The 144,179-nt window shown below is 45.3% G+C and overlaps 1 protein-coding gene across 3 annotated transcripts; it reads left to right on the top strand.

The window, feature by feature from the left end:
- The first annotated feature begins 88,364 nt into the window (after window positions 1-88,364).
- On the top strand, window positions 88,365-135,302 carry PTP4A3 (protein tyrosine phosphatase 4A3). 3 transcript variants are annotated; one of them, XM_077271318.1, is made up of 7 exons: window positions 88,365-88,484; window positions 101,340-101,372; window positions 125,674-126,330; window positions 129,154-129,246; window positions 132,045-132,175; window positions 132,951-133,025; window positions 134,285-135,302. In XM_077271318.1, exons 3-7 carry the CDS (start codon window positions 126,226-126,228, stop codon window positions 134,400-134,402), a joined length of 522 nt encoding a protein of 173 aa, XP_077127433.1. In that variant the 5' UTR covers window positions 88,365-88,484; window positions 101,340-101,372; window positions 125,674-126,225; the 3' UTR covers window positions 134,403-135,302. The 3 variants fall into 3 exon arrangements, with proteins under 3 accessions (XP_077127433.1, XP_077127436.1, XP_077127437.1); XM_077271321.1 differs by having other exon boundaries at window positions 88,371-88,484; window positions 101,340-101,368; XM_077271322.1 differs by lacking the exons at window positions 88,365-88,484; window positions 101,340-101,372 and adding an exon at window positions 118,657-118,796.
- Window positions 135,303-144,179: the final 8,877 nt, after the last annotated feature.

Raw genomic sequence — 144,179 nt, 5'->3', positions numbered from 1 at the left:
CTGGTATCCTTGCAGCTATAGGTTTTTCGGCAGTCTGTATGCTTGACGTCTGAAGTGTGTGAAGCTTGCTTAGTGTCTTGCTGTCACGTGCTTTATTCTTTTTCCTGGATTACTGACCCCTGGCTTGGCTTCTGACTATTCTCTGACTCTCCCTGTTAGTATCTTGTAATCTCCTGGCTACAACCTCTGCTTGTTTCACTATTCTTTTATTCTTGTTCCTTCTCTGTTTCCCTGACATCTGGCTCCGCCCCCTGACTGCCTCCTACTCTGTCACATGATCTTAGGTCCTTTTGCTTTACCTGATCACTCTGTCTCATGTGGAAGGTCCTGTTGGTGTTCATGCTATTTACCCGTTTTTTGGTCCAGCTCCATTGGTGCTGGGTGCAGTTTCCCTTGCAGCATTAATACCCGGGTATCATGACACAGACATCTCGATCTTCTGGCCCCTCTCTGTGTCAGTTTCCCCATTACACTTCTCGTTCACTATAGAGTAGTACATCTGTGAATTCATGATCCTACCAATGATATGTAGCTCCCCGACACTAGCAGCTCATGCAGCCCCACATAAAGACACTGCCTTCCCAGGTCTCACTGTGGGCAAAAGGCATTTTTCTTTGTACTCATCACCTTCCTGACTCCATAAAGTTTTGAAATCAGTTCCAAAAACATATCACTAGGTCTTCATTCCAGAATGTAGAGTCCCAGGAGCCTTCGTATTTTTCAGCATGAGCCCTGGCACATTGTAGATGGCTTTTTTGTGCATGAACTTTAGGAGGGGCTTCCTTTGTGGAAGTCACTCATGCATGCCATTCCTCATCAGTGTACGCCATATTGTGTCATAGGGAAACACTAACCCCGATGTAGCTCAACCCCACTCATCAGAAGAAGCTCCTGTTTAGGTGATAACTTCCGTGGTCGTCTGGACGTGTCTCTGAGATGCCGCAGTTCTATCTTTGTTACATTTCTCTTTCACATTTGCTCTAGTATCTGACTGATAATGCTCTGCTGATCTTCTTCTAGCCTTCGTCTTTCTTGTGTGAAGAAAGTATTTTCTTTCTCAGGTCATGTGACATTTCTCTTCCATGTGGTGCCATTGCTGACAGCAAGAAATGGGAAGGGGTTTTCTTTGTTACATTACACCCTTTTTTAGACCCCATCTGCTAGACATTGGTGTAATGAATGATTCGACTAACAGTGGTTGAATTCTTGTTCTCATTTCTGCAATAGAGTTTTGAATACATTTTTTAGGAAAATTACCTTTTTGGGTGTGCAAAATAACAAATTTTGTCTGCAATCAATGGCTCACATACAGTGCCTGCAGACTTTTATCCAAAGCCTGGACAACCCCTTTAAGTTCTCACCCCCAAAGCTAATTTTCAGTTTCTTTCAAGACCATAAGTTAATTTTCCCATTAGTTTTAGACATATTAGGAACTTGATTTTTACAAGTTATAGCATTGAATGAAAGCATCCATTTTTCTTTTCAATGTACTGGAAACAAAGAAAAATAAATCCCAAGTGGGATGAGATGCTGAAAAAATGCTATTGTTACTTTTTGGGGATTTTTGTTTTAACAGTATTCATTCATCATTTTCTAACATTTTATTTATGTGGTTAGAATGAAAAGCACATTTTACTAAATGCGCCACATGATCCCTATTTTACTTCTTGAAAACCTGGGAGTGTGCATTTAAAAATTAAGCATCATTTTAATTTTTATTATATCATACAGGAAACTAAACAATGTTGTAATATATCTTGTTAGAGAAATCTGCTTCTTTCTCCTCCTGGATTTATCTTTTACTCTCAATTCAATAGTAAATGCTGTAAAAAATGTAAATCAGTGAAAACCGATTTTCTCATTAATGAGATATAAGATGGCAGTTGGTGCTTATAAGCTTCTATGGAGATTGGAGAGGAACAGGAACCTGACACAGAAATTCTGCTGCAAGTTCTCCTGAAACGACAGTTACACTTTAAATAAATGGTTAAAAAAAGGGTAAAATGTAACTGTCGTTTCAGGAGTACTGGCAGCGGAATGTCTCCTCCTCTCTCCCATCTCCATAGAATATTATAAGCACTGTCACGGGATCCTACTCCGGTATCACACAATCAACAGCGAGAAATGAGTTAACAGTCCCAAGAACTTTTATTACAGGCAAACCGAAAAGGTCCATAAAACAATCCAGCACACAGAGGATAAAATAATCCAGGAACATGGATACAGTCCAGTGACGGGATAAATGACCCGGGAGAAGAGAGTCAAGTCCTCCACTTAAAGATCGATATGGCTGTGCGGCTCCCGATACGTCTTCGTATAGGGCTCCTCCAGCAGTATCTTCCAGGATAATCTGGGTTTCTCCAAGTATCTTTGGGGTGCTGGCCTTAGCATCAGCATCCCACAAAGGATCATTTTTACTTGTCTATCTGTCCTCCTCAGGCCCCCTCCTTATGTCCAGGGGTAGGCAGACAGGTTTGATGGTTTTCAGGCCCCCTCAGGCCTGGGAACGGTGCATCAGAGATCAAGGTACTGCGGGCAGGAGATATGTGGCATTTGGAGAGCAGAGGGTTTATCAATAGAGTCAGGAAAAGTCAGCAGGGGTTCATCAAGAGGCATGGGCACATTCAGGCTGCTGATGGTAACTGAGATAATTCAATTATCAGACCTTTTGTAAAGTAATTAAGACTCTAGACCAGAGGAGGAATACACAGAAAGAGAAATCTTGTTGCAGAACGTCTGTGTCGCCTCTAGCTCCTCCTCTCTCCCATCTCCATAGAATATTATAAGCACCAACTGTCATCTCCTAGCTCAGTAATCTGAATATCTGTCTTCAAAGGACACAGATTTTACCCTTGCATTGAAAGTGAAAGATCATTCCAAGAGAAAGAAGCAGATTACTCTGATGAGATTTGTTACAAAGTTTCTTATTTCAATGTGTACTATTGATTTATGAAATCAAAATTAAAATGACGGTTATGCTTTAAGTAATGTGCTCTTCAACACTAATCTTCCAAGTGCACAGACTTTACAGAAAAACAGCAACTGTTGATTGCCGTGAAATAAGTCTCCATTGTCAGCGTTCTCGGAGGAAATGTGCAGAGTTCTCTCCTTGGGGATAATTTGATGCCCTCGCCTTGTACTTTCTGCTTCCTCGGCTGTATAAATAACAAGATAAAACCACTTTGTGCATATTCATTATCCCGCTCACTGCTATTTTTTTTCTTAAACAATACAGACGGCACTCATAAAACTTACCTTGGAACTTAATGCAGTGCTCGGCCATTATTACATTGTTACCAGATGAAATGTGTTCCTACCTTGGAAATTAAAACGATGTCATATGTAAAAAAGTGTTTATGCTTCATTACCAATTCCCACTGTCCTTAGGTGTCCAACTCTCTGATCACACGTGCCGTGTCACCATCTACTCCCTACGCCCCTACCCAAGCCGTAGACCGGACCTAGCACCCATGTTTCTTGCTGATTTTACCTCATTTTCTTGTGATATTCTTAATATCTAGCTACACTGTCATCTCTCTTTACCCAAAATCTCTCAGCCTACTAATATCGATGGAAAGTGAAAACTTTTTGAAATGCATGAAGAGATGCTTTGGATGTCTCCAGTGCCCTGTAGTTTAATGGTCTAATGGTTTAGTATCCTAGGCCCAATGTCCAGAAGTTTTATTTCCCTGAGAGTCTCTGGTGTCCAAAGGTTTATTTTCTAGTGATTTTATGACCTTGCTGTCCAGGGGTTTAGCCTCAACATCCATTGGTTTTATGTCCTTGACAGTCCTTGATGCCCAGTGGTTTAATGTCCTAGTCTCAATGCTCACTGGTTTTAGATTCATGACAGTCCATGGTGCCCATTGGGTTAGTGTCTTTGTCCCAATGTCCAGTTGATTCATGTTCCCAACACTCACTAGAATCCAGAGGTTTAGTGTCCTAGTCCCAATGTCCAGTGGTTTTATGTCCCTCACAGTCCCAATGTCCAGAGGTTTTATGTCCCTCACAGTCCTAATGTCCAGAGGTTTTATGTCCCTCCCAGTCCTTGATTTCCAGTGGTTTCATGTCCTTCACAGTCCTAATGTCCAGAGGTTTTATGTCCCACACAGTCCTAGATGTAAAGTGGTTTAATGTCGCTCACAGTCCCGATGTCCAGTGGTTTTATGTCCTTCACAGTCCATGATGTCCAGTGGTTTCATGTCCCAGTCTCAATCCCCACTGGTTTTAGATTTATGACAGTCCCTGGTGCCCATTGGTTTAGTGTCTTTGTCCCAATGTCCGGTTGATTCATGTTCCCAACACTCACTAGAATCCACAGGTTTAGAGACCTAGTCCTAATATCCAGTTGTTTTATGTTCTTCACAATCCTTGTTATCAAGATATTTAAAGCATTAATCCCCGGTGCTCACTAGCTTTCATCCCAGGTCTTGCTGTCCAGTCTTCTAGTTTCATAAACAGACTGTCACGCCTCCCGCCCCTGGCCCTTTACATACTCACCCGTCCCGGCGCGCAGCTGCTGCTGCTTCTCCTGGGTCTTCTTCCGGTTTTCGGCGTGTGTGTTCGGCTCTGCGCGTCCTCGGAGTGTCCGCACGCCGCCCGGTCTCCTCTCTTCCTGCTTCCTCGCTGGATTCTGGTTCCCGGCGGCTGCACATGCACACTTCACCTCCCTGCTCTGGCTACGCACGTGCACTCCCACAGGCTGGTCGCTGCTGGTGATCCTGGAGGTTACCTGACCCAGAGGTTCTTCGCTATTCGCCATATATCAGGTAGCCTCTCCCTCTGCTCCATGCCTGATTGTCATTTGCCTTCATTTGACCCAGGTCTCCTCTTTGCTCTGTGTCTTCGCCATAGCTAGTCTGCCCTGTTTCTCTGCCATTGTCAGTCTGCCCTGTTTCTCTGCCATTGTCAGTCTGCCTTGTGTCTCTGCCATAGTTAGTCTGCCCTGTGTCTCCGCCATTGTTAGTCTGCCCGTGTCTCCACCATTCTTAGTCTGCCCTGTGTCTCCGCCATTGTTAGTCTGCCCTGTGTCTCTGCCATTGTTAGTCTGCCCTGTGTCTCCGCCATAGTCTGCCAGTCCTGTATTCCCACCTTACCCAGTGTGCTCTTTGTCCTCTCTTTACCCTGCTTATCCAGCCTCTTTCCCGCTCCTACTTTCTGTCCCCGAGTATCAGCTTCCGCGGCAATAGTCTCCCTCAGGCCTGTACCTAACGCTCCCTGTATTGGGGGTGGTCCACCTGGTCAGCTCACCCTTGGGAGGTTCATTGTCACGGTACTTTGGGTTCACTCTAGGAGTTCCTGAAGATCTGACAGTACAATCAGGCCATGGACCCCGCTTGTACTCCGTCTCCCACCCAAAAAGAACTACTATTTTCACGGGAGAATCAGTCAAGGAAAATGTCCTTTCTAAAGTCCATGGAGTCACTTTTGTAGGCTCTTCAGACCTCTGACCCTGGGAGCGCTACTCAGCTGGCCAGTCTCCAAAAGGAGCTTGCTCAGCAACGTGATACCCAGACCCACATTTTGAATTATATGGCTTTTGTGGATGACCATCTGCTTGCCCTTCAGACTGCCGCCTCTGTCTCACCCCAGGCTACTACTCCTCACCCGTTGCCCCATTTGGCGAAACCGCCACGGTACAGCGGAGATCCCAAGTTGTGTAGAGGGTTTCTTAATCAGTGCCAATTGCATTTTGAGTTGCTGCCTCAGCAGTATCCCACTGACCGAGCAAAGGTGGCCTTTGTTGTGTCTCATTTAGAGGGGAGGCTTTAGCCTGGGTGAACCCTCTTTGGGAGCATGAGGACCCTCTAGTCATCCCTGTATTGGGGTGATCCACCTGGTCAGCTCACCCGTGGGAGGTTCATTGTCGCGGTACTGTGGGTTCACTCTAGGAGTTCTTGAAGATCTGACACGGCCGTTAATATTCATTGTTTAATGTCTTATTGCTAGCCTATAAAAGAATAAGAAGCAGGGCCACTCCATGTGTAAAATTCGTGGGATGAGTATAGAGACACAGCATTGTATCTTAATTAACCAGATGACTATTTTTAGTAAACCAAGAATAGACTGTTCTCTATATGTTGACTTTTGAATTTATGTGTTGTTCAAGAAAACAGATTTTTGCTTGTGTAAGCCTGTAATATTGACACTTCATATATATTTCATATTGACATCTTATTCTTGATGACTAGTGATGTTTACTGATATGCTAATTATGCATTGTGTAGGCCAGATAGTTTGGTGAAAACAGAGGAGGAAAAACTTTGCAAATAGATTAAATAATCAAGTAAGCTACTTGATCTCATCTCCATTCGTATCCTTTATGTCAATACTGAATGTAGGACACTTGTTCAGTATCAAAAGAGACTACATGCCTCTATAGAGAAAGACAGCCAGAGATTCTGCCAAGGCATCCAAACATCCTGGAGTCCCATGATTTAGTGTCTTAGTCCCTGGCGCCCGATGATTTTGTATCTTAGTCTCAGGCGTCCCATGATTTAGTGTCTTAGTCCCTGGCATCCCATGATTTAGTGTCTTAGTCCCTGGCATCCCGTGATTTAGTGCTTTAGTCCCTGGCATCCGATGATTTAGTGTCTTGGTCCCCAGTGTCCGATGATTTAGCATCTTAGTTCCTGGTGTCTGATGATTTGGTGTCTTAGTCCACAGCATCCCATGATTTAGTGTCTTAGTCCCTGGTGTCCGATGATTTAGTGTCTCAGTCCACAGCATCCTATGATTTAGCGTCTTAGTCCCTAGAGTCCAATGATTTAGTGTCTTAGTCCATGGCGTCCCATGATTTAGTGTCTTAGTCCCTGGCATCTGATGATTTAGTGCCTTAGTCCACGGCGTCCGATGATTTAGTGTTTTAGTCCCTGGTCTTCGATGATTTAGTGTCTTAGTCCCTGGCAACTGATGATTTAGTGTCTTAGTCCCTTGCGTCCCATGATTTAGTGCCTTAGTCCCTGGCATCTCATGATTTAGTTCCTTGGTCCCTGGCATCCCATGATTTAGTGTCTTAGTCCCTGGTGTCTGATGATTTAGTGTCTTAGTCCCTTGTGTCCCATGATTTAGTGTCTTAGTCCCTGGTGTCCCATGATTTAGTGTCTTAGTCCCTGGTGTCCCATGATTGAGTGCCTTAGTCCTTCACGTCCGATGATTTAGTGTTTTAGTCCCTGGTGTCCAGTAAATTGTTGTTCTAGGCTGATTTGTTGCAATTTCAGGTCTCAGCCTAAGCTGAAAATGTAATAATTTACGATCCAAGAACATGGAGTTTCTTGGTTTTTTTATTTCTCAGTGTTCTCCTTCACAAACGATATCATGGAAGTATCAAGACTGGTGAAGGACGTGGCAAACAACACTGATTCTTCCAGTAGTGGCAAGGAGTAGTTGACGTGGAAAGTCTATCCGAGTGCTGAATATTAGTAACAGCGTCCTGCGTCTATGACTATTCTAGCTAAATGGTTAAGAAAATCCCCGAAACCAGAGGACGGATAGTGTCCGCAATGCCATCAATCATTGTGCTCAATGGAAAAATGAAAAAAAAACTGCAAACGACCAATTCTAAGAGTAAAAAAATATCAAGAAGAGTCGAATAAAATCTCATGAAGTAGAGAAAGTTTCCAATTAAGCATGAAGAAATAAATATTGCATGCCACTCCGCCAAGGAAAGGGATAAATGGAAGTTTTGTAAACTTCACCTGTCAGCAGACTTCCCTGAACCACAACAACAAGCCAGCGGAAAACAATGAAGGATGACCGAAATTCTATCTCAGAGCTCCCCGGGGAACTCTTCAATCTTTATTAACGAGGAGAACGCCCGCCCAAATGCCACAGTGATTAAGGTCTTAACGCCCAATACAGAAGCAATGCGGAAATTGAATTCTCAGCTGGGACCGGTCCTTTCAGCAACAGACAGTAAATTGTCACTAATATGGGTGTAATAATGTGCATATTTATGCCAGGGATGGTAGCGAGAAAATGAAATCCTTGGGTAAAGTGGAGGAGAATGATATCAGAGCAGACCCAAGAGTTTTACTGTCTGGATGACCTAGAGGCAGTGCCCTCTACTAAGGTGAAAGATGCTCGGCTTATTCGGCAGATGAAGCTCTGGCCATTTGCACAGGAGAGGCGGACAGCTCTGACAAATGGAGCTAGAAGTTTATGTGATAGAGAAGCATTACCAAAACAATATCACTTCTGCGCTTCCGAGAGAATTATGGATGGCGTGGAACATGAATAAGGGCGCTCCAGCCGTCAGTCCCTGGCTTGAGGAATCTAACTTTTTCAATGATAACGGACAGTGAAAAAATATTAAAGGGCAGCTCCAGGCACAATAGATATTAACCTGAATGGTGCAGTTATCACCCCCGAGGTGTGCGGTAGATACATTATACAGAATGGAAACACATAAAATGTATTCTGTATTCAATGCCCATCATGCCGCAAAGATTTCAGAATCTTCATGGTTACTGTCTCCACAAAGAAACTAATTTACTCTGACATCAGAGTACTATAATACTGATCCCTATGTAAAGAATATAACTACTATAATACTGCTCCTATGTAAAGAATATAACTACTATAATACTGCTCCTATGTACAAGAATATAACTACTATAATACTGCCCCTATGTACAAGAATATAACTACTATAATACTGCTCCTATGTACAAGAATATAACTACTATAATACTGATCCCTATGTACAAGAATATAACTACTATAATACTGCTCATATGTACAAGAATATATCTACTATAATACTGCCCCTATGTACAAGAATATAACTACTATAATACTGCCCCTATGTACAAGAATATAACTACTATAATACTGATCCCTATGTAAAGAATATAACTACTATAATACTGCTCCTATGTACAAGAATATAACTACTATAATACTGCCCCCTATGTACAAGAATATAACTACTATAATACTTCCCCCTATGTACAGGAATATAACTACTATAATACCGCCCCCTATGTACAAGATTATAACTACTATAATACTGCTCCAATGTATAAGAATATAACTACTATAATACTGCCCCAATGTATAAGAATATAACTACTATAATACTGCCCCTATGTACAAGAATATAACTACTATAATACTGCTCCTATGTACAAGAATATAACTAATATAATACTGCCCCTATGTACAAGAATATAACTACTATAATACTGCTCCTATGTACAAGAATATAACAACTATAATACTGCCCCTATGTACAGGAATAAAACTACTATAATACTGCTTCTATGTACAAGAATATAACTACTATAATACTGCTCCTATGTACAAGAATATAACTAATATAATACTGCCCCTATGTACAAGAATATAACTACTATAATACTGCTCCTATGTACAAGAATATAACAACTATAATACTGCCCCTATGTACAGGAATAAAACTACTATAATACTGCTCCTATATACAGAATATAACTACTATAATACTGCCCCTATGTACAAGAATATAAATACTATAATACTGCTCCTATGTACAAGAATATAACTACTATAATACTGCCCCTATGTAGAAGAATATAAATACTATAATACTGCTCCTATGTACAAGAATATAACTACTATAATACTGCCCCTATGTACAAGAATATAATCTAATACTGCTCCTATGTACACGAATATAACTACTATAATACTGCCCCCATGTACAAGAATATAACTACTATAATACTGCTCCTATGTACAAGAATATAACTACTATAATACTGCTCCTATGTACAAGAATATAACTACTATAATACTGCTCCTATGTACAAGAATATAACTACTATAATACTGCCCCTATGTACAAGAATATAACTACTATAATACTGCTCCTATGTACAAGAATATAACTACTATAATACTGCTGCTATGTGCAAGAATATAACTACTATAATACTGCTCCCTATATACAAGAATATAACTACTATAATACTGCCTCTATGTACAAGAATATAACTACTATAATACTGCCCCTATGTACAAGAATATAAATACTATAATACTGCCCCTATGTACAAGAATATAATATAATACTGCTCCTATGTACACGAATATACACTCACTGGCCACTTTATTAGGTACACCTGTCCAACTTCTTGTTAACACTTAATTTCTAATCAGCCAATCACATGGCGGCAACTCAGTGCATTTAGGCATGTAGACATGGTCAAGACAATCTCCTGCAGTTCAAACCGAGCATCAGTATGGGGAAGAAAGGTGATTTGAGTGCCTTTGAACGTGGCATGGTTGTTGGTGCCAGAAGGGCTGGTCTGAGTATTTCAGAAACTGCTGATCTACTGGGATTTTCACGCACAACCATCTCTAGGGTTTACAGAGAATGGTCCGAAAAAGAAAAAAAATCCAGTGAGCGGCAGTTCTGTGGGCGGAAATGCCTTGTTGATGCCAGAGGTCAGAGGAGAATGGGCAGACTGGTTCGAGCTGATAGAAAGGCAACAGTGACTCAAATCGCCACCCGTTACAACCAAGGTAGGCCTAAGAGCATCTCTGAACGCACAGTGCGTCGAACTTTGAGGCAGATGGGCTACAGCAGCAGAAGACCACACCGGGTACCACTCCTTTCAGCTAAGAACAGGAAACTGAGGCTACAATTTGTACAAGCTCATCGAAATTGGACAGTAGAAGATTGGAAAAACGTTGCTTGGTCTGATGAGTCTCGATTTCTGCTGCGACATTCGGATGGTAGGGTCAGAATTTGGCGTAAACAACATGAAAGCATGGATCCATCCTGCCTTGTATGGAGCATCTTTGGGATGTGCAGCCGACAAATCTGCGGCAACTGTGTGATGCCATCATGTCAATATGGACCAAAATCTCTGAGGAATGCTTCCAGCACCTTGTTGAATCTATGCCACGAAGAATTGAGGCAGTTCTGAAGGCAAAAGGGGGTCCAACCCGTTACTAGCATGGTGTACCTAATAAAGTGGCTGGTGAGTGTAACTACTATAATACTGCCCCTATGTACAAGAATATAAATACTATAATACTGCTCCTATGTACAAGAATATAACTACTATAATACCGCCCCTATGTAAAGGAATATAACTACTATAATACCGCCCCCTATGTACAAGAATATAACTACTATAATACTGCCCCCTATGTACAAGAATATAACTATTATAATACTGCCCCTATGTACAAGAATATAACTACTATAATACTGCCCCTATGTACAAGAATATAACTACTATAATACTGCTCCTATGTACAAGAATATAACTACTATAATACTGCCCCTATGTACAAGAATATAAATACTATAATACTGCTCCTATGTACAAGAATATAACTACTATAATACCGCCCCTATGTAAAGGAATATAACTACTATAATACCGCCCCCTATGTACAAGAATATAACTACTATAATACTGCCCCCTATGTACAAGAATATAACTATTATAATACTGCCCCTATGTACAAGAATATAACTACTATAATACTGCTCCTATGTACAAGAATATAACTACTATAATACTGCCCCTATGTACAGGAATAAAACTACTATAATACTGCTTCTATGTACAAGAATATAACTACTATAATACTGCCCCTATGCACAGGAATATAACTACTATAATACTGCCCCTATGTACAAGAATATAAATACTATAATACTGCTCCTATGTACAAGAATATAACTACTATAATACTGCCCCTATGTACAAGAATATAATATAATACTGCTCCTATGTACACGAATATAACTACTATAATACTGCCCCTATGTACAAGAATATAAATACTATAATACTGCTCCTATGTACAAGAATATAACTACTATAATACTGCCCCTATGTAGAAGAATATAAATACTATAATACTGCTCCTATGTACAAGAATATAACTACTATAATACTGCCCCTATGTACAAGAATATAATATAATACTGCTCCTATGTACAAGAATATAACTACTATAATACTGCTCCTATATACAAGAATATAAATACTATAATACTGCTCCTATGTACAGGAATATAACTACTATAATACTGCTCCTATGTACAAGAATATAACTACTATAATACTGCTCCTATGTACAAGAATATAACTACTATAATACTGCCCCTATGTACAAGAATATAAATACTATAATACTGTTGTGAACTCCGTTTTCAGGCTCCCTCTTGTGATCACAGATGGTATTGTGTAACTTTGGTTTTTTGGCTCCCCCTGGTGGTTTGGTTTATTATCCTGCGGGTCTGGCTGGATCAGCTGCCTCGTTATTCACCAGGGAGGCTCCTATTTAGCTCTGCTTCACTTCCACTTGTTGCCGGCTGTCAATGTATTCAGTGCTATTCTGCTTACTCCTGATTATCTCATTTTCTGCCTCTTCAGGATAAGCCAAGTTCTGTTTGAATATTTTTTGCTCATCTGCCTGCAATATGATTTCTGTTTATGATGAGTCTAGTCCAGCTTGCTAACATGTGATTTCTTTTTGCTGGTAAGCTCTGGGGTACGGAGTTGCTTCCCCCGCACCGTTAGTTGGTGCGGGGGCTCGAGCAATCTCTGCGTGGATATTTTGAATAGGGTTTTTTATTGACCGCACAGTTTCCTTCCTATTTTCTGCTAACTAGTATTAGCGGGCCTCATTTGCTAAATCTGATTTCATCTCTGCGTTTGTGCTTTCCCCTTAACTCACCGTTAATATTTGTGGGGGGCTATTCTATATCTTTGGGGTCTTCCACTGAGGCAAGTGAGGACTTACTTTCCCTCCAGGAATAGTCAGTTTCTCAGGCCGTGACGAGACATCTAGGATTTTTAGGTAACGTTCCACGGCTGCCTATAGTTGTTTGCGTATAGGATCAGGTTGCGGTCAATCTAGTTACCACTTCCCCAGAGCTAGTAGTCTGTTCAGTTACTTAGCTAGTCCGACCTGCGATCCTTGCCACTAGGATCATAACAAATACTGCTCCTATGTACAAGAATATAACTACTATAATACTGCCCCTATGTACAAGAATATAAATACTATAATACTGCTCCTATGTACAGGAATATAACTACTATAATACCGCCCCCTATGTACAAGAATATAACTACTATAATACTGCCCCTATGTACAAGAATATAACTACTGTAATACTGCTCCTATGTACAAGAATATAACTACTATAATACCGACCCCTATGTACAATAATATAAATACTATAATACTGCCCCTATGTACAAGAATATAACTACTATAATACTGCTCCTATGTATAAGAATATAACTACTATAATACTGCTCCTATGTACAAGAATATAACTACTATAATACTGCCCCCTATGTACAGGAATATAACTACTATAATACCGCCCCCTATGTACAAGAATATAACTACTATAATACTGCCCCTATGTACAAGAATATAACTACTATAATACTGCCCCCATGTACAAGAATATAACTACTATAATACTGCCCCTATGTACAAGAATGTAACTACTATAATACTGCCCCCATGTACAAGAATATAACTACTGTAATACTGCTCCTATGTACAAGAATATAACTACTATAATACCGACCCCTATGTACAATAATATAAATACTATAACACTGCCCCTATGTACAAGAATATAACTACTATAATACTGCCCCTATGTACAAGAATATAACTACTATAATACTGCCCCCATGTACAAGAATATAACTACTATAATACTGTTGTGAACTCCGTTTTCAGGCTCCCTCTTGTGGTCACAGGTGGTATTGTGTAACTTTGGTTTTTTGGCTCCCCCTGGTGGTTTGGTTTATTATCCTGCGGGTCTGGCTGGATCAGCTGCCTCGTTATTCACCAGGGAGGCTCCTATTTAGCTCTGCTTCACTTCCACTTGTTGCCGGCTGTCAATGTATTCAGTGCTATTCTGCTTACTCCTGATTATCTCATTTTCTGCCTCTTCAGGATAAGCCAAGTTCTGTTTGAAAATTTTTTGCTCATCTGCCTGCAATATGATTTCTGTTTATGATGAGTCTAGTCCAGCTTGCTAACATGTGATTTCTTTTTGCTGGTAAGCTCTGGGGTACGGAGTTGCTTCCCCCGCACCGTTAGTTGGTGCGGGGGCTCGAGCAATCTCTGCGTGGATATTTTGAATAGGGTTTTTTATTGACCGCACAGTTTCCTTCCTATTTTCTGCTAACTAGTATTAGCGGGCCTCATTTGCTAAATCTGATTTCATCTCTGCGTTTGTGCTTTCCCCTTAACTCACCGTTAATATTTGTGGGGGGCTATTCTATATCTTTGGGGTCTTCCACTGAGGCAAGTGAGGACTTACTTTCCCTCCAGGAATAGTCAGTTTCTCAGGCCGTGACGAGACATCTAGGATTTTTAGGTAACGTTCCACGGCTGCCTATAGTTGTTTGCGTATAGGATCAGGTTGCGGTCAATCTAGTTACCACTTCCCCAGAGCTAGTAGTCTGTTCAGTTACTTAGCTAGTCCGACCTGCGATCCTTGCCACTAGGATCATAACAAATACTGCTCCTATGTACAAGAATATAACTACTATAATACTGCCCCTATGTACAAGAATATAAATACTATAATACTGCTCCTATGTACAGGAATATAACTACTATAATACCGCCCCCTATGTACAAGAATATAACTACTATAATACTGCCCCTATGTACAAGAATATAACTACTGTAATACTGCTCCTATGTACAAGAATATAACTACTATAATACCGACCCCTATGTACAATAATATAAATACTATAATACTGCCCCTATGTACAAGAATATAACTACTATAATACTGCTCCTATGTATAAGAATATAACTACTATAATACTGCTCCTATGTACAAGAATATAACTACTATAATACTGCCCCCTATGTACAGGAATATAACTACTATAATACCGCCCCCTATGTACAAGAATATAACTACTATAATACTGCCCCTATGTACAAGAATATAACTACTATAATACTGCCCCCATGTACAAGAATATAACTACTATAATACTGCCCCTATGTACAAGAATATAACTACTATAATACTGCCCCCATGTACAAGAATATAACTACTATAATACTGCCCCCATGTACAAGAATATAACTACTATAATACTGCTCCCTATGTACAAGAATATAACTACTATAATACTGCTCCTATATATAAGAATATAACTACTATAATACTGCCCCTATGTACAAGAGTATAGCTACTATAATACTGCTCCCTATACACAAGAATATAACTAATATAATACCGTTCTTATATACAAGAATATAACTACTATAATATATGCCAGTGTACACTTGTACACAAGAGCTCTGTATATAGTGCATAGTGTGCAGGTAATGCAGTGACCACCAGTGACATTATAAACAAGAGCTCGGTTTATAGTGTCAGTGTACAGGTTATAAAGGCTTCACCAGTGACATTATACACAGGAGCTTTGTATATACACTATGTTCCAAATTATTATGCAAATTACATTTTTCTCGGATTTTCCTAAATGGTCGGTGCAAATGACAGTCAGTGTAATAAAAGTCATCACCCGTTAGAGTATACATCGAATTTTATTGAAGAAACCTCCCAATGATAACAGTATAATCTCCAAAATGAATAAAACCTCAAAATGCACTGTTCCAAATTATTAGCCACAGCAGAATTTCTAAACATTTGATATGTTTTAAAGAACTGAAAATGCTAATTTGTGGAATTTGCAGCATTAGGAGGTCACATTGACTGAACAAAAAAGCTATTTAACTCCAAAACATCCTAATAGGCCAAGTTACATGTTCACATAGGACCCTTCATTGATGTCACCTTCACAATTCTTGCATCCATTGAACTTGTGAGTTTATGGAGAGTTTCTGCTTGTATTTCTTTGCATGAAGTCAGAATCGCCTCCCAGAGCTGCTGTTTGGATGTGAACGGCCTCCCACCCTCATAGATCTTTTGTTTGATGATCCTCCAAAGGTTCTCTATAGGGTTGAGGTCAGGGGAAGATGGTGGCCACACCATGAGTTTATCTCCTTTTATGCCCATAGCAGCCAATGAGGTATTCTTTGCAGTATGATAGTGCATCGTCAGCATGAAGATGATTTTGCTCCTGAAGGCACATTTCTGCTTTTTATACCATGGAGGAAAGTTGTCAGTCAGAAACTCTATATACTTTGCCGAGGTCATTTTCACACCTTCAGGAACCTTAAAGGGCCCTACCAGCTGGTTCCCCATGATTCCAGCCCAAAACATGACTCCTCCACCTCCTCGCTGACGTCGCAGCCTTGTTGGGACATGGTGGCCATCAACCAACCATCCACTACTCCATCCATCTGGACCGTCCAGGGTTGCTCGACACTCATCAGTAAACAAGACTGTTTGAAAATTAGTCTTCATGTATGTCTGGGTCCACTGCAACAGTTTCTGCTTGTGAACACTGTTTAGGGGTGGCCGAATAGTAGGTTTATGCACCACAGCAAGCCTTTGAAGGATCCTACACCTTGAGGTTCGAGGGACTCCAGACGCACCAGCAGCTTCAAATAACTGTTTGCTGCTTTGTAATGGTATTTTGGCAGCTGCTCTCCTAATCCAATGAATTTGTCTGCCAGAAAACTTCCTCATTATGCCTTTATTTGCATGAACTCTGTCTGTGCTCTGTTTCAGTCACAAATCTCATCAGAGTATGATGATCACTTAAGTTTTCGTGAAATATCTAATTTTTTCATACCTTGTCCAAGGCATTGCACTATTTAACGCTTTTCAGCAGCAGAGATATCCTTTTTATTTCCCATATTGCTTGAAACCTGTGACCTGCATAATAATGTGGAACATCATTTTTGAGTAGTTTTCCTTTAATTAGAATCACCTGGAAAACTAATTATCACATGTGTTTAAGATTGATTTCAGTGATTCATTGAGCCCTGAGACACAATACCATCCACGAGTTTATTTGAAAAACAAAACAATTAAATCTTTATGACACTTAAATCCAATTTGCATAATAATTTGGAACACAGTGGTAGTGTACAGGTAATACAGATAACCAGTGACATTATACACAGGACATCTGTAGTTACTATACAGTGTGTAGTGTCAGTGTACAGGTAAGGCTAGTTTCACACTAGCGTTTGCATGAGCTGCGGAGGGTTGCAGACTTCCTCCGTGAAGCCCCGCCCTCGGCCGCACCTCCACCTCTAGCTCCGCCTACTTCTGCATGCGGCCGGCTTGCGGCCTGTGTACCTATCTTTAACAGTAGGTGCGCAGGTCGTGCCGCAGTATGTGGATGCTTCCGCATGCATCGTTTTGACGATGTGGCGACCAGCGTAAACGCAGCTTGTAGCAATTTCATTTTTTTGCTGCATCGTCAAAACGATGCATGCGGAAGCATCCGCATACTGCGGCACGACCTGCGTACGTAATGTTAAAGATAGGTACACAGGCCGCAAGCCGGTGTTCTGAAATTTGTCGGCATGTCGTAGATAGTAGGGATGGGCGAGGCTACGGAGTCACGTGGCGCAAACTGACCAATCACGGCCAAGCAACAGCTGAAGATGCAGGGTGGAGAGAAGAGGAGCTCTGGGCGGCAACATGCCTGAAAATTTCAGGGATGGGCGTGAGTATGGCACCTGGGGGCCTGGTTAAAACCACAATAGTGAGGGAGGGGGCGTGACAAAGGGAGGGGGGCGTTACTATGCTCAGAAATTTCAGGGCGTCTTCATTTCTGCAAAGGGGGGTGATTAAAGCAGCGGGGAGTGACTACATGCCGAGAAGGGGAGTGTATACATGCCCAGAAATTTCACCAGAGGGCGTGATTAAGGCAGGGGGGAGTATATACATGCCCAGGAAGGAATTGAACACTCAGGACAGATAGCCGAGAGGAGAAAAGCAGTTATGGAGGACGCTACGGCGGTGAGTGCGCTACGACATTCACAGAGAGAGATGAGATAGGGGCTCATTCAGATGGAGCGATGATCGCAGTCGTAGCGCACTCACCGCCGTAGCGTCCTCCATAACTGCTTTTCTCCTCTCGGCTATCTGTCCTGAGTGTTCAATTCCTTCCTGGGCATGTATATACTCCCCCCTGCCTTAATCACGCCCTCTGGTGAAATTTCTGGGCATGTATACACTCCCCTTCTCGGCATGTAGTCACTCCCCGCTGCTTTAATCACCCCCCTTTGCAGAAATGAAGACGCCCTGAAATTTCTGAGCATAGTAACGCCCCCCTCCCTTTATCACGCCCCCTCCCTCACTATTGTGGTTTTAACCAGGCCCCCAGGTGCCATACTCACGCCCGTCCCTGAAATTTTCAGGCATGTTGCCGCCCAGAGCTCCTCTTCTCTCCACCCTGCATCTTCAGCTGTTGCTTGGCCGTGATTGGTCAGTTTGCGCCACGTGACTCCGTAGCCTCGCCCATCCCTACTATCTACGACATGCCGACAAATTTCAGAACACCGGCCGCATGCAGAAGTAGGTGGAGCTAGAGGCGGAGGTGCGGCCAAGGGCGGGGCTTCACAGAGGAAGTCCGCAGCCCTCCGCAGCTCATGCAAAACTAGCCTTAGACACTGACTCACCAGTGATGTCTCTAGCTGAAGTCCTTCATCTTTGCTTTTCTTTTTCATGCAGTACAGACCGCCATTACTTCTTCCAGCCAGGACTCATTTCTGCATAAAATAACACATAGTTACCTAGAGCACTGCTTCCAGAGCACATTCCCCACTTGTTCCCTTTCTTCTACACTACACAGCTGAATAAAGACGTGCACCCACCAGTCATATATACAGTAATTAGTTATTAGGCAATCCACTATTCCAAATATAAATTATAATCCACCACTGTGCCCCTACTAACTATACATAGCCACTTTCCCCACCTAATATATAAATTAACACCTGTACTCTTTCCCCCAATTCATTACCAGTCACTGCATCCTCAACGCCTCCCACTATGTACGGTACCTCCCGCTCTAACTCTAACCTTGATCCATTATATTTACATGCCCCTTCCGCCCCAATTCAATGTCATGTCTTTCTCTCCCACCCTCTATTCATTATCAACTGCTCTTCCCCACATTCAATAGATCATTTACTCCCCCTCAAAATTGATAATTTGCTATCCCCCAAAATCATTTGCTCTCCCCACCCCCACCTACAATTCTTGCTCTCCCCACCCTCACCTTCAATTCAATTGCTGTCCCCCATCCCTCACACTCAATTCACCATTTGCAGTCCCCCTCTCCTCACTTTAATTTGCAGTCCCCCTTACTTCATCATTTGCAGTCCCCTATCCCCCTCACTTCATCATTTGTAGTCTCTCATCCATCCCCTCACTTCATCTGCAGTCCCCCATACTTCATCATTTGCAGCCCCCTATCCTCATCTCACTTCATCATTTGCAGTTCTGCCTCAGACACATTTCATCATGTGCAGTCCCCCTCCCCCACTTCGTCATGTGCAGTCCCCCTCCCTCCACTTCATCATGTGCAGTACCCATCACCCACCCCCACTTCATCATGTACAGTCCCCCTCACTCATACACTTCACCATGTGCAGTCCCCCTCCTGCCACTTCATCATGTGCAGTCTGCCTCACCTCCACTTCATCATGTGCAGTTTCCCCACTTCATTATGTGCAGTCCTGCTCACCCACCCCCACTTCTTTATGTGCAGTCCCACTCACCCCCCACTTCATCATGTGCAGTCCCACTCACCTCCCACTTCATCATGTGGAGTCTGTTATGATCCTAGTGGCTTAGGATCACAAATCTAACCAGCTAAGTAGAAAATAATAGGACGAGCTCTGGGGATGTGGTAAATGGACTAACCGCAAACCTGATCCTAACCGCACACACTATAGGCAGCCGTGGAACGTTTCCTGAAATCCTGGACGTCTCTTCAAGGCCTGAGAAACTGACTACCCCTAAAGAGAAAGTAAAGACCTCACTTGCCTCAGAGAAATCCCCCAGAGATATAGATGCCCCCCACAAATAATAACGGTGAGTTAAGAGGAAAAGACAAATGCAGAGATGAAACCGGTTAAGCAAATGAGGCCCGCTAACGCTAGATAGCAGAAAATAGCAAGGGATCTGTGCGGTCAGTAAAAAACCCTATGCAAAAATATCCACGCAGAGAATGCGAGAACCCCCACACCAACTAACGATGTGGGGGGAGCAACTCAGCACCCCAGAGCACCAGCAAGCAGGGAAATCACATATTAGCAAGCTGGACAAAAACTCATCATATACTAGGAAACATCTTGAACACAGATGAGCAAAAATAAGCAAACAGAACTTAGCTTCTCTTGGAGAGACTGATAACGGATGTAGACAGGAGCAATCAGAATAGCACTGAATACAACGGCAACAGGCAAGGAATGAAGGACCAGGTGGATTAAATAGCAAACCTAACTAGCAGATGACGAGACAGCTGATCCTGCCAGAAACCTGCAAAATAACAAAAAGAGCCACCAGGAGGAGCCCAAAGAGAGAACTCACACAGTACCACTCATGACCACAGGAGGGAGCCCGGAAACAGAGTTCACAACAGTACCCCCCCCTTGAGGAGGGGTCACCGAACCCTCACCAGAACCCCCAGGGCGATCAGGGTGAGCCACATGGAAGGCACGAACCAAATCGGCCGCATGAACATCAGAGGCGACAACCCAGGAATTATCCTCCTGACCATAGCCCTTCCACTTAACCAAATACTGAAGCCTCCGTCTTGAAACACGAGAATCCAAGATCTTCTCCACCACGTATTCCAATTCTCCCTCAACCAGCACCGGAGCAGGAGGCTCAACAGAAGGAACCACAGGCACCACATACCTCCGCAACAAAGACCTATGGAACACATTATGGATGGTAAACGATGCCGGGAGGTCCAAGCGAAATGACACAGGGTTGAGGATTTCCAAAATTTTATAAGGACCGATAAAATGAGGTTTAAACTTAGGAGAAGAAACCTTCATAGGAACATAACGAGAAGACAACCACACCAAATCCCACGCACGAAGTCGGGGACCCACACAGCGACGACGGTTAGCAAAGCGCTGAGCCTTCTCTTGTGACAACATCAAATTGTCCACCACATGGTTCCAAATCTGCTGCAACCTATCCACCACAGAATCCACCCCAGGACAGTCAGAAGACTCAACCTGACCCGAGGAAAAACGAGGATGAAAACCAGAATTACAAAAAAAAAGGCGAAACCAAAGTAGCCGAACTAGCCCGATTATTAAGGGCAAACTCGGCCAAAGGCAAAAAAGCCACCCAATCATCCTGGTCAGCAGAAACAAAACATCTCAAATAAGTTTCCATGGTCTGGTTAGTTCGCTCGGTTTGGCCATTCGTCTGAGGATGGAAGGCCAACGAAAAAGACAAATCAATGCCCATCTTAGCACAAAAGGACCGCCAAAATCTGGACACAAACTGGGATCCTCTGTCAGACACAATGTTTTCAGGGATGCCGTGCAGACGAACCACATTCTGAAAAAATAACGGAACCAAATCGGAGGAAGAAGGCAACTTAGGCAAGGGCACCAAATGGACCATTTTAGAAAAACGATCACAAACCACCCAGATGACAATACACCTCAGCTTCATCCTGACCCTGAGAGAGAGCCAGCAAGGCCTTTTCTGCCTGGTTCTCCAGATTAGGTTCCTCATAAAGCAATCCAAGCACCAGAAAAAACGCATCCACATTCAGCAATGCAGGATCTCCTGGCGCCAGGGAGAAGGCCCAATCTTGAGGGTCGCCGCGTAACAGAGAGATAACAATTCTAACTTGCTGAGCAGAATCACCAGAGGAACGAGGTCTCAAAGAAAGAAATAATTTACAATTATTCTTAAAATTCAGAAACCTAGATCTATCTCCAGAAAAAAACTCAGGAATAGGTACTTTTGGCTCAGACATAGGACTGTGAACAACAAAATCCTGAATGCTTTGCACCCTTGCAGCAAGATGATCCACACTAGAAGTCAGACTCTGAATATCCATGTCTGCAGCAGAACTCAAAGCCACCCAGAGATTAAGGGGAGGAGAGAAGCAGGACAGATTGCAGAGCAGAAGAAAAAAAAAAAAATTGAACTCAGGATTTCTCTTATCCCACTTTTGCGATGCATTTAACACTTTAGGCCTGTTGCACTGTTATGATCCTAGTGGCTTAGGATCACAAATCTAACCAGCTAAGTAGAAAATAATAGGACGAGCTCTGGGGATGTGGTAACTGGACTAACCGCAAACCTGATCCTAACCGCACACACTATAGGCAGCCGTGGAACGTTTCCTGAAATCCTGGAGTCTCTTCAAGGCCTGAGAAACTGACTACCCCTAAAGAGAAAGTAAAGACCTCACTTGCCTCAGAGAAATCCCCCAGAGATATAGATGCCCCCCACAAATAATAACGGTGAGTTAAGAGGAAAAGACAAACGCAGAGATGAAACAGGTTAAGCAAATGAGGCCCGCTAACGCTAGATAGCAGAAAATAGCAAGGGATCTGTGCGGTCAGTAAAAAACCCTATGCAAAAATATCCACGCAGAGAATGCGAGAACCCCCACACCAACTAACGATGTGGGGGGAGCAACTCAGCACCCCAGAGCACCAGCAAGCAGGGAAATCACATATTAGCAAGCTGGACAAAAACTCATCATATACTAGGAAACATCTTGAACACAGATGAGCAAAAATAAACAAACAGAACTTAGCTTCTCTTGGAGAGACTGATAACGGATGTAGACAGGAGCAATCAGAATAGCACTGAATACAACGGCAACAGGCAAGGAATGAAGGACCAGGTGGATTAAATAGCAAACCTAACTAGCAGATGACGAGACAGCTGATCCTGCCAGAAACCTGCAAAATAACAAAAAGAGCCACCAGGAGGAGCCCAAAGAGAGAACTCACACAGTACCACTCATGACCACAGGAGGGAGCCCGGAAACAGAGTTCACAACAGGAGTCCACCTCATCCCCCACTTCAACATGTGCAGTCCCCATCAACCCACTTCATCATGTGCAGTCCTCTCATCATGTGCAGTCTCCCTCACCCCCCACTTCATCATGTGCAGACCCCCTCACCCCTTCATCATGTGTAGTCCCCCTCACCACACCACTTCATCATTTGCAGTGCCCTTCACCTCCTTCATGTGCAGTCCCCCTCCTCCACTTAATCATGTGCAGTCCCCCTCCTCCACTTCATCATGTGCAGTCCGCCTCACCCCCCACTTCATCATGTGCAGTCCCCATCACCCCCCACTTCATCATGTGCAGTCCCCCTCGCCCACCACTTCATCAGGTCCGGTCCACCTCATCCCCACTTCAGCATGTGCAGTCCTCCTCCCCCTTTATCATGTGCAATCCCCCTCAACCTACTTCATCATGTGCAGTCTCTCTCTTCCTCCCACTTCATCATGTGCAGTCCCCCTCCCCAACCCACTTCATCATGTGCAGTGCCCTTCACCTCCTTCATCATGTGCAGTCCCCTTCCTCCACTCCATCATGTGCAGTCACCCCTCACTCCCCCACTTCATTATGTGCAAACCCCCTCACCCCCTTTATCATGTGCAGGCACTCTCACCCCCACTTCATCATGTGCAGTCCCCATCATCCCCCCCACACTTCATCATGTGCAGTCCCCCTCAATCCCTCACTTCATCATGTGCAGTCCCCCTCACCCCCACACTTCATCATGTGCAGTCCCCCTCACCCACCCTCTTCATCATGTACAGTCTCCCTCACGCTCTCCACTTCATCATGTGCAGTCCCCCTCACCCCCTACTTCATCATGTGCAGTCCCCCTCATCCCCCAGTTCATCATGTGCAGTCCCCCTCACCCCCCAGTTCATCATGTGCAGTCCCCCCTCATCCTCCCAATTCATCTTGCGCAGTCCCCCCTCATCCTACCACTTCATCATGTGCAGTCCCTTTCAATCCCCACACTTCATGTGCTGTCCCCCTCACCCCCTACTTCATCATGTGCAGTCCCTCTCACTTCTCCACTTCATCACGTGCAGTTCCCCTCAACCCACTTCATCATTTGAAGTACCCATGACCCCCCAGTTCATCATTTGTAGTCCCCCTCCTCCTCCTCGCCTTACCCATTTAATTCATTTAATAAACAAAAACTTTTTTTTACTTACCACCCTGACCATCCCTTGCTTGTGCATCTCTGCTTCTAACGTCTGGCACTTGTCGGCGCATATGCGATGATGTCATCGCGTACACGCCGTCACCTGACAAAGTACAGAGAAGACAGAGGGAACAGGAGCTGAGCAGCCATCAAGGTTAGTCAGCCGTGCACAGCTACGAGAAACCTCTCGGGCCCGAGCAATGACGATGTGCGCTGCTATGGGCCCCCATCTGCACTGCTACTCATCGGGCCCCACACAGCAGTAAGGGCAGTAATGCCCTGATGGTAACTCAGCATAGGGGCAGCATTATGCTAGTTATATTCTTGTATATAGGAGCAGTATTATAGTAGTTATATTCTTGTATATAGGAGCAGTATTATAGTAGTTATATTCTTGTACATAGCGGCAGTATTATAGTAGTTATATTCTTGTACATAGGAGCAGTAGTATAGTAGTTTTATTCTTGCACATAGGAGCAGTAGTATAGTAGTTATATTCTTATACATAGGGGGCAGTATTATAGTAGTAATATTATTATACATAGGGGTCAGTATTAGTACGGTAGTTATATTCTTGTACATAGAGGCAGTATTATAGTAGTTATATTCTTGTATATAGGAGCAGTAGTATAGGAGTTATATTATTGTACATAGGAGCAGTATTATAGTATTTATATTCTTGTGTATAGCAGTATTATAGTAGTTATATTCTTGTACATAGGGGAAGTATTATAGTAGTTATATTCTTGTACATAGGGGCAGTATTATAGTAGCTATATTGTTGTAGATATGGGGGAAGTATTATAGTAGCTATATTCTTGTACATAGGAGCAGTATTATAGTAGTTATATTCTTGTACATAGGGGCAGTATTATAGTAGTTATATTCTTGTACATAGGGGCAGTATTATAGTAGTTATATTCTTGTACATAGGAGCAGTATTATAGCAGTTATATTCTTGTACATAGGGGCAGTATTATAGTAGTTATATTCTTGTACATAGGAGCAGTATTATAGTAGTTATATTCTTGTAAATAGGGGCAGTATTATAGTAGTTATATTCTTGTACATAGGAGCAGTATTATAGTAGTTATATTCCTGCATATAGGAGCAGTATTATAGTCGTTATATTCCTGCATATAGGGGCAGTATTATAGTAGTTATATTCTTGTACATAGGAGCATTATTATTGTAGTTATATTCCTGCATATATGAGCAGTATTATAGTATTTATATTCTTGTGTATAGCAGTATTATAGTAGTTATATTCTTGTACATAGGAGCAGTATTATAGTAGTTATATTCTTGTACATAGGGGCAGTATTATAGTAGCTATATTGTTGTAGATATGGGGGAAGTATTATAGTAGCTATATTCTTGTACATAGGAGCAGTATTATAGTAGTTATATTCTTGTACATAGGGGCAGTATTATAGTAGTTATATTCTTGTACATAGGGGCAGTATTATAGTAGTTATATTCTTGTACATAGGAGCAGTATTATAGCAGTTATATTCTTGTACATAGGGGCAGTATTATAGTAGTTATATTCTTGTACATAGGAGCAGTATTATAGTAGTTATATTCTTGTAAATAGGGGCAGTATTATAGTAGTTATATTCTTGTACATAGGAGCAGTATTATAGTAGTTATATTCCTGCATATAGGGGCAGTATTATAGTAGTTATATTCTTGTACATAGGAGCATTATTATTGTAGTTATATTCCTGCATATATGAGCAGTATTATAGTAGTTATATTCTTGTACATAGGGGCAGTATTATAGTAGTTATATTCTTGTACATAGGAGCAGTAGTATAGTAGTTATATTCTTGTACATAGGAGCAGTATTATAGTAGTTATATTCTTGTACATAGGGGCAGTATTATAGTAGTTATATTCTTGTATATAGGGGCAGTATTATAGTAGTTATATTCTTGTACATAGGAGCAGTAGTATAGTAGTTATATTCTTGTACATAGGAGCAGTATTATAGTAGTTATATTCTTGTACATAGGGGCAGTATTATAGTAGTTATATTCTTGTATATAGGGGCAGTAGTATAGTAGTTATATTCTTGTACATAGGGGCAGTATTATAGTAGTTATATTGTTGTAGATATGGGGGAAGTATTATAGTATTCATACTCATGTCCGTTGGGGGCAGTATTATAGGAGGTAGTATAGTTAGGATATAATCTATACATTATGTTGTGGCAATGGCTGAATGACCTTGATAGGTAGAATATTGGACTTGTCCCACTTACAGCTCAGATAAGGTACATTACTCATCAGTGGTTATAGTGAGCGCAGCAGAAAACATTTATCAGAATTAAGAGAGAACAATATCTGTTCTGCGTTTCAGACATATTGGGGAAACGTGATCCATATTAATTTACATGCTGCGTACTGGAAATAAGGCGTGACTGGAGACCAGAAGGGCAATGACCCTATAAGCATACTTTATTCTGATGAAGTACAGACAGACTGCGTGGTGAAGCCACTTATTTCATTGCATTTTCTTTCTATACTCTCCTTTGTTTTGCATTTAATACATGCTGTTCCAGCAGCTTAATGATAAAAGTTGAAGCACAAAAGTATTTTCTGTGTTTTACCAGTATATCCATTAATGGACATCGACCGTGAGAGAGAATGAATATAATGCATCATTCTTCTTTATCAATCTGCAGTGTTTAGAAACAACAACAACTAGCTAGTGACATCTAGTGGTCAGTGAGAAGAATGCATGAGATGTGTATTCAGCTATACACTTGGGTCATGAATTTTTGCTATTGGCAAAGTTACAATTATGAACCTATGTTATGTCTCACGTGCAATATATCATTGTCCACATAACCTTAAAAGAGTCTTTCTCAAATGTTGTTCCGTTTCACTATTATAGCAAATGGACATTTTAAATGAGTGTATGAGATGTCTGCCTTCAGTCTGACAGATTTTAGCTGTTATAATAATTTATATCAAGCACATACATTTGTGTTAAATATTTATAGCGATCAGAGCTGGGGGGTGTTTCCTAGGCTTATACTAAATTTCTCCCCTTCAAACAGTGATAGTTATCACCATCACATGCAGCAACCACTAGGTGGCGATCAATGCGTGTTAAGATATACAGAACATTATATAGAAAACTGAAGATGTAAGAACCTGTTTGCTGTGAGCTCCACCTAGAGGCAGCTGCTGGAAAATACAGGTGTAATAGAGGCTGGAACTCAGGATCGGTACAGGATCAGTAATGTAATGTATGTACACAGTGACTGCACCAGCAGAATAGTGAGTGCAGCTCTGGAGTATAATACAGGATGTAACTCAGGATCAGTAATGTAATGTATGTACACAGTGACTGCACCAGCAGAATAGTGAGTGCAGCTCTGGAGTATAATACAGGATGTAACTCAGGATCAGTAATGTAATGTGTGTACACAGTGACTGCACCAGCAGAATAGTGAGTGCAGCTCTGGAGTATAATACAGGATGTAACTCAGGATCAGTAATGTAATGTATGTACACAGTGACTGCACCAGCAGAATAGTGAGTGCAGCTCTGGAGTATAATACAGGATGTAACTCAGGATCAGTAATGTAATGTGTGTACACAGTGACTGCACCAGCAGAATAGTGAGTGCAGCTCTGGAGTATAATACAGGATGTAACTCAGGATCAGTAATGTAATGTATGTACACAGTGACTGCACCAGCAGAATAGTGAGTGCAGCTCTGGAGTAGAATACAGGATGTAACTCAGGATCAGTAATGTAATGTATGTACACAGTGACTGCACCAGCAGAATAGTGAGTGCAGCTCTGGGGTATAATACAGGATGTAACTCAGGATCAGTAATGTAATGTATGTACACAGTGACTGCAGCAGCAGAATAGTGAGTGCAGCTCTGGGGTATAATACAGGATGTTACTCAGGATCAGTAATGTAATGTATGTACACAGTGACTGCAGCAGCAGAATAGTGAGTGCAGCTCTGGGGTATAATACAGGATGTAAGTCAGGATCAGTAATGTAATGTATGTACACAGTGACTGCACCAGCAGAATAGTGAGTGCAGCTCTGGGGTATAATACAGGAGGTAAGTCAGGATCAGTAATGTAATGTATGTACACAGTGACTGCACCAGCAGAATAGTGAGTGCAGCTCTGGAGTATAATACAGGAGGTAAGTCAGGATCAGTAATGTAATGTATGTACACAGTGACTGCACCAGCAGAATAGTGAGTGCAGCTCTGGAGTATAATACAGGATGTAACTCAGGATCAGTAATGTATGTACACAGTGACTGCAGCAGCAGAATAGTGAGTGCAGCTCTGGGGTATAATACAGGATGTTACTCAGGATCAGTAATGTAATGTATGTACACAGTGACTGCAGCAGCAGAATAGTGAGTGCAGCTCTGGGGTATAATACAGGAGGTAAGTCAGGATCAGTAATGTAATGTATGTACACAGTGACTGCACCAGCAGAATAGTGAGTGCAGCTCTGGAGGATAATACAGGATGTAACTCAGGATCAGTAATGTATGTACACAGCGACTGCACCAGCAGAATAGTGAGTGCAGCTCTGGGGTATAATACAGGAGGTAACTCAGGATCAGTAATGTAATGTATGTACACAATGACTGCACCAGCAGAATAGTGAGTGCAGCTCTGGAGTATAATACAGGATGTAACTCAGGATCAGTAATGTATGTACACAGCGACTGCACCAGCAGAATAGTGAGTGCAGCTCTGGGGTATAATACAGGATGTAACTCAGGATCAGTAATGTAACGTATGTACACAGTGACTGCACCAGCAGAATAGTGAGCGCAGCTCTGGAGTATAATACAGGATGTAACTCAGGATCAGTAATGTAATGTATGTACACAGTGACTGCACCAGCAGAATAGTGAGTGCAGCTCTGGGGTATAATACAGGAGGTAACTCAGGATCAGTAATGTAATGTATGTACACAATGACAGCACCAGCAGAATAGTGAGTGCAGCTCTGGAGTATAATACAGGATGTAACTCAGGATCAGTAATGTAATGTATGCACACAGTGACTGCACCAGCAGAATAGTGAGTGCAGCTCTGGAGTATAATACAGGAGGTAACTCAGGATCAGTAATGTAATGTATGTACACAGTGACTGCACCAGTAGAATAGTGAGTGCAGCTCTGGGGTATAATACAGGATGTAACTCAGGATCAGTAATGTAATGTATGTACACAGTGACTGCACCAGCAGAATAGTGAGTGCAGCTCTGGAGTATAATACAGGATATAACTCAGGATAAGTAATGTTATGTATGCACACAGTGACAGCACCAGCAGAATAGTGAATGCAGCTCTGGAGTATAATACAAGAGGTAACTCAGGATCAGTAATGTAATGTATGCACACAGTGACTGCACCAGCAGAATAGTAAGTGCAGCTCTGGAGTATAATACAGGAGGTAACTCAGAATCAGTAATGTAATGTATGTACACAGTGACTGCACCAGCAGAATAGTAAGTGCAGCTCTGGAGTATAATACAGGAGGTAACTCAGAATCAGTAATGTAATGTATGTACACAGTGACTGCACCAGCAGAATAGTGAGTGCAGCTCTGGAGTATAATACAGGAGGTAACTCAGGATCAGTAATGTAATGTATGTACACAGTGACAGCTTCGGCTTTGCTATGTGTAGCCCAGGCGATCAGATGATCGCAGCTCCAAATCCGACGATATGCCTTTTAACTGCAGTAGTTAAGAGTACTTAAACCACAGCGCCGTTAATTAACGGCGCTATGGAAAAAGTGAATAGCGCCCCTCAGAGTTGGATTTTGTCTTGGGTCTCGGTTGCTGAGGGTAGCCGAGACCCCAGAGAACATGATTCGGGGGGGGTTTTCCCACCCCCAGGATGCAATCGCCGGTAATTAACTGTTTACCAGCTGCCGCAAAAAAAATAAAGCGATGTGTCATTCTCTGTCCTCTGATGTGATCACACATCAGAGGACAGAGAAATAGGGGGACCGGGGACCCTGTTATACTTACCGGTGTCCCTGGGTCCTCCTGCGTCCCCTCCTGGCCGCCGGCTTCTTCCTCTGGTAAGAAAATGGCGGACGTATGCACAGTGCGCCCACCATGATCTGCCGGCCGGCAACTAGGAGTTGGGCTAAAGTTAGGGTTAGGGCTAGGGTTAGGGTTGGGGCTAACGTTAGAGCTAGGGTTAGGGTTGGGGCTAAAGTTAGAGTTAGGGCTAAAGTTAGAGTTAGGGTTGGGGTTAAAGTTAGGGTTAGGGTTGGGGCTAAAGTTAGGGCTAGAGTTGGGATTAGGGTTAGGGTTGGCATTAGGGTTACGTTTGGGATTAGGGTTAAGGTTAGGGTTGGGATAAGGGTTAGGGAGGTATTGGGATTAGGGTTAGGTTTGAGGTTAGGGTTGAGATTAGGATTACGGGTGTGTTGGGATTAGGGTTAGGGGTGTTTTGGGGTTAGGGTTGTGATTGGGATTATGGATCGGGTTGGGATTAGGGTTAGGGGTGTGTTGGGTTTAGAGTTGGAGTTAGAATTGGGGGGTTTCCACTGTTTAGGTACATCAAGGGGTCTCCAAATGCGACAGCCAATTTTGTGCTCAAAAAGTCAAATGGTGCTCCCTCCCTTCTGAGCTCTGCCGAGCGCCCAAACAGTGGTTTACCCCCACATATGGGGCATCAGCGTACTCGGGATAAATTGGTCAACAACGTTTGTGATCCAATTTCTCCTGTTATCCTTGTGAAAATAAAAACTTGGGGGCTAAAAAAAAATTTTCGTGGAAAAAAAATATTTTTTATTTTCACGACTCTATTATAAACTTCTGTGAAGCACTTGGACATTCAAAGTTCTCACCATACATCTAGATAAGTTCCTTGGGGGGTCTAGTTTCCAAAATGGGGTCACTTGTGGGGGGTTTCTACTGTTTAGGTACATCAGGGGCTCTCCAAACGCAACATAACGCCTGCAGACCATTCTATCAAAGTCTGCATTCCAAAACGGCGCTCCTTCCCTTCCGAGCTCTGCCATGAGCCCAAACAGTGGTTAACCCCCACATATGGGGTATCGGCCTACTCAGCATAAATTGCACAATAAATTTTGGGGTCCAATTTCTCCTGTTACCCTTGTGAAGGTAAAAATTTGGGGATGAAAAGATCATTTTTGTGGAAAAAATATGATTTTTTTTATTTTCATGGCTCTACATTATAAACTTCTGTGAGGCAGTTGGGGGTTCATAGTGCTCATCACACATCTAGATAAGCTCTTTGGGGGGTCTAGTTTCCAAAATGGGGTCACTTGTGGGGGGTTTCTACTGTGTAGGTACATGAGGAGCTCTGCAAATGCAACATAACGCCCGCAGACCATCCCATCAAACTCTGCATTCCAAACGGCGCTCCTTCCCTTCCGAGCCCTGATGGGTGCCCAAACAGTGGTCCCCCCCCACATATGGGTCATCAGCGTACTCCGGACAAACTGGTCAACAGATTTTTGGGTCCAGTTTCTCCTGTTACCCTTGAGAAAATAAAAAATTGCTGGCTAAAAAATCATTTTTGAGGGGAAGAAAAAGGATTTTTTATTTTTACGGCTCTACTTTATAAATTTCTGTGAAGCACTTGGGGGTTCAAAGTGCTCACAACACATCTAGATAAGTTCTATAGGGGGGCTGGTATCCAATATGGGGTCACTTGTGGGGGGTTTCCACTGTTTAGGCACATCAGGGGCTCTCCAAACGCGACATGGCGTCCGGTCTCAATTCTAGCCAATTCTGCATTGAAAAAGTCAAACGACGCTCCTTCTCTTCCAAGCTCTGCCTTGTGCCCAAACTGTGGTTTACCCCCACATATGAGGTATCAGCGTATTCAGGAGAAATTTCACAACAACGTTCATGGTTTAATTTCTCCTGTTACCCTTGTGAAAATAAGAATTTGTGGGCGAATAGATCATTTTTGTGTAAAAAAAAATGCAATTTTTTTTATTTTCACGGCTCTACGTTATAAACTTCTGTGAAGCACCTTGGGGTTTAAAGTGCTCACCACACATCTAGATAAGTTCCTTAACGGGTCTAGTTTCTAAAATGGTGTCACTTGTGGGAGTTTCTACTGTTCAGGCACATCAGGGGCTCTCGAAACGCGACATGGCTTCCGATTTCAATTCCAGCCAACTCTGCATTGAAAAAGTCAAACGGTGCTCCTTCTCTTCCAAGCCTTGCCGTGCGCACAAACAGTGGTTTACCCCCACATATGGGGTATCAATGTACTTAGGAGAAATTGCACAACAACCTTTGTGGTCTAATTTCTCCTGTTACCCTTGTGAAAATAAGAATTTGTGGGCGAAAAAATCATTTTTGTGTAAAATAATGTGATTTTTTATTTTCACGGCTCTACGTTGTAAACTTCTTTGAAGCACTTGGGGGTTCAAAGTACTCACCACACATCTAGATAAGTTCCTTAAGGGGTCTAGTTTTCAAAATGGTATCACTTGTGGAGCGTTTCCACTGTTTAGGCACATCAAGGGCTCTCCAAAAGCAACATGGCATCCGATCTCAATTCCAGCCAATTCTGCATTGAAAAAGTCAAACGGTGCTCCATCTCTTCCAAGCCCTGCCCTGTGCCCAAACAGGGGTTTACCCCCACATATAGGGTATCGACGTATTTAGGAGAAATTGCACAACAAAATTTGTGGTTCATTTTCTCTTTTTACACTTGTGAAAATAAAAAAAATTGGTTCTGAATTAAAATGATTGCAAAAAAAAGTTAAATGTTCATTTTTTCCTTCCACAGTGTTTCAGTTCCTGTGAAGCACGTAAAGGGTTAATAAACTTCTTGAATGTGATTTTGAGCACCTTGAGGGGTGTAGTTTTTAGAATGGTGTCAAGTTTGGGTATTTTCTGTCATGTACACCCATTAAAGTGACTTTAAATGTGAGATGTCCCTAAAAAAAATGGTTTTGTAAATTTTGTTGGAAAAATGAGAAATCGCTGGTCAACTTTTAACCCTTATAACTCCCTAACAAAAAAAAAATTGTTTCCAAAATTGTGCTGATGTAAAGTACACATGTGGGAAATGTTATTTATTAACTATTTTGTGTGACATATCTCTCTGATTTAAGGGCATAAAAATACAAAGTTTGAAAATTGCAAAATTTTAAAATTTTTTGCCATATTTCCATTTTTTTCATAAATAATCGCAAGTAATAGCGAAGAAATGTTACCACTAACATGAAGTACAATATGTCACGAAAAAACAATCTCAGAATCAGCAGGATCTGTTAAAGCGTTCCAGAGTTATAACCTCATAAAGTGACAGTGGTCAGAATTGTAAAAATTGGCCCGGTCATTAAGTACCAAATTGGCTCTGTCACTAAGGGGTTAAAAAAAAAAAGTTAAATCAAATCAACCCCCCCTATTTTTATTTTCAAGTTCAGAAATGTCCGATCTATCAACGCATAAAAACAATTAATCCGATTGGTAAACGGTGTAACGAGAACAGTAATTGAAACACCAGAACTACGTTTTTTTAGCTGCCACAACAATAACATACAATAGGAGGGGATCAAAACATCACCGCTAAAATTAAAAAAAAAACTATACATGTTTGGTATCTACATAATGGTACTGACCTGTAGAATCATAAAGGCAGGTCAATGTTACCATGTAGTGAAAATGGTAAATTAAAAAAAAAATAAAAAACAATTGTGAAATTGCACTTTTTTTGGAAACTTTTGTTTTCTGGTTTTCCAGTACACTATATGGTACAATCAATGGTGACACTGCAAAAAACAAGCCCATATACTGTTATATTGATGGAAATATTAAAAAAAAAGTTATGGCTCTTGGAAGAAGGGGAGAAAAAAAAACAGAAAATAGTCTTGACGTAAAGGAGTTAAAGAACCCAAAAGGGAGTTTATACAGTCCTACGAAACCCCTGAGTGCTATACATCTCTTAGATGCTTTGCAGCATTTAGCATTTTTGGGAAATTTCCGCAAAACTGGTAAAGTCAAACCTTTTTTCCATCAGTAAATGTAACAAAAATGGTCACAGAAAATGGTAATTTAAGATGAGCCAATCTGACAAAAACTCGAATTCGCACATAACTCCAGGGAATGCTCACAGTCTGAAGCCCCAGCCTCAAGTAAATACCGGACTCCAGTTTTTGCCGAACCTCTACTCTTCAGCGTGGTAAAAGGCGGCTATTTTGCTGACAAAATTACAAAAAAAAAAAATTCAGATTCTCCAAAAATGTTGTAAAATGGGAGTACAAACCAAATTCTTATTTCCAAATTTTTAAATTTAATTTGTAAATTTTTTTTTTAAAGCACAAAAATATATTTGAAAAAACTCATATATCATAATCAAACTGACCTGGATGATTACGATGTCGGGTCATTTGTACTGCACCATGAATGACATAAAAACATAACACAAATAGTTATGGCGGAATTGTGGAGCTTTCACAATTTTAACCAGTTTTGATTTTTTTTTTGCTGTTTTTCAGAAAGTTATATAGAGAAGTGATTTGTGTAATACAAAAGATAAAAAAAAAACTCATAAATCTGTACGGAAAAAAAAGATTACTCTTGGAGGACCAGGAGGAAAACGGTTATGATCCTTAGTGGCTGAGGATCACAGAATGAACTAGCTAAGATACTGAACATAGAACGAGCTCTAGGGAGGTGGTAACTGGACTGACCGCAAAACCTGATCCTAACCAAACTGTTGTGAATTAGACTTTTTTGGCTCCCTCTAGTGGTTACTAGTGATATGACTCTGGGATTTCCTTCCCTCTGTCTGCACCCAGCTGGGTCGTTACTTCAGGGGTGTTGCTATATAAACCTCCTGGAACCTTAGTCCAGTGCCTGGCATCGGTGTTATCAGACACATTCTGTTTGCTCCTGTTTGCTGGTCCTGGTTCGTGCTAAATTAAGCTAAGTCTTGCTATCATTTTTGTCCAGCTTGTACTATATGTGATTCCTGACCTTGCTGGAAGCTCTAGGGGGCTGGTGTTCTCCCCCCGGGCCGTTAGACGGTTCGGGGGTTCTTGAATTTCCAGTGTGGATATTTTTGATAGGATTTTTTGCTGACCATATAAGTTTTCTTTATATATTCTGCTATTAGCTAGTGGGCCTCTCTTTGCTAAATTCCTAGCTCATTCTTATGTTTGTCTTTTCCTCTTACCTCACCGTTATTATTTGTGGGGGGCTTCTATCCAACTTTTTGGGGTATTTCCTCTGGAGGCAAGAAAGGTCTTTCTTTTCCCTTCTAGGGGTAGTTAGCTCTCCGGCTGGCGCGAGACGTCTAGGATCAACGTAGGAACGTTCCCCGGCTGCTGGTATTTGTGGTGCTAGGATTAGTTATATGGTCAGCCCAGTTACCACTGCCCTATGAGCTGGTTTTCTGTATTTACTGACAGCATTATTCCTGAGACCCTCTGCCATTGGGGTCATAACAGTATGCCAGGACAATATTGAATGTTTAAAGCATTGCAGAAGTGGGATAATAAGAAAGGAAATTCTGAGTTGTTTTTTTTTTTCCTTCTTTCTCTTCCTCCCCTTTACCTTTGAGTGGCGTGTGCTTGCTGCAGACATGAATGTGCAGACCTTGATTACAAGTGTTGACCAGCTGGCAGCTCGTGTGCAGGGTATACAAGATTTTGTTACCAGTAGTCCTATGTCTGAACCTAAAATACCTATTCCGGAATTGTTTTCTGGAGATCGATTTAGGTTTAGGAATTTCAAGAATAATTGTAAATTGTTTCTTTCTCTGAGACCCCGTTCATCTGGAGATTCTGCTCAGCAAGTTAAAATTGTTATTTCTTTTTTACGGGGCGACCCTCAGGATTGGGCTTTCTCGCTAGCGCCAGGAGATCCGGCATTGGCGAATATTGATGCGTTTTTTCTGGCGCTCGGATTGCTTTACGAGGAACCCAATCTTGAAATTCAGGCAGAAAAAGCCTTGCTGGCTATTTCTCAGGGTCAGGATGAAGCTGAAGTGTATTGCCAAAAATTTCGGAAATGGTCCGTGCTTACTCAGTGGAATGAGTGTGCTCTGGCCGCAAATTTCAGAAATGGCCTTTCTGAAGCCATTAAGAATGTGATGGTGGGTTTCCCCATTCCTACAAGTCTGAATGATTCTATGGCGCTTGCTATTCAAATTGACCGGCGTTTGCGGGAGCGCAAAACCGCTAATCCTCTGGTGGTGTTGTCTGAACAAACACCTGAATTAATGCAATGTGATAGAATTCAGACTAGAAATGAACGGAAAAATCATAGACGTCAGAATGGGTTCTGTTTTTACTGTGGTGATTCTACACATGTTATATCAGCATGCTCTAAACGCCTAACAAGGGTTGTCAGTCCTGTCGCCATAGGTAATTTGCAACCTAAATTTATTTTGTCTGTGACTTTAATTTGCTCTTTGTCTTCTTACCCGGTTATGGCGTTTGTGGATTCAGGTGCCGCCCTGAGTCTTATGGATCTGTCATTTGCCAAGCGCTGTGGTTTTGTTCTTGAACCGTTAGTAAATCCTATTCCTTTTAGAGGTATTGATGCTACGCCATTGGCGGAAAATAAACCGCAGTTTTGGACGCAGGTGACCATGTGCATGACTCCTGAACATCGGGAGGTGATTCGTTTTCTTGTTCTGCATAAAATGCATGATTTGGTCGTTTTGGGTCTGCCATGGCTACAGACCCACAATCCAGTCCTGGATTGGAAGGCAATGTCTGTGTCAAGTTGGGGCTGTCAGGGAATTCATGCTGATTCCCCGCCGGTGTCTATTGCTTCCTCTACTCCTTCGGAAGTTCCTGAGTATTTGTCTGATTATCAGGATGTATTCAGCGAGTCCAGATCCAGTGCTCTGCCTCCTCATAGGGACTGTGACTGCGCCATAGATTTGATTCCAGGTAGTAAATTTCCTAAGGGAAGATTATTTAATCTGTCAGTACCTGAGCATGCCGCAATGCGTTCATATATCAAGGAGTCTCTGGAGAAGGGGCATATCCGTCCATCCTCTTCCCCTCTTGGTGCGGGATTCTTTTTTGTGGCTAAGAAGGACGGATCTTTGAGACCTTGTATTGACTATCGGCTACTGAATAAAATCACTGTAAAATTTCAGTATCCTTTGCCTCTCTTGTCGGACTTGTTTGCCCGGATTAAGGGTGCCAAGTGGTTCACCAAGATAGATCTTCGTGGTGCGTACAACCTTGTGCGCATTAAGCAAGGTGATGAATGGAAGACTGCATTTAATACGCCCGAAGGTCATTTTGAGTACTTGGTGATGCCTTTTGGGCTTTCTAATGCTCCCTCAGTATTTCAGTCCTTTATGCATGATATTTTCCGGAAGTATCTGGATAAATTTATGATTGTTTATCTGGACGATATTCTGGTTTTCTCTGAAGATTGGGACTCACATGTGGAGCAGGTCAGGATGGTGTTTCAGGTTTTGCGTGAGAATGCCTTGTTTGTTAAAGGCTCAAAGTGTCTCTTTGGAGTACAGAAAGTTCCCTTTTTGGGGTTTATTTTTTCCCCTTCTGCTGTGGAGATGGACCCAGTCAAGGTCCGAGCTATTCATGAGTGGACTCAACCCACGTCAGTTAAGAGTCTTCAGAAGTTCTTGGGTTTTGCTAACTTCTACCGTCGTTTTATCGCTAATTTTTCTAGCGTTGTTAAACCTTTGACGGATATGACCAAGAAAGGTTCTGATGTTGCTAACTGGGCTCCTGCAGCCGTGGAGGTGTTCCAGGAGTTGAAGCGCCGGTTTACTTCGGCGCCTGTTTTGTGCCAGCCTGATGTCTCACTTCCCTTTCAGGTCGAGGTGGATGCTTCTGAGATTGGGGCAGGGGCCGTTTTGTCACAGAGAGGCCCTGGTTGTTCGGTAATGAGACCATGTGCTTTCTTCTCTAGGAAGTTTTCGCCTGCTGAGCGGAATTATGATGTGGGCAATCGGGAATTACTGGCCATGAAGTGGGCATTTGAGGAGTGGCGTCATTGGCTCGAGGGTGCTAAGCATCGTGTGGTGGTCTTGACTGATCACAAAAATTTGATGTATCTCGAGTCTGCTAAACGCTTGAATCCTAGACAGGCCCGCTGGTCATTGTTTTTCTCCCGTTTTGACTCTGTGGTCTCGTATTTACCAGGTTCAAAGAATGTGAAAGCTGATGCTCTTTCAAGGAGCTTTGTGCCTGACTCTCCTGGAGTCACAGAACCTGTTGGTATTCTTAAAGAAGGAGTTATTTTGTCAGCCATTTCTCCTGATTTGCGACGTGTGTTGCAGAGATTTCAAGCTGGTAGACCTGACTCTTGTCCACCTGACAGACTGTTTGTTCCTGATAAGTGGACCAGCAGAGTCATTTCCGAGGTTCATTCCTCGGTGTTGGCAGGTCATCCGGGAATTTTTGGCACCAGAGATCTGGTGGCTAGGTCATTTTGGTGGCCTTCCTTGTCACGGGATGTACGGTCATTTGTGCAGTCCTGTGGGACTTGTGCTCGAGCTAAGCCTTGCTGTTCCCGTGCCAGCGGGTTGCTCTTGCCCTTGCCTGTCCCGAAGAGGCCTTGGACACATATTTCCATGGATTTCATTTCTGATCTCCCGGTGTCTCGGGGTATGTCTGTCATCTGGGTGGTATGTGATCACTTTTCAAAAATGGTCCATTTGGTGCCTTTGCCTAAGCTGCCTTCCTCTTCCGATCTGGTTCCTGTGTTCCTTCAGAATGTGGTTCGTTTACACGGCATTCCTGAGAATATTGTGTCTGACAGAGGATCCCAGTTTGTTTCCAGGTTCTGGCGATCCTTTTGTGCTAGGATGGGCATTGATTTATCGTTCTCGTCTGCCTTTCATCCTCAGACTAATGGACAAACTGAGCGAACTAATCAGACTCTGGAAGCTTACTTGAGGTGTTTTGTTTCGGCAGATCAGGATGATTGGGTGACCTTCTTGCCGTTGGCTGAGTTTGCCCTTAATAATCGGGCTAGTTCCGCTACTTTGGTTTCGCCATTTTTCTGCAACTCTGGTTTCCATCCTCGTTTTTCCTCGGGACATGTGGAGCCTTCTGACTGTCCTGGAGTAGATTCTGTGGTGGATAGGTTGCAGCAGATCTGGAATCATGTGGTGGACAACTTGAAGTTGTCACAGGAGAAGGCTCAGCGTTTTGCCAACCGCCGCCGCGGTGTGGGTCCCCGACTTCGTGTTGGGGATTTGGTGTGGCTGTCTTCTCGATTTGTTCCTATGAAGGTCTCCTCTCCTAAATTTAAGCCTCGCTTCATCGGTCCTTACAAGATATTGGAAATCCTTAATCCTGTGTCCTTTCGCTTGGATCTTCCGGTTTCGTTTGCCATTCACAACGTGTTCCATAGGTCTTTGTTACGACGCTACGTTGTGCCTGTGGTTCCTTCTGCTGAGCCTCCTGCTCCGGTGTTGGTTGAGGGCGAGTTGGAGTACGTGGTGGAGAAGATCTTGGATTCTCGTCTCTCCAGGCGGAGGCTTCAGTATTTGGTCAAGTGGAAGGGTTATGGTCAGGAGGATAATTCCTGGGTGGTTGCCTCTGATGTGCATGCGGCCGATTTGGTTCGTGCCTTTCACGCTGCTCATCCTGATCGCCCTGGTGGTCTTGGTGAGGGTTCGGTGACCCCTCCTTAAGGGGGGGGTACTGTTGTGAATTAGACTTTTTTGGCTCCCTCTAGTGGTTACTAGTGATATGACTCTGGGATTTCCTTCCCTCTGTCTGCACCCAGCTGGGTCGTTACTTCAGGGGTGTTGCTATATAAACCTCCTGGAACCTTAGTCCAGTGCCTGGCATCGGTGTTATCAGACACATTCTGTTTGCTCCTGTTTGCTGGTCCTGGTTCGTGCTAAATTAAGCTAAGTCTTGCTTCTTTGTTTTTTGGGTTATTTGTTTGCTATCATTTTTGTCCAGCTTGTACTAAATGTGATTCCTGACCTTGCTGGAAGCTCTAGGGGGCTGGTGTTCTCCCCCCGGGCCGTTAGACGGTTCGGGGGTTCTTCAATTTCCAGTGTGGATATTTTTGATAGGATTTTTTGCTGACCATATAAGTTATCTTTATATATTCTGCTATTAGCTAGTGGGCCTCTCTTTGCTAAATTCCTAGCTCATTCTTATGTTTGTCTTTTCCTCTTACCTCACCGTTATTATTTGTGGGGGGCTTCTATCCAACTTTTTGGGGTATTTCCTCTGGAGGCAAGAAAGGTCTTTCTTTTCCCTTCTAGGGGTAGTTAGCTCTCCGGCTGGCGCGAGACGTCTAGGATCAACGTAGGAACGTTCCCCGGCTGCTGGTATTTGTGGTGCTAGGATTAGTTATATGGTCAGCCCAGTTACCACTGCCCTATGAGCTGGTTTTCTGTATTTACTGACTTAGCATTATTCCTGAGACCCTCTGCCATTGGGGTCATAACACCAAACACACTGAAGGTAGCCGGTGAACGTGCCTAAATTCCTGGACGTCTCGACGCAGCCTGAGAAACTTGCTACCCCTATAGAGAAAGTAAGACCTCACTTGCCTCAGAGAAATGACCCCAAAGATATAGTAAGCCCCCAACAAATAATAACGGTGAGGAAAGGGGAAAATACAAAACGTAGAAATGAAAACAGATTCAGCAAATGAGGCCCACTAATACTAGATAGCAGAAGACAGGCAGGGAACTGTGCGGTCAGTAAAAAAACCTATACAAAATATCCACGCTGAGAATACAAGAACCCCCACACCAACTAACGGTGTGAGGGGAGAAACTCAGCCCCCTAGAGCTACCAGCAAGCAAGGAAATCACATATTAGCAAGCTGGACAAGGACAAGTAAATAACCAAGAAACATATTGAACACTAATGAGCAAAAAATAACCAAACAGAAAACTTAGCTTCTCTTGGAGAGACTGATAGCGAAGGAATTCAGGAGGATCAAGATAGCACTGAATACATAGACAGCAGGCAAACACTGAAAGTCCAGGTGAGCTAAATAGGAAACCAGCTAACAGATAACGAGACAGCTGATCCGCCTCAGACCTGCAGAAAGACACAAAGAGCCACCAGAGGGAGCCCAAAGACAGCACTCACACAGTACCACTTGTGACCACAAGAGGGAGCCCAAAAACAGAGTTCACAACAGTACCCCCCTTTGAGGAGGGGTCACCGAACCCTCATCAAAACCCCCAGGGTGATCAGGATGAGCCACATGGAAGGCATGAACCAAATCGGCCGCATGAACATCAGAGGCGACAACCCAGGAATTATCCTCCTGACCATAGCCCTTCCACTTAACCAAATAATGAAGCCTCCGTCTAGAAATACGAGAATCCAAGATCTTCTCCACCACATACTCCAATTCGCCCTCAACCAGCACCGGGGCAGGAGGCTCAACAGAAGGAACCACAGGCACCACATACCTCCGCAACAAAGACCTATGGAACACGTTATGAATGGCAAACGACGCTGGGAGGTCCAAACGAAATGACACCGGGTTAAGGATTTCCAAAATCTTATAAGGACCGATGAAGCGAGGCTTGAACTTAGGAGAGGAGACCTTCATAGGAACATACCGAGAAGACAGCCATACCAAATCCCCAACACGAAGTCGGGGACCCACACCGCGACGGCGGTTGGCAAAGCGCTGAGCCTTCTCCTGTGACAACTTCAAATTGTCCACCACATGGTTCCAAATCTGCTGCAACCTATCCACCAAAGAATCCAACCCAGGACAGTCAGAAGGCTCAACCTGACCCGAGGAAAAACGAGGATGGAAACCAGAATTGCAGAAAAAAGGCGAAACCAAAGTAGCAGAACTAGCCCGATTATTAAGGGCAAACTCGGCCAATGGCAAAAAAGTCACCCAATCATCCTGATCAGCAGAAACAAAACATCTTAAATAAGTTTCCAAGGTCTGATTAGTTCGCTCGGTTTGGCCATTCGTCTGAGGATGGAATGCCGACGAAAAAGACAAATCAATGCCCATCTTAGCACAAAAGATCCGCCAAAATCTGGACACAAACTGGGATCCTCTGTCAGACACAATATTTTCAGGGATGCCGTGCAGACGAACCACATTCTGAAAAAATAGAGGAACCAAATCGGAGGAGGAAGGCAACTTAGGCAAGGGCACCAAATGGACCATTTTGGAAAAACGATCACACACCACCCAGATGACAGACATTCTCTGAGAGACTGGAAGATCCGAAATAAAATCCATGGAAATGAGCGTCCAAGGCCTCTTCGGGACAGGTAAAGGCAAAAGCAAACCGCTGGCACGAGAACAGCAAGGCTTAGCCCGAGCACAAATCCCACAGGACTGCACAAAGGAACGCACATCCCGCGACAAGGAAGGCCACCAGAAGGACCTAGCCACCAAATCCCTGGTACCAAAAATCCCAGGATGGCCTGCCAACACCGAAGAATGAACCTCGGAAATAACTCTGCTGGTCCATCTATCTGGGACAGTCTCTCTGGTGGGCAACGGTCAGGTCTATCCGCCTGAAATTTCTGCAGCACTCGTCGCAAATCTGGGGAAATGGCAGACAAAATCACTCCCTCTCTGAGGATACCAGCCGGCTCTGAAACTCCCGGAGAGTCAGGCACAAAACTCCTAGAAAGAGCATCAGCCTTCACGTTCTTCGAGCCAGGCAGGTACGAGACCACGAAATCGAAACGGGAGAAAAACAATGACCAACGAGCCTGTCTAGGATTCAGCCGCTTGGCAGACTCGAGATAAATCAGATTTTTGTGATCAGTCAAGACCACCACACGATGCTTAGCTCCCTCGAGCCAATGTCGCCACTCCTCAAATGCCCACTTCATAGCCAACAACTCCCGATTACCAACATCATAATTCCGTTCGGCAGGCGAAAACTTTCTTGAAAAGAAAGCACAAGGTTTCATCACAGAGCAATCAGAGCTTCTCTGCGACAAAACAGCCCCTGCTCCAATCTTAGAAGCATCAACCTCGACCTGAAAAGGAAGAGAGACATCAGGCTGACACAAAACTGGAGCCGAAGAAAACCGGTGCTTCAGCTCCCGAAAGGCTTCCACGGCCGCAGGAGACCAATTAGTCACATCAGAACCCTTCTTGGTCAAATCCGTCAAGGGTTTAACCACGCCAGAAAAATTAGCAATGAAGCGACGGTAAAAATTAGCAAAACCCAAGAACTTCTGAAGACTCTTAACAGACGTGGGCTGAGTCCAATCATGAATAGCCTGGACCTTGACTGGGTCCATCTCCACAGTAGAAGGAGAAAAAATGAATCCCAAAAAGGAAACCTTCTGTACTCCGAAGAGACATTTTGAGCCCTTCACAAATAAGGCATTAGCACGCAGGACCTGAAATACCATCCTGACCTGCTTCACATGGGACTCCCAGTCCTCAGAAAAGACCAAAATGTCATCCAGATACACAATCATAAATTTATCCAGATATTCTCGGAAGATGTCATGCATGAAGGACTGGAACACAGAAGGAGCATTAGAGAGTCCAAAAGGCATCAACAAGTACTCAAAATGGCCTTCGGGCGTATTAAATGCTGTTTTCCATTCATCCCCCTGCTTAATACGCACAAGGTTATACGCACCACGAAGATCTATCTTGGTGAACCAAGTGGACCCCTTAATCCGAGCAAACAGATCAGATAATAATGGCAAAGGATACTGAAATTTGACCGTGATTTTATTTAGAAGACGATAATCTATACAAGGTCTCAGAGAACCATCCTTTTTGGCCACAAAAAAGAATCCTGCACCAAGAGGGGAGGAGGACGGGCGAATATGTCCCTTCTCTAAAGACTCCTTTATATAACTCCGCATCGCGGCATGTTCTGGTACAGACAAATTAAAAAGTCGTCCCTTAGGGAACTTACTACCAGGAATCAAATTTATAGCACAATCACAATCCCTGTGAGGAGGCAGGGCACCGGATCTGGGCTCATCAAATACATCCTGGTAGTCCGACAAAAACTCAGGGACCTCAGAAGGAGTGGAAGAAGCAATTGACACCAAAGGAGCATCGCCATGAATCCCCTGGCAACCCCAACTTGAAACAGACATAGCTTTCCAATCCAGAACTGGATTATGGGCCTGCAGCCATGGCAGACCCAAAACGACAACATCATGCAAATTATGCAGCACAAGAAAGCGAATCACCTCCTGATGTGCAGGAGTCATGCACATGGTCACTTGAGTCCAATACTGAGGCTTATTCTCAGCCAATGGTGTAGCATCAATTCCCCTCAGTGGAATAGGGAATTCCAAAGGCTCCAGAACAAAACCACAGCGCCTGGCAAACGACAAATCCATCAGGTTCAGGGCAGCACCTGAATCCACAAAAGCCATAACCGAGTAGGATGACAAAGAACAAATTAAAGTAACAGACAAAATGAAGTTAGGCTGTATAGTACCAACGGTGACAGATTTAGCGATTTTTTTTACGCGCTTAGAGCATGCTGAGATAACATGAGTTGAATCACCACAGTAAAAGCACAACCCATTTTGACGTCTATGATTTTGCCGCTCAATTCTGTTCAGAATTCGGTCACATTGCATAGACTCAGGTCTCTGTTCAGAAAACACCGCCAGATGGTGCGCAGATTTGCGCTCCCGCAAACGCCGATCAATCTGAATGGCCAAAGCCATTGAGTCATTCAGACTTGCAGGCGTGGGGAACCCCACCATAACATTCTTAATGGCTTCAGAAAGACCTTCTCTGAAATTTGCAGCCAGGGCACACTCATTCCATTGAGTAAGCACTGACCATTTCCGAAATTTTTGACAATACACCTCAGCTTCATCCTGGCCCTGAGAGAGAGCCAGCAAGGCCTTTTCTGCCTGGTTCTCCAGATTAGGTTCCTCATAAAGCAATCCAAGCACCAGAAAAAACGCATCCACATTCAGCAATGCAGGATCTCCTGGCGCCAGAGAGAAAGCCCAATCTTGAGGGTCGCCGCGTAACAGAGAGATAACAATTCTAACTTGCTGAGCAGAATCACCAGAGGAACGAGGTCTCAAAGAAAGAAATAATTTACAATTATTCTTAAAATTCAGAAACCTAGATCTATCTCCAGAAAACAACTCAGGAATAGGTACTTTTGGCTCAGACATAGGACTGCGAACAACAAAATCCTGAATGCTTTGCACCCTTGCAGCAAGATGATCCACACTAGAAGTCAGACTCTGAATATCCATGTCTGCAGCTGAACTCAAAGCCACCCAGAGATTAAGGGGATGAGAGAAGCTGGACAGACTGCAGCAAAGGGAGAGGAAAAAATAAAAAAAAAATTGTACTCAGGACTTCTCTTATCCCACTTCTGCGATGCATTAAACACTTTTTGGCCTGCTGTACTGTTATGATCCTTAGTGGCTGAGGATCACAGAATGAACTAGCTAAGTTACTGAACATAGAACGAGCTCTAGGGAGGTGGTAACTGGACTGACCGCAAAACCTGATCCTAACCAAACACACTGAAGGTAGCCGGTGAACGTGCCTAAATTCCTGGACGTCTCGACGCAGCCTGAGAAACTTGCTACCCCTATAGAGAAAGTAAGACCTCACTTGCCTCAGAGAAATGACCCCAAAGATATAGTAAGCCCCCAACAAATATTAACGGTGAGGTAAGGGGAAAATACAAAACGTAGAAATGAAAACAGATTCAGCAAATGAGGCCCACTAATACTAGATAGCAGAAGACAGGCAGGGAACTGTGCGGTCAGTAAAAAACCCTATACAAAATATCCACGCCGAGAATTCAAGAACCCCCACACCAACTAACGGTGTGAGGGGAGAAACTCAGCCCCCTAGAGCTACCAGCAAGCAAGGAAATCACATATTAGCAAGCTGGACAAGGACAAGTAAATAACCAAGAAACATATTGAACACTAATGAGCAAAAAATAACCAAACAGAAAACTTAGCTTCTCTTGGAGAGACTGATAGCGAATGAATTCAGGAGGATCAAGATAGCACTGAATACATAGACAGCAGGCAAACACTGAAAGTCCAGGTGAGCTAAATAGGAAACCAGCTAACAGATAACGAGACAGCTGATCCGCCTCAGACCTGCAGAAAGACACAAAGAGCCACCAGAGGGAGCCCAAAGACAGCACTCACACAGTACCACTTGTGACCACAAGAGGGAGCCCAAAAACAGAGTTCACAACAGAAAACACTAAAGCGCAAAAAAGAAGAATAGCAGAATCCAGATCTTATCAAGGGCTTTATTAAGGACACATGAACGACCCCAATGATATCCAACCACAATACAGTTGTTGCAAATTTTGCTACTAAATTTGCTGAAATAATATAAAATCGTTCATTTAAGTTGTTTTTCTCTCATCATCAGATGAAGTGATGGCTCCTCAGAGGAATAATTATTTTTTTAAGTATTTAAAGATTTGGATGTTCTCACACATGTTAGTTACATACTGTAGTGTTTTTGTTTCCTCCTTTAACCAGAATTGTGCAGAATGTTTGCATTTTTTTTAGCAGTTTTCAAATTTTGCAGTCACAGCACATAAGCATCCAAATGCAGAGAAAAGATTTAGAAGCATTGATGCATGATAAGCTATGACCACTAGATGTCAGACTTCACTAAATCATAAAACTCAAAGCATCCATTTTGTAATAAACACAGATTTGGGGGTAAATCGCCTTTTAAGAACTTTGGGCTCCAAAGTCTAATATTCAGCTCATAACTACTATAATACTGCCCCTATCTACAAGAATATAGCTACTATAATACTGTCCCCATGTACAAGAATATAACTACTATAATACTGCTCCAATGTACAAGAATATAACTACTATAATACTGCCCCTATCTACAAGAATATAACTACTATAATACTGCTCCCTATGTACAAGAATATACTATAATACTGCCCCCTAGGTACAAGAATATAACTACTATAATACTGCTATGTACAAGAATATAACTACTATAATACTGCTCCTATGTACAAGAATATAACTACTATAATACTGATCCTATGTACAAGAATATAACTACTATAATACTGCCCCTATGCACAAGAATATACTATAATACTGCCCCTATGTACAAGAATATAACTACTATAATACTGCTCCCTATGTACAAGAATATAACTACTATAATACTGCCCCTATGTACAAGAATATAACTACTATAATACTGCTCCTATGTACAAGAATATAACTACTATAATACTGCTCCCTATGTGCAAGAATATAACTACTATAATACTGCTCCTATGTACAAGAATATAACTACTATAATACTGATCCTATGTACAAGAATATAACTACTATAATAATGCTCCCTATGTACAAGAATATAACTACTATAATACTGCTCCTATGTACAAGAATATAACTACTATAATACTGATCCTATGTACAAGAATATAACTACTATAATACTGATCCTATGTACAAGAATATAACTACTATAATACTGCCCCCTATGTACAAGAATATAACTACTATAATACTGCCCCTATCTACAAGAATATAACTACTATAATACTGCTCCCTATGTACAAGAATATAACTACTATAATACTGCCCCTATGTACAAGAATATAACTACTATAATACTGCTCCCTATGTACAAGAATATAACTACTATAATACTGCTCCTATGTACGAGAATATAACTACTATAATATTGATCCTATGGACAAGAATATAACTACTATAATACTGCCCCTATGCACAAGAATATACTATAATACTGCCCCTATCTACAAGAATATAACTACTATAATACTGCTCCCTATGTACAAGAATATAACTACTATAATACTGCTCCTATGTACAAGAATATAACTACTATAATTCTGCTCCTATGTACAAGAATATAACTACTATAACACTGCTCCTATGTACAAGAATATAACTACTATAATACTGCCCCTATGTACAAGAATATAAATACTATAATACTGCCTCTATGTACAAGAATATAACTACTATAACACTGCCCCTATATACAAGAATATAACTACTATAATACTGCTCTTATGTACAAGAATATAACTACTATAATACTGATCCTATGTACAAGAATATAACTACTATAATACTGCCCCTATGTACAAGAATATAACTACTATAATTCTGCCCCTATGTACAAGAATATAAATACTATAATACTGCCTCTATGTACAAGAATATAAATACTATAATACTGCCTCTATGTACAAGAATATAACTACTATAACACTGCTCCTATGTACAAGAATATAACTACTATAATACTGCCCCTATGTACAAGAATATAAATACTATAATACTGCCTCTATGTACAAGAATATAACTACTATAATACTGCCCCTGTGTACAAGAATATAACTACTATAATACTGCTATGTACAAGAATATAACTACTATAATACTGCTCCTATGTACAAGAATATAACTACTATAATACTACTATGTACAGGAATATAACTACTATAATACTGCTCCTATGTACAAGAATATAACTACTATAATACTGCCCCTGTGTACAAGAATATAACTACTATGATACTGCTATGTACAAGAATATAACTACTATAATACTGCTATGTACAAGAATATAACTACTATAATACTGCTCCTATGTACAAGAATACAACTACTATAATACTACTATGTACAAGAATATAACTACTGTAATACTGCTCCTATGTACAAGAATATAACTACTATAATACTACTATGTACAGGAATATAACTACTATAATACTGCTCCTTTGTACAAGAATATAACTACTATAATACTACTATGTACAAGAATATAACTACTATAATACTGCTCCTATGTACAAGAATATAACTACTATAATACTGCCCCTGTGTACAAGAATATAACTACTATAATACTGCTATGTACAAGAATATAACTACTATAATACTGCCCCTATGTACAAGAATATAACTACTATAATACTGCCCCTGTGTACAAGAATATAACTACTATAATACTGCTATGTACAAGAATATAACTACTATAATACTGCTATGTACAAGAATATAACTACTATAATACTGTCCTCTATGTACAAGAATATAACTACTATAATACTGCTCCTATGTACAAGAATATAACTACTATAATACTACTATGTACAAGAATATAACTACTGTAATACTGCCCCTATGTACAAGAATATAACTACTGTAATACTGCTCCTATGTACAAGAATATAACTACTATAATACTGCTATGTACAAGAATATAACTACTATAATACTGCTATGTACAAGAATACAACTACTATAATTGTAATAATTATAGGGGATAACTCAGGAGACTCTTTGCGTGGAACAAGACAACTACAGGACAGTTTTATAAGTAGTAAAGTCTATATTATCACACGGTGATTCAAACAGGTGCAGAGAGAAACTCAAGTCCACAACACTTGGTGCAGATAATAAACGCAGCTTAGCAGTCTATAGGAAACTTCAGAGGGAAATGCAATCAAGCAGAAAGTCTATGAAGCACAGTTATTCTTGAGGATACTTGACACGAATAAATCCTTGTCTTAGTCCAAACACAGATAGATATGCTTATAAGGCAGTTAAAATCATATCTTAGATCAACCAGGGAGGCCTGGGTAAAAGTCTCAGGTTATTGCAGAGCAGCAGCTTACATGTCCAGCAAATGCAGGTGGAAGTAAACACGAGCAGCAGATGAAGGAGGATTACTGGAAACTTGTGTATGCAGCAGGAACTCAGAGCAGAGTAGCAGGATCACCACACAGGTCCACAGGAGCAGGTGTATAGCCAGGGAGTCACCAGAGGTCAGGAGCTGGATGCAAGGCAGAATACTCTAGCACAGACTGAAGGCTGGGGTGGAGTTTTATAGCAGGAAGACACAGTGCACATGAGACCAAAGACGCCATCTTGGAAAAGGGCAGTAATGCACAAAAGGTAAAAAATGTTCAGAGTCCTGACAATAATACTGCTATGTACAAGAATATAACTACTGTAATACTGCCCCTATGTACAAGAATATAACTACTATAATACTGCTCCTATGTACAGGCATATAACTACTATAATACTGCTCCTATGTACAAGAATATAACTACTATAATACTGCTCCTATGTACAGGCATATAACTGTCATGATCTCCATGGCCAGAGAACTAGCATAAGCCTCAATAGGAACAAGCTCTTGGAAGATGTAACTATACTGACCATGAACTAAACCTACCGCATCATCTAGAAGTAGCCAGGTAGCATGTCCTACTTTTTATCCCTATATGCCCAGCGCCGGCCGGAGAACTAAATAATGCTAGCAGAGGGAAATATAAGACCTGACTCACCTCTAGAGAAATGCCCAAAAAGGAGACAGAGGCCCCCCACATATATTGGCGGTGATATGAGATGAAACAACAAACGCAGCAGGAAAATAGTTTTAGCAAATTTGAGGTCCGCTTTCTAGATAGCAGAAGACAGAAAGCATACTTTCATGGTCAGTAGAAAACCCTAACAAAACACATCCAGAAATTACTTTAGGACTCTGGCATTAACTCATAATACCAGAGTGGCAATTCCTGATCAACAAGAGCTTTAAGAGCTTTCCAGACACAGTAACGAAACTGCAGCTGTGAACTGGAACCAAAATACAAAAACAAAACATGGACGAATGTCCAACTTATCTAGTAGATGTCTGGGAGCAGGAACAAGCACAGAGAGGCTTCTGATAACATTGTTGACCGGCAAGCATCTAACAGAGAAGCCAGGTTATATAGCGACACCCAGATCTAATCAGAACAGGTGAACAGGGAAGATGATGTCACAAGTTCAATTCCACCAGTAGCCACCGGGGGAGCCCAGAATCCAAATTCACAACAGTACCCCCCCCTCAAGGAGGGGGCACCGAACCCTCACCAGAACCACCAGGGCGATCAGGATGGGCCCTATGAAAGGCACGAACCAGATCAGAGGCATGAACATCAGATGCAGTGACCCAAGAATTATCCTCCTGGCCGTATCCCTTCCACTTGACCAGATACTGGAGTCTCCGTCTGGAAACACGGGAGTCTAGGATTTTTTCCACAACGTACTCCAACTCACCCTCAACCAACACCGGAGCAGGAGGCTCAACGGAAGGCACAACCGGTGCCTCATACCTGCGCAATAACGACCGATGAAAAACGTTATGAATAGAAAAGGATGCAGGGAGGTCCAAACGGAAGGAAACAGGGTTAAGAATCTCCAATATTTTATACGGACCGATGAACCGAGGCTTAAACTTAGGAGATGAGACCCTCATAGGGACAAAACGAGAAGACAACCACACCAAATCTCCAACACAAAGCCGAGGACCAACACGACGGTGACGGTTGGCAAAAAGCTGAGTCTTCTCCTGGGACAACTTTAAATTGTCCATCACCTGCCTCCAGATATGATGCAATCTCTCCACCACCGCATCCACTCCAGGACAATCCGAGGATTCCATCTGACCGGAGGAAAATCGAGGGTGGAACCCCGAATTACAGAAAAACGGGGACACCAAAGTGGCAGAGCTGGCCCGATTATTGAGGGCGAACTCCGCCAATGGCAAAAAAGCAACCCAATCATCCTGGTCAGCAGACACAAAACACCTCAGATATGTCTCCAGGGTCTGATTAGTCCGCTCGGTCTGGCCATTAGTCTGAGGGTGAAAAGCAGACGAAAAAGACAAATCTATGCCCATCCTAGCACAGAATGCCCGCCAAAATCTAGACACAAATTGGGTTCCTCTGTCAGAAACGATATTCTCAGGAATACCATGCAAACGAACAACATTTTGAAAAAACAGGGGCACCAACTCGGAAGAAGAAGGCAATTTGGGCAGGGGAACCAAATGGACCATCTTAAAAAAACGGTCACACACCACCCAGATGACAGACATCTTCTGAGAAACAGGCAGATCTGAAATAAAATCCATCGAGATGTGTGTCCAAGGCCTCCTAGGAATAGGCAAGGGCAACAATAATCCACTAGCCCGAGAACAACAAGGCTTGGCCCGAGCACAAACGTCACAAGACTGCACAAAGCCTCGCACATCTCGTGACAGGGAAGGCCACCAGAAGGATCTAGCCACCAAATCCCTGGTACCAAAAATTCCAGGATGACCTGCCAATGCAGAAGAATGTACCTCAGAGATGACTCTACTGGTCCAATCATCAGGAACAAACAACCTATCAGGCGGACAACGATCCGGTCTATCCGCCTGAAACTCCTGCAAGGCCCGCCGCAGGTCTGGAGAAACGGCTGACAAGATAACTCCCTCCTTAAGAATACCTGTGGGGTCAGAGTTGCCGGGTGAATCAGGCTCAAAACTCCTAGAAAGGGCATCCGCCTTAACATTCTTAGAACCCGGTAGGTACGATACCACAAAATTAAACCGAGAGAAAAATAATGACCAGCGCGCCTGTCTAGGATTCAGGCGCCTGGCGGTCTCAAGATAGATCAAATTTTTGTGGTCAGTCAATACCACCACCTGATGTCTGGCCCCCTCGAGCCAATGGCGCCACTCCTCAAACGCCCACTTCATGGCCAAAAGCTCCCGATTCCCAACATCATAATTCCGCTCAGCGGGCGAAAATTTACGGGAAAAGAAGGCACAAGGCCTCATCACGGCGCAGTCAGAACTTTTCTGCGACAACACTGCCCCAGCCCCGATCTCAGAAGCGTCGACCTCAACCTGAAAAGGAAGAGCCACATCAGGCTGACGCAACACAGGGGCAGAAGAAAAACGGCGCTTAAGCTCCTGAAAGGCCTCCACAGCATCAGGGGACCAATTAGCAACATCAGCACCCTGTCTAGTCAAATCGGTCAATGGCTTAACGACATCCGAAAAACCAGAAATAAATCGACGATAAAAGTTGGCAAAGCCCAAAAATTTCTGAAGACTTTTAAGAGAAGAGGGCTGCGTCCAATCACAAATAGCTTGAACCTTGACAGGATCCATCTCAATGGAAGAGGGAGAAAAAATATATCCCAAAAAGGAAATTCTCTGAACCCCAAAAACGCACTTAGAACCCTTGACACACAGAGAATTAGACCGCAAAACCTGAAAAACCCTCTTAACTTGCCGGACATGAGAGTCCCAATCATCCGAAAAAATCAGAATATCATCCAGATACACTATCATAAATTTATCCAAAAAATCGCGGAAAATATCATGCATAAAGGACTGGAAGACTGAAGGGGCATTAGAAAGACCAAAAGGCATCACCAAATACTCAAAGTGGCCCTCGGGCGCATTAAATGCGGTCTTCCACTCATCCCCCTGCCTGATCCGCACCAAATTATACGCCCCACGGAGATCAATCTTAGAGAACCAATTGGCCCCCTTTATTCGAGCAAACAAATCAGTCAGCAACGGCAATGGGTATTGATATTTAACCGTGATTTTATTCAAAAGCCGATAATCAATACATGGTCTCAAAGAGCCGTCTTTTTTTGACACAAAGAAAAAACCGGCTCCTAAGGGAGATGACGATGGACGAATATGTCCCTTTTCCAAGGACTCCTTTATATATTCTCGCATAGCAGTATGTTCAGGCACAGACAGATTAAATAAACGACCCTTTGGGTATTTACTACCCGGAATTAAATCTATAGCACAATCGCACTCACGGTGCGGAGGTAGTGAACCCAGCTTGGGTTCTTCAAAGACGTCACGATAATCAGACAGGAACTCAGGGATTTCAGAGGGAATAGATGATGAAATGGACACCAAAGGTACGTCCCCATGAGTCCCCTTACATCCCCAGCTCAACACAGACATAGCTCTCCAGTCAAGGACTGGGTTGTGAGACTGCAGCCATGGCAATCCCAGCACCAAATCATCATGTAGATTATACAGCACCAGAAAACGAATAGTCTCCTGGTGATCCGGATTAATACACATAGTCACTTGTGTCCAGTATTGTGGTTTATTATTAGCCAATGGGGTGGAGTCAATCCCCTTCAGAGGAATAAGAGTCTCCAAAGGCTCTAAATCATACCCACAACGATTGGCAAAGGACCAATCCATAAGACTCAAAGCGGCGCCAGAGTCGATATAGGCGTCCGTAGTAATAGATGACAAAGAGCAAATCAGGGTCACAGACAAAATAAATTTAGACTGTAAAGTGCCAATGGGAACGGATTTATCAAGCTTTTTAGTACGCTTAAAGCATGCTGATATAACATGAGTAGAATCCCCACAATAGAAACACAACCCATTTTTCCGTCTAAAATTCTGCCGCTCGCTTCTGGACAGAATTCTATCACACTGCATGTTTTCTGGCGTCTTCTCAGTGGACACCGCCAGATGGTGCACTGGTTTGCGCTCCCGCAGACGCCTATCGATCTGAATGGCCATTGTCATGGACTCATTCAGACTTGCAGGCACAGGGAACCCCACCATAACATCCTTAATGGCATCAGAAAGACCCTCTCTGAAAGTAGCCGCCAAGGCACACTCATTCCACTGAGTAAGCACAGACCATTTACGGAATTTTTGGCAGTAAATTTCAGCTTCATCTTGCCCCTGCGATAGGGACATCAAAGTTTTTTCTGCCTGAAGTTCCAAATGAGGTTCCTCATACAGCAAGCCCAAGGCCAGAAAAAACGCATCCACATTGCGCAACGCAGGATCCCCTGGTGCCAATGCAAAAGCCCAATCTTGAGGGTCGCCGCGGAGCAAGGAAATCACAATCCCAACCTGCTGTGCAGGGTCTCCAGCAGAACGAGATTTCAGGGACAAAAATAACTTACAATTATTTCTAAAATTCTGAAAGCTAGATCTATTCCCTGAGAAGAATTCCGGCAAAGGAATTCTCGGCTCTGATACCGGAGCATGAACAACAAAATCTTGCAAACTTTGTACTTTCGTGGCGAGATTATTCAAACCTGCAGTTACACTCTGTAGATCCATTATAGACAGGTGAACATAGAGCCATTCAAAGATTAGAAGGAGAGAGAAAAAAAAGAAAGACTGCAGCATAGACAGACTGGCAAGTGATCCAATTAAGAGCACACTAACTACTAGAGGAAAAAAAAATAAATAAATTTTCAGCAGACTTCTTATTTCTCTCCTTTCTCAGCCAAGGATTTTAACCCTTTAGTGGGCCGGTCAAACTGTCATGATCTCCATGGCCAGAGAACTAGCATAAGCCTCAATAGGAACAAGCTCTTGGAAGATGTAACTATACTGACCATGAACTAAACCTACCGCATCATCTAGAAGTAGCCAGGTAGCATGTCCTACTTTTTATCCCTATATGCCCAGCGCCGGCCGGAGAACTAAATAATGCTAGCAGAGGGAAATATAAGACCTGACTCACCTCTAGAGAAATGCCCAAAAAGGAGACAGAGGCCCCCCACATATATTGGCGGTGATATGAGATGAAACAACAAACGCAGCAGGAAAATAGTTTTAGCAAATTTGAGGTCCGCTTTCTAGATAGCAGAAGACAGAAAGCATACTTTCATGGTCAGTAGAAAACCCTAACAAAACACATCCAGAAATTACTTTAGGACTCTGGCATTAACTCATAATACCAGAGTGGCAATTCCTGATCAACAAGAGCTTTCCAGACACAGTAACGAAACTGCAGCTGTGAACTGGAACCAAAATACAAAAACAAAACATGGACGAATGTCCAACTTATCTAGTAGATGTCTGGGAGCAGGAACAAGCACAGAGAGGCTTCTGATAACATTGTTGACCGGCAAGCATCTAACAGAGAAGCCAGGTTATATAGCGACACCCAGATCTAATCAGAACAGGTGAACAGGGAAGATGATGTCACAAGTTCAATTCCACCAGTAGCCACCGGGGGAGCCCAGAATCCAAATTCACAACATATAACTACTATAATACTGCCCCTATGCATAGGAATATCACTACTATAATAGTGCCCCTATGTACAAGAATATAACTCCTATAATACTGCTCCTATGTACAAGAATATAACTCCTATAATACTGCTCCTATGTACAAGAATATAACTACTATAATACTGCCCCTATGTACAAGAATATAACTACTATAATACTGCTCCTATGTACAAGACTATAACTACTATAATACTGCTCCTATGTACAAGAATATAACTACTATAATACTGCTCCTATGTACAAGAATATAACTACTATAATACTGCTCCTATGTACAAGAATATAACTACTATAATACTGCTCCTATGTACAAGAATATAACTACTATAATACTGCTATGTACAAGAATATAACTACTATAATACTGCTCCTATGTACAAGAATATAACTACTATAATACTGCCCCTATGTACAAGAATATAAATACTATAATACTGCCTCTATGTACAAGAATATAACTACTATAATACTGCCCCTGTGTACAAGAATATAACTACTATAATACTGCTATGTACAAGAATATAACTACTATAATACTGCTCCTATGTACAAGAATATAACTACTATAATACTACTATGTACAGGAATATAACTACTATAATACTGCTCCTATGTACAAGAATATAAATACTATAATACTGCCCCTGTGTACAAGAATATAACTACTATGATACTGCTATGTACAAGAATATAACTACTATAATACTGCTATGTACAAGAATATAACTACTATAATACTGCTCCTATGTACAAGAATATAACTACTATAATACTACTATGTACAAGAATATAACTACTGTAATACTGCTCCTATGTACAAGAATATAACTACTATAATACTACTATGTACAGGAATATAACTACTATAATACTGCTCCGTTGTACAAGAATATAACTACTATAATACTACTATGTACAAGAATATAACTACTATAATACTGCTCCTATGTACAAGAATATAACTACTATAATACTGCCCCTGTGTACAAGAATATAACTACTATAATACTGCTATGTACAAGAATATAACTACTATAATACTGCCCCTATGTACAAGAATATAACTACTATAATACTGCCCCTGTGTACAAGAATATAACTACTATAATACTGCTATGTACAAGAATATAACTACTATAATACTGCTATGTACAAGAATATAACTACTATAATACTGTCCTCTATGTACAAGAATATAACTACTATAATACTGCTCCTATGTACAAGAATATAACTACTATAATACTACTATGTACAAGAATATAACTACTGTAATACTGCCCCTATGTACAAGAATATAACTACTGTAATACTGCTCCTATGTACAAGAATATAACTACTATAATACTGCTATGTACAAGAATACAACTACTATAATTGTAATAATTATAGGGGATAACTCAGGAGACTCTTTGCGTGGAACAAGACAACTACAGGACAGTTTTATAAGTAGTAAAGTCTATATTATCACACGGTGATTCAAACAGGTGCAGAGAGAAACTCAAGTCCACAACACTTGGTGCAGATAATAAACGCAGCTTAGCAGTCTATAGGAAACTTCAGAGGGAAATGCAATCAAGCAGAAAGTCTATGAAGCACAGTTATTCTTGAGGATACTTGACACGAATAAATCCTTGTCTTAGTCCAAACACAGATAGATATGCTTATAAGGCAGTTAAAATCATATCTTAGCTCAACCAGGGAGGCCTGGGTAAAAGTCTCAGGTTATTGCAGAGCAGCAGCTTACATGTCCAGCAAATGCAGGTGGAAGTAAACACGAGCAGCAGATGAAGGAGGATTACTGGAAACTTGTGTATGCAGCAGGAACTCAGAGCAGAGTAGCAGGATCACCACACAGGTCCACAGGAGCAGGTGTATAGCCAGGGAGTCACCAGAGGTCAGGAGCTGGATGCAAGGCAGAATACTCTAGCACAGACTGAAGGCTGGGGTGGAGTTTTATAGCAGGAAGACACAGTGCACATGAGACCAAAGACGCCATCTTGGAAAAGGGCAGTAATGCACAAAAGGTAAAAAATGTTCAGAGTCCTGACAATAATACTGCTATGTACAAGAATATAACTACTGTAATACTGCCCCTATGTACAAGAATATAACTACTATAATACTGCTCCTATGTACAGGCATATAACTACTATAATACTGCTCCTATGTACAAGAATATAACTACTATAATACTGCTCCTATGTACAGGCATATAACTACTATAATACTGCTCCTATGTACAAGAATATAACTACTATAATACTGCTCCTATGTACAGGCATATAACTACTATAATACTGCCCCTATGCATAGGAATATCACTACTATAATAGTGCCCCTATGTACAAGAATATAACTCCTATAATACTGCTCCTATGTACAAGAATATAACTCCTATAATACTGCTCCTATGTACAAGAATATAACTACTATAATACTGCCCCTATGTACAAGAATATAACTACTATAATACTGCTCCTATGTACAAGACTATAACTACTATAATACTGCTCCTATGTACAAGAATATGACTACTATAATACTGCTCCTATATACAAGAATATAACTACTATAATACCGCCCCTATGTACAAGAATATAACTACTATAATACTGCTCCTATGTGCAAGAATATAACTCCTATAATACTGCTCCTATGTACAAGAATATAACTACTATAATACTGCTCCTATGTACAGGAATATAACTACTATAATACTGCCCCTATGTACAAGAATATAACTCCTATAATACTGCTCCTATGTACAAGAATATAACTACTATAATACTGCTCCTACGTACAAGAATATAACTACTATAATACTGCCCATATGTACAAGAATATAACTACTATAATACTGCCCCTATGTACAAGAATATAACTACTATAATACTGCCCCCTATATACAGGAATATAACTACTATAATACTGCCCCTATATACAAGAATATAACTACTATAATACTGCTCCTATATACAAGAATATAACTACTATAATACTGCTCTTATGTACAAGAATATAACTACTATAATACTGCTCCTATATACAAGAATATAACTACTATAATACTGCTCTTATGTACAAGAATATAACTACTATAATACTGCCCCTATATACAAGAATATAACTACTATAATACTGCTCCTATGTACAAGAATATAACTACTATAATACTGCTCCTATGTACAAGAATATAACTACTATAATACTGCTCCTATGTACAAGAATATAACTACTATAATACTGCTCCTATGTACAAGAATATAACTACTATAATACTGCTCTTATGTACAAGAATATAACTACTATAATACTGCCCCTATATACAAGAATATAACTACTATAATACTGCTCCTATGTACAAGAATATAACTACTATAATACTGCTCCTATGTACAAGAATATAACTACTATAATACTGCCCCCTATGTACAAGAATATAACTCCTATAATAGCTTTTCTGGTTACGGTTATCCTGCTGTTTATGATTTTTCGCTGATTGTGATGTTTTTTGTGTACAGGACGTTTCAGTTTTGAATAATGTATTTCTGTACCCATATCAGTGACAGGAAACATTACTTTTTACCACCTGCAGCAGTTCCAGTAAATGTGTTTCCCTTTTTGTAAAACTTCTAGCAATTTTTAGCTGCACACGGAAGTCTCTTGTCATAATTAGAGCTTATTTATAATGGAGGTTATAATTGAGCGGAACAAGAAATGTCAGAGAAGCTGAAGTGTTGCAGAGCTTGAAATCCTGTGGAAAATGTAGGAATAAAATGACAATAATGGAGATTCCCCGACATCTGACGGCAAATCATGGTATCTCTTTGGAGCTGCAGGACGGCGCTCCTTGGCACTCCACCCCCTCTGCAGCGGGAATGGGGCTCAGCGCTACATTGGCCCCTTAATTTAATTCCTCGGCAAAATTGTAGCACAGGTTTGAATGCAGTCTGAAAGTTGAAGATCCCCTTTAAGGCTCTCGCATTAATACCCGGCACTCGAGATTGTTTTTTCGTGACACATTGTACTTCATGTTAGTGGTAAAAATTCTTCGATATTACTTGCGTTTATTTGTGCCATATTCAAACTTTTAATTTTTGTGCCCTTAAATCAGAGTGTCACGTCACACAAAATAGTTAATAAATAACATTTCCCACATGTCTACTTTACATCAGCAGAATTTGGGAAAAAAAAAATTTTTGTTAGGAAGTTATAAGGGTTAACAGTCGACCAGCGATTTCTCATTTTTCCAACGAAATTTACAAAACCATTTTTTTTTAGGGACCACCTCACATTTGAAGTGACTTCGGGGGTCAATATGACAGAAAATATCGAAAAGTGACACCATTCTAAAAACTGCACCCCTCAAGGTGCTCAAACCCACATTCAAGAAGTTTATTAACCCTTCAGGTGCTTCACGAGATGTAAAGCAACTTGGAAGGAAAAAAAATGAACATTTTACTTTTTTCCACAAAAAAATTACTTTAGACACAAACATTATTTTCACAAGGGTAAAGGGAGAAAATGGACAAAATTTGTTGTGTAATTTCTCCTGAGTACACCGATACCCCGTATGTGGGGGAAAGCCACTGTATGGGCGCATGGCAGGGCTTAGGAGGGAAGGAGCGCCGTTTGCCTTTTTGAACCCAAAATTGTCTGGAATCAATGGTGGGTATTATGTCGTGTTTGGATGTACCTAAACAGTGGAACCCCCCAACTCTAACTTCAACCCTAACATAGCCCTAACACAACACACCCCTAACCCTGATCCCAACCATAACCGTAATCCCAACCCTAATCACAACCCTAACCCTAGCCCCAACCCTAACCCTAGCCCAAACCCTAACCCCAACCCTAACCATAGCCCCAACCCTAACCCTAGCCCCAACCCTAACCCTAGCCCCAACCCTAGCCCCAACCCTAACCCTAGCCCCAATCCTAACCATAGCCCCAAACCTAACCCTAGCCCCAACCCTAGCCCCAATCCTAACCCTAGCCCAACCCTAGCACTAACCCCAGCCCAATCCTAACCCTAGCCCCAATCCTAACCATAGCCCCAATCCTAGCACTAACCCCAGCCCAACCATAGCCCAACCCTAACCCTAGCTCTAACCCCAATCCTAGCCCCAACCCTAATGGAAATTAATACATTTTATTTTTACCTAACTTAGGAGGTGATGAAGGGCAGTTTGATTTCCAATTTTTTTTTTAATAAATAGAGTCACAGTGATCAATATGAACCAAAGGAAAAATCTCTTATTGTTGCCAGGTTCTAGCCAGCAGATCTTGGCGAGTGTACTGCTCATGCGCCCGGCATTTCTTCCCAGAAGAAGAAGACGAGGGCCAGGGGACAGAGCCGGAGGGTCCAGAGACACTGGAGGTAACGGGAAAGGATGGCTTTGGGGACCCATTTCTCTCTCCTATGGTATATGCTAGATCATATCAGACGAGAAATAAATGGGAAATTGTTTTTGTTTTGTTTTTTCCAGTTGCCGTTATTCGGTGAATTACAGAGATCGCAACACTGGGGACGGTAAAAATTGACCCGAGTCATGTTCTCCGAGGTCTCAGCTGGCCAAGACCCTGGAGATTTTCCAACTCTGGGGGCACTATACCCTTATTTCTTAGCACCGTTAAAAGGCGTATCGGCAGTCATTAAGGGGTTAACACATGCCATGATTCAGGATGCACAGATACAGCAGAGAAATACAGCTACAGTATAGCACAATGCCAAAGATTTCACTTCTTACATTACAGGAGTGATATCTATTGTAAATCCTACAATACCATACAGCAGAGGGGATTCAGGTGATCGAGGGTCCACAGGTTTCAGGTTGTCAGTACCTGTAGTATTAGGAAAGACAAATGGTTAGCACTCAACTTTTTGTAAAACGGTGCTACTGAAAGGAACCAAAGGTCCCATAGGCATAAGTTCAGAAAAAATCACTGCACACGAACAAGAAAAATAATGCTTCAGGTGAGTATTTATTTGATGCTGATAGGTGAAGCGACAATTTAAAGACGTTGCGGCCAATTAATGGCCCTTAATATGCTCTATGACATACCGTATTTTCCGCTTTGTAAGACGCACTTTATTTCCCCCAAATTTGGGGGGGAAATGGGGGTGCGTCTTACAAAGCAGATATACCGCTTACCGTTACAGGCTGGGATGAGGGGGTGTCCGCTGCCGCCCGCTGCTGCTGCCGCCCGCCACCGCTGCTGCTGCCGCCCGCCACCGCTGCTGCTGCCGCCGCCACCGCGGTTGTCCGCTGCTACTCCGGTGCTGCGGGGCTCTGGCGACATTTTGTGAAAGACCAGAGCCCCCTGGCAGTTCGTCCATGCGTTCCTTCCTGTATGACTGACTCCGGGAAAATGGCCGCCGAAATCTCGGGAGATGACATTTCAGCGCTGAGATCTCATCTCTCGAGATTCCGGCGGCCATTTTCCCGGAGTCAGTCATACAGGAAGGAACGCATGGACGAACTGCCAGGGGGCTCTGGCCTTTCACAATATGTCGGCAGAGCCCCCGCAGCACCGGAAACAGCCCTGCAGCCCCGAAGCCCCCCTGCAGCACAGGAGCCCCCCCGCAGACTGCCTCATCCCAGCCTGCAGCACAGGAGCCCCCCTGCTGCATAGGAGCCCCCCTGCAGACCCTCATCCCAGCCTGCAGCACAGGAGCCCCCCTGCTGCATAGGAGCCCCCCTGCAGACCCTCATCCCAGCCTGCAGCACAGGAGCCCCCCTGCTGCATAGGAGCCCCCCTGCAGACCTCCTCATCCCAGCCTGCAGCAATGATCCACTCCTGCCTCCAGCAACGACCCTGGGACCTTGATCCACCGCAGCCACAACCCCTGGTAAGTAATAAGTTGCATGGATTATAAGACGCCCCACCAATTTATTAAAAAAACTTTTTTCCTATTTTTCTCCTCAAAATTTGGGGTGCGTCTTATAATCCGGAGCGTCTTACAAAGCGAAAAATACGGTATTTTATTGCGGTGACACGACTTACTAGTGTTGAGCATTCCAATACTGCAAGTATCGGGTATCGGCCGATATTTGCTGTATCGGAATTCCGATACCGAGTTCCGATATTTTTGCGATATCGCAATCGGAAGTGTGCGGTGCGTATGGTTCCCAGGGTCTGGAGGAGAGGAGACTCTCCTTCAGGCCCTGGGATCCATATTCATGTAAAAAATAAAAAATAAAAATTAAAAATATGGATATACTCACCCCTCCGGCGGACCCTGGCTCTTAGCGGTGCCTCCGTTCCTAAGAATGCAGGGAGTGAAGGACCTTCGATGACGTCGCGGCTTGTGATTGGTCGCGTGAGCGGTCACATGAGCGGTCACGTGACCAATCACAAGCCGCGACGTCATCGAAGGTCCTTCACTCTGCATTCTTAGGAACGGAGGCAGACGCTTGGACCGGTGAGAATCGGGGCCGTCAGAGGGGTGAGTATATCAATATTTTTTATTTTTAGTCTTTATTTTATACATGAATATGGATCCCAGGGCCTGAAGGAGAGTTTCCTCTCCTTCAGACCCTGGGAACCATTCCGATATTTTGTGTCCCATTGATATGCATTGGTATCGGGTATCGGTATCGGCGATATCCGATATTTTTTGGATATCGGCCGATCCAATCTGATACCGATACCTTTGCATATCGGAAGGTATCGCTCAACACTACGACTTACCTGATTTTCCCATGATGCTTATTTGAAAAGGCGACTATATGATAAAGGCCATTAATTGGCCAAAACGTCTTTAAATTGTCGCTTCACCTATCAGCATCAAATAAATACTCACCTGAAACATTATTTTTCTTGTACGTGTGCAGTGATTTTTTCTGAACTTAGTACCTGTAGTATTACAGGTAAACAGGATATTAGTAAATATACCCTACCAGTAGAAACGGTTCTCAGCAGTGTACCCTTTACAAAACTCAAATTTCCTCCTATATAGTCCTCCATACAGTATTATGGGCACCACATAGTCCTCCATACAGTATTATGGGCACCGCATAGTCCTCCATACAGAATTATGGGCACCACATAGTCCTCCATACAGAATTATGGGCACCACATAGTCCTCCATACAGAATTATGGGCACCACATAGTCCTTCAAACCGTAAAATGAGCCCCATATATTACTCCATACAGTATAATGAGCTACGTATAATGTGCCATACAGAATGGGCCCCAATGCCTCATATAATACTCTATACAGAAAAAGCCCTTACAGTTCTCCATACAGAATGAGCCCCATATATTGCTCCATACAGAATAATGGGCCATATATAATGCTCCATACAAAATGGGCCCCATATAATATTACATACAGAATGAGCCCTATGTAATGCTCCATACAGAATGGGCCCCATATATTGCTCCATATGTAAAAAATAAATAAATACCAAAAATCATATACTCACCTTTTCTTCGCTGGTCACAGGTCAGGACTCCTCAGAGTCACCGTCTTCCGACTCTCAACTGTGACTGATGAGAGCGGAGGGCGCACACTAGTGATGTCATCGTGCCCTCTGCTGAGAGACGACACAGAGTCAGAAGATGCAGAAGACCACCAGAGCTGTGCAGGAACAGGGAGAAGTATTGCAAGTGCCGGAACCCTGAGCAATTAGGGGATGGGCCCACTCGAGGCCCTGGCACCAGGCTCCCCTGACCCACAGGCCGCAGTCCACAAAGGCAAGTGGCCAACCGCTTTCTCTGAGCCTCTCACTGTCCAGATTCATCCTAAAGTGGCTGCTGCCTTCCATGCCTCAGCTTTTATACAGGCAATAATACTCCCTCTTGATTAGCTTTGGTTTTAGAAAATGTGATGTGATAGTTGCAAGGAAGCCTGCTAGGCTGCGTCCATGGTCATGTGAGCCTTCTCCGACTGATACAATCTTCCACTTTGTGTAACATTGTGGCAGGTATCTTTGATGATTCGCGATAATCACAAATTATTAAAATTTGAGCCTTCTCCGACTGATACAATCTTCCACTTTGTGTAACATTGTGGCAGGTATCTTTGATGATTCGCGATAATCACAAATTATTAAAATTCGCCAGGTCCAGCAAATTTCCTAAAGTTTGAATCGATGCTCTCCTCTATTTATTTTGGTATGTAAAAACCTACTCCATAAAAGGTACCTTCTTCCATCACAATTATTCATTAACACTTATTTAATTAAATATCCAAAAATCCCTGAATGCTTTAGCAGAAGAAAATATGCTTCATTAAAATACAACTATCGAAAAAAGAAAAATCAAAACATTTTTTATTTCGAGTCCAACCAGGTGACTTATAAGCTTAATTTGTTTGATTATTTTTTTGGTAATACATGTGCAATATAATCTAATATTTGTTTATTACGGGCTTATACTGGATCGTTCAGGGTTGATTAGGGTCCAGGTTGGTGTTATAGAGCTTACATTGTTTTTTTTTGTAACACCGTCACGACTCTTGTCGGGTGTCACAGGAACAGGGGCTACTTCCCTGTCCCGAATGCTAGAGGCTCCCTAGCTCGCCTTCTTCTCCTGATTACTTCTGATGGTGAAGACGCCAGGGCCACGTACCTTGCCTTAGCTCCTGAATCCATCCGCAGTCTGTACCCTTCCCCCACCCAGGGAAGAGGGGAGTAGTAGTGTACTGTAATACTCCAACCAGACTAACAAGGTAAGATGAACAGGGGTAATGAAAAATACCAAACATACTCAAACTTATAACAGAGGAATGCACCAGGGAGTGGAGGATGGGGTAAAACTAAAGAGAAAAAGGGGAAATAACACATACACAAAACCTAGCAGCAGTCTCAGATAGACCCATATGCCTTTTCAAATAACAACCACCAAATAACCACCTCCAGCCATGCAGCATAAGCTACCTCTGACAATGAGTGCTAGCCAGGACCCATATCCTAGAGCGGACTTCCGGTGACAGGGACTCCGGAGCAGTGGTGGGAGCACGAAGGCGGGGGACGTGTCATCCGCTCGCCGGGTCACAGGGGAACAGAATAATTTCTCGCACGGATAGGAACGTCTGCATCGAGCGCACTGAATGAGGAGATTTCTGCTTCTATAGCACCATATTCTAACAGCCTGGTCTCTGTGAATGAGGATGACAATGGAAGAGATGAAGAATGAAGCAGAGACCACTTCTATGGTTTCCATGCCATTGTATGCGGTTATGCATCCAGTGTTTACTGAGTTAGAGCGTGTAAACCTCTTGGCAATGCAGACTCTTCGGGCAGCTTTTATAAAGGCAGAAAAAGATAACAAGGTAAGATGAACAGGGGTAATGAAAAATACCAAACATATTCAAACTTATAACAGAGAAATGCACCAGGGAGTGGAGGATGGGGTAAAAATAAAGAGAAAAAGGGGAAATAACACATACACAAAACCTAGCAGCAGTCTCAGATAAATCCAAATGCCTTCTCAAACAACAACCACCAAATAACAACCTCCAGCCATGCAGCATAAGCTACCTCTGACAATGAGTGCTAGCCAGGACCCACATTATGGAGATGGGAGTGGCTAACAGTGAACAGCTGGGAGCCTTAACGCAGGAAAGCTTCCAGGAGCTCTAAAATGCGCAAATGAACCCCTGCACCGTTTAATATGAAGGTGAAGTGCTTCTAATCAGTGCAGAAGTAGGAAAAATCAGATGCTGCGGTCTTCTGGCTCCTCTCTGTCGGGGTAAACCCGTAACAAACACGTTTTCTCTGTCGCTTCTCATATAGATCCCGCTATCGGACTTGAAAAATGTCAAAAAAAGAACACCCAGAGAAAAGCTGACCGGTTCCAAAAACATGGACACAGCATTTTTGGCAAAAAGAAGTAAACATATCGGAACATGAGTCATTTTTCACACAAATGCTGTGAGCCTGCCTGGTATTATGGAAGCCTCTTTCCTGTATCAGGATTAAACCCCCGGGATCAGAATTTCCTCCGATCCTGGCGGTTAGTATTGGAGGGCAGCTGTGAGTCCCACCCATCCTCCTGCTGCAGATCACGACTCCCAGGACCACCACAATCACAAGGAAGTGGTTATAGGGGAAAAGCCCTATAACAAATAAACAGAGCCCCAGCCCTTGGTGCTAATATATGCAGCCTCTAACACCGGTGACAGCTGCTTAGGTGCAGGCGCGGTTCTGTTGATTTCAGCTGTGATGTTCCGGGAAGCCACTTGTAAGAAAATAAATACAAAGTGAGAAGTTGTTAACAAAGTGTCCTAAGAAGTGTCAGAGGCATAAATATAGCAGCACATTTCCTGCAAGGTTTCAGTCCCTGCATCAACCCTGAAAACTTCCGCATCCACTTCTGAAGAAAGTCTCAGGGAAACTTTATTACATAGGTACAATAAAACCAGAACAATGCAAATAGCTGAACACAACTAATATAACAAGAGGTTTCTGCAAATTCAGCACAAAATAAACTTTTACTGACCACTAAGAGTTATTCTCCTCTTCTAGAGCAGCATGTTTAGCCCCTCTGGCTGTTATAACCTGCTGCGTACTTGATACACAGCCAGACACCAGATTCTGCCAGGGTACCTCATGAATCTTAGCCAATTTCTCATGGGCAATGACGTCCAGGACACTTATATTTTTGTGTTTCCTCATTCTTTTTATCCCACCAAAAATTTTCTGTGTAGGTCAAGCCAAGCGACTGACGACTGCTACAGAAGATTCCAGGGCTTTTATTAACAAAAAGTCTTGATGGACTTGGAAGTATGCTTGGGATCATTATCCTGTTGGATTGTTCAAAGACGCCAATCTTGCCCTCCACAAACTGCAGATTTTCAGTGTCAGAGGAAGTAGCCCCACAGCACCTTCACTTTAGGCATCACTGAGCCAACACCATGTTTAACGATAGGCATCACCAAGTCAATGCCATGCTTCATTGCAGACATCACCAAGCCACTTGCTTCACTGAAGGTCCACTGGCGCCCAAGCTTTGATACTGGTCATTGTAGAATGAGCTTGGTGCGACGGTACAGTTTCAGCTCCTGAGCCAGCTACTTTCCAGCACTGTACATATACAGCAGTTTGTGGAAGGTCGTGCAAAACAGAATCATATATACAAGGCAAATGTTGCAAAAAAATCAATATGAAATCGGAGACTCCCAGGAATCTGCCAATTTTGTAGCCATCACTAAAAAAAATGAAATATTAGATGGACGACCATTCAGATTAATGGCTCCCATCACACATTTCTCATGCAGATTGGTGGAGCTGCCAAGGAGCTAATCGGAAATCAGTAAATGATCTGTTCAGACAGAATAAGTAAAGCAAAGTTATTCAGCTCCTAATTACACTGGAGAATAGCATGGTACTGTTCAGTCACCAGCTCCGGCTACAGTGCCAGCCTTACCATCCTCAACGCCTAGCAGACGGATTTCTCTGTGTGCACTGTGGTTATAAGCCTAAACCAGCTCAGGTGGTGGCACACTGCCTGAGTAATCAGGTAGTTGGTGGAAACTCGAGTATTAGCTTGGCTTATAGTCACCCAACATAAACAACTTTACTGTTCCACAGGGCTAAGCTACATCTCTACAAGTGTGCCCCCTGACATACCCAGCTCTGCTGTTCCCGTGGACTATGCTACTTGAAACCAGTGAGTCATCAGGCATACCCTGCTCTGCTATTCCACTTTACTGAATCCATTGCTCCTACTGCCATCTAACACAATAACATAGTTTTTAAGGTTGAAGGAAGACTAAGTCCATCTAGTTCAACCCATAGCCTAACCTAACATGCCCTATCATGTTGATCTGGCCTCTACAGCCACCATTACTTCTAGTGGTTCATCTCGTTACATGGACACCTGAAGTCCATGCTTCTATGGATTTATGAATCTACCTCACCTGGTGAGCAATAACACATACATGGAATTGGAGGATGCCCCACAAATCCAATGCATCTGAGCATAACGCAATGTATTCCCCCTCTGCTATCATATATATATCCCACGGCTTCCTGACAGCCCCGTCAGAAGGATCCCACCAGGGAGAAGTCAGTGGGTCCTGCACCATTTCCCATTAATGTCGTGGTATCAGCCTAGGATAGGATATGGACGATTTTCCAGCCTCTCCAACCATTTTCACAGACGTAGAGAATTACATTCTTTCAGATATGATGACAGATGTCTGAAGTTCTCAGGACTGAAGAAAACTTTTATCCACCACTGGATTACAGAGTTCTGTGTCTCCTAAGCCTTAGGGCAAGTAGATAGCCATCCATCAACTCCTCCTGATCGCAAGGGAAATCTCGTCCAAGGTTTGCGGGACAATTTTCATTTGAGCTCCTCTGTGAGTGCTGGACCAAATCTGATCTTTGGCCCCACAGTCTGCAAACGCTTGAATCCCAGGAATCCCGTCAACTTTCTCTGACCCATTTCAGAAGAAAAACTAACGTAAGGATGACGTATAAAGCAGCACATTATACACAATCTACAAATCACGCCTGAACTCGGGAGCCGTGACCTTCCATTCTGTAAAAATGGCCATAATTCCAAAGCCGATGCCGGGACCTGTCTCCAAACTGACCCTTCTGGTCGCTAATGTACCCCATCACCTAGTGTTCAGCTTATCCCAGCTGAGTTGCCCCATAATATGCTACAGCTGATCCCCTCGAGTACATCCCTCAGAAGTGACCCCATACAGCACCTCAGTTTCCCTCTCCTAGTTGTCTATAAGAGTATATTTTTTGGCATAAAACTTTTGAAAAATTGCAAAAATTTAGGCGAAACTCGGAGTTGCACCAAAATGTTACATTTTGTCGGAGCTATGCTGCGCAAGACTCCACAGCTCGTCTAACTCATCATGAGCCGTGGCATTCCTTATGCCAGAAATCTCACTCCAATACCTGACTGGAGTAGGATTTCTGGCGCAGTGCACGGAAGCACTTGCCGCTCTTCATGAATCAGGAGTGTCTGACCCAGACATGTCCTCTCCTCATCAAGACCACCCAATTTGATGAATGGGGTTCACAGTCTGTTTTCATTATGGTGATAAGCACTGAATATCTGTATACTCAATTGGTGCTTGTTTTACGGCAGCCTTAGCGAATGTTCACACTGCCTCTTTTTCCGCAAAAAATTGCCCACAAAACGCTTAAAAGAATATTCCTATTTGTTCTATTGAAAAACGGCCTGTTGTCCATAAGTTCAGTCTTTTCATTGTTTTTTTATATGATTCAGGCTTTCGGTGCAGGATTTTTCTTTTAAGCAAATCCCCATAGAAAAAGCTCCAAACTACGCACTGTCCAACCAAAAGGATGCAAAAACCGCTTCAGGGAAAAAAACTCTTCAGGCTACTTGTCCATAATGTATTATTCCAGCAGATGCAACCTGGAATCCGCCTGAAAAAGTGTCACAAGTGTCTTTTTCTACTTCTTTTAACCGCTCCAAGGTTCAGAGTAGCAAGTTCATTCTTCAGGCAACTTCCATTAGGAAACCGTTCGCAATATAATGGAATGCACAGAGAAAAGACGATGGGGGCGAAGCAGGCGTAAAAACAAAAAAAGATGGTGAAATTGCCTGCAAAACCACTTTAGGAATAAGACTGCCGGCATTCTCATGAAGCAGCTTTGCACAGAGAAACTCTGCGGATCTGCCACTGAAAAAATGAAATTGTGCACAAAAAACCTAATAATGATTTAAAAACTTTCCAAAACCACTTCATAAAACCAAAAAACGCCTCCAAGAAGGAGAGTTTTTCTGCAATTTCCACTAGAAAAAAAAACATCAGTTTGAACTTAGCCAGCGTCGGACTGGAGCACCTTGGGCCCACCAGAGAAAATCATTCTTGGGGCCCACTATGTAGCTACATAGAAATAGATACAAGACCACCAATTGTGCGGTAAAAAGCACTAATATCATGGTATAATATAAGGTAGTTCACGTCTTAATTATGTAGCAAGGGTTGGGGTAGCCCCCTCACAGAATATAATGTAGCCCCCTCATGAAATATAATGCGGTCCCCTCTCATAGAATATAATGCAGCACTCCACAAATATAATGCAACCCCCTCAGGTATGACGCAGTCCCCACCACAGAATATAATGTAGCACCCCCATTGGGTATAATGCAGCCCCCCTCATATAGTATAATGCAACCCACCACAGAATATAATGTAGTCCCCTGAGAGAATGCAGTTCCACCACAGAATATAATGCAGCCCTCCATAGAGTATACTGTAGCCCCCTCATATAGTATGATGTAGCCCCATAATATAATGTAGTCCCGAGAGAATAATGCAGCCCCACCACAGAATATAATGCAGCCCCCCATAGAGTATACTGTAGCCCCCTCATATAGTGTGATGTAGCCCCATAATATAATGTAGTCCCCTGAGAGAATAATGCAGTTCCACCACAGAATATAATGCAGCCCCCCATACAGTATACTGTAACCCCTCATATAGTATGATGTAGCCCCCCATAATATAATGTAGTACCCTGAGTATAATGCAGTCCCCCCACAGAATATAATGTAGCCCACCCAGGGCCGTATTTAGAGTTTCTGCTGCCCTAGGCACTTTTAGTGCTGCCTCCCCCTTTGGTGAGTATGACACTATCGGCAGTGACTTTGGCAAGAATCGCTGATGTGAAAGTCGCCTTTTGCAGCAGATTGGGAAGTTTTTCTGCATCTGCCGCGTAACAGATCACTTACAGCAACACTGCGTTCGGCCTCATTCATTCCCTATGGGATTTGTGGCACTTGTGATCTGGCAAATGCGGTACCATACCTCCCAACTTTTGAAGAAGGGAAGGAGGTATAAAGTTTGCGGCGCGCGTTGTGCGCCGCGGCAAATTTTAGGCTACGCCTCTGACCACACCCATTTCACAACTAGTCACACCCATATCCACGTCCCAACCACAGCCATTTAGCACTGCTGATCACACTGTTTTATATACAATAATTATAAGCAAACAAAAATATGGCCACACAGTGCTCCATACTGTATAATGGTCACACATGATACTCAATACTGTATAATGGTCACACACAGTTCTCCATACTGTATAATGGCCACACATGATGCTCCATACTGTATAATGGCCACACAGTGCTCCATACTGTATAATGGCCACACACAGTTCTCCATACTGTATAATGATCCCACATGATGCTCAATACTGTATAATGGCCACAAATGATGCTCCATACTGTATAACGGCCACACATGATGCTCCATACTGTATAATGTCCTTTGGCCACACATGATGCTCCATACTGTATAACGGCCACACATGATGCTCCATACTGTATGATGGCCACACACAGTTCTCCATACTGTATAATGACTCCCCCCTCCTGTATGCATGGCTCATCTCCTTCCCATCCCATATGCATGGCTCATGCATGGCCTGGAGCAGTGGGGGCCCTAGGCAGCTGCTGGCCAGTATGCCAGCAGGTGTCAGTGCCTGGGCCCACCGGAGAATCCTTCGGTTCTCCGGTGGGCCAGTCCAAGCCTGAACTTAGCCAATGATGAGGTCACGGTATGGTTTGGCTGACTTTAAGACTCTTTAAGACTTTTTGTAAATATGAAGGAAGTTTTCCTTCTTTGAATTGTCTTGTTATTAGGGATCTCCTTGATGGTCTTGAAAAAGAGGCTTTTCCAGTCTTTTTTTCTTCACTATATATATAAACTAGCAAGCAGCTTCCAAACATAAACCACCAACAGATCGATCAGGTTACTTCTTTTACCCACTCAAGCTCAAAAAGACTGAAAAGATTGTTTTTACATTCAAACATTTTTTAAAGGGAACTGTCACTTAATTTCTGCTGTACAAATAATGGGCACTGTGAATTAGATTCTATCTGTGTTATTGTGTGTTTTACTCTGAACGGCTGCAGCATTATAGAGAAAACGCACCATCTACAGAATAGGTGATAAATTGCTCATCGGTGGGCGCCCCAATGGTGGGACCCTCACTGATCTGGGAGATAAGGGAATTTTTATGCTCCAGAGGGAACTTTTATCCCTTTTTTAAAATGTCGTGGTAAGTTGGACTGACGACTGCAACTCAGTTCATTCTCTATGGGACGTCCATACTAACAGGGGTAAAAGATCTCCATTCTGCGGATTGGTGGGATCCCAGTGACCAGATCTCCACCGATCAAGTTCCATGGAAAGGCGATAGCTTGTTTTAACCGGACAACTACTTTGAGGTGGTTTGCAAGCAAACTATTATTTTATCTAACTGATGTTAATTGATGCTTTGTGTAACTAAAGGTCCATTTACATGGAACGACGACTGGTGGCACAAAACGACTGCTGATCGGTAAAATTATTATTGATTGTCTAATAGCCTGTTTACGCAGGCTATATTAAACGATTTACATTGGCGATCTGTACTAGTTCTACATTAGATCGCTCAGCGCACATAGGCTGTCACGATTCTTGGCCGCACGACTCCTATTTAGACAAGACAATTCACCGCCATCAATGATTTTGTTCTGCACCGCGCGAGATCGTGTCACCAGATAAACAAGCATTTTGCACTTTCATCACGTTGATCGGCAGCCTGTTTACACTGAAAGTTAATAGCGAAATGAGATTCTTAAGTAAGCAAGTTCACGATCATCTTTCAGTGTAAATGCAGCTTAAGATTAAATTCAGTCATTTTGTCATTTTTTTGCCCCAATTTTAAAAATTACAAAAAGGAAAATGGGCGAATGCAAAAATTTGGGCACCCTTGGACATTTGTGTGCTCGGCTAACTTTGACCAAGGCTTCAGACTTTAATTAGCCTGTTAGGGTTATGGCCTCTTTACCGTCATCGTTAGGAAAGGCCAGGTGATGCAAATTTCCCTGCTTTATAAAAACCCAGCCTTCTCTAAACTTGTGCCAAAAACAGCAGCCATGGGTTCTTCTAAGCAGCGGCCTAGCACTCTGAAAATGGTGGAGGCCCACAAAGCAGGAGAAGGCTATAAGAAGACAGTAAAAAGGTTTTCAAGTTGCACTTTCCTCAGTTCTAAATATAGTTAAGAAATGACAGTTACCAGGAACAAGATAAGGTCTGGAAGACCAAGCAAAATTTCAGTGAGAGCTGCTGGTAGTATTCCACGAGAGGGAAATCAGAATCCCCACTTGACTGCAAAAGACCTTCAGAAAGATTTAGCAGACTCTGGAGTAGTGGTACATTGTTCTACTGTTCAGAGACACCTACACGAATATGGCCTTCATGGACGAGTCATCAGAATAAAACCTCTTCTGTGTCCTCTCCATAAAATTCAGCATCAGAAGTATGCAAAAGAAAATCTAAACAAGCCTGATGCATTTTGGAAACAAGTCCTGTGGACCGATGAGGATAAAATAGAATGGCCACAATGATCAAAGGTATGTGTGGAGAAAAAAGGCAGAGAATTTCAGGAAAAGAACATCTCGCCATCCATTAAGCATGGGGGTGGCTCAATCATGCCTTGGAATTGTGTTGCAGCCACTGGCATGGTGAACATTTCATGGGTCGAGGGAAGAATGAATTCAATGAAATTTTAACAAATTCTTGATCAAAACATAACACTCTGTAAAGCTGATGTTGAAAAGAGGATGGCTTCTACAAATGGATAATGATCCTAAACACACATCAAAATCCACAATAAATGACCTCAAAAGGTGCAAGCTGAAGGTTTTACAATGGCCCTCACAGTCCCCTGATCTGAACATCATTGAAAGTCTGTGGCTAGACCTCAAATTATCAGTGTATGTAAGACGACCCAGGAATCTCACAGAACTGGGAGAATTCTACAAGGAAGAATGGATGAAAATCCCTCAAACAAGAATCTAGCTACAAAAAAGTGTTTACAAGCCGTGATGCTTTTAAAAGGGGGCGCTACTAGGTACTAACCATGTAGGGTGTCCAAACATTTGCATTGGACCATTTTTCTAATTTATAATATGAATTTTTTTTTGCCAAAAATACAAATGAAATGTGTCATCTTTAACTTTAGGCCTTTTAGAGATCGTTTCATCTTTAACCTACTCAACTGTTCACAGCAAAGGTAATTTCGACCATGGGTGCCCAGACTTTTACATGTCACTGTAGTTAGACCCTGCAGCCATATGCTGACTACATGCATCCATTTATAGTGGCAGACTATAAATCCTGCATACAACAAAGGATGTATCACCTTCAGCTTATACAGCGGCACTGCTGGGGTCATGAGTGTCCTATGTATGGAATCTGAAGGTCGTCCCTGCGCTTGCACGGGTTTCCTCTGTGTACTCTTCCTCTGTGTACTCTGGTATATTCCCACACTACAAAGACATACTGTTGGGGAATTTTGAAAGCCCTAATGGGAACAGTGACAGACATGTTGGCGTTTTATAATCAATGGAAATATATTCGACCAACAGGATTTATCCTCTGGAGGTTACAGAATCACCAGATCTACGTCAAGTAGATCACCTCTGGGATCTGATAGGTTGGGAATCAATATTTATTGTTACAAATAAATCGATATAACCTTCGTGATGCTATTAATTCAACAAAGTTCTGAATCTCCGCATCGAGTGATACAGACAACATCCCAGCCACAGTTGCTGCTTAAGAACTTGGACGACCATTATTCATTAGAATAGGATGCGTGATGATTAGTGATGAGGAAGCAGGGACTGCCTGGATGTGTTGTGGCTGTTCAACAGATACATATACCTCCCTTTGAGAAAGCAGGGATAATATCCACGTGAAACGCGCGTCGGGGCTTGTATTCATCCAATTTTTTAACCACTTGAGTCCTCTTCCCTTACGGGGCAAGATATTGTGCCAGACATACATACATTGTATCATACATGTTCTTTGAAGGTTGAGGACACTTACTAATCCGCTTATAATGTGATATCCCATTGGTCAGCTCATCAGACCTTTCCCTGGTTAATGGTTTCACTCTCCTCATGTTGTTGGGAAATTACAAGTTTTAGATGACTCCCATTTGTCCAATAGGTCGTTTGTCTTGTTTGTAATTTTTCAAAGTTACTGATTTGCCCTTTAATACAAATTAGTCTTTTTAACCACTATGATCCGTTTCCATCCCGAGTCATACTATGTTTTGGAGCCTTGGTGGTTCCTAGTCTCACAAATTAATATGATACTGGGTTGTGCTTTGCTAATTGTTCCAAACCTGCAAAAAAAAAAGTTTGCACAGCGCTACTTTAAAAATGTTCTTCATGTGAAATGGCATCAGCACTGACAAGTAGCATTAGAATTTAATTTGAAGCTGAGGCTCCTGTAGACAAACAAGAAGACGTGAAATTATCCGGCTCTAGAAAATCCCAACTGTGAAATTGCAGTTTATTTTGTGCTATATAATCAGACATTGTCCATGTAAGAACAGGTTCGGGTGGCTAAAAACAGAAGAGACAGTTACAGTGATAAAACAGGAAACGCTCATATTCCCAGGCAATTGTACAGTTGGCTCCACAGCCGGGGAAGAGTCTTTGAACTCTACACAAAGTGTGTTTGGACTTCCCTACTGAGATACTGTGGTTATGATACTTCCTTTGTGTTTGGTAGTGACACTGCCATAAGATATCGGCCACAAGGGAAATTGTATAACAAAAACATCCGTTTAGGTCCAGCAAGGAAATGACACTGAAAGCCGTGTACTGTGGTGAGATAATAAAATTGTAATAAAAATCAATTGTCAAAGCCATTCCGCTAACTGCTGATAAGAACATAAGTGCTGCAGCCAACTCAAGAAAATACCTACTGTAATACTGCCCCTATGCACAAGAATATAACTACTATAATACTGCCCCTATGTACAAGAATATAACTACTATAATACTGCCCCTATGTACAAGAATATAACTACTATAATACTGCCCCTATGTACAAGAATATAACTACTATAATACTGCCCCTATGTACAAGAATATAACTACTATAATACTGCCCCTATGTACAAGAATATAACTACTATAATACTGCCCCTATGTACAAGAATATAACTACTATAATACTGCCCCTATGCACAAGAATATAACTACTATAATACTGCCCCTATGTACAAGAATATAACTACTATAATACTGCTCCTATGTACAAGAATATAACTACTATAATACTGCCCCTATGTACAAGAATATAACTACTATAATACTGCCCCTATGTACAAGAATATAACTACTATAATACTGCTCCTATGTACAAGAATATAACTACTATAATACTGCCCCTATGTACAAGAATATAACTACTATAATACTGCCCCTATGTACAAGAATATAACTACTATAATACTGCCCCTATGTACAAGAATATAACTACTATAATACTGCCTCTATGTACAAGAATATAACTACTATAATACTGCCCCTATGTATAATAATATAACAACTATAATACTGCCTCTATGTACAATAATATAACTACTATAATACTGCCCCCTATGTACAAGAATATAACTACTATAATACTGCCCCTATGTACAAGAATATAACTACTATAATACTCCTCCTATATACAAGAATATAACTACTATAATACTGCTCCTATGTACAAGAATATAACTATTATAGTACTGCCCCTATGTGCAATAATATAACTACTATAATACTGCCCCTATGTACAAGAATATAACTACTATAATACTGCCCCTATGTACAAGAATATAACTACTATAATACTGCCCCTATGTACAAGAATATAACTACTATAATACTGCTCCTATGTACAAGAATATAAATACTATAATACTGCCCCTATGTACAAGAATATAACTACTATAATACTGCCCCTATGTACAAGAATATAACTACTATAATACTGCCCCTAAATACAAGAATATAACTACTATAATACTGCCCCTATATACAAGAATATAACTACTATAATACTGCTCCTATGTACAAGAATATAACTACTATAATACTGCCCCTATGTACAAGAATATAACTACTATAATACTGCTCCTATGTACAAGAATATAACTACTATAATACTGCCCCTATGTACAAGAATATAACTACTATAATACTGCCCCTATGTACAATAATATAACTACTATAATACTGCCCCTATGTATAATAATATAACTACTATAATACTGCTCCTATGTACAATAATATAACTACTATAATACTGCCCCTATGTACCAGAATATAACTACTATAATACTGTCCCTATGTAGAAGAATATAACTACTATAATACTGCTCCTATATACAAGAATATAACTACTATAATACTGCCCCTATGTACAATAATATAACTACTATAATACTGCCCCTATGTACAATAATATAACTACTATAATACTGCCCCTATGTACTAGAATATAACTACTATAATACTGCCCCTATATACATGAATATAACTACTATAATACTGCCCCTATGTACAAGAATATAACTACTATAATACTGCCCCTATGTATAATAATATAACTACTATAATACTGCTCCTATGTACAATAATATAACTACTATAATACTGCCCCTATGTACCAGAATATAACTACTATAATACTGTCCCTATGTAGAAGAATATAACTACTATAATACTGCTCCTATATACAAGAATATAACTACTATAATACTGCCCCTATGTACAATAATATAACTACTATAATACTGCCCCTATGTACAATAATATAACTACTATAATACTGCCCCTATGTACTAGAATATAACTACTATAATACTGCCCCTATATACATGAATATAACTACTATAATACTGCCCCTATGTACAAGAATATAACTACTATAATACTGCTCCTATGTACAACAATATAACTACTATAATACTGCTCATATGTACAAGAATATAACTACTATAATACTGCCCCTATGTACAAGAATATAACTACTATAATACTGCCCCTATGTATAATAATGTAACAACTATAATACTGCCCCTATGTACAATAATATAACTACCATAATACTGCCCCTATGTACAATATAAATACTATAATACTTCCCCTATGTACAAGAACATACCTACTATAATACTGCTCCTATATACAAGAATATAACGACTATAATACTGCTCCTATGTACAAGAATATAACTACTATAATACTGCTCCTATGTACAAGAATATAACTACTATAATACTGCTCCTATGTACAAGAATATAACTACTATAATACTGCCCCTATGTACGAGAATATAACTACTATAATACTGCTCCTATGTACAAGAATATAGCTACTATAATACTGCCCCTATATACAAGAATATAGCTACTATAATACTGTCCCCTATGTACAAGAATATAACTACTATAATACTGCTCCTATGTACAAGAATATAACTACTATAATACTGCCCCATGTACAAGAATATAGCTACTATAATACTGTCCCCTATGTACAAGAATATAACTACTATAATACTGCTCCTATGTACAAGAATATAACTACTATAATACTGCCCCTATGTACAAGAATATAACTACTATAATACTGTCCCCTATGTACAAGAATATAACTACTATAATACTGCTCCTATGTACAAGAATATAACTACTATAATACTGTCCCCTATGTACAAGAATATAACTACTATAATACTGCCCCCTATGTACAAGAATATAACTACTATAATACTGCTCCTATGTACAAGAATATAACTACTATAATACTGCCCCCTATGTACAAGAATATAACTACTATAATACTGCCCCTATGTACAAGAATATAACTACTATAATACTGCCCCCTATGTACAAGAATATAACTACTATAATACTGCTCCTATATACAAGAATATAACTACTATAATACTGCTCCTATGTACAAGAATATAACTACTATAATACTGCTCCTATGTACAAGAATATAACTACTATAATACTGCTCCTATGTACAAGAATATAACTACTATAATACTGCCCATATGTACAAGAATATAACTACTATAATACTGCCCCCTATGTACAAGAATATAACTACTATAATACTGCTCCTATGTACAAGAATATAACTACTATAATACTGCTCCTATGTACAAGAATATAACTACTATAATACTGCTCCTATGTATAAGAATATAACTACTATAATACTGCTCCTATGTACAAGAATATAACTACTATAATACTACCACTATGTATAAGACTAATTACTGCAATTATCTGTTATGGATGTTTTTCTTCACTAACTCTTCCTATTTTTCCATCACATATTGGTACGGTCTCTGCACTCGGCTCCCTCAGGTGACAGCCCTATGGAGTTTGGCCCCTTGATATGGAATCAACTGTGTAAACTGCTTGTTTGGTCTACTGCTATCTTTCCAAGCCCACCCATAGACAACAGTGATGTTTGTGCTCTGCATGGTGAGGGGAGAAGACCTCTGCTGGGCACTTCTGGGTCAGTCATTGCCATTGAATATACCCGATCTGTTCCCCCTTATGTGATGGAAGACTTATGAGATCTCCCATGCACAATAGAGGGTTCACTTGTGCGGGGGGCATTTAGTGGAGAGTGTTGATTAAAAACAAAAACTCCCCCTCTATGAAACGTGTGGATAATCTGAGTTAGCAGTTCTGTATAACACTCCTGCTTGTTGCCAGCCGCCTCCTGGACGGACATAGGTTTCTGTATTCAGCGCCTATGTGTACTAGGTTGATGCAGTTTCTGTACCTTGGTTACTGACTGTGTACAGTTACCTATAACTCTCAAGCTTCTTGTTTACCTCCTTCGTAGCTATGTAGAGACACATTAAATCACAGCATATCATTGTTATTTATATAGTTATGCATCCTAGAAATTATAGCTTGCACTTTTATGACCGTAAGTCAAGGACACGCAGGCAAATCATCATGAGAATAGAGGGATTTAAAATCAGCTTTACAGGGAACACACACTGAGCTCTGAACCTGCAGCTCCACAAGCGGGGAACGCTCACTGAGGTGTAAACCTGCAGCTCCACAAGCAGGGAACGCTCACTGAGGTCTGAACCTGCAGCCACACAAGCAGGGAATGCTCACTGAGGTCTGAACCTGCAGCTCCACAAGCAGGGAACACTCACTGAGGTCTGAACCCGCAGCTACACAAGCAGGGAACACTCACTGAGGTGTAAACCTGCAGATCCACAAGGAGGGGACGCTCACTGAGGTGTAAACCTGTAGCTCCACAAGCAGGGAACGCTCACTGAGGTGTAAACCTGCAGCTCCACAAGCAGGGAACGCTCACTGAGGCGTAAACCTGCAGCTCCACAAGCAGGGAACACTCACTGAGGTCTGAACCCGCAGCTACACAAGCAGGGAACACTCACTGAGGTCTGAACCCGCAGCTACACAAGCAGGGAACACTCACTGAGGTGTAAACCTGCAGCTCCACAAGCAGGGAACACTCACTGAGGTGTAAACCTGCAGCTCCACAAGGAGGGGACGCTCACTGAGGCGTAAACCTGCAGCTCCACAAGCAGGGAACGCTCACTGAGGTGTAAACCTGCAGCTCCACAAGCAGGGAACGCTCACTGAGGTGTAAACCTGCAGCTCCACAAGCAGGGAACGCTCAGTGAGGTCTGAACCTGCAGCCACACAAGCAGGGAATGCTCACTGAGGTCTGAACCTGCAGCTCCACAAGGAGGGAACGCTCACTGAGGCGTAAACCTGCAGCTCCACAAGCAGGGAACACTCACTGAGGTCTGAACCCGCAGCTACACAAGGAGGGAACGCTCACTGAGGTCTGAACCTGCAGCCACACAAGCAGGGAATGCTCACTGAGGTCTGAACCTGCAGCTCCACAAGCAGGGAACACTCACTGAGGTCTGAACCCGCAGCTACACAAGCAGGGAACACTCACTGAGGTGTAAACCTGCAGATCCACAAGGAGGGGACGCTCACTGAGGTGTAAACCTGTAGCTCCACAAGCGGGGAACGCTCACTGAGGTGTAAACCTGCAGCTCCACAAGCAGGGAACGCTCACTGAGGTCTGAACCTGCAGCCACACAAGCAGGGAACACTCACTGTGGTCTGAACCTGCAGCTACACAAGCAGGGAACGCTCACTGAGGTGTAAACCTGCAGCTCCACAAGCAGGGAACACTCACTGAGGTGTAAACCTGCAGCTCCACAAGCAGGGAACGCTCACTGAGGTCTGAACCTGCAGCCACACAAGCAGGGAATGCTCACTGAGGTCTGAACCCGCAGCTACACAAGCAGGGAACACTCACTGAGGTGTAAACCTGCAGCTCCACAAGGAGGGGACGCTCACTGAGGCATAAACCTGCAGCTCCACAAGCAGGGAACGCTCACTGAGGTGTAAACCTGCAGCTCCACAAGCAGGGAACGCTCACTGAGGCGTAAACCTGCAGCTCCACAAGCAGGGAACACTCACTGAGGTCTGAACCCGCAGCTACACAAGCAGGGAACACTCACTGAGGTCTGAACCCGCAGCTACACAAGCAGGGAACACTCACTGAGGTGTAAACCTGCAGCTCCACAAGCAGGGAACACTCACTGAGGTGTAAACCTGCAGCTCCACAAGGAGGGGACGCTCACTGAGGCGTAAACCTGCAGCTCCACAAGCAGGGAACGCTCACTGAGGTGTAAACCTGCAGCTCCACAAGCAGGGAACGCTCACTGAGGTGTAAACCTGCAGCTCCACAAGCAGGGAACGCTCAGTGAGGTCTGAACCTGCAGCCACACAAGCAGGGAATGCTCACTGAGGTCTGAACCTGCAGCTCCACAAGGAGGGAACGCTCACTGAGGCGTAAACCTGCAGCTCCACAAGCAGGGAACACTCACTGAGGTCTGAACCCGCAGCTACACAAGGAGGGAACGCTCACTGAGGTGTAAACCTGCAGCTCCACAAGCAGGGAACACTCACTGAGGTCTGAACCTGCATCTCCCCAAACAAGGAACAATCAATGAGCTTCTAACCTGAAGCTTCAGAAAAAAGAAACATTTAGAGCTCTAAAAACCTACAGAAGGGAACACCTGCTGATCTGTGAACACTGCTTGCCGAACAGGAAATACCCAGATCTCTGAAACTGCAACCCAACAAGCATTAACCCCTCACCGAGCTCTGAACATTCAGCTGCACAAAAAAAGAAACCGCTGGAGCTCTAGAAGGCCACTGAGCTCTGAACATCAACAAAGAGGGAAAACCCACTAAGCTCTAAACCTGCAACTTTAAAGATATTTTGGAAAAAAAAAAAAAAAAAAAAAATATATATATATATATATATATATATATATATATATATTGTAAAAGAGAAATTAGATAACAATGACAAAAGTGCCTATTTCAATCTTACAGTGAACAAGTCATCACTACCTCCGAGTGTCCCTGTTTACATCGTTTCTTAGTCTCTGGATCAGTAAACCATCTGGAGGTTCTATATTTCTTACATTTTGATACATAACATTGCGATGAACACTGTGCCATCCTGAGTATTTGCCTTGTATACATGGGCAGATTAGACAGGTCATTTGCTCTGAGTAACGTATTGGCGATGAGTGGGAAACGTAGACGTTTATCCACTTGCTAATACCAGTAATAATGCGATTCATCTTGATGTGACCTTACAGAAGCATGACCACCTCTGCCTCGCTGGCGTCAGCACTGCCGGGGTGTGAATAGCTCCTCAGCTACATCTATGATTAGATTTTCCTAAGGACGTAACCTGCTTGGTCGATTAGTAAACAGCCCGACCCGATGGGGGCCTTAAAGGTCACTTATGTATCTGTTCTGTGCCCACAAAGGCAAAAAAACATACCGGGAACTGCAATTGTTGCTGCTGCTGTAAAGAACGGGTCTGGGCCACATTGGTTTGTCAGTCTTCTGTCTTAATAGGATTGTTTCCATTCAATGAAAGCAAACAGAGGAGTGTCATTATACACAGCTCAGTATTATCGCATATCACCAAGGTTATACTTTCTTATCTGCGCTGGCCAATGTAAGAATGAACAGGCGAAGTCTGCAATGGAGGAAGAAACAATGGAGGGGACACTTCGCTACATCAGACACATGGACCCTTTATCCTCATAGCAGTCGGCCCCCCGTCGATCAAAAAGTGATGGCGTATTGTATTTGTATGCTGAATTTTTTTATTTTTTTTTAAAGGCAGCAAGGACTTTAAAGGATATGGACAACTTTAGAAACTTTTTTTTGTTAATTGTCTGGTGAAAACAAGTTCTCATATCCACAACATGGGTGTCCGACCGCCGGGACCAGCAGCAACCAGCAGAATATGGAACTTGTATACTTGATCGGGGATGAACGCAGCGAGTACGGGGTTGTCAAACACTGCAAACTTAGAAAAAAAAAGACAGATAAAGGAGTTACAGACTCTCCATCAGACCAATTTCACCGACAGTCAGCAATGGGCAGGAAAACAAGCAGCTTTTAAAAGGCAAACCGAGGAACCCGAATTTAAGAAATATTTTTAGCCCAAAATATAAGCATTTAAGAAAAAAAAAAGTCCATATCCTTAACCCCTTAACGCCCGCCGATACGCCTTTTAATGGCGGCAGTTAAGGGTACTTATGCCTCAGCAACGCTTTTTAAAGGAGCTGAGAAATAAGTGTATAGCGCCCCCCCAGATTTGGAATTTCTCCAGGTCTGGGCTACTGGGGTTGGGCTAAAGTTAAGGTTAGGGTTGGGCTAGGGTTAGGATTACGGTTAGGGTTGGGATTAGGGTTGGGCTAGGGTTGTGGTTAGGGTTAAGGTTAGGGTTGGGCTAGGGCTGAAGTTAGGGTTAGGGTTGTGGTTAGGCTAGTGTTGTGGTTATGGTTGTGTTAGGTTTGTGGTTAGGGTTATGGTTGGAATTAGGGTTAGGTGTGTGTTGAGGTTAGAATTGGAGGGGTTCCACTGTGTAGATACATCAGGGGGTCTCCAAACTCGACATGGCGCCACCATTGATTCCACGCCAATTTTGCATTCTAAAAGTCAAATGGTGCTCCCTCCCTTCTAAGCCCTGCCATGCACCCAAACAGTGGTTTTCGCCCATATACGGGGTATCGGCGTACTCAGGAGAAATTGCACAACAAATTTTGTGGTCCATTGTCTCCTGATACCCTTGTGAAAATTAAAAAAAAACTGGTTCCGAAGTAAATTTTTTCTGAAAAACGTAAAATGTTCATGTTTTCCTTCCACATTTGCTTTAGTTCTCATGAAGCACCTGACGGGTTAATAAACTTCTTAAATGCAGTTTTTAGAATGGTTTCACTTTTGGATATTTTTTGTTATATTGACCCCCCCAAACTCCCTTCAAATGTGAGGTGGCCCCCCCAAAAAATGGTTTGTAAATTTTGTTGTAAAAATGAGAAATCGCTGGTCAACTTATAACCCTTATAAGGTCATAACAAAAAAAATTATGTTTCCAAAATTGTGCTGATGTAAAGTAGACATGTGGGTAACGTTGTTTCTTAACTAATTCGTGTGACATATCTCTCTGATTTAAGGCTACAAAACATAAAAGTTTGAAAATGGCAAAATTTTCTAAATTTGCCAAATTTCCATTGTGTTCATAAATAAATGCAGGTTATATTGAAGAAATTTTACTACTAACATGAAGTACAATATGTCACGAAAAAACGATCTCAGAATTAGTGGGATCTGTAGAAGAGTTCCGGAGCTATAACCTCATAAAGGGACAGTGGTCAGAATTTTACTGCTACTGCAATACATTGTGGATCCTCCACGTGGGAGAAGTCTCAGTAGATGTCTCCAGTCCTGTGTGATACTGACTGCTGTGTATCTAATCCTATCCTCTGTGATGCTGTCTGCTGAGCCGTGTATCTAATCCTATCCTGTGTGATACTGACTGCTGTGTATCTAATCCTATCCTGTGTGATGCTGTCTGCTGAGCTGTGTATCTAATCCTATCCTGTGTGATGCTGTCTGCTGAGCCGTGTATCTAATCCTATCCTGTGTGATGCTGTCTGCTGAGCGTGTATCTAATCCTCTCCTGTGTGATACTGACTGCTGAGCCGTGTATCTAATCCTATCCTGTGTGATACTGACTGCTGTGTATCTAATCCTATCCTGTGTGATGCTGTCTGCTGAGCTGTGTATCTAATCCTATCCTGTGTGATGCTGTCTGCTGAGCCGTGTATCTAATCCTATCCTGTGTGATGCTGTCTGCTGAGCGTGTATCTAATCCTCTCCTGTGTGATACTGACTGCTGAGCCGTGTATCTAATCCTATCCTGTGTGATACTGACTGCTGTGTATCTAATCCTATCCTGTGTGATGCTGTCTGCTGAGCGTGTATCTAATCCTCTCCTGTGTGATACTGTCTGCTGAGCTGTGTATCTAATCCTCTCCTGTGATACTGACTGCTGAGCCGTGTATCTAATCCTATCCTGTGTGATACTGACTGCTGAGCGTGTATCTAATCCTCTCCTGTGTGATACTGACTGCTGAGCCGTGTATCTAATCCTATCCTGTGTGATACTGACTGCTGAGCGTGTATCTAATCCTCTCCTGTGTGATACTGACTGCTGAGCCGTGTATCTAATCCTATCCTGTGTGATACTGACTGCTGAGCGTGTATCTAATCCTCTCCTGTGTGATACTGACTGCTGAGCCGTGTATCTAATCCTATCCTGTGTGATACTGACTGCTGAGCGTGTATCTAATCCTCTCCTGTGTGATACTGACTGCTGAGCCGTGTATCTAATCCTATCCTGTGTGATACTGTCTGCTGAGCTGTGTATCTAATCCTATCCTGTGTGATACTGACTGCTGAGCTGTGTATCTAATCCTATCCTGTGTGATACTGTCTGCTGAGCCATGTACCTAATCCTATCCTGAGTGATACTGACTGCTGTGTATCTAATCCTCTCCTCTGTGATACTGACTGCTGAGCTGTGTATCTAATCCTGTCCTGTGTGATACTGTCTGCTGGGCTGTGTATCTAATCCTATCCTGTGTGATACTGACTGCTGAGCTGTGTATCTAATCCTCTCCTGTGTGATACTGACTGCTGAGCCGTGTATCTAATCCTATCCTGTGTGATACTGACTGCTGAGCTGTGTATCTAATCCTATCCTGTGTGATACTGACTGCTGAGCTGTATCTAATCCTCTCCCATGTGATGCTGACTGCTGAGCTGTGTATCTAATCCTGTCCTGTGTGATACTGTCTGCTGAGCTGTGTATCTAATCCTCTCCTGTGTGATACTGTCTGCTGAGCTGTGTATCTAATCCTGTCCTGTGTGATACTGACTTCTGAGCCGTGTATCTAATCCTCTCCTGTGTGATACTGTCTGCTGAGCTGTGTATCTAATCCTATCCTGTGTGATACTGACTGCTGAGCCGTGTATCTAATCCTCTCCTGTGTGATACTGACTGCAGAGCCGTGTATCTAATCCTATCCTGTGTGATACTGTCTCCTAAGCCGTGTATCTAATCCTATCCTGTGTGATACTGTCTGCTGAGCCGTGTATCTAATCCTGTCCTGTGTGATACTGACTTCTGAGCCGTGTATCTAATCCTCTCCTGTGTGATACTGTCTGCTGAGCCGTGTATCTAATCCTCTCCTGTGTGATACTGACTGCTGAGCCGTGTATCTAATCCTCTCCTGTGTGATACTGACTGCTGAGCTGTGTATCTAATCCTCTCCTGTGTGATACTGTCTGCTGAGCCGTTTATCTAATCCTATCCTGTGTGATACTGACTGCTGAGCCGTGTTTCTAATCCTATCCTGTGTGATACTGACTGCTGAGCCGTGTATCTAATCCTATCCTGTGTGATACTGACTGCTGAGCTGTGTATCTAATCCTGTCCTGTGTGATACTGACTGCTGTGCCGTGTATCTAATCCTCTCCTGTGTGATACTGACTGCTGAGCTGTGTATCTAATCCTCTCCTGTGTGACACTGACTGCTGAGCCGTGTATCTAATCCTATCCTGTGTGATACTGACTGCTGAGCCGTGTATCTAATCCTATCCTGTGTGATACTGACTGCTGAGCCGTGTATCTAATCCTATCCTGTGTGATACTGACTGCTGAGCTGTGTATCTAATCCTATCCTGTGTGATACTGACTGCTGAGCTGTGTATCTAATCCTCTCCTGTGTGATACTGACTGCTGAGCTGTGTATCTAATCCTCTCCTGTGTGATACTGACTGCTGAGCTGTGTATCTAATCCTGTCCTGTGTGATACCGTCAGCTGTACCTCAGCACGCACACACACATTTGCCGTGCACGTGGTGACGGTGTGGAGGAGGGCGGCTCCCGGGGTCTCCGCTGCCGGTGGTCCGGGTTTTCCCGCCCTCTCTCCCCGGTGTCCAGGTCACTTCAGGACACTCAGGTCTCCTCTGCTCCGGGTCACGTGATGGCCACATAGTTTCACTGGGGCCTCGCCCAATCAGCGCGTCCAGGGTTACCAGCGGTGGGCGGACCATAAACGTAAGAGACGTGTGACACGAAAAAGAGGGCGTGGTATGGACGACGGAACTCATAGTAGGGCGTGGCTGTATAAATTGCATGGTTTAGGGGCGTGTTCTGTAAAGGGGCGGGGCGTGCAGCAGAGGCGGGCTGATCGGTGGCGGGGGAAGCAGTATCGACACGCAGTCCTCGGTGGAGCAGCACGGCAGGAGAGCGGGTGGTGCACGGTAAGCTGCGGGGGTGGCCGACGGGGCATCTGCTGGCAGCGGCGGATGGAGGCGGCGCCGCTTCTCACAGCACAAAGAGCTGAGATTCCCGTTATATCACGTAGTCAGCACCGGGCAGCGCGGCTCAGGCGGCGACACTGCTGCACCGGGAGACGGGACCCGCTGTGCCATACATGGCCTGTGTGTACTGTGCTGTATCCCCTGTATACCGCCCCTATATACCGCACTGTGACCCGCTGTGCTGTGCGATACATGGCCTGTATGTACTATGCTGTATCCCCTGTATACCGCCCCTATATACCGCACTGTGTGACCCGCTGTGCGATACATGGCCTGTGTGTACTGTGCTGTATCCCCTGTATACCGCCCCTATATACCGCACTGTGTGACCCGCTGTGCCATACATGGCCTGTATGTACTGTGCTGTATCCCCTGTATACCGCCCCTGTATACCGCCCTGTGTGACCCGCTGTGCTGTGCCATACATGGCCTGTATGTACTATGCTGTATCCCCTGTATACCGCCCCTATAAACCGCACTGTGTGACCCGCTGTGCTGTGCGATACATGGCCTCTATGTACTATGGTGTATGATATCCCCTGTATACTGCCCCTATATACCGCACTGTGTGACCTGCTGTGCTGTGTTGATGCATGGCCCGTGTATGTGCTGTGCCGCCTGCGTACCGCGCTGTGCCGCCTGCGTACCGCGCTGTGCCGCCTGCGTACCGCGCTGTGCCGCCTGCGTACCACGCTGTGCCGCCTGCGTACCGCGCTGTGCCGCCTGCGTACCGCGCTGTGCGGCTGTCGCCTGCGTACCGCGCTGTGTCGCCTGCGTACCGCGCTGTGTCACCTGCATATACTGTGACCTGTTGTACAGTGCAGCGTGTGCTGTATCAGCTGTGATGAGCTGTCATGTATATGTGTAGCAGCTCCTACGTACCGCACATCCCCTGCTGCTCTGTGTATATGGTGCACTAGCTGTATATATGTGTGCTGTCCTCTCCTGTGTATACCGCACCCATGAGATACCCTGTGTGGTGGATACAAGCTGGAGTGTGCGCTCCGCACTGGTCGTTCTGGATAAGTCCCAGCCTGCGCGGTACGTGGCGGTGCTACGCGGCGGATGCTCCGCTCTGTGATACATTGTTGCTGGCTGTCTGTATAGCGGAATTATGGCAGAGTAACAGATGGCGATTCCCCTGCACAACAATAGCCGCCCGTCCTCACTGCTGGAGGTGACATCAGCCCGGGACTCGCGGCCTCTTCCTATCACTGGTGACTCACGTTCCCGACCTCTGCCGGTTATATCCTGATGTCATGTAGGATCCGGTGCGCACTGTGCCGCTGCGGCTGCCCCCCCCCCCTTTGGCTGCGGCTGTATTCTACTGATTTGTTACAGGGATTCATCTGATATTTGGCACATAATGAACGTTCAGTCTAAATATGGTTCATCCTGACTTGAGTGGATGGCCTTTCCTTGGAGGGGTCTCAGTATAAGCCCCCGCAGTGTCTGCAGCCTATTGTAGCTCTGTGAATGGCTCAGTGTGGAGTGTTTACCAACCCCCCCCCCCCCCCCCCACTAGATCCCCCGCTGATCTAATATTGATGATCTTGCTTAATGATTGGAGCATCCCTATGAAAACAGCCCTGACCCATCCAAGGACAGGTGATCCCTGGGACCCCCACCAAAGCCAGGATGGGTCTCTGATGTGGCCTGCTATTTGTTAGTGGGGTCCCAATATTCACACCCCCCTCCCCCGTTATTAAATGTGCGTGCAGTTAATATGGAGGAGCGCGGATTTCCCTTCCGGTCACTTTGCTGCTTTACATTAGTTACTTTTTCTGCTATTGTGATGGAAAGTTACTTTTGTGGCTTCTGATGGGATTTCCATCCTGATGTATAAATATCCGCACAGGACACAACGGCCCGCAGGTACAAGTGGGTACCTGGGGGGCAATCCATTATAACATAATTGAAGGAGCTTTTCCAGCAAAAAGCTGGGATTTTATTGTTTGTAGTGTGACCAGGGGGCATTCGTTTCTGATGAAGGGGCTACAAATGCGCATAAAAGCCAGGTCATGCAGATATTTCCTTATTGACGGAGCACAAACACCTGAGATCCGCATCAGATGGCGCCCAGAGGGTTTTCTGTTGGTGACTTGAGTCCCATTGACAATGTGTTTAGTCACAGTGGGGGCACAATGGCCTCAGAGGTCTCATTAGGGCTAGTTTGATGGATGGGGCTGTGACCGGTTTGCCTCCTTCCACTTCTCCAGGGACCGCTTTGATAGAGTTGCTCCTCAGAGGCGGTAACGACATTATTACACAAACCTCTCTACTCTGGTGTATAGTCATCGCCTCCAAGGTCTCGGCACTTTGAAATGGGGTGCTTAAGCCATGCTTCAGTGACCAACATGGGAGACTCAGCCCAGGACAGCCATATAATGTGTATTCTGGCCACCTGTGGACCCCAGCAGACATTGCAGGTAAGGGAAAGTCGCAGATCATAGGAGGAAAAAGTGATCCAAAATGGGACCAGTTTGTTTGGAAGTTTTCCGACTGGTTTATGTATCGGTGAGAGGAGAAATGCCGACTCTGCACCGGAGGAACGTGCCGAGAATGTGGAGAAATGACTCCAGGAATGAGGAAAATCGCCCACGAGGCTCAGTGTGAACACGCACTGGTCTCCTATAGCACCACCCGGCTCGATGCCAATCGCCCTCCTAACTTTACCCATGGTCTCAAATGGCAGAAGGGGGTGCGAGCTCTAGCGACAACCCTTGCAGATCTGTGCCGCAGCCGCGCAGTGTTCCCGTGCACTTTCCTCCATTTCTTCAGGGCTCAGAGATCCCCTGTTGCAGCCGGTGAATTCTGCCCATTATTGGGCTCCGGCCTCGGAGCAGCTGGCAGATTAGGTGCATCATTGGTACGGTACGTGCCCTGGCCGGCTGGCACGGATGCACGGTGACCCAGTTTTGCAGGTGACTCACGCTGGGTTTTGTTACTCATTGTCTGACAGCTTTGATTGCAGTGAATGATCGTGACTCCCGGCGTCCGGCCGAAACATCAGCGCCTCCTAGGAAGGAACGATATGGAGATCTGTGCCCCCCCCCCCACCAATCTGTGCTATTACTACAACCCCCAACATGTTCTCAGGTGGGAGATGACTGGTGCTGCGGGTCCATGAATTGGCTGCCGTACTGGATTTGTGTAGCCTCCACCTAGTGCAGGGTATACGGTATATACCAGCAGGCGGTGCCCTCACTCTCGGATTCTCCTCCCGGGTGGTATTCTGCTGTTGCCATGGCAATTCTTCGCGATTATTACATGGCTCCATTAGCCTGCGCTGACACGTGCCGTTTTTTCGTTGCAGGGCTTTGTGGTTATTTTTTTATTTTTTGCCTTTATGATGAAGTGTGGAAAATATTTTGCCCATGAGGATTTTGCCACTGATCCGCAGCCCACGGGCACCAAGCTTTAAGGGCGCGTTCACACAGGACGGAGCCGATGCCGCAGATTTCATCCTGCACAGCCGTGTAGGAAAGGTTCACTTCACCTTGTGAAATCAATGGGCGATATTGCCGGCAGTTTAAAGTCCGGCGTGCAGTTATTTTTCCTGCCCTGTGTGAATGTGCTCCTTGTTGTCCGGCCGGCTGCGATGGGGGCAGGGGAGGGTTGGTAATTCAGGGATTCCCTCTCCGGTGATGGCGGATCAGCCGTGCCGCCCCTCTGTGCCGCCGGCTCTTCTGTTACTCATTAATATTTCCAGAGCTGAAGTCGTCTTTGAAGTGTAGGGACCGATGAATGGTGGTCGCGGCCGATCCTGGTGAATACATGTCGTCGTATTCGCTGCAGAATCTTCAGGGGTTTTTCCTGCGGATTCTCAGTTTATTCTTCCCTGAGGATCAGCCTTATTCAGAGGGGAAAGCGTCAGTTTTTGGCATTATTCATATTAAAGCCACTTCAGAAATTCTCCTGTTGAAGCCAATGGAACGTGGGTTTTCCCGTTGACAACACTGGGCATCACATTAGTGCAGATATCCCGGATCAGTGATGCCTTCCTGGCATTAGTGCAGGGTGGTAATTTACAAGTCCATCCAGCGCTGAGCGCTGCTCTGAGTGCAATAGTGCAGCTTCAAGTCCAAAAAAAAGTGTGACTATAGGGTGCTGGGATAATGGGGACCCCGCTGAGGCCCGGGGACGGTGCAGATGGGCAGCCGGCAGTTTCTGCTTCTCCGGCGGTGTCCTCCTGCAGCCGGCTTCTCCCGTCAGGCTCTAATTAGCATAAATAAGACTTGGGGATTAGGTGATTATAGGTTGTGGACATGAATTGTCTTTAGCTTCTTGTGGATCTGATAATTAACATAAATGTGTTTGGACAGAGCTGCATTACACTCCGATAATAACGTGTTAGATCTCAGTACCAGGAAAAGGGACCCCCGAGCTGCAGCCCCCAAATAACGTCCTGCAAAATCAGGCCCATGGGTTCAGCTCTGCCGACACGTCCATGTCATGGCTGACCATAGTTATAAGTCCTAAGCCTTACCTGGTGAGGGAAGTGAAGAGCTGCCCCACCTCTCTACAAGGTGGAGTGGAGAGCGGCGTCGCCACAGAGTGGGTGCCGGGAGAAGTAGTGGAGAGCAGCCTCGCAACAGAGCGGGCGTTGGGGGAAGTAGAGCGGCCTCACCACAGAGCGGGCGTCGGAAAAAGTAGTGGAGAGCGGCCTCGCCACAGAGTGGGCGCCGGGGAAGTGGAGAGTGGCCTCACCTCGCCACAGAGTGGGTGCCGGGGGGGGAGTGGAGAGCGGCCTCACCTCGCCACAGAGTGGGTGCCGGGGGGGGAGTGGAGAGCGGCCTCGCCACATTGGGTGCCGGGGGGAAGTGTAGAGCGGCCTCACCACAGAGAGGGCACGGGGGGGAATGGTAGAGCGGCCTCGCCACAGTGGGTGCCAGGGGAAGTGGAAAGTGGCCTTGCCTTTCCATGGAGTGGGCATCGGGGAAAGTGTAGAGCGACCTCGCCACAGGACTGGCGTCGGATGAGGTCTAGTGTTTTCCCGCTTCTTCTACACAATGTGCATTGGCAGTGGACATACACTTGAATAATGGGCACTTCCCTGTGCACTGGCTTCAGAGGTCGCATGTGCTTGTTGGACCATACATAGTGCCGGATGCTGCCATGTTGGGTCCCACATCTCCTTCTTGCAGATCTTTGCTCTTCTGTACGTTGGGCTTTGTGTTGTGTTCGGCGCTGAGGTTCTCACAGTCCTCGGAGGTTTACTATTCCCATGTCCATTATAAAAGCCGTGTTTGTGTAACATTTGGACATGCCGTGCCACAGCTGGAATGCCGTGTTAATGTGGGTCACCCCGGAGCCCAGGACCATCCTGTTTTTGCTTATTGACATTGGCTCACCAGTCACGGGTGGGGTGGGGGGTAAGAGGGTCTTGGCACTGGATGGTTTACGTTGGGCTCAGACCATGAAATATCCAGATTTTATAAAAGGATGTAGCAAACGCTTTACGTACGGAGGGGGGAGTACATATTCATATCTTTGGGATTGTGTTGGCTTTTGCTCGTGTTACGTGTTGGATGGACGTTTCGGAGATTTCGGTTCTATTAGGAACACAACTTTGTTATATTTAAAGCTTCACCTGTAACTTACACAGTCAAAGTAGTAAAGAATCTCCGACCTGGAAGATGTAGTGTTCACCACATTGGGTGCCCCCTTTAGCCATGGTGGAGAATGGTTTGGGACTGTTTGGCCGGCCGGTGGTCCTCAGGAGTGCTCAGATGTTGCCTTGCACCAGGCTTCTCCATCACCTCCACCAAGGACACGCCATTTCTCTTCTTCGCTTGGTATCTCCTCCTGTATGGTTTTGTGATTTCACAGATCCTTTGACCTTGGATGGCGGTGACTGTGAGACCGGTAAGGGCAGGAATACCCGGGCTTGCACATATCCAGCTGCTGCCGTCATTCTGCTCGCTCCTGGAGGCGTACCAAGTATCGGGCTATTGATACCAGGCTCCCTCGTCCGGGGTCCGTGTCGGAAAGGCCAGATCAGCTAGTAAATTTAGTCCATGCGAATGACAGCTTGACGGCTCCCATGGAACATTCCCTACCTTGCAAGTTACACGGAGAACTTTCTGATCCTGCAAAGGGCAACCAGGAAGAAATGGATCAGACGCCTGAGGGTTTTTTTTCTGTTTGTTTTTTTCGGGTTCCTATTTGGGTTTCTACTAACGAATCAGCAGGGTCTGAATCCGGATCTTAAAAAATAAACCTGAGACCGCACCTACGTCTCAAATAAGCAGTTTTAGGTTCTTTGCTACCCATCTACTAAACCAAGTGTATAGACAATGCAAATTGCACCTGAGGACGTTTTCATCGCATTTATGTGATATAATCTTCAGTACGCTGCGGAGAACGTGGACATGTAAAACGCCAAAATACTAATGACTTGTCAAAGCCCTGACTGCTTCGCTGGTCTTCGGCTTCGATGGTGACTTGATGTTTACAACACATGCTCAGAACAGTAGAATACTGAGTTTAGGGATCGGCTGCAGCGGTCACTTAAATGAGACCACCCTGCTGCTTCCCTGTAATCGAAAAAAGCAGTGAAAATCAAGTGCTAGATAGACAGGTCCATCAACGAAACAGTGATGCTTGTTCTGTCATGGTTGTTCCCCAATTTGTCTTTAAAATGGACAGCTCCCTTTAAATGGGGCTGATCCATCACAGATTGTGGAGTGTGGTGCAACAAATGGACCCTTGCTCTAGTGATTTCTGGGGCTCCTAATAGTATTTTATAGGTGCTTGTCCAACCCTGACCTTGGGTCTAAGGAACCGATCTTGAAGGACGAGGACTATCCATTCCAAGTCATTAGATCAGTGGTAAGGACACTTCTTGGTAACTTTATATGGGCGCACAAAAGCCACCGCAATACACCGAGGAGGAACAAGTGGAACCACGTTGGTGAGAAGAGCTCCCGACTTCTGGATCAACACAGATTTGACTACAAATGTCTTGTTGACCCTTCAGAATTCCTAATATTTGGCCTCTGGATTCCTCGTGAAGCCTCCTGCAGCCACTTGGACGTTTCCTTCTCGTAAACTATAGAAATGGCTTCAAATGTTTGACTTTGAGTGTTGTGTCCGGTCGAGAGATGGCACCAGGGTCAATCGCCCACAATAACTTGTTTTCTGGAAGAAAGAAATACAGACTAAGAATTTCACCTGTGCACCCAACGTCATCGACCACCAAGCATGGTAGCTCTGGACAAGCCGCGTGGTCGAGTCTTCTGCTGGTGGCACGGCTCGGATTCATTGTTCTGTAGAGCGAGTATTAACCTTCAGGAATGAGGCCAACCGCAGTGTGTGAACTCGCCCTCATGTCCTCCCTTCTTATGTCTTTGGTGTCCCATAGTCACTTTATCTATGTACATGTCCCCTCCGTGGTGAATGGAGAAAGGAAGAGGAACATCAATGAAGCAGAGAAAAGCTTGTGCTAGGAATGTGGGCCACTGTTCTCCGGCCCGGGCTGTATACCGGCTCTGAGCTGGCAGCTGGGCTCTGAGGGGCCAGTATTGTGCCAGTAATTCCCTCCTCATCCTCACCAGATACTTGGAATGCCTTTGAAGTCGTCCCCAGCCCCCTCCATTCACAGACCGCCTATTGCACTGTGCAGTCGATCTGTACAAAGTCTAGCAGCAATTGCCTGAATAAATGTATGTGCAAGGCAAAATGTAGGCAGGTCGTGTTCTAGTATTTATATTTTAAGAGACTTAACAAACAAAAGTATGTTTCTGTTTGGAAATATCCTCCAGGTTATCGTAGTTTGTTATATCCTAAAAACTGATTATAGATGCATAAGTCATAGAAATATGACTAAGTACTACAAAATACTGCCCCTATGTACAAGAATATAACCACTATAATACTGCCCCTATGTACAAGAATATCTACTATAATACTGCTCCTATGTACAAGAATATAACTACTATAATACTGCTCCTATGTACAAGAATATAACTACTATAATACTGCTCCTATGTACAAGAATATAACTACTATAATACTGCCCCTATGTACAAGAATAAAACTACTGTAATACTGCCCCTATGTACAAGAATATAACTACTATAATACTGCTCCTATGTACAAGAATATAACTGCTATAATACTGCCCCTATGTACAAGAATAAAACTACTATAATACTGCCCCTATGTACAGGAATATACTATAATACTGCCCCTATGTACAAGAATATAACTACTATAATACTGCTCCTATGTACAAGAATATAACGACTATAATTCTGCCCCTATGTACAAGAATATAACTACTATAATACTGCCCCTATGTACAAGAATATAACTACTATAATACTGCTCCTATGTACAAGAATATAACTACTATAATACTGCTCCTATGTACAAGAATATAACTACTATAATACTGCCCCTATGTACAAGAATATAACTACTATAATACTGCCCCTATGTACAAGAATATAACTGCTATAATACTGCTCCTTTTGTTTGTTTTTATTGTGCGTTAAAATGAAGCCACTTTTTGGTTCCTGGGAACTGCTGACCCTCCTGATTTGGCAGCCGAGCTCTTCTTGGTTCACACAGGAACTCTTGCAGATTCCTGTGTCGTCCTGAGCTTTACACCCCAGGTCAGGTTCTGTGATGAGCTGAAGGCTGGTGAGTTGGCTCGGGTACTGAAGGAGTCTGTTCTTGCTGCTCTCGATGTTGCCAGAAAACGCTTGGGGTCTCCAAAGCAGAGCGCGAGCCAAGACCTTCTCTACTATTTATTTTGACATATAAATACATGTGCCCAGCGAGCGGACGACACGGAGGTATCTATAGCCGTGCTGACGCGCTTTCCCTCGCTGAGGCGCTCACCATCTGGATTCCCATTAATGTGGGGGCAGTATGTCATCCTGCGTCTATAATGAACTCCTAATATATGATTGTAACCTTCTTCCAAGACTTCACTGATTACTCAGTTTTTGCCAGCTTTTATGTATATTCCCACTATCTCTAAAAAAAAATTATACACAGTGGGGAATAGTAAGTATTTGATCCACTGCCATTTTTGCAAGTTTTCCGACCTATAAAGAATGGAGAGGGCTGTAATTTTTACCGTAGGTACACTTCACCTGTGAAAGACAGAATCTAATATAAAAAAAAAAAACAGAAAATCACATTATAGGATTTTTACATATTTAATTTGCATTTTCTTGCATGAAATAAGGATTTGATCGCCAACCAACCAGCAGGAATTCTGGCTCTCACAGACCTGTTAGTTGACTTGTTAGTTTTCTGTAAGAAGCCTCCTACTCTGCACTCGTTACCTGGACTAATTGCACCAGTATGAACTTGTTACCTGTCCACACAATCACACTCCAACCTCTCCACCATGGCCAAGACCAAAGAGTTGCCTTAGGACACCGGGACAAAATTGTAGCCCTGCACAAGGCTGTGATGTCCTACATGACGATGGGCAAGCAGCTTGGATAGAAGGAAATAACTGATGGCACTAAAATTAGAAACTGGAAGAAACACAAGATGACTGTCAATGTTCCTCAGTCTGGGGCATCATGCATGATCTCGCCTCGTGGGGTAAGGATGATTCTGAGAAAGGTCAGGAATCAGCCCAGAACTACACGGGAGGACCTGGTCAGTGACCAGAAGAGAGCTGTAACCACAGTCTTAAACATTAGCGTTAGTAACATACTACGCCGTCATGGATTACAATCCTGCAGGGCACACAAGGTCCCCCTTATCACGCCAGCACATGTCCAGGCCCATTTGAAGTTCCCCAATGACAATCTGGATGATCCAGAGGAGGCATAAGAGAAGGTCATATGTTCAGACGAGACCAAAATAAAACTTTTTGGTCTCAACTTCACTCTCTGGAGGAAGGAGGATGAGCACACTACTACAGGAACACCGTCCCAACCATGAAGCATGGTGGGGGAAACATCATACTTTGGGGGTGCTTCTTTTGCAAAGTGGACAGGACGACTGCATCGTATTGAAGGGAGGATGGATGGGTCATGTATCACGAGATTTTGCCCAACAATCTCCTTTCCTCAGTAAGAACATTGAAGTTGGATTGTGGCTGGGTCTTCTAGCATAACAATGACCCGAAACACACAGTGAGAGCAACTAAGGAGTGACTCCGTAAGAAACATTTCAAGGTCCTGGAGTGTCTTATCCAACCTCCAGACCTGAATCCAATAGAAAATCTTTGGAGGGAGTTGAAACTTTCCCGGCAACAGCTCCAAAACCTGAAAGATCTGGAGTATACCTGTATGGAGGAGGGGGCCAAAATCCCTGCTGCAGAGTGCGCAAACCTGGTCAAGAACTACAGGAAACGTCTGACCTCTGTAACTGCAAACAAGTTTCTATACAAATATTAAGTTCTGTTTTTCTATTGTATCAAATACTTCCTGCAAAAAAATACATATTAATTATGTATAAATTCTACAACGTGATTTTCTGGATATTATTTTTAGATTCTGTCTCTCATAATTGAAGTGTACCTACAATAAAACTTACAGACCTCTCCATTCCCTCTAGGTGGGAAAACGCGGCAGTGTATCAAATACTGCTTTTATTTTTCCTTTTTTTTTTTTTGCATTCATCAGATCACTTAATTCTTAAGAACGAAGAACAGATTTAATTTATTGTCCAAATTTAAGGATTAACTGACACATCCATGAGTAATGCACATTGTAAGGAGGGAAGCGACAACAGTCAGCACAAAATGATTGTCTGCAGACAGAATCTGCGTATACTGCGCTAAACCCCCCTATAGTGATTAATGTAACTACTATAATACTGCCCCTATATACAAGAATATAACTACTATAATACTGCTCCTATGTACAAGAATATAACTGCTATAATACTGCCCCCTATGTACAAGAATATAACTACTATAATACTGCCTCCTATGTACAAGAATATAACTACTATAATACTGCCCCCTATGTACAAGAATATAACTACTATAATACTGCCCCCTATGTACAAGATTATAACTACTATAATACTGCCCCTATGTACAAGATTATAACTACTATAATACTGCCTCCTATGTACAAGAATATAACTACTATAATACTGCCCTATGTACAAGAATATAACTACTATAATACTGCTCCTATGTACAAGAATATAACTACTATAATACTGCCCCTATGTACAAGATTATAACTACTATAATACTGCCTCCTATGTACAAGAATATAACTACTATAATACTGCCCTATGTACAAGAATATAACTACTATAATACTGCCTCCTATGTACAAGAATATAACTACTATAATACTGCCCTATGTACAAGAATATAACTACTATAATACTGCTCCTATGTACAAGAATATAACTACTATAATACTGCTCCTATGTACAAGAATATAACTGCTATAATACTGCTCTTATGTATAACAATATAACTACTATAATACAGCCCTCTGCACATGTGCACAGTTGGTGGGGTTAGTCTGAGTTTGGGGGGGTGAATACTTCTCTGCACTCTCTATGGGGGGCACTGCTTTACCTTTCACCTGCATGTAGTACATCTTGTGGTGAGGAGCGCGGTGACTTTCTGCTCGTTCTGTGGGAATCTGCGCAGCGCTCCGGGGCATCTGCGCAGCGCTGGGGACTGCTTTTCTTCCTGCACATTCTTACTTTGTTTATAACCTTGGGGAAGCAGTGACTGAACCTTTAATGAAGCTCGTCTTGTGAGATCTGTAGAACACGGATTCTTTGACTTTCTGACTTTTTATGACCACTGATTGCGAGTTCGACCTCACGTGGATTTACAGCCCGGTATGCGGCTCCTTTGTAGACCCTTGAGCAGGTGCTAAGGGGGCACATGGGGTAATGGGGCACTACGGGGCGCAGGTGGCCATAGCTGCCTGTCGGGAGCCGCGCTGGCGTTATCAGTTTCCCACACGTCCGGAGCTTCTTCAGGTGGCGCATTGTGTGGGGTTTCCTCAAGTCCAATCTTTTACTTTCCACACCTCTCCGCAAGTGGAAATGTGATGTGTTCTGGCCCAGAGCGGGTACACCGGCCTGGCACGCTCTCCGGAGAGTGGGCGCCAGGAATGCCTTGGCTACCAGCCCAAAATGAGGGGATTGTCCCACCCTCGGGATGGTGGCCTGTGCCTCCTGCAGAGCTCACGGCGAGGTGCTCACATTTAGCAGAGGTAGACGTGTTCCCCTGACGGTCGGCCCTGATCGGCGGTGCACCACGGGTCGTGGTTACAGATCCCTCTGATGGCCGATGACGCTTAATCTTGTTGTTCTTCTGCCACCATGTTTTACTTATTTTCCACAAAGTTTCCAGTCCATGATTGGTCTCGGTCCTAGACCTCAAGGTTTTAATAATCTGAAGTTCATCCCGGTATTAACGAGCTTTTACTGTATTTAATACTCCGTTCTCCAGTCCTGTGATGGGAATTATTGTTTTTATCATTTCCAGTATACGTGCGTCTCGAAGTAAATGAAAATGCTGTGGGGTTAAAGGGTTAATCCTCCCTCTAAAAATGATCGATGGGGAGGGGGTCCAAGAATGGGGATCTGGGTGGTCGGGTGCCCCCTTCCCAGCTCCCTCCATACTGGTCAGGGGGTCACTCTGAAATCGCCAACCGCCTATAACCCGACATGTAATTGTAATGGCGAGCCCTTCAAACTGGCGATCAGCGAGGGGGTCTGAGGGCGGACCTTATGTCCTAGGCATCCCCATTATGGGGGTCTTTGTGACTGATACTTTGCAATATTTTCCTGATGGAGGTGACAAAGAGCTAATTCCGTTATTCTTTGTTTCAGGTAGTGTTAAAGCTTCACGACGGCCGGTGGTAGGTGAGTTTTTTTTGCGATGTATAGCTATGTATGTGTTCCACTCCTTAGTTGCCCAGGTTGTGTGTTTCGAGTCATTCTCATGCTGGAAGACACAGCCACGACCAACCTTCAATGCTCTTACTGAGAGAAGGAGGTTGTTGGTCAAGATCTTATGATAAATGACCCCATCCATCCTCCCTTCAATAGGGTGCAGTTGCATAACAGCACCCCCAAAGTATGTTTCCCCCACCATGCTTCACGGTTGGGATGGTGTTCTTGGACTTGTACTCTCCCTTCTTTTTCCTCCAAACATGGCGAGTGGAGTTGATGCTAAAAAGTTCTTTTTTGGCCTCATCTGACCACATGAGCTTCTCCCATGCCTCCTCTGGATCATCCAGATGGTCATTGGAGAACTTCAAACATGCCTGGACGTGTTCTGGAGTGAGCTGGGAGACTTTGCGTGCCCTGCAGGATTTGAATCCATGACAGCGTCATGTGCTACTAATGGTAATGTTTGAGACACAAAGCGCCAGAATTCCTGCTGGTTGGTTGGTAATCAAATACTTATTTCATGCAATAAAATGCAAATTAATTATCTAAATATCATACAATGTGATTTTTCTTGTTTTTATTCTTCCATTCTGTGTCTTGGGTGAAGCGTTCCTATAATAAAAATTACAGACCTCTCCGTTCTTTGTAGGTGGGAAATCTTGTGAAATTGGCAGCGTATCAAATCCTTATTTACCCCCTGTATGTCTGCACTATACACGATGTATGGCAGTGTGTGTGCAATATACGTGTGTAGTGTATATATCTCCTTCGCCGTCTCATTACAGCTTATGTTGCATTTTGTGCGTTTTCCATGATTAATGTGATTCCCTGTAAAGTGTCCTGTATGAGAAACGTTCTGCTTCCCCCAGAAGAGCGATGATTCTAGCCTAGGACAGAGGCTGACAGGTCCACAGCAGCACAGAGTATTACAGGATGGGATGTGCTGATCTTCGTACTGAGCATTGGTGTGTGGAGCTGTGTTCCCAGCAGCACAGAGTATTACAGGAGGGGGATGTGCTGATCTTTGTACTGAGCATTGGTGTGAGGAGCTGTGTTCCCAGCAGCACAGCGTATTACAGGAGGGGGATGTGCTGATCTTTGTACTGAGCGTTGGTGTGAGGAGCTGTGTTCCACAGCAGCACAGAGTATTACAGGAGGGGGATGTGCTGATCTTTGTACTGAGCGTTGGTGTGAGGAGCTGTGTTCCCAGCAGCACAGCGTATTACAGGAGGGGGATGTGCTGATCTTCGTACTGAGCACTGTTGTGAGGAGCTGTGTTCCCAGCAGAACAGAGTATTACAGGATGGGATGTGCTGATCTTCGTACTGAGCATTGGTGTGAGGAGCTGTGTTCCACAGCAGCACAGAGTATTACAGGATGGGATGTGCTGATCTTCGTACTGAGCACTGTTGTGAGGAGCTGTGTTCCCAGCAGCACAGAGTATTACAGGATGGGATGTGCTGATCTGTATACTGAGCATTGTTGTGAGGAGCTGTGTTCCCAGCAGCACAGAGTATTACAGGATGAGATGTGCTGATTTTCATACTGAGCATTGGTGTGAGGAGCTGTGTTCCCAGCCGAACAGAGTATTACAGGAGGGGGATGTGCTGATCTTCGTACTGAGCATTGGTGTGAGGAGCTGTGTTCCCAGCAGAACAGAGTATTACAGGAGGGGGATGTGCTGATCTTCGTACTGAGCATTGGTGTGAGGAGCTGTGTTCCCAGCAGAACAGAGTATTACAGGAGGGGGATGTGCTGATCTTCGTACTGAGCATTGGTGTGAGGAGCTGTGTTCCCAGCAGAACAGAGTATTACAGGAGGGGGATGTGCTGATCTTTGTACTGAGCATTGGTGTGAGGAGCTGTGTTCCCAGCAGAACAGAGTATTACAGGAGGGGGATGTGCTGATCTTTGTACTGAGCATTGGTGTGAGGAGCTGTGTTCCCAGCAGCACAGAGTATTACAGGAGGGGGATGTGCTGATCTTTGTACTGAGCATTGGTGTGAGGAGCTGTGTTCCCAGCAGCACAGAGTATTACAGGATGGGATGTGCTGATCTTCGTACTGAGCACTGTTGTGAGGTGCTGTGTTCCCAGCAGCACAGAGTATTACAGGATGGGATGTGCTGATCTTCGTACTGAGCACTGTTGTGAGGAGCTGTGTTCCCAGCAGAACAGAGTATTACAGGAGGGGGATGTGCTGATCTTCGTACTGAGCATTGGTGTGAGGAGCTGTGTTCCCAGCAGCACAGAGTATTACAGGAGGGGGATGTGCTGATCTTCGTACTGAGCACTGTTGTGAGGAGCTGTGTTCCCAGCAGCACAGAGTATTACAGGAGGGGGATGTGCTGATCTTTGTACTGAGCATTGGTGTGAGGAGCTGTTCCCAGCAGCACAGAGTATTTCAGGACGGTCTGAGCCCATGTTGGCGCCTCTTCCGCCTGTGACCTTGGTGACGTCTGTCCTCCCGGACGGGCAGATCTCGTTCCTGCTCTTCTGCCCATCATTTCTCAGTAACGCTGGGACATTGTGTTTCCGAGGAGCGAGAATCTCCTCCGCGCCCAACAATGAAATGCTGCATCGTCTGTATGTAAATCTGCTTCCTCCTCTGCCGGGGCCGGAATATTCTCCCTTTTTTTTTTTTTTGCTCTGTTTTCCTTATATTCTGCCGGTCCGGAGCAGCGCTCATCAAAGTGCAGCTGTATCCCATGGCCCCGGGGCGGCCTGAGCTGTCAGTGATGTAACGGGGGCTCCGACAGGCACCGCTCCTGTGTGTAAGGCAATGGTGTCATCCCTGATCGCAGGGGAGGGGGTTTGATCACCAATTATAGGGGGGCTTGGTCATCTGACCACTGTGATGGCAGGTGGGCTGCTCTCAGGCTGCCGCTGATCCCGGATCCCCCACCAGGCAGTGATGACCTGCACCCTGGCGATCACTGTATAAATGGGGATATCCAGCACAGGATCGGTGATGAATGGGCGACTTCTGGGGGTTCGACCACTGGGCCCCCCAGTGAGAATGGAGTGGTGGTGCTCGTACTTGCTCAGTGCCCCTCCATTCTCATGGGATTTTAGGACCCTCATTCTCTTAATTGGTGGTTGGGGTCCCCAAAGAGCAGAATGGAGTCGAGGTCATACATGCACATGGGGGTCCCAATCACTTCTGGTCCCCTGTCTTCTCGGCAGCATTTGACTCACTAGAGGGCGACCGTCCGGAGACCCGTTGGGGGCGACGTCCTGCGTTTCCTTGTTATGGGGACGGTTCAGGTCGTTTTCAGTAATTCCGTGCGTCCGACACCCTCAGCCGTCCTGCCGTGGTCACACACTGGGTACGCTGGGCTGTGATCTCCGGTGTGACCGTAATCCTCCCGTCCTGCCGGATGAGCGTCCATGATCCCCGGCCAGTAACGCCGGCCGCTCCTCTCGTTAAACCCTTCTCCTCCTCACATCCTTCAGGAGCAGAACAATGGCTCTCTGTGGAGGTTGTGAATGAACGCGCTCCTCCTCTGCTGACATGGCGGCTGCGGGCGACAATAACGCCGCCGTCCCACGGAGGGAGCAGATACATGGCTGTCGTCATCGATATTTGTTACACTTGTCGCCCCTTTATAATGTCCTGATTGATAAAAACTCCCTGCACTGATACATTGTAACAAACTAATGTAACACCGCTGTGGTCAGTGAGGATGACGCCGGCTCCGCTGGACCTGGCCGGCTGTTATATGGCCGCCACGTACCAGGCTGGGGAGTTTGTCTGCCAGAACTAATGTTTTGTTACAATGTATCCAGTGTGGACAGTTCTTTCCCTGCTGATGGTTTGTTACATTGTTAGTGTGTCAGTTTATCGGCCTACAGAGCTGGTCTCAGCCGGGTTCCAAAAGTTCAGGTGCCAGAACTTGTACCCCAACCCCATTGAAAACAATGGAGACCTGAACTTTGAAAAATGAAACTGAATATATGGAATATTTATATTACAAGTCTTTAATAAAATTTGTCCTATAGTGAAAAATAAATACTTTGAAACAAAAAAAAAAAATTGCAAATTTTGTCTATTTATTTTTTTAAATGCAATAAAAGTTCCTGCACCTGGTATATGGCGCTGCACCGATCACCGGTTACTCTCCACTGACTCCGTATCACGGGGACAATACCAGTAAACGTCGCTAACGCGGAGCAGCTGTGCAGCCCTGCGCTCCCTTGTGGGACGCCCTGCGCTCCCTTGTGGGACGCCCTGCGCTCCCTTGTGGGACGCCCTGCGCTCCCTTGTGGGACGCCCTGCGCTCCCTTGTGGGACGCCCTGCGCTCCCTTGTGGGACGCCCTGCGCTCCCTTGTGGGACGCCCTGCGCTCCCTTGTGGGACGCCCTGCGCTCCCTTGTGGGACGCCCTGCGCTCCCTTGTGGGACGCCCTGCGCTCCCTTGTGGGACGCCCTGCGCTCCCTTGTGGGACGCCCTGCGCTCCCTTGTGGGACGCCCTGCGCTCCCTTGTGGGACGCCCTGCGCTCCCTTGTGGGACGCCCTGCGCTCCCTTGTGGGACGCCCTGCGCTCCCTTGTGGGACGCCCTGCGCTCCCTTGTGGGACGCCCTGCGCTCCCTTGTGGGACGCCCTGCGCTCCCTTGTGGGACGCCCTGCGCTCCCTTGTGGGACGCCCTGCGCTCCCTTGTGGGACGCCCTGCGCTCCCTTGTGGGACGCCCTGCGCTCCCTTGTGGGACGCCCTGCGCTCGTTTTTTTGGGGGTCTGGCATTGACATCACTAATTGAAGACAGACCCGAGAGGGAGAAGGGCAGGAAATGCCTGGAGACCCTCGCTCTGGTTCCTGGATCCTCTGTACATGGCGGATGCAGCAGAGCTGACTGCTCTGTGCAGGCTTTTATTATGAATGCAATGTCCTGTTCATCCTGATCCACCTGCTTCATGAATGTAATTCTGGAGCTGCGGTATAGACTTTCACTACAGTTGGCAAACTGCTGCCCATGAGGATTGGGTCTGGAATCTGTGACCTGACACAACTGAGTGTCAGATGTAGCAGTGCCGGGTAAGTTCTGATTTTACGTAGGACTGCAGGTTGAGCTCTGCTACATCTGGGGGTATGTTAGGAAGCGAATGTCTTGCTCTATAAGCAGCGTCGCCCCCTCTCCCTGCTCCGGTGGCGGAGCGCTCCGTCCCCCCTGCACAGCAGACACGAGTAGAGCGTGCGGCGCTGTGAGTCGCGCTGCAGATTTCTCCCGGATTTACTGATCACGCTCCATCCCGGACGGGAAAACCTGTGACGTCCGCAAAACGTAGGAAAGTTCCCCCCTTCTGATAGGAGGGAAATCCCAGGGATAGACGAGCCTCGCCACATCGGGGGTCCGGCCGGAGCCCACTACAGAGGGATCTTATGCGCTTTTGAGAGCAAATCCTGCTGTGCTGTGGAGCGGACACCAGTGGGGGTATGTTTATGGGTTTGGGTCCTTTATCTGGTGCCCGGCCCCTGGTTCTGTTCCCGGACCCTTATTACCTAAAGCATGGGGGCTATGCCTGCCAGCGAGGGTTCGGTGAGCGCAGACTGTGGGTTAGTGACGCCTGATTGTCGGAGTGGTCTTTGGTATCGGACCCCTTATCACTGCGGGTTGGGGGTCGCTTTATTCCCCCCTTTTCGTACCGGACATAGAAGTGGCGGCAGCACGGTGTGAGGTGGCGCTGCCAGTGTTCAGATGCCCACCCTCAGCCTTATGTACTATGCGGACCCTCGCGGCGCCCTCTTTCTTTACCGTGCAGCTGTGCCGTGCCCTGGTGTAGCGGGGGGCGCCGTCACATGGGGGGCACCCATCAGTCTTAGGATGGTGACACAACAAGGTTAACCCCTTCCTGGCAAAGCAGTTAAGTTTTCTTGTTTTTCTTTATTCCCAACTTCCAAGTGCCATAACATGGGGTCCACCAGCCGAGATCGGGGTCCGCTCTGATCCCGGCCATTGTAGCCGGAGCCTGTAATGCAGGAATCGGCTCATGGCTGCTATATTAGGGGGCTGTGCAAGTCCTCCTGCAGTGAGGGTCTCTCCTCCCTGCTTTACACTACAGTCCTGCTCCATGAGGACACAGCAATGATCCGCAACTTCAGCTCATATATACATTATCTGTTGCAGTATGACGATCTGACCACAGGCTCGGGGTGCTGCTTTCTCTCCGTCATGCTTTACACTGCAGCTCTGCACCAAGCACTTATAGGCTTTGTTTTCTACCTGGGAATATACGTTGCTGTCTTTTTTTCCTTGTAGTTGTCATGTGAACCAGGAGGCCCCGAAAGAACGGATGGATAAGGGAGTCTCCCATTGTATGTGATTGGAGGGCACCCTGCCATCCTGCGTGGCAACCCATCCTCCGGGCCCTGATCTTACAGCCTGCAGCACCGGATCACGGACGCTGTGTGGGAAAACTCCTGTGCTGCTGGTACTGTACTTTCCTCTGTGATCTCCAGCATGAGTACATCCCCTCCTGAAATACTCTGTGCTGCTGTTGGTGAATCTCTCTGTGATCTGCCTAATCTCCCTTTTTCATATCTTGCCCTTTCCTCCCTGGGTGGGTGGACAGCACACCCCTCTTCTGAAATACTCTGTGCTGCTGGTACTGTACTTTCCTCTGTGATCCCCAGCATGAGTACACCCCTCCTGAAATACTCTGTGCTGCTGTTGCTGAATCTGTCTGTGCTCTTCCATTTGCCTAATCTCCCTTGATCATATCTTGCCCTGTCCTCCCTGGGTGGGTGGACAGCACACCCCTCTTCTGAAATACTCTGTGCTGCTGGTACTGTACTTTCCTCTGTGATCCCCAGCATGAGTACACCCCTCCTGAAATACTCTGTGCTGCTGTTGCTGAATCTGTCTGTGCTCTTCCATTTGCCTAATCTCCCTTGATCATATCTTGCCCTGTCCTCCCTGGGTGGGTGGGACAGCACACTCCTCTCCTGAAATACTCTGTGCTGCTGGAATCTGTAAACTTCCATCCATCTACAAGTGCTCCCATAGCGTCCCACTGCCTGTGTCGGACCCCCACAGAGGTTCGGTGTGTGTGGTCTTATGTCACCTAATACTAAACCTTTCCAGCTGTGCATGAGACGGTGACTACAGGAGATCAGCGGCCGCCCCCCATTGCGGGGCACAGGCCGGACCCCCCGCCTGCCGCTCACAGCCAGGTGGAGACCACAGCGGGAGCCATAATCTGAGTACCCGGCACAGACCCCTCATCATCCGGAGCACCCCCTGTCCTCATGTGACCTCGCCACAACCGCAAATCCCAGAAAACGCCATGACTTTTCTTTTTGTGTTCGTTCTTTGGAAACATCCAAAACAGAAATATGCAAATAGGCTCCACAAATTTCCCTCTTTCCACACCCATTGGTCAGAACTGGGCCTACTTTACATCTCTTACATCAGATAATGAAATGCTCATCGTCCTGTGATATAATGGACGGTCTGTAGGGGAACTTGTTGCCAGTTTTTTCTAGATCTCTGCTTGCTTCCATTGAAACCCTGCACAAACCCAAAGCTTCTCGCTGCTGGGAAAGTGGCATCCTGTGTCCAGTCTGCAGGTTCTCCCTCCAGATGGATACATGTTATCTGTGCTGACATATTGTCACAAACTAGATTTGCGCTACTGAAGAATTTAAAGGGTTAATCTCCTGATCACAAATGGTAAAATGCAAATTGCTTGTAAAAACAAGGAACGTAGCAATTCACCTTTGCAGTCTGAGTGCTGGCCGGCAATTCAAGCAAGGCATCCACCGCTTACAAGCTCTTTTCTATAGATCTTGTAAGCGCCAGGTTTGCTGGATGCGGCCAACATCACTGCAGCTTCTGAGGAGCGCAGGGAAGGTGGCTGCAAAGCTTGCTCTACTTGCAGCACGGAAAAGTACGCAGTCCTGGCCGGAGGAGCAAGCCAGCGTGCAGCTAGTCCTGGCTGAAGGAGCGAGCCGGTGTGCAGCTAGTCCTGGCCGGAGGAGCGAGCCGGCGTGCAGCTAGTCCTGGCCGGAGGAGCGAACCAGCATGCAGCGAGTCCTGGCCGGGGGAGCGAGCCGGCATGCAGCGAGTCCTGGCCGGGGGAGCGAGCCGGCATGCAGCGAGTCCTGGCCGGGGGAGCGAGCCGGCATGCAGCGAGTCCTGGCCGGGGGAGCGAGCCGGCATGCAGCGAGTCCTGGCCGGGGGAGCGAGCCGGCATGCAGCGAGTCCTGGCCGGGGGAGCGAGCCGGCATGCAGCGAGTCCTGGCCGGGGGAGCGAGCCGGCATGCAGCGAGTCCTGGCCGGGGGAGCGAGCCGGCATGCAGCGAGTCCTGGCCGGGGGAGCGAGCCGGCATGCAGCGAGTCCTGGCCGGGGGAGCGAGCCGGCATGCAGCGAGTCCTGGCCGGGGGAGCGAGCCGGCATGCAGCGAGTCCTGGCCGGGGGAGCGAGCCGGCATGCAGCGAGTCCTGGCCGGGGGAGCGAGCCGGCATGCAGCGAGTCCTGGCCGGGGGAGCGAGCCGGCATGCAGCGAGTCCTGGCCGGGGGAGCGAGCCGGCATGCAGCGAGTCCTGGCCGGATGCAGCGAGCCGGCATGCAGCGAGTCCTGGCCGGATGCACATACCTACAACTGAAGACGTGCCATAAATGTACAAAATAAGACCACCCCATTATTGGGGGGGATGGTGCACACTTAGGAATATCCTCCATGAACCAGAGTGGAGACACTGTTGTGGCGCTCCACGGGCTGTGGTGTTCTGGGGGTCCTAGCGGTGAGCCCCTTATTGCTGAGCTGGTGTAGACATCTTGACTACTTTGCCTGTTGTCGTTCTCACGTGCGGTGGCTTCTGATGTGACTAGTGGCCCCTGGGGGCCCGTTGCATCTGGTGGAATCTGCACTAATTGGCTCGCACCCGCCCATGTGCTGGATAATGAGCGCTGCCCTCTTCTGAGCCGCCTGCTGCAGGACTTTCACCATTTTTACTCATCTCTGTTTGCTGTTTGTAAATAAACACAATCTACATCCAAGCATTTCAGGGGTTTCAAGACCCTGTCCGCTTCCTCCTGGCGCCCCCCACGTATCATCTTGTATTGTAGTGAAAGTGAATTTAGCCGAGCTGCAATACCGCACACGACCTGTGGATTGGTGTGGCGCTGTCTTATGAAGAACGCTGCCACAATTATCCTGTAGGAGATGTGAGCGATGGTTACCATTGTTCTTCTCCAGATTGATACATTGTTACTAACTGTAAGAACAGGCAGAGACTTGTGCAGCCTGTGTATTCAGCTCAGAGACAATTGTGACAAACCTTCAGCTGTGAGTAGTGGGGACACCAAGCGGAGATCTTAGTGAGGAATTGAATGCAAAATCTGTTAATGGTCACCCATATAAATGGGAGGTGGCACTGGGCAGAACGGTTAACCCTTTACCGCTGGCATGGCTAGTTGGTAAGCGCAGCGATGTGGCCGGAGCGCTGGCATAGGGCGCCGGAGGCAGCAGACTGTGGCAGATTAGATCTCTGCATTGTTGCCCACGCGGCTGGCACCCAGCACACTGTCATTATAAGCCCGTCCGTGGTGCCAGCTCCCAGATCCGGCTCATTGGTGCAGTCACTGCACATCAGACGGCCGCCATCGAGCCCAAATTACATGCTGTCCCGCCCGGACTGTGAAAACTAAGGATTAGCTGCCTGATATAGCACAGGCGCCCGCGCCGTCCCGTCGCCTCCCGTGCCAGGCTACGTATGTCGTGGCATCACAGTACCAAGCCCAAGTGTCACTCGCTTGGGATAATTTCAGATCTTTGATTTTTCTTCTGCCAGGAGACACATTGCCGCCAGGAGACACATTGCCGCCAGGAGACACATTGCCGCCAGAGGCGCTTGCCTATGGGTTACTACTCCGGACCCCTTACAATTAGGACCTCGATACAAGAGGTTGTACTTCTTGATGTTTTTTGGAGGGTGGGCAGTGATGTCCCCCTTATGGGGTTTTCTTCCTGGAGTTTATCTTCCAGGTCCAGTTTTGCTGCGGGGGATGGGGGGGGGGATATTTTGTGCACTGGGCTCTGCGATCAGAGCATATAAGGTAAAATCTGAGATATCCTCCCCGGGGAACACACTGGTCAGTCCCATGTAACATGGTGTACGTGTGATGTGAGCTCAGGTTACAAGGGACATGCAGGGTGGGCCGCTGCTCCTATATTTGGCTGAAGCCCCCTCACAAGTCAGTCTCTTATACGGGAGCCAAGACGCTCTCCGCAGACAATAATAACCCAGGAACATTTTCCACCTTTACCAGGGGCCAAACATTAATATATCACAAGTAGTGACAACCAGATCTTCCTGAGTGCACCATTGCTGCAGCATCTGTGGATTTGAGAATTGGTGTTACAATACAGCGCCCCCGCAGGGCAGTTGAGGAATTACTTCTCTACCATTGAAATCAATGGGCTTCTAAGTCCTCCAGAGCAAGAACGTGTTTAATAGGGGTTTTCAGGTGTAGAAATCAATCTGCTGGACAGTCCTGAGTTGGAGGACAAATCCAGAGTCAGAAAGCACCCCTTCATCAGGATTCTGCCAGAACCATAGGTGCAGTGACTTGCGTTTCCAGCACTGTTTCCTCCACAGCCCTCTTCTGCTATAAACAGATTACACTTGACAAGTCAGTGGACAGCAAATTAGACAGAAGGGAAACTCCTAGTGGCCGGCACTTCGGACTCAGTGATTTATCGTGGATAAGACAAAATTGTTTTTAGTTTTAAGTTACCGTACTGGCAGATTGTCACATTCTCTGTCAAATGAGATCAAGTTGCCAGAAAGGGAATCTGTCTGATGGTTCCTCTGCCTTTAATTACAGAGATAAGTGGCTGTCAGTGAGGCGGCGCTGGGCAGGGAATAGAGCTGGAGTGACAGAGGCTTCAGATCTACCATAGCACTTTATCCTCATTTGCATATACATTCATACACTGATTTTTCAGTAGCAGAGGAATGGGCTGGACCTGCAAGGTATTGTTGGACTTGTCTTTTGAAAGAGCTACAGTGGCATGTGAAAGTTTGTGCACCGCTGGTCAAAATGAATGTTATTGTGAACAGTTAAGCTAGTTGAAGACGAAATGATCTCTGAAAAGAAGCAGAAATCTGTTGCCGGCGCTCCCGAAAATGGAAACGTGATAGGCTTATTTAAAACATGTTTTTATTCTAAATGTACCAAGTAAAAACAACGCGTTTCGGCTTGAGAAAAGCGTTCATCAGGTAAAATATTAATCCCATGCTTCCTCTATTTTGAGGTCTAGCCACAGATTTTCAAAGATGCTCAGATCCGGGGACTGTGAGGGCCATTGTAAAACCTTCAGTTTGAGCCTTTTGAGGTCGTCTATTGTGGATTTGTGTTCAGGATCATTATCCTCTTGTAGCAGCCATCCTCTTCCTCTTTTCACCTTCAGATTTTTACAGATGGTGTTATGTTTGCATCAAGAATTTGTTGAAAATTTATTGAATCCATTCTTCCCTCTACCCATGAAATGTTCTCCGTGCCATTGGCGGCAATGCAACCCCAAAGCATGATTGATCTACCCCCATGCTTAATGGTTGGTGAGCTGTGCTTTTCCTGAAATTCTGTGCCTTTTTTTCTCCACACATAAATTTGATCATTGTGACCATAGAGTTCTATTTTAACATAAACTGTCCACAGGATTTGTTTCCAAAATACATCTGGCTTGTTTAGATGTTCTTTTGCATACTTCTGACCATTATTTTTTTGGTGAGGACGCAGGAGAGGTTTTCTTCTGATGACTCTTCCATGAAGGCCATATTTGTGCAGTGGTCTCTGAACAGTAGAACAATGTACCATAATTCCAGAGTCTGCTGAATCTTTCTGAAGGTCTTTTGCAATCATGCCGAGGTTCTGATTTCCCTCTCTAGCAATCCTACGAGCAGCTCTTCCTTAAATTTTGCTTGGTCTTCCAGACCATATCTTTACCTCCACTGTTGCTGTTAGCTGCCATTTCTTAATAACATTTCGAACTGAGGAAAAGGCAACTTGAAAATGCTTTGCCATCTTCTTACAGCCTTTCTCCTGCTTTGTGGACCTCTATCATTTTCAATTTCAGAGTGCTGGGCAGCTGCTTAGAAGAACCCATGGCTGCTGTGTTTTGGCACAAGGTTAAAGGAGGCTGGGTTTTATAACCCTGGGAAATTTGCATCACCTGGGCTTTCCTCACGATGATAGTGAACAGGCTAATTAAGGCTAATTAAGAACTGAAACCTTGGTCACAGTTATCTGAGCACACAAATCTCCAAGGGTGCCCAAATTTTAGCATCAGACCATTTTTCCTTTTTGTAATTTTTAAAATGTTAATGTCATCTTTAACTTTAGGCCTTTTAGAGATCATTTGCTCTTCGGTTTGCTTAATTGTTCACAATAACCGTAATTGTAACCAGGGGTGCACAAACTTGTACATGCGCACATAAGTTAGGGTGTGAAATCCTGTTGACCGATTCCCTTTAAATTTCTGTGACCTCTAACTTGCCCAGAGCCGTATATGAGCTGTTGGCCGGCAGATATTCCTCATGAGTCCCCGTATACACTTTCCTGTGCGTGTGCTAACAATAGCAAGGGGGAATAAGCAGCCGTCAGATGGGAGCAAAGATTCAGAAATGTCCTAACCCGGCATGTGTGATCCTTCCCCTGACACAGGTTGTAAAGGGTCAGTGTTCTCACCTGACCCCAATATGTCCAACCATTACATGCGCTAGATCAGTTATCTCTGTGTAATGCTTTGTATCACTTGGGGGGGCGCGCTGCAGGAAAACTGAGCACTTGCTGCGTCGCTGATCTCTGGTGTACTTGCTGCTGATTGCTGCACCGCTGATCTCTGGTGTACTTGCTGCTGATTACTGCGTGGCTGATCTCTGGTGTACTTGCTGCTGATTGCTGCGCCGCTGATCTCTGGTGTACTTGCTGCGCCGCTGATCTCTGGTGTACTTGCTGCACCACTGATCTCTGGTGTACTTGCTGCACCACTGATCTCTGGTGTACTTGCTGCTAATTGCTGCGCTGCTGATCTCTGGTGTACTTGCTGCTGATTACTGTGTCACTGATCTCTGGTGCACTTGCTGCTGATTACTGTGTCACTGATCTCTGCACTTGCTGCTGATTGCTGCGTCACTGATCTCTGGTGTACTTGCTGCTGATCGCTGCGTTGCTGATCTCTGGTGTACTTGCTGCAGATTACTGTGTCACTGATCTCTGGTGCACTTGCTGCTGATTGCTGCGTCACTGATCTCTGGTGTACTTGCTGCTGATCGCTGATCTCTGATGTACTTGCTGCTGATCTCTGATCTCTGGTGCACTTGCTGCTGATTGCTGCGTCGCTGATATCTGGGGAGTAGATTGTGATCGCCTGAGTCAACAACAACATCCCAGGTTTTTTTTTTCTCCTCTGACTTAACTTCTGAAACTTGATATTAAGTAGTTGCCACATTACATAAATCAAAACAAGGTTACTGCTGTTATGGCGACCGGGAAGCTGTTGTCACGGAGGCTGTGGGATGATTTCTCTGGAGTTGTTGTTGCTGATCTTGGTCCCGTGCTACAAGTACATGTAGAGACTCCTCCGTTATGTAACTCGTCCTCCCATACTTCGTCTTTTGGCTTTCTTTTCCTTCCTTCCTTGCCTTTCATTTGTTTTCATCCCTTTTTGCCTTTCTTTCCTGTTATTTTTCTCCTTTTACTAACATTTCCCTTCCTCATTTCTTTCCTTACCCCTTTGCTCCTTCACTTCCTCCTTTCTTTCCTTTCCTGTCCCTTTCCTCCTTTTCCCTTCCCCTTCCCTTCTTTCTTTGCCTTTTTCTTTCTCATTTCCTTCCTCCTTTGTCTTGCCATTCCCGCTCTCTTCCTCCTGTGCCTTCCTCTTCCCTTCTCTTGCATTTCCCTTCCTCCTTTGCCTCTTCTTGCCCCTTACTTCCTCCTTTGCCTCTTCTTGCCCCTTACTTCCTCCTTTGCCTCTTCTTGCCCCTTACTTACCTCCTTTGCTTCTTCTTGCCCCTTACCTTCCTTCTTTGCCTTGCCCTTACCTTCCTTCCCCTTCCTTTTTATTACCCTTCCTTCTTTGTCTTTCCTTTCCCGCTCCCTTCCTTCTCTGCCTTGCCGTTCCATTTCTTCCCCTTCTTTGCATGTTCCTTCCTTCTTTGCCTTGTCTTTCCCGCTCCCTCCTGTGCTTTCCCTTCCTCCTTTGCCTCTTCTTGCCTGAATTGGCCTCTCGCGCCTGCGCAGTATGTTTTGCCCAACTGTGGTCAAAGCATAAAATCACTATTGCACATGCGCCCGCATTTTTCATTACGTTCTATGCCCCCTTGCATTGCAAGACTTCCGGGGCACAGAACGTCATGGAAAATGGCGCGTGCGCTGTAATGGTTTTTATGCTTTGCCCACTGGCGGGTAAAACATACTGCACCCGTGCAGGAAAGACAAAAAATGAATCCGTAGAGCAAGGCAGGAGGTGGGGAGAGACGGCGAATAGGCCCCGCCCATCGGAGCGGGGTAATTTACATAGGAACACGGAGAGATTACAGAGGTATTATCTCAGCAGAGGTGGGGAATCGGGGGATATGAAAGGTTCTGCTGTAATGCTGAGCTCGGTCACATTTGAACCATATTTTTATCTCAAATTGAAAAAAAGGGGTGACAGGTTCCCTTTAAGTGTCAAAAACTCCTTTAAAAAAAATGCAGCTAATTGTACACAGGTTTTCCAGCAATGGCCTGTGGTGTTTGTGCATTTATGAAAATAGTGTATTTTGTGTGTATATATTGAGTGACTGGCTGGTCACCCGGTGTCGGCCCTCACAGTCCTGAGACCCTGGCTCCGCCCCACAGGCCCCCGCTCCGGTGCTGTCCCCGGTGGTGTCCCCGGTGGTCTCAGGCCTTCCTGTGGGCAGTGAGTGGCGTGTCTACATGTGCATGGTCCGGACACATCGGCCCCCGGACTGAGACCCCAGTGCTGGATTGTGTGGTAGTGACCTGCGCACCCGGATATATGCCCCCATGTGTCTGCCCCTCTCCTGTATGTATTGGCCCTTGGTAAGGTTCTTTCCTCCCGGGGCCCCGCTCCTCGGTTATTCCAGGCCCCGCGTCCTGTCACACGTCGCCCATTCCAATCCCAGTATTTTACACCTTGATGGCGTCTGCGGGGTTTTTCTATTACAACCCCCATCATACGGCCCGGCTGTTGCCATGGCAGCAGAGGCTTTCTGAATGGCTGATTACCGAGGTAGAGCGACATGTATCAGTCACCATGAGACCACCGCCAGCCTCACCCCCACGTCACACAAGCCCCCGAACAATGAGGAAGACCCCCCGCAGCGCCTGATGAGGGTCCGACAGCGTAATGAGGAGCCATGTCAGACCGCAAATGTCTCCACACTGGAGAAAAACACACAAGGATCCTATAACACCGCCCCCAGGAATGGCTGATAACAGGGAGCAATAGACTGTAGTCTCCTCCCCCAGTAATGGCTGATAACAGGGAGTAATAGATTGTAGTCTCCTCCCCCAGTAATGGCTGATAACAGGGAGTAATAGATTGTAGTCTCCTCCCCCAGTAATGGCTGATAACAGGGAGTAATAGATTGCAGGCTCCTGTCCTACAGTCACCTCCCCAGTAATGGCTGATAACAGGGAGTAATAGATTGTAATCTCCTCCCCAGTAATGGCTGATAACAGGGAGTAATAGACTGTAATCACCTCCCCAGTAATGGCTGATAACAGGGAGTAATAGATTGTAGTCTCCTCCCCCAGTAATGGCTGATAACAGGGAGTAATAGACTGTAATCACCTCCCCAGTAATGGCTGATAACAGGGAGTAATAGATTGTAGTCTCCTCCCCCAGTAATGGCTGATAACAGGGAGTAATAGATTGTAGTCTCCTCCCCCAGTAATGGCTGATAACAGGGAGTAATAGATTGTAGTCTCCTCCCCCGGTAATGGCTGATAACAGGGAGTAATAGATTGTAATCACCTCCCCCAGTAATGGCTGATACCAGGGAGTAATAGGCTGTAATCACCTCCCCAGTAATGGCTGATAACAGGGAGTAATAGATTGTAGTCTCCTCCCCCAGTAATGGCTGATAACAGGGAGTAATAGACTGTAGTCTCCTCCCCCGGTAATGGCTGATAACAGGGAGTAATAGATTGTAATCACCTCCCCCAGTAATGGCTGATAACAGGGAGTAATAGATTGCAGGCTCCTGTCCTACAGTCACCTCCCCAGTAATGGCTGATAACAGGGAGTAATAGATTGTAATCACCTCCCCCAGTAATGGCTGATAACAGGGAGTAATAGACTGTAATCACCTCCCCAGTAATGGCTGATAACAGGGAGTAATAGACTGTAATCACCTCCCCAGTAATGGCTGATAACAGGGAGTAATAGATTGTAGTCTCCTCCCCCAGTAATGGCTGATAACAGGGAGTAATAGACTGTAATCACCTCCCCAGTAATGGCTGATAACAGGGAGTAATAGATTGTAGTCTCCTCCCCCAGTAATGGCTGATAACAGGGAGTAATAGACTGTAATCACCTCCCCAGTAATGGCTGATAACAGGGAGTAATAGATTGTAGTCTCCTCCCCCAGTAATGGCTGATAACAGGGAGTAATAGATTGTAGTCTCCTCCCCCAGTAATGGCTGATAACAGGGAGTAATAGTGTAGTCTCCTCCCCCCAGGAATGGCTGATAACAGGGAGTAATAGTGTAGTCTCCTCCCCCCAGGAATGGCTGATAACAGGGAGTAATAGTGTAGTCTCCTCCCCCAGTAATGGCTGATAACAGGGAGTAATAGATTGTAATCACCTCCCCCAGTAATGGCTGATAACAGGGAGTAATAGATTGTAATCACCCCCCCCAGGAATGGCTGATAACAGAGAGTAATAGACTGTAGTCTCCTCCCCCGGTAATGGCTGATAACAGGGAGTAATAGATTGTAATCACCTCCCCCGGTAATGGCTGATACCAGGGAGTAATAGATTGCAGGCTCCTGTCCTACAGTCACCTCCCCAGTAATGGCTGATAACAGAGAGCAGTAGCGTGTCCTCTCCTTCAGGCCGGGGGCAGGCAGTGCCCCTTGGTGACATTAGCTGGGGGTCCTGCGCTCGTGTAATGGGCACATTCCCTGTGTGATAGCGCGGACTGCGCTGCCGACAACCTGGATCCACACAATGGCCCTGAGCGCTGAGGAGGAGGAGGACGAGCGTATTTGTGTAGGGATTAGTTACTGTAAGAGCCTTACAAGTGCGAGGAGCAGTGTGTGACGGTGTCAGCAGCGAGTGCTAGGAGCGGGCAGCTGGGACCGGTTCTGTGCGGAGCCTCCACACGCCTGACGAGGAGACCGGCACCGCCACCATCCCCCGTAACCACTTCTGGGGCCAGGTGTGTATATACAATATACGGCCTCTATATATACTGGGGCAGGGGTCCTCTATATATATACTGGGGCAGGGTCCTCTATATACACTGGGGCAGGGTCCTCTATATACACTGGGGCAGGGTCCCCTATATACACTGGGGCAGGGTCCTCTATATATACTGGGGCGGGGTCCTCTATATACACTGGGGCAGGGTCCCCTATATATACTGGGGCAGGGGTCCTCTATATATACTGGGGCAGGGTCCTCTATATACACTGGGGCAGGGTCCTCTATATATACTGGGGCAGGGTCCTCTATATACACTGGGGCAGGGTCCTCTATATACAATATACGGCCTCTATATATACTGGGGCAGGGTCCTCTATATATACTGGGGCAGGGTCCCCTATATATACTGGGGCAGGGTCCTCTATATATACTGGGGCAGGGTCCTCTATACTGGGGCAGGGTCCTCTATATACACTGGGGCAGGGTCCTCTATATACACTGGGGCGGGGTCCTCTATATATACTGGGGCAGGGTCCTCTATATATACTGGGGCAGGGTCCTCTATATATACACTGGGGCAGGGTCCTCTATATACACTGGGGCGGGGTCCTCTATATACACTGGGGCGGGGTCCTCTATATATACTGGGGCAGGGTCCTCTATATATACTGGGGCAGGGTCCTCTATATATACACTGGGGCAGGGTCCTCTATATACACTGGGGCGGGGTCCTCTATATATACTGGGGCAGGGTCCTCTATATATACTGGGGCGGGGTCCTCTATATATACTGGGGCAGGGTCCTCTATATACACTGGGGCAGGGTCCTCTATATACACTGGGGCAGGGTCCCCTATATACACTGGGGCAGGGTCCTCTATATATACTGGGGCAGGGTCCTCTATATACACTGGGGCAGGGTCCTCTATATATACTGGGGCGGGGTCCTCTATATATACTGGGGCAGGGTCCTCTATATACACTGGGGCAGGGTCCTCTATATACACTGGGGCAGGGTCCTCTATATACACTGGGGCAGGGTCCTCTATATATACTGGGGCGGGGTCCTCTATATATACTGGGGCAGGGTCCTCTATATACACTGGGGCAGGGTCCTCTATATACACTGGGGCAGGGTCCCCTATATACACTGGGGCAGGGTCCTCTATATATACTGGGGCAGGGTCCTCTATATACACTGGGGCAGGGTCCTCTATATATACTGGGGCGGGGTCCTCTATATATACTGGGGCAGGGTCCTCTATATATACTGGGGCAGGGTCCTCTATATATACTGGGGCAGGGTCCTCTATATACACTGGGGCGGGGTCCTCTATACTGGGGCGGGGTCCTCTATAATCGGGCTTGTGGAGGCGCTGTACCTGTCGGGACCCTCCGGGCCGCTACGTTATCAGGGGATGACTCCAGTGTGACACTGTATCCGGCTCCTTGTGCCTGCAGCGAGCAGGAGGTAAATCCGGCACCTTCTGTGCTCCTCGTGACCCTGAGCAGGTTCCTGTGCGCCCCGGATTGTGTGGATGTAGCCGGGGGGTGCGCAGTGGGGGCTTTCCCCCGGTGACTCCCTTTCCCAGGTACCTTGTCCAGGTCTGTAACCCAACCTCCACATGGGAAGAAATGTCCTCACTGGGGTGCGGGCACAGGGACCCCCAGAGTGCCAGAGGAGGGGAGTAGTGCCTTTGATTTTTTTTTTTGATTTTTTTTTTTTTTTCTTGATTAAACTTTTCTTATCTCTCCCCCACACTCCTCCAGGAGCTGCAGATTTTGCTGTGGATTCAGGCCATGTGCACACGTATAATGGTCCACTGCGGATTTTTCCGCAGCGGATTTGATAAATCTGCAGGGCAGAAACGCTGCGGTTTGCTGCGGATTTATAGCGGATTCACTGCGGTTTTCTATTGGAGCAGCTGTATAACCGCTGCGGAATCCGCAGAAAGAAGTGACATGCTGCCGAGTGTAAACTGCTGCGTTTCCGCAGCATGGGCACAGCGTTTTTTGTTTCCCACAGGTTTACATTGTACTGTAAACTCATGGGACACTGCTGCGGATCCGCAGCGTTCTCTGCATCGTGTGCACAGAGCCTTAGAAGCCGCTACGAGTGGGGATTTGTTGAGTTTTGACTTTGCTTCTATGGCACAGAAACTTTTCCATTACTTTTTAAAAGTTTTTTTTTTAGTCTTCTCAGAGGATTTCTCACCCCCGGCAGGTGATATGAGGGGAAGGAATAATAATCGGGCAGTCGGATCTGTGGCCCAGGTGTCTGGCGGCCACTTTCTCCCCATTAGACCCAGCTGGGCACTGGTATAGGGGGGCTATTTCTCCTGACCCCCATTCACATACTCACCTTGTCCAAGAACTACTACCCCCCAACCCCCCAATACAGATTCCCCAGAGGACAGAGGGATCGGGCATGTCGGGATCCAAGTGCTCCATCCTTCTGTCCCTGGACATCTGCTGTGAGGGTCAGGAGTCCACACCTCCTCCGGAGGTGACCAGTTTGGCCAGTCTGTCCCTCTTATTGTGGTGATCACCAGGTGTAGTGTCCTCGCCCCTTCCCACCCCCACAGCGGAGCCGCCTAATCCGGCACGAACATGAGGAGCAAACACTTCACTGCTGAGCAGCCCTCTGGGCGATGACGACCCATGTAGGTCACTGACCGATAGTGATGGCAGCGGTGACGCCTGGGCCATTGTGTGAGGCCGGCCATAAATGGTGGCGTCACCCGGGTGCTATCCTGCTATTGCTCTCCGGTGTCAGTCATCCGATAAACATGTGCTTTGCTGTGTGTCACCCCGGGGCGTCCATGTGATCAGTACGGGTCTAACTATAGAGGCACGGATAGGAGGCCGGGGGCACGGATAGGAGGCCGGGGGCACGACCAAGGCCGCCGTCCTGAATTTCCCAACGGACACTCAACCCAGAACCGGCTGCAATTCCCAACCTCAAAAATAATAATAATAATAATCTTTATTTTTATATAGCGCTAACATATTCCGCAGCGCTTTACAGGTTGCACACATTATCGTCACTGTCCCCGATGGGGCTCACAATCTACATTCCCTATCAGTATGTCTTTGGAATGTGGGAGGAAACCCACGCAAATATGGGGAGAACATACAAACTCCTTGCAGATGTTGTCCTTGTTGGGGTTTGAACCCAGGACTACAGCACTGCAAGGCCACAGTGCTAACCACTGAGCCACCACACAGTGCTAACCACTGAGCCAGCTGAGACTAGCACCCAAAGATCTCATCCGCATATGCTGTAAGGCCTGAGGATCATAAAAGACCTCATCTGAAGTCCAGGGGGTCAGTCTAAGCCAATCGATAAGAGCGACAGGGGTCCCACCTTCCTAGAGAGTCGCTGGTGTCCTCCTGGTGGAGGGCTATTGTGCATATAAACATGGTCTGGTGCAGATGTATAGAGCTGGGCCCGTCCCGTGCATGGTGGTTGCTGGCTGGGCCCGTCCCGTGCATGGTGGCTGCTGGCTGGGCCCGTCCCGTGCATGGTGGCTGCTGGCTGGGCCCGTCCCGTGCATGGTGGCTGCTGGCTGGGCCCGTCCCGTGCATGGTGGCTGCTGGCTGGGCCCGTCCCGTGCATGGTGGCTGCTGGCTGGGCCCGTCCCGTGCATGGTGGCTGCTGGCTGGGCCCGTCCCGTGCATGGTGGCTGCTGGCTGGGCCCGTCCCGTGCATGGTGGCTGCTGGCTGGGCCCGTCCCGTGCATGGTGGCTGCTGGCTGGGCCCGTCCCGTGCATGGTGGCTGCTGGCTGGGCCCGTCCCGTGCATGGTGGCTGCTGGCTGGGCCCGTCCCGTGCATGGTGGCTGCTGGCTGGGCCCGTCCCGTGCATGGTGGCTGCTGGCTGGGCCCGTCCCGTGCATGGTGGCTGCTGGCTGGGCCCGTCCCGTGCATGGTGGCTGCTGGCTGGGCCCGTCCCGTGCATGGTGGCTGCTGGCTGGGCCCGTCCCGTGCATGGTGGCTGCTGGCTGGGCCCGTCCCGTGCATGGTGGCTGCTGGCTGGGCCCGTCCCGTGCATGGTGGCTGCTGGCTGGGCCCGTCCCGTGCATGGTGGCTGCTGGCTGGGCCCGTCCCGTGCATGGTGGCTGCTGGCTGGGCCCGTCCCGTGCATGGTGGCTGCTGGCTGGGCCCGTCCCGTGCATGGTGGCTGCTGGCTGGGCCCGTCCCGTGCATGGTGGCTGCTGGCTGGGCCCGTCCCGTGCATGGTGGCTGCTGGCTGGGCCCGTCCCGTGCATGGTGGCTGCTGGCTGGGCCCGTCCCGTGCATGGTGGCTGCTGGCTGGGCCCGTCCCGTGCATGGTGGCTGCTGGCTGGGCCCGTCCCGTGCATGGTGGCTGCTGGCTGGGCCCGTCCCGTGCATGGTGGCTGCTATCAGTAATGATGAGAGCAATCTCCCATGGCTACTGAAAGCCTTTACATGGCCGCAATCCGTGTGACCACTCCACAAGCAGTGGGCACAGTATGTATTTGGCTCAGGTCCCATAGTGGGACATGGGTGCTGGCTGTGCTGAGAGCTGTATGATGTAGGGACAGAGACCCTGCTTCCAGATGTTACTTTCCAGGTTGCTTGCTGGCGTTTTGATAAATCACTGGTTTCTCTGCTGCAGATCTGAATTCTGAGCTTTGTATAACCCCGCCCACGCCACTGATTGACAGCAATGTATATAACCCCGCCCCCACCACTGGCAGTTTTGTTGATAACTCCACCCACACCCGTGATCAGCAGATTATTTTGTAACCCTGCCCAAACCACTAGTTGGCGGCTTTCTGTGTATAACCCCGCCCACACCACTGGCAGCTTTGTGTATAACCCCACCCACACCCGTGATTGGTGGCTTTGTGTGTATAACCACGCCAGTGATTGGCAGCTTACGCTGTACACTGTGCATAGGCAAAAAGCTGCTAATCGTTGGGGGTCGGGGATAGGTTACCTGGCAGCAGGTTTACTAGTCCCCCAGTGATCATCTCCTGCTAAGTGATTTTTATCAAAACTACAGCAGACAGCTAAGTAAGTGACACATCGCTGGAATTGGGGTCTCTGTCCCTACAACATGCTGCTCTTAGATAAAATTTACTCTGCCAACAGGTATTTGCCATCTAATCTATCTGGTGTCACCGCGCCCCTGGTATAATCCATGAAATTGTAAAATTGATTAACCTGTACCGTAAACATAACACTTCACTTTCTTTTATGGGCTCACCTTGCACCCCCCCCCCAAAAATGCTGAAATAAAAAAAAATGTATTCACACGAGAGAAAATACGCTCGGTAACAGGAGAGAGAATTAAAGTCGCCAGTCTTAAAAACTGGTGGCACGAAAACCACAGAAACCTGGAAACCATTATCGCCATAATCAAAACCCCGGGATAACTACCAGTTATTTATCATCGCCCGTTTATTCTTGCTACATTGTTTCAGAGGTCCATGTGTTACTTTTTGATCCCAATGTACCGCCATATAGTGCCACCTGGGTAAGGGCTGCTCACTGCCCCATACATTGCTGTTTCTCATGGATACATGTTTGGCATAATGTCTTCTAATTTTGGATGTGCTAATTATTGCCACCAGCGAGGGATTGGCTTCTGGAGACGTGCACCCACACACACACATTAAACGAAAAGGTTTGTGCTGTTCTCCACATACGTGGAGGAGTTCATGTGTAACGCTGGCTCTGGTGTGCCGCCATATGGTGCCGCCGTACGCCATGTACAGGAGTTTTGAAAAGGTCTGTGCTCGGAAAGAGTTAGTTTTTAAACCGTACATATAAAATTAAAATAAATACTCTTCAGGTTGGCATCGCCATCATAGCACTGACACGAAGAGTAAAAGGTGGAAGTGCAGTGTCCATAATGACCTCTAGATGTCAGTAGAGCGCCTATTTCCCGTGCAGTGTTCATAATGACCTGTAGATGTCAGCAGAGCACATACATCCCGTGCAGTGTTCATAATGACCTGTAGATGTCAGCAGAGCACATAGTTCCTGTGCAGTGTCCATATTGACCTGTAGATGCCAGCAGAGCACATACTTCCCGTGCAGTGTCCATATTGACCTTTAATGTCAGCAGAGCACATGCTTCACATGTCAGCAGAGCACATACATCCCGTGCAGTGTTCATAATGACCTGTAGATGTCAGCAGAGCATATACTTCCTGTGCAGTGTCGATATTGACCTGTAGATGCCAGCAGAGCACATACATCCCGTGCAGTGCCCATATTGACCTCTAGATGTCAGTAGAGCCCATACTTCCCGTGCAGTGTCCATATTGACCTGTAGATGTCAGCAGAGCACATACATCCCGTGCAGTGTCTATATTGACCTGTAGATGTCAGCAGAGCACATAGTTCCTGTGCAGTGTCCATATTGACCTGTAGATGCCAGCAGAGCACATACTTCCCGTGCAGTGTCCATATTGACCTTTAATGTCAGCAGAGCACATACTTCACATGTCAGCAGAGCACATACATCCCGTGCAGTGTTCATAATGACCTGTAGATGTCAGCAGAGCACATAGTTCCTGTGCAGTGTCCATATTGACCTGTAGATGCCAGCAGAGCACATACTTCCCGTGCAGTGCCCATAATGACCTCTATATGTCAGCAGAGCACATACTTCCTTTGCAGCGTCCATATTGACCTGTAGATGTCAGCAGAGCACATACTTCCCCTGCAGTGTCCATATTGACCTGTAGATGTCAGTAGAGCATATACTTCCCGTGCGGTGTCCATATTGACCTGTAGATGTCAGCAGAGCACATACTTCCTTTTTGAACCTCTCGCTTTCCAGACTGCTGTAAAGTGTGAATATTGGACATGCCTCGTCCCTAACTTTTTGTTTTTTTTCTATTTCTCTTACAGTTCTGACTTTGGAGATATATGGAGCTGCTGAAAAACACTTTTGAATACTGTCACGCCCAACACCCCCTCTCCGCATGAATTTCACGCTTTGCCCATTGCTCAGGAGCCGGCTCGCGGGCAGCGCACACCATTAGAGGCCTCTGTGCACAGTTCTCCTCCAGCAGAAGACTCTTGCGTCTCTGGAACCCTGGTCTCCTGTCACAGTCCGTCCCGGCTGTAAAATTCACAGTTTATCCAGATGGGGTAACGTGATTGGTCCACAAGGATCATCTGTTTTCCTCTGAGCTGCCAGGACTCATCACAAAGATTTATTTTTTATTTTTTATTTTTTTTTTCAATACGGAAGGAAAAGTCTCGGGAACTAAGTGTTAAGAACTTTTGGAAAGTTTGGATATTGATCCTGAGCCTTGCACACGGGCTGTTACCATACAACCTCCCCACCCCTTTGCTGGTTTGGGTGTTTTGTTGTTTTTTTTAAGATTTTTTGCACAATATTTGTGTTAGGTTTTTTTTGTACGTTTTTATCTCTTTGTATCTCTTGACCGTTTCGCTATGGCTCGGATTAATCGCCCGGCTCCAGTGGAAGTCTGCTACAAAAACATGCGCTTCCTGATCACCCACAACCCTACAAACGCCACACTGAACACCTTCATAGAGGTGAGTGAAGGCTGACGGGCGCACCTTGTTGATGTTTCACCCTGTATACGCCACTTTCACCGAGAATTACATTCCATTAATTCGGCGTTGGAGCCTTAGGAGATATTTTCTTGTTTAAGTCTACCTGTTGTTTCAGTAACGCTTTTTTTTCCTGCCACCTATGACTTGTATCATGCATTAACTTTGCAGATTCTGTCTCCACTTTTCAGTTGTCTCTGAGCTAGTGGGGGGATTCTGTCTGTTATGGTGTTCTCCCATACACAGCACCGATAAAACATTAGAAAGCTGCAGCATGGAGGACAGTGTAGATGTGAATCCAGAACTGGGGTGAGATAAAACGCTAGAAAACAGCAGTATGTAGGACATTGTACATCAGTATTGAGATGTGTACCTGTGTATACAGCTCTAAAATGAGATAAAACAGTAGAGACCATGTAGATATGAATCCAGTTTTGGGGTGAGATAAATCGCTAGAAAAGTGAGATAAAACAGTAGAGACCATCAGCATGGAATAAATTATGCATCAGTATTAAGCAGTATAACTGTGAATCCAGCTCTGGGGAGAGATAAAACACTACAAAGCAGCAGCAGGGAGGAAAGTGTAGATATGAATCCAACAATAGAAAACCTCAGCACTGCTGTAGAATGTCCTACATACTTCTGTTTTCTAGTGTTTTATCTCTCCTCTAGAGCTGTCTTCACATCTACACTGCTCATAACTGCTCTACAATGTACTCCATGCTGATGGTTTGCAGTGTTTTTTTTCTTACTCTGGAGCTAGATACACAGGCACACTTCTCAGCAATATGTAGGACATTCTACAGCAGTGCTGAGATATGTACCTGTGTATCAAAGTGCAGCAGCATTAAGCAGTGTAGCTGTGAATACAGATGGGAGAGAAAACGCTAGAAAACAGAAGCATGGAAGATATTATGCAACAGTACTGAGCTACATAGATGTGATTACAGCTCTAGGATGACCTAAAACACTAGATCGCAGCCTGGAGAACACTGTACTGCAGTGTAGCTATGAATGCAGATTTTGTTTGAGATAACGCTAGAAAGCAGCAGCATGGAGGACATGATACACCAGTACTGAGCAGTATAGATGTAAATCCAGCGCTGGGGTGGGAAAAACAATAGAAAGCGGCTGCATGGAAGAAATTGTACAGCAGTATTGAACAGTGTAACTGTGGATAAAACACTAGAAAGCAGCAGCACCACAGTCACTCTGCTTCTCATCCTTCACCCCCCCCCTGTATATAGGTTTTAGTCGGCAGCTGTAATGTGATTCCTCAGTGAACTGGAAGTCTTTCAGATTTTATCAGTGATGCAGAGTGAATGTTGAGTTCAGGAAGCAACGGGGAGAAGTGGCTCCTAGATCGGTAAAACTACGCGGCGGCTCTTATTGTAAAAGGCAGGAGCGCCGAGTGTAAGCTGTCAGCACAGACTCAAAGCTGCAAGCTTGGCAGCAGCTTCGGGTGTAACTGGAGTGTTGAGGCTAAGGTGCCAGGTATTAGGTTAATGCTGTAAGCTCCAGTGCTGCGCTCCTCGCCATGTGCGCAGTCAAGGACTTGGCAGCGGGCCGCACCGAGCTATTTTTGTGGCGGCTGCCGTCCCCGAGCGCGGGGTGGACGTCTTCCAAGCGCAGCGCTCGTCTTTATAGGATGTTTGGGAACCTAAACGGACGAAGACTAAAAATAAATTGGATTTGGAGAACACAAAAAAAAGGCGAATTATCATCCGACCGCGGCAGAAGGTTCTGCGATTAATCGTGCCGTGTTCACAGTCCGGATTAACCCTGTGCAGCCAAGAGTTGGCGCCAGAAAAATAAAAATGCCCGCCTTCCGTCCGGTCCCCTTCTTCCTCCCGCTGTCGCGCGCAGCAGCTCCGGCCTTTAGCTTCCAGGTCCCGTAGGTTGCTGCATGTTGTCAGGCGGTGCCGCGCAGGAACCTCGGAGGAGGAGGTCCGGACCGCAAGGTGGCAGGAAGGGGAGTGATTAGTATGGCGGCGGCCCTGCTCCAACGATTAGTTCCTAACCCGCCCCCTGCCTGTCCTTAATGACTTCCTCCGGCCAGCGCCTCCGATGGATGTAATGTATGACGCTCGTATTTACTCTGTGCCCTGCAACAAACCGTCCAGTCATTGTTTCCGGAGCTGAAATCCTCAATTTGCATGTATTGACTTTTGGATTTTGCAAATGCAAATTGCTCCGGTTCGCCCCATCCGACCACCGCTGCTGCACTCCTCCTCCCTGTGCATCACGAGTGATCGGCGGTGATGGAATTTTGGGGGCCTGTAGATCCCTGGTTGCCATTGTAGTGAATTCTTGTCCCCCTACGGAATTATGTGCAGTCCTATGTAAGTAACACTCGAGATGGAAACAGTGGCCGCTCTGCTACATTTGTTGGAAGGAGTAAGACGTCTTCCCAGGTAGATGTAAAACCCACCGGCGGCCCAGTGCTCGGCGAGGTCCGGCGGCCCAGTGCTCGGCGAGGTCCGGCGGCCCAGTGCTCGGCGAGGTCCGGCGGCCCAGTGCTCGGCGAGGTCCGGCGGCCCAGTGCTCGGCGAGGTCCGGCGGCCCAGTGCTCGGCGAGGTCCGGCGGCCCAGTGCTCGGCGAGGTCCGGCGGCCCAGTGCTCGGCGAGGTCCGGCGGCCCAGTGCTCGGCGAGGTCCGGCGGCCCAGTGCTCGGCGAGGTCCGGCGGCCCAGTGCTCGGCGAGGTCCGGCGGCCCAGTGCTCGGCGAGGTCCGGCGGCCCAGTGCTCGGCGAGGTCCGGCGGCCCCCTTCACCATCTGACGTCCGGTTTTCTGTCTCTTTTCCAGGATCTGAAGAAGTACGGGGCCACCACGGTGGTGAGGGTCTGCGAGGTGACCTACGACAAGACCCCCCTGGAGAAAGACGGCATCACTGTCATGGTAAGATCGCGGACCGCTAACCTATCGCCAGCTCGCTACAACGGTGTCGGCGAGCGGTTGAGAGCAGAAATAGATATGTATGTTTGTTTTTTTTATCCAATAAACATTAAATTAAAAAAAGTAAAATAAAATGGCAAAAGAAAAGACAAAAAATATATAAAGTAAATATTTATACATATTTACATATATAATTTTCTTTATATATCTTTATTTTTTTAATTATTTTCTTTTGTTGTTTTATTTAACTTTTTAATATTAATATATAGAAATATGTACATAGAAATATTTACTTCCATATATTTTTATTTTTTTAGTCTTTTGCTTTTCCAATTTTATTTTAATTTTTTTTCAATGTTTATTTTTGAAACATTGCATCAGTACTAAGAAAAAAAAACTATTTCTAATTTTTAATTTATTTATTTTTTCTATTTTTTTTTTTTCCTACATTTTATTTTCCATGTTTTTTTTTTTATATTTTGGGCTTTTTGTTTTTCTCCCCGCGTTCTGCGCTTTGATAGGTAGCGCGTTTTCCGTTTGTCGGCGCTGATTAGAAGAGCTGGAAATAGCTGAAGGACGAGGCGGTGGAAACTTTACACTCCGCTCTGTTGTGACTCGAGGGCCCTCGTGCCGTTATGTAATCTCATCGCCGGCGGGGCCGCGCTTTCTTGGTTATTTCTGTTTTGTGATGATCAATGTGGCAGAGCTCCCAGTGCCCCTTTTTCTGCCCCCCAGGACAGAGCTTTACTCCCCCGCACTTGTTTCTTGACCCTTAGGGTTTGGCCCCCGTGTCCTGTATGCTCATGGCCGCCGTGTTGGACACAGGCCCATATCTGTCCCTTAGATTAGCCGTGCAGGACTGTAGAAAAGCTGTGTGACAGCTGGTGTCCGTGTGCCCAGTGCCAGGCTCTGCGCAGATTCCTGGATGGCATACTTGGCAGTGCCGCCTGTTTGCTGATGGGCGATTTTCCAGTCTGTTGCCCTTCAGCAGAGAAGCCTTCCAGGAAGAGTCGTGCGGCCTCGCTCTATAAAAGCCTCCGCCTCTTATTAATCCTCCACATATTCCGTCCTCTGAACCGGGCGACCGGCCCAGATCAGCAGATATTCGGACGAAGCCCAAATACACTTTCAAGAGAAAAGGGAGAGAGCCCGATCTTCATGGCTCATGAGACGGCTGTGAAATCCCAGTAATGTCCCTTATCTCCTGCTCAGCCGCTCGCCTGTGTACAGGGACACCATAAATAGCCGAGCTCCCGCTGATGCCGGCCTCCACTAATGAGGCCCCGAGGACGGCACAGGCATAATCCCGGGCACCCGACATCTCCCACACCCCATACATGGCTGGCCGGTGGAGGGTTGGCTGGCTTTGGCCGGCGGAGGGTTGGCTGGCTTTGGCCGGCGGAGGGTTGGCTGGCTTTGGCCGGCGGAGGGTTGGCTGGCTTTGGCCGGCGGAGGGTTGGCTGGCTTTGGCCGGCGGAGGTTTGCCTGGCTGTGGCCGGCGGAGGGTTGCCTGGCTGTGGCCGGCGGAGGGTTGCCTGGCTGTGGCCGGCGGAGGGTTGCCTGGCTGTGGCCGGCGGAGGGTTGCCTGGCTGTGGCCGGCGGAGGGTTGCCTGGCTGTGGCCGGCGGAGGGTTGCCTGGCTGTGGCCGGCGGAGGGTTGCCTGGCTGTGGCCGGCGGAGGGTTGCCTGGCTGTGGCCGGCGGAGGGTTGCCTGGCTGTGGCCGGCGGAGGGTTGCCTGGCTGTGGCCGGCGGAGGGTTGGCTGGCCCCCTGTAGTGTCGGTGGGGGTTATGGCCATCTTCTCACTTTCCAGCAGCACGGCCACCAACCTGCCCTAGAGGGCTCGAGCACCTTCCCGGCCATTATCTTGTCTGCTGGGGGTCGTGGCCACCTTCCTGTGCCTCTCACCTGCCAGCACCATGTCCACCAGCCTGTCCGCCAGGGCCCGAGCACCTTGCCCTATCATTGGCTTGTTCTCCGGTGGCTGTGGCCATCTTCCAGCGCTCATCACATCTGTGGCCATGTTGCTGCCTTCTCGGCCTTCTGCTCCAGTGACGACTCCTGGAGGCCATTGGTCTGAGCATTGCGCTGCAGTAAATGAGCTGCTTATCCACGCCGCAGCCATCTCTTCTTGGCGGGAATGATGCTCAGCTGCCAGTAGCGACAGTCCCTTTGATCTCGGGTGATGCCGGCCATCTTGTCTGCTCAGGGCATTGGCCAGGAGGCTTGTGTCAGTCGCCAGCTGGTTTCCCGGGGTCGGCCTGCCAGGAGCTTCTGCAGGGTAATGAGGATTGTTTGTTCTGTCCTCTGCCGCTATTGCAGAAAGTCGCGTGTTCTCTGGAGGTGATAACTTGAGACTCCAGAGTTCCCCATTGTTTCTGGGACTGAAGGATGTAAGAGGCGTTATTCCTGGAAGACTCCACTTCCATTATTTTGCGCTCTCAGCTGTGCGGTGGGAGAGACCGATTTCCTGTGAATTCCTTCACTTTCCACCACATCATCTCCCACCCAAAACTGTCGCAGCAGACATCACAAACTTCTAGGGGAGTTTCCTTCTGTCCTTTTTAGTTTCTTAACATGTAATCTGCAAGAGAAATTATTTCAGTCTTTAAAAAATCCAACTAGCACAAAGCAAATTAGAAGAAAGGAGGAGGGGGATGCAGCTTCTGTGAGAGTAAATGCTGTGAGAGGGGGGAGAGAGCAGCCGACTGGTTACAGAAAGCGGGAGACCTCACAATATTGTGTTGCTGTCGTTGATTTTTTTTTCTCTTTTTTGTGCTGAACGGTGATTCTTGTTTTGTAGGACTGGCCTTTCGATGATGGCGCGCCGCCTCCCAGCAAGATCGTGGACGATTGGCTGAACTTGCTCAAAGCTAAATTCTGTGAAGATCCTGGCTGCTGCGTGGCCGTGCACTGCGTAGCCGGTTTGGGCAGGTGAGGACCGCGGCTCTGTACTCTGGTCTGAAGTGGAAACCATCAGCAAGCTGATGTTGGCAAATCTCAGTCGCAATGAGACCTTCTTGTATACATGTCTCTTGTTCTGGGTGGAAATCCTCAAGAATTCTGTGGACCCTTGGCGCCTGTCTGTGCATCCCTAGAATCTGAGCTCTGCCAAATACTGTGTTATGGGGGCTGCTTATCTACTGACCCACGAAACCTCCAGTATTCGGACTATAGCCAGAGACGCGCCGCAGCGGAGGTCAGCGTGAGCCCATAATGAATGATCCCTTTGGGGTCTATTTGTCAAATCTCGGACTCCGCAGACGGGTTCTCCGATGGGGCGCGGCACTTTACTTTGGCCATAGAAAGGACGGCGGTTCTCGGGCTCCGTGCCAGAACATCTGAGGATAGAAATAGACCGGAATACTGAACACAAGGTCACGGTGAACCCCCATAGAGATCTTGGGGCTGAACGTCCAAAAGAGAATTTAAGGTGAAAATTGAGCTCGGGCGTCAGATCCTCTGTCAGTGTCTTTAGACTCCGACCCAAACTGGACTACGGGCTCTAGGACCCAGCGCAGCACATTGGCCGCCATCTGCAAGGAGCAATTTGGAAGACTTGAAATTTATATCCATGTTCCCAAAATTAGAGATACAAAATGGGCGGCCGCACACGGGCAGCAGATATTCACTGCAGAGTGTGAAGCTGTGAAGAAAAGTCTGTAATGAAGACCCCACATGAGAGAGTAACTCTTGGTTTGTTTTTTAGGGCTCCTGTCTTGGTTGCTCTGGCACTCATCGAGAGCGGGATGAAGTATGAAGATGCCATTCAGTTTATTCGGCAGTAAGTGTTTTCCCTTCTTCTCGCCTTATTATTATTTTATTTTTTTTGTAATTTCCATGTCTTTACTTCACCATCCTTTTCCTGCCTCTTTCCCCTCATTTCCCAACTTCCTGGTCTATTTTCCTCACTTTGCCCATTCCACGCTTATTCTTTACTTCATCACACTTCACCCTTCCTTTTGTTCCTTCCCCAACTTTCCCTTTCTTTTTCCCCTTTTTTTGCTTCCTTCTCTTGTTTCTTCCTTCCATCCCACCAAGTCCCTTCCCGCTAAGCCTTATTCCTTCCATCCCACCAAGCCCCTTTCTGCCTACCTTCCGTCCCCCCCAAGCCCCTTCCTTCTGTCCCACCAATCCCCTTTCTGCTTTCCTTCCTGCCAAGCCCCTTTGTGCCTTCCTTCTGTCGCGCCCGGCCCTTTCCTTGTGTCGCGCCCGGCCCTTTCCTTGTGTCGCGCCCGGCCCTTTCCTTGTGTCGCGCCCGGCCCTTTCCTTGTGTCGCGCCCGGCCCTTTCCTTGTGTCGCGCCCGGCCCTTTCCTTGTGTCGCGCCCGGCCCTTTCCTTGTGTCGCGCCCGGCCCTTTCCTTGTGTCGCGCCCGGCCCTTTCCTTGTGTCGCGCCCGGCCCTTTCCTTGTGTCGCGCCCGGCCCTTTCCTTGTGTCGCGCCCGGCCCTTTCCTTGTGTCGCGCCCGGCCCTTTCCTTGTGTCGCGCCCGGCCCTTTCCTTGTGTCGCGCCCGGCCCTTTCCTTGTGTCGCGCCCGGCCCTTTCCTTGTGTCGCGCCCGGCCCTTTCCTTGTGTCGCGCCCGGCCCTTTCCTTGTGTCGCGCCCGGCCCTTTCCTTGTGTCGCGCCCGGCCCTTTCCTTGTGTCGCGCCCGGCCCTTTCCTTGTGTCGCGCCCGGCCCTTTCCTTGTGTCGCGCCCGGCCCTTTCCTTGTGTCGCGCCCGGCCCTTTCCTTGTGTCGCGCCCGGCCCTTTCCTTGTGTCGCGCCCGGCCCTTTCCTTGTGTCGCGCCCGGCCCTTTCCTTGTGTCGCGCCCGGCCCTTTCCTTGTGTCGCGCCCGGCCCTTTCCTTGTGTCGCGCCCGGCCCTTTCCTTGTGTCGCGCCCGGCCCTTTCCTTGTGTCGCGCCCGGCCCTTTCCTTCTCTCCTGCCCCTCCCGCTATGCAGCTTGTGCCATGTCTTCTTTTGTAATATCGCCCCCTTCACTTCGCTGCTCTTGTACGAAGGTCACTTCTCCTCCTCAGTGACCGCCATGTGTTTCACTTGCAGAAAGCGCAGAGGCGCCATCAACAGCAAACAACTGACGTACCTGGAAAAATACCGGCCAAAGCAGAGACTACGATTCAAGGACCCTCACAACCACAAAAACAAGTGCTGCATCATGTAGACGCCCAGACTCATTGCCAAAGCTCTCACACGGGCGCCCCATCCCCCTCCTCCGTAACACGAGCTTCTGCCATGAAGTCCGCAGCTTCCTCCAGCCATCAACTGACTGAAATCCGCCAGTACTAGAAGTACCAGCAATAGCATACACAGGGTTAATTCTGGCAGATGAACGCCGGATATTCCCCTACCAGCAGATACCGCCCATGTGAAGGAGATCAGATGCGTCTGGTATATTTTGTCTTTTTTTCCTTTTTGCTGCCCCCTTGTGGATAAAGGGTGCATTGGTTACTAATCTTGTCCCATCGGACCATGTGCACACACTATAGGAAGCGCCTGACACATCCGAGCCTTACTATGCCGCTTCTCCTCTCGAGCTCGATCCATTTCACAAGATTTTCGTCTTCGAATTATCTTTAAAAAAAATAAATAAAAAATTTGGAAGTGCCGCCAGCAACCACAACGGGGAGATTAAAAAAAAAAAAAATGTGGATTTGGCATCTGCTCAATCAATTTCTAAACACTTTGTAAAAATAAGATCAGATTTTTATTTATTTTTTATTTTTTTGCATCCTGTAAATCTGCGCTCGCTGACTGAAGGTTTTTTTTTTGGGGGGTACACTTTTTTTGGGGGGTGGTCACAGTAGCCTTTAAGTCACAGATGGACAAGGGTTGAGAGGAGGGGCGTAAGGTCAGATTATCTGTGAGGGTATAAAGAAAAAAAAAAACTTATAAAACTTTTGAGAACTTTTAATATGAAGATTGTGACTCACATGTACAAAATGTCTGTTACATTTTTTTTTTTTTTCCTCTATCTACTTTCGCAAAAGGGGTTTCCTTCATGACTGTATGAACTCGAAGGGTAACTTAAAGAAAGTAAAAAAAAAAAAAAATGTATAAAAAATATATAAAACCGATTCTGACGGTGGTTCCATAACCGTAACTCTGCAGCGCCTGCTTTGTATCGCACTTGTATTTACAGGTCCAATCTACCTCTTCCTGCAGAGGGTTGTGCACCAGCCGTCGTTTCGCACCGGTCACAGCGCACGCCATTCGGATGAGTGTCGGGAGCTCAGTGCTGATGTTTATTTTTTTTTTTATATATATAGATTTTTTTTTTTAGATTTTTCGGTATTGAGCTTGGTAGAAATAATAAAACGGTTGTGACGCTGTATGTAACAGAATCACTTTTATACACATCACGTGTTCTACAAGATGAATGACGACGTATTCTGTAAAACAAAAATTAAAAAAAAAAAAAATGGCCGACCAGAGGATTTCTTGTGACTGTTGAAGAAATTTTTTTTTTTTTGTAATTTAAAAAAAAAAGAAAATTTCTTCTAGGACGACTTTGTCCAATCGAGGAGTTTGTGTCTTTTAACACTTTGATTATGCCCATGTATTGGAGATTTCGGAATAAAATAAATGGCACTGGAGTTTATTATTAAATTGAAAAGTGTTGGTTTTCTTTTTTTTTTTTCATGGGGGGAAGCTCTAAATTTTGGGGGGTTTGTGTTGCTGTTTAAAGAGGAAAAATTAAGACCTAAATTGGACTGAATTCAGTAAAATAACTTACCGTAATTGTTTTATTTTTTTTCTTCATTTTTTTGTACAATTCTTGTAAAAAAAAAATATCAAACTTAATTTATTCCTCATTCACATTTCAGCTCATGACATTTATATATATTTTATGCTTAAACCAAAAAGTTTGCCTTTTTTTAATAACATGCACACTTTGTTTTTTGTTTTGTTTTTTTAATTTCTTAGGGGCGTCTCCTGACGGAAGCTGCTGTAGTCTAATCTGGGCACTCTATAATTAAAAGTTCAAGGAAAAAAATGATTCAAAAACTCTTCAAAACTTTTTAATAAAATGAAAAACTCAAAAACTATTCCAGATTAAAAATTTGGCAATTTTTGACCACTTTGAAAACTCTCTGTGTGCACAAAACCTTACTGTTAATTTCAGGCTTATTTTTTGGGCTCGGATCATTTTTGGGCTCGGATAATTTTTGGGCTCGGATAATTTTTGGGCTCGGATAATTTTTGGGCTCGGATACCTTGTGGGCTCGGATTGAAAAAAAAAAAAAAAGTTTAGCAGTAGTTTTTGGAGCAAAGACTCCAAAAACCACAGATTTCAATTGGAGAGTTTTTGCTACTAAAACTCCTAACGTGGGGGGATGGGAGGGGCACCTGAACATATCCAAAGGCTATGTGCACACAAGAGAGAGAATGACGTTTGTCCTTCCTGCAGCCACCACTAGAGGGAGCTGAGGCACTTGCTGCCCATTATTATACACTGTACTCAATAATATAATTCACGGAGCTCCCCCTGGTGGTCGCTGTAAGAAATCTGAATTGTATGATTGAATTCTCCCGATGCGGAGGACAAGAGCCACTAATGCGTCATGTTGGCTTTTTACGGCTGAGGGATCTGATCCTAGCTGTGGCCAACATGAAGCAGAGCTGCAGTGTAAAGCAACACTCAGTGACTGATGAGAATGGTGGGGGATTTTAGATTGCAAGTTAATGCCATTAAGCAGAAATGACCGGCCATAGCTGTGCTTTATAGAGCAGTGCTGCAGTGTAAAGCATGTGGAAGGAGCCAAAGTCCAAGACAGGACGGGGGGTTTCGTATTACCTCTGAATCCACTGCTTTGCTGGAGTCACAGAAGTCTTACTATGGAGTGGATATCTGTGTTTAAAGGGTATATCAATAAAAAATTAAAGGGATTGTCTGGGATTAGAAAACTTTTTTTTTTCCAGGAGCAGCGCCACACTTGCCCCCTGGTTGTGTCTGGTATTGCAGCTAAGATATGATTATTTTTTTTTTATGCTGAGGCTTTTTGCAAAGCAATTCTTTTTTTGCCCTTTGGGGAATTCTAGCTATGTGGCCGTCGTTCTGCTCACGGGTTCGGGCTCAATACTTTGCATTGTCCCGTTCCTGGAATCACATAAGCTTCCTAAGCATAGTTCTCGGTGAGCGTGGCGTCCGTCTAATCCAGATCTCGTGTTATTACTTCTCTGCTTTTCTTTTTTATGTTTGTAAGTCGATATAATTCTGCGGGATTCTCGGATCGGCTCCTCCAAGTGATGACTGAATGGAAAGCGACTTATACCCAGCTCCTTAAGTGTCACACCATGCGGTGAGATGTAGCAGAGCTGAATGAGTCCTTTCACTCATGGCGGAGTGAACATGGCGGCACGGTTACCTGTCGCTCCGTATAACCTGCCGATAACTTACTGTGATCGCACACTCGGCTCTGCTACATCTGCAAATGTAACTTACTGTTATCGCACACTCAGTTCTGCTACATCTGCACAGATAACTTACTGTGGTCACACACTCGGCTCTGCCACATCTGCACATATAACACTGCGGTCACACACTCGGCTCTGCTACATCTCCACATAACTTACTGTGATCACACACTCAGCCCTGCTACATCTGCACATATAACACTGCGGTCACACACTCGGCTCTGCTACATCTGCACATATAACACTGCGGTCACACACTCGGCTCTGCTACATCTGCACATATAACACTGCGGTCACACACTCGGCTCTGCTACATCTGCACATATAACACTGCGGTCACACACTCAGCTCTGCTACATCTGCACATATAACTTACTGTGATCACACACTCAGTTCTGCTACATCTGCACAGATAACTTACTGTGATCACACACTCAGTTCTGCTACATCTGCACAGATAACTTACTGTTATCACACACTCGGCACTGCTACATCTGCACATGTAACTTACTGCGGTCACACACTCGGCTCTGATACATCTGCACATATAATTTACTGCGGTCACATACTCAGCTCTGCTACATCTGCACATATAACCTACTGTGATTACACACTCTGCTCCATCTGCACATATAACACTGATCACGCACTCAGCCCTGCTACATCTGCACATATAACTTACTGTGAATACACACTCGGCTCTTCTACATCTGCACATATAACTTACTCTGGTCACACACTCGGCTCTTCTACATCTGCACATATAACTTACTCTGATCACACTCAGCTCTGCTACATCTGCACATATAACTTACTGTGATCACACACACTCGGGTCTGCTACATCTGCACATGTAACTTACTATGGTCACACACTCAGCTCCGCTACATCTTCACATATAACTTACTCTGGTCACACACTTGGCTCTGCTCCATCTGCACATATAACTTACTGTGAATACACACTCGGCTCTGCTACATCTGCACATATAACTTACTGTAATCACACGCTCTGCTACATCTGCACATATAACTTACTCTGGTCACACACTCGGCTCTGCTACATCTGCACATATAACTTACTCTGGTCACACACTCGGCTCTGCTACATCTGCACATATAACACTGATCACACACTCGGCACTGCTACATCTGCACACATAACACTGATCGCACACTCGGCTCTTCTACATCTGCACATATAACACTGATCACACACTCAGCTCTGCTACATCTGCACACATAACACTGATCGCACACTCGGCTCTTCTACATCTGCACATATAACACTGATCACACACTCGGCACTGCTACATCTGCACACATAACACTGATCGCACACTCGGCTCTTCTACATCTGCACATATAACACTGATCACACACTCGGCTCTGCTACATCTCCACATAACTTACTGTGATCACACACTCAGCTCTGCTACATCTGCACATATAACACTGATCACACACTCGGCTCTGCTACATCTGCACATATAACCCCTGGTTCACACACTCTGCTCTGCTACATCTGCACATATAACACTGATCACACACTCGGCTCTGCTACATCTGCACATTTCCATCTAGAACATTTGTGCAGGTTTACAAATCAAAATGTTTCAAGTCCCTGTGAGCAAATTACAGATGACCTTAAAGGGGCGCGCGCTGTGATCTGCAGGCCCCTGTGCTGTGGCCCTATCAGGAGTTCTTGTTTGGGACCTCCACTATGATGTAATGGCGGCACACCTCGCCGGATAATCAGAGGGAGCGGCGGAGGCCCATAGGTAAGAGGTTAGTGGGGCTCTAGACCTGCAGGCTGTGACCAACAAGGGCCCGCAAATCTGCCCAGCTCTAACCCAGCAGTAGATCCCTTTCTACAGGCGCAATCCAGCCTATGACTTATTAACCCTTGATCGCCAGGGAATACCCCTGCTGGATCTATCTGTAGGAATCAATCACCAGGGAATTCAGCTAGTGGATCTCTAGAAAACTTGATCACCAGAGGATTCAACTTCTGGATCTGTAGAAATTGACTGATCGCCAGGGGATTCAGCTACCGGATCTGTTGGAATCGACTGATCACTAGGGGATTCAGCTACCGGATCTGTAGGAATCTACTGATCACCAAAGGATTCAGCTACCGGATCTAACCCAGCAGTAGATCCATTTCTACAGGCGCAATCCTGCCTATGACTTATTAACCTTTGATCGCCAGGGAATACAGCTGCTGGATCTGTAGGAATCAATTGATCACCAGGGAATTCAGCATTTGGATTGGCAGTAATCAATTCAGCTGCTGGATCTGTAGGAATAAATTTATCTCCAGGTGATTCAGATAGTGGATCTCTAGCAATCTGTTGATCACCAGAGGATTCAACTTCTGGATCTGTAGAAATTGATCGCCAGGGGATTCAGTTTCGGGAGCTGTAGGAATCGACTGATCGCTAGGGGATTCAGCTACTGGATCTGTAAGAATCGACTGATCGCTAGGGGATTCAGCTACTGGATCTGTAAGAATCGACTGATCACCAGAGGATTCAGCTACCGGATCTGTAGGAATCGACTGATCGCTAGGGGATTCAGCTACCAGATGTGTAGGAATCTGTTGGTCACCAGAGGATTCAGCTACTGGATCTGTAGGAATTCACCGCTAGGGGATTCAGCTACCAGATGTGTAGGAATCTGTTGATCACCAGAGGATTCAGCTACCGGATCTGTAAGAATTGACTGATCGCCAGGGGATTCAGCTACCGGATCTGTAAGGATCGACTGATCACCCGAGGATTCAGCTACCGGATCTGTAGGAATCGACTGATCTCTAGGGGACTCGGCTACCGGATCTGTAGGAATCTGTTGATCACTTGGGAAATTATCCCTAATCTACTTGCCTAATACATTTTTGGAGATGTTGCAGGTTAAATAGGGGAGAGTCTTCTCTGGCCTCGTTGTTTCCCCTCCGCGTGGTCCTCGGTCTGCAGAGCGGCCACCTGTCACTGGAAGGACATTTATGGGGTAAACAGAATCCTGGAGGAGCGGACGGCACCGGGGTCTTACTGACCCCCACCTCCGCTCTGATCCAGTTCGGGGTCTTACTGACCCCCACCTCCGCTCTGATCCAGTTCGGGGTCTTACTGACCCCCACCTCCGCTCTGATCCAGTTCGGGGTCTTACTGACCCCCACCTCCGCTCTGATCCAGTTCGGGGTCTTACTGACCCCCACCTCCGCTCTGATCCAGTTCGGGGTCTTACTGACCCCCACCTCCGCTCTGATCCAGTTCGGGGTCTTACTGACCCCCACCTCCGCTCTGATCCAGTTTGGGGTCTTACTGACCCCCACCTCCGCTCTGATCCAGTTCTTTCTACTTAGCGAGGCCCAGTAATCTCCAGTGTTTGCGGCGGGGGTGTCAGGAATGTTAAGTAGTCAGACATGTGTGGAAACCTTACCCCTGTCATGAGGATATCCTATATATGTCGTCCTGGTGGCCCGGGGGCCCGGGGTTGGGAGTCAGGAGATGACATTAAATCCTTGTGACCGGAGACGTGCGATGATCGGAACGTCCATGGAATGATGGCGTCAGTATCCCGGCAGTAAACTGATTGATAAGTAGCTTGGCTTTAAAGTGGCATCAACAGCAGTTGTAGGCAGGTGGGGAAAACACCGCAAAGTAAGAAACGTTCAGAAATAGAAGTGTTAATAGTTTATTTGCATCAATTAACAATCAGCAAACAAGAGACAATGATGATTTTGATATTTAGGTCGAAACGCAATCATCAAACAAACAGCTGTGTTCGAGGCTTAAAACTGGGTGACGAACAGACAAACTCTGCGACCTAGGTGAGGTTGTGGAAAACAGTTATGACACAGGACAGGCACCATGGCAAGCCTGAGCGCATTCAAAATCGGAAGATGTCCAGCAGTGCCATCAACTCAGAACTGGCAGCTGCCAGTGGGACCAGCTACACCCAACTAGTCTTTGGCCAGAAGTGGTCTTCATGGGAAAATAATGGACAAAAAACAAAACTTTCCACATGGAAAGGAAGCCAAGTCACTCACTTATTCACAAAAACATGGGAACCAGAAAAATGTCAGCAGGTCTCTGGATTGATGAGTCACAATGTAAAATATTAGGCTGGAACAGAAGACAGTTTGTTCCCGAAGGGCTGGAGAGCGGCACAATGATGAGGGTCTGCAGGAACAGTGAAGCATGGTGGAGGCTCCTGCAAGGTAGGGATTTGGTCAAGATCAATGGTGTCCTCGAGCTCGACTGACAGCCTGATATGTTTTGGTGCCTCGCGAGTCTCATCCAGCAGATTATGTCGAGGATCCAACACGTCCAGTTTTGGATTGCCGAGCCTTTGGTTCTCATTAAGTAGGCCGCCATCAGGGAAGTCCGGCAGCGGCTCTATCGTAGAGGACAAGGAAGCGCTCAGCGGAGTGAACGGCTCCTGTGTATGGAGGAGTCGGGAGAGATAAATTAGGGGCCCCAGACACAATAGATGGACGACGGTCTGGCCGGTAATCCTAAAGCTATGGCATGTCCTAGAGACATCCCTCTAGAAGGTGGGAACATCCCTACGAAGGGTCCGAGAGGATGAGCCGGTGAAGCCCAAGACAGAGCACGGCGTCCTGATACTTCGGCTTCTAATCTGGTGGAAATTCACTTCTCGACTCTCTGCCCGTAGAAAAAGCTTTTTGACCTTTTCTTTTATTCTCTCCAAAAAATCAAAATAAAATCTAAAAAATAACAAGTTCTAATGGGCGACCGCCGTGGTCTCCTGACGCCATCGTATAATTTAGCATCACAAGACCACGGCCACCATTACTCACTTCTCCTGACATTTTTTTTTTTTTTTTTTAAAGCTTCTTTAAAAGTTTATTTTCGCACATGGATTCTATAACCTAAAAAAAAAAACTCTTTAAAATGGTTTTAAAAAAATGAATTAAAAATTGCACATTTTCTTTACGGTTTTGATGTGTGTGTTTTATGTTTGGGTTTTTTTTGGCGAGCTTTTTTCCAGTGAAATCATGCCAAAAAAACAGTTACAGCCCATATTAATGGCATGTTTTTCATTGAAAAAAGCTCACAAAAAAACATAAAAAACAAAGCAAAAATGCATATGTTACGATTTACATGTGGAAAATGTGCCACTGCCAAAACATTGACTTGATGCTTTTTCTAAGGGTTTGTTATAGTGGAATTTTTTAAATGTTTTTGACTCCAAAATCCACATTAAGAAAATGCTTCTACTTTGTCTGTTCCATCCATTTAAATGAGAAAACGCTTCGACGGTGCGCATGTAACGTTTTTTTCTCACATTCCTTATTACATGGATTCCGGGGTGGCTTTTTCATGTGTAAATTGTGGCAAAAGTGGAATTTTTTTGCAATTTTTATAGCGCTTTTTTTTTTTTTTTGTTGGCATTTTTGCATCACCCCATACTATAGTTCAAAACAGAAAAAAAAAACATTGATCCAGCACCAAAAAGCCTTTTAGAAGCAGTTTTTATATGAATTTTTCAGCCAAGACGCCGCATGTGAACATGCCCTAACGAACACTGAACGAGGCGTGCATTATAGACGCGCTTTTTTCATTGAGTTTTCACTGTAACTGTTAACCCCTCTGGTGCCACAGTCACGCCTGATTCTGGCACTGGTCAGCCTGTGGGCATCAACGGCGGACAAATATACGAACATTGCTGCGTTTTCGTAAAGACCCCCCCCCCCTTTTTTATTGCAGGGTCACATTATAGATTTTTTTGTATTCTTTTTGAGCTGTACTGCCCCCTGCAGGATAAACATGGCGCAGCGGTCTACTCGCACCTCTGGGATTCAATTATAGCTGTTGGGGATCGGTGGTACTAGATTATTGAAGAATAACAGCGCCACCTCCATCTACAGGCTGTGGCTGGTATTGCAGTGCAGCCCTATTCCACTATTGGTGCTTCCTGGTGTCCTATATAGGGCATTGCTGGTTTATTCTGCGCCCGCGCCGTGTCCTGTTATAACGCCTATAATCGCCCCATTCCTTCTGTCTCCACGCTCAGTAAATGTCTCTCTGACTCGGGGAACAATCTGTTTCCTCATTTACGTTTTCGACATCATTTCTGGGCTGAAAACCAGCAGCGAGCACCTGACAGGGCGCAATGCATCATGGGGGAGCGCGGGCGATGCTCCGCAGGTGCTTAATAGATCACTATTATTCCAATGTCAGGCGTGAGATCTGCAAATTACATCATCAGGTTTTTCACTTCCGCTGTAAAAATGACTATTTCTTGATATTACATGATATTTATCAGCCTCCCTAATGGTTGTGCGGGGGGAGGGGAGCTATTGTCTCTTTTATCAGTCAATTTAGGTTTGAGAGGGAAGAACCATCGGATGGGTGAATACAGGCTATCGCTCCCTGTTGTCAGCCATTCAGACTGGAGACGAGTGACACAGATTTCCCTGCTCCCATGATCACTAGAGGGAAACTGTCATCAGAAAACCCAGGATCCACCATTCACAATAGGTGATGTCACAGCTC

Source organism: Ranitomeya variabilis, chromosome 6, assembly GCF_051348905.1.
Source record: "Ranitomeya variabilis isolate aRanVar5 chromosome 6, aRanVar5.hap1, whole genome shotgun sequence".
Lineage (NCBI taxonomy): Eukaryota > Metazoa > Chordata > Amphibia > Anura > Dendrobatidae > Ranitomeya > Ranitomeya variabilis.
The sequence above is the reverse complement of the archived record's forward strand: the minus strand, read 5'-3'. Positions and strand labels throughout refer to the sequence as shown.

Bases quoted from the DNA above. Each gene is read 5' to 3' on its own strand.
- PTP4A3 (XM_077271318.1), top strand. From the start codon at position 126,226: ATGGCTCGGATTAATCGCCCGGCTCCAGTGGAAGTCTGCTACAAAAAC. The intron at 129,247-132,044 runs GTAAGATCGCGG...CTTGTTTTGTAG, and splicing joins AAGACGGCATCACTGTCATG to GACTGGCCTTTCGATGATGG. The intron at 132,176-132,950 runs GTGAGGACCGCG...TTTGTTTTTTAG, and splicing joins TGCGTAGCCGGTTTGGGCAG to GGCTCCTGTCTTGGTTGCTC.